This window comes from Mytilus galloprovincialis, chromosome 10 (genome assembly GCF_965363235.1).
Source record: "Mytilus galloprovincialis chromosome 10, xbMytGall1.hap1.1, whole genome shotgun sequence".
NCBI lineage: Eukaryota > Metazoa > Mollusca > Bivalvia > Mytilida > Mytilidae > Mytilus > Mytilus galloprovincialis.
In genome coordinates this window covers 78,135,407-78,268,709 of record NC_134847.1, presented here as the reverse complement: position 1 = coordinate 78,268,709, position 133,303 = coordinate 78,135,407, and the positions used below count along the sequence as shown (strand labels likewise).

The following is a 133,303-nucleotide window of genomic DNA, read 5'->3' as shown; positions in this document are numbered from 1 at the left end:
GTAAGTAAAACTTATTCTTTTATACGCTGAATAATTAAGATGCAGTTGTTAGTTTTGACACATTGAGACTTAAAATCATTATTTAAATGAAAATCAGTTTCATATGAATCTTTTAATTTCAATGTTATCCGGTTCTTTTATATTTGCAATACATGCAACCTTGTAATTGAAACAGATGAATGAGGTTTAAATAAAAAGATGGCATGAGTGCTCAAATGACAACTCCCCATCTAAGTCACAATTACTAAAAAGTTACCATTAAAGGTAAAAGAAAGCCTTCAACACGAATCATTGTTCACACCTAACAGCAAGCTATCACGAGTCCCGAAATTACAAGTGTAAAACTTTCAAACAGGAAAACCAACGGTCTAATATATATGTAACGCGAGAAACAAGGAACACTTATGAATAAACTCATCATAGATACCAGGACTAGATTTAGTATATACGCCAGACGCGAGTTTCGTGTACAAAAGACTCATCAGCGACGCTCGAATCCAAAAAAAGTTAAAAAGGCCAAATAAAATACGAAGTTGAAGAGCGTTGAGGATCAAAATTCCTAAAAGTTTTGTCAAATACAGCCAAGGTAATCAAGAAACGACAACCACTGAACATCGGTTTTAAGACATTTGAAATTAGTTATTGCTTAACGAAAAACAGACTACATAAGTGAATAGAAATAATCACTTAAATTAGATATTATCTTGATAGTATTATTTTTAGTGCACAATGACTGATATTATATTTTGTCAAATAATCATTTGTATGAAGGTTACAAATTTATTGAGAAATTGAATTAACGGTGGGTATATCGACAATCGCATACATACAAAGTGGTATGTTTCCAAATTATATAAAAATAAGTCGAAATAAATTCAGTTGAAATTATAAAATAGTAAAAATGCTTTTTCAAATGATTCTTAATAATTTGATAAATCACCTTTAAATAAATGCTATTCAGATTGTAGTAACAATCCTTGCGTATATGGTACATGTCATAGTAGTCCCTCTGGATACCAATGTAGCTGTATTGTCGGATATACAGGTCATAATTGTGATAAAGGTAAATATTTGTGTATTGGTAAATAAATACAAATGCAGCGTTGGAATATTTTTAATAACTAAACTCTATGAGTTACTTGGTTGCAATGAATGACATTTTTCTGCTTAATTGTCAGGCTTTTAAAAATCAGGCTTGTTATACAAATTTCAAAGCATGGCATCAAAAACCGGTCGACCCAACCATTCTGTTTTTAAGTTTCCGTCATCCTGAGTTAGAAATAAAAAGTTTTTTGTATCCGCGTGGCTTGTTATTCGGGAAATGCTTTGATAATATGTGATAAGAATGAAATCAAATTACATAGTTGGCTCCCCTAATATGTAAATTCTATTGCAATTAAACCGAATTATATCTGAAAATGAAACACGGAAAAATAGAACAGGAAGAGCAAACATATATTATATTGTTGCACAAGTATACTTTGTCAACATAAATAAATGTTATCTCGCTTAGGGTTTTGTTTGTCAGGATTGCACCACTGCCTGATTCTAAGGCAGACAGACAAACATCTGATTGTAGGTAAAACGTGTTAATGGTATGAAACTTTCAAAGCCAGTAAAACTTTGAATATTACATTTTACAGCGCCGCCCGTAATGACTATAACAACTTACGAAGAAACAACAGTTTCAACACAAACAAGTCCTGTCTGTAATGATAGTCCATTTGTCACGTGTTCAGATCAACATGTGTGCGCAGACCTTACACTGAAACAGTTATGTCCCTTTAGTTGTGGATTATGTAGTAAGTTATCCTTCAATACATTTCAAGTCTCCGCTTGGGTGAGTTGTCCTTTTCAAATTAGGAGTGCGTTCATAATTGCACATAACAATATGTGTATTTCAAACAAATATATTAATGTGTTTAGTGATTATGCAAAAAAAAAAACAACCATGTGTGACGGTATATTAAAATTCAATATAAAGCACATGAGTGTCTGGTTGTATGCGTATAATTAAGATAAACGTAATTGATGGCACAACCCTTTAACATAGTCTGCCAAATGAGTGAAAATGTTTTAAGTCGATAAATGAGTTCAGGAATTGTGAATGATAATTAAAAGACCTTATTTTTTCACACACTTTCCAATTACTCCTACTTAGTAAACAACGGTCATATTGAAGGATAACAGGGCGGATAAAAATAGCAAGTGTTATATGTATATGAGTTCTTTCGTTTATTTAAGCTGGTTCATATATAATTTATTTTTATTCATTTCGAATCACCCACATGATACTTTGTCTGTTCATTGACAGTATGAGAAATAACACAACAGATTGAAGTTTATGAAGATATATTTCGTGAAAACCCAATATTTAAACTTTTTTCGTCGTCAAATGCTTGTCAGGAATATGACAGTTGTTTTCCATTCGTTTCATGGGACAAGACAGTTGAGCATTTGATTTTGTCAGGTTATATAGGAACATATACAATAATAAAAATACCGAACTGCAAGTCCCATACTAAATGTTCCCTTTCATAAATTTACCTTGGAGTATTTTTGTTTATATCCCCCCTAATACATATTTGAACATTGAAGATAATAATAATAATACATTAAGTTCACTTTCCCGCTTTGTAGATGATGTTATCTCACTAAATAATTCAAATTTTGTTAACTATGTTTAACGCATCTATCCAATCGAAGTCAACGATAAAACAGATACATTTGAGTAAGCAGCGCCTAGATAAGAATTATACATCGCCCAGTTGATATGATGAGTATTTGCTATCACGCTTTCCTAGATAGAGATTATATGCTCATGATGTAGCTTTTAAACCCAGAGCCCTATTAGGTGAATTTGCAATAAACTCTTCGTAAATTCGTCAAGAGTAGATTGATCGTCATGGAATATCTTGTCACAGATGACGATGCATAATGATCCAATTGCCGTATAACAAAACTATTCGTATAGGGCTTTTGTGAGATTTCATTCTTCCAATTATGAACACGAGTTGTAGAACACAAAAAAGGAATACAAAAGACAAAACAATAATATTATGTACAGCTTAAAAAAGAAACAAAAACAAATGAACAGGCAAAGCCATGATAAACTTTACATCACCACACGAGCATCGCCGAAACTTAAAACAAGAACAAAAGTATAGACATGTTGCTATAAAATCATACCGTCACACATGTTTAAAAAAGGTGGCTGCATTTAATCCAGAGAAAATAATATCCGTATCAATGGTACAAAATGGATAGGAGGTCGTAATAACTATCAATATTTTCCCGATTTAGACATTACGAAAGCTGCTGTATGATGAAAACAATATCAAACACCCAGATTTCTAAAACATAATTTCAGTAGGTATAATGTGATAAATGTGTGTGTGTGTCTTTATACAGAAATTCTTATATGTCAGTATTGTTGCAATAATTTTGTCTTAATGTTATTACGTTTATACAGTATGTATTATGATATGATGTCTTAGTAAATGTATTAATATATTTCCATATAGGTTGTGCAGACAGTACATTTGTGACCTGCTCCTCATCACTCTGTGCTAATGATAATTTCAGACAGCTTTGTCAGAAGACATGTGGTGTATGTGGTATGTATAAAAGTAAATTTTAAATTAAAAAATGTCTGCTTTGTTAATCAAAAATTTTTAGTTTTCATTTCGTTTAAATGAATATAAAATAGATTTTGACATGCATTAACATAGGCAGGTTTTTGTTTTCGGCTAGCCGTACGAATAATACCAGGACCATTTGTCCGGCTTATACAATGCGCATGTCACTATTTGTGTGTGCGTGTAATATTATCTTTGGCAACTCCAGGCTGTAGCAAATTATATACATGAACGTTTGAAAAACAATATTTTGTTATCTTAAATTGTAAGGCCTAACCTTGTAACTATTAATTGAAATTGTTGTGTTCGTCATATATAAAACGTATCATATACATGTATATCCATAAGTTTTTGTCTGTATGGCTTCATAGTCTTAGAAGAGAGAAAAACTGGTGTCGTGATTGACACATCAATTTTATTTTAAATTAACGTGATGATTTGTTCTAGTTGAAAAAGGTACAAAATTATTCTATCTGAAGCGTTAAACTGACTGATAGACCCTTAATACAAATTATTCATATTTTGAGTGAGAAGTCAGAGGTAGGAGATTTTTCTTTAATGTTTGTCAGAAAAAAGATATTAAGAAATTGCAGGTGGGATATTTTATTTACATAGGGTTGAGGTGACACGGAGTTCTCCTTTTTTCCAATTCTCTCTTCTACAACCCAGATATTACCTTTAGTGTCGCCTATATTTCATATCCCCGCTTTTCATAATCATAAATCCCACATCCTTACTTTTTGTAACTCCCAACCACTATATCTCACTTCCAAAAAGACATTCCCCCTACTCTTTGATATATTTTTCCATTTTTTATACAGCTATAAATAATCAAATAATGTGGGAATATTATAGTTCTCCGATCACATTCCTTGTGATTTCAATTACTTTTTAGTCCTTTTCATCAAATGTTATCATTCTTATCGTATTTCCTGTCCAATACTGAAAACTTGAAAATTTATCAAATATTGATATTTCGCCATTTTCAACCATGATCTCAAAATTGAAAATCAGTAATCGGATTTCACGCGACCCAGTGGTGCTGATGAAGATAATGTTACACGTACTTCCGTACGCAAATAAAATTACATGCGCACTGAAATGGCATACAATGTAACAAATAACCTTAGCACTATTCATCCAGCCAGCTGGACAATTATCCACTCCGATCGATAAAAATATTTGTAGATGTATAATCTAAACCTTGAAGCTGGTATATTTCTTTTTAGTTTTTAAACTTTTTATTTTGTGTGATATCAGTAACTATCATGTTGTATTTAGCAAAGCACATGTTCTTTTCTAATTACTTAAGACTTCCTCATTGTGTACTATTCGCCAATCTTAATTGAACATAAAATATTTAATCAATAAAACACACATGTATACTATAGGAAAGAACTCACTTTATGAGTAGCCCACTGTAATACTGTATTCATACTAAAAAAACAGCAAAACAGTTTCGGCTTGCCAATACTTGTTTTATCTATTTGGGAGGATTAATGTTTGTATTTTATTCTAAGGATTTGGGTTTAACTCAAGTCATGTAAGATTTAGAAGACCGTTGTGATATAAACATATTGATCGTAGTAAGACGAAAACAAACCCGACGAAACCATTCCATATCACAATATTCTTTAAAATGATCTTCTACATCTCAGAAAAAGTTATCACACAAAGGAGTAGGTCCGGTAAGACCTTTTTTTTGGCCCAAAAATATAGCAGTTTTACAAAATTGTTTAAATTTAAACTTTTAGTTATTCATAGGAAGGTAGAAGGCTTTTGCTACATACATATGGGCTGTTTTTGACAATACAATGCACATATATCGGGTACTAACCTCATTAAGTTATGCTAAATTACTTAAATCTTCACAATTTTAGCTATTTAGTTAAATTTTAGACGGTTTCCGTCTTAAATGAAATAGGCCGCATTTGTGTTCATTTTTTAATATTGGAATGTAAGTTGTATTTGATAATAACACATAACATATATAAAGGTTGAGGATGAACATGGATACGGCCACTTTCATTTTTGACAAAAAAAACATAAAAAAGTGACATTTTTTTTGGCATATTTGATAGATTTTTTTCATATTTGAGCTTGAATCAGAGTGTATTAAATGACTTAATCAGTTCAAATGTGTCACGTAAACTTATTGAATCAACTGAAATAGACACTTAAGTGTTTAAAAAGTGTCCAAACTCTTTCGTCGGATAAAGTTGAAATTTGAGGTCAAAATTAGCCCTTACCGGTCCTACTCCTTTTACCAACATACAGTACGTATCGTAACTTCTTCCAAAAAACAAATCTTTACGACAATCTACAAAAACAATAAGTACATACTCGTGTTACTATTACAAATTATCATGTCAAACCATTAAACTGGCTAGCTAAAATATATAAAATGAGTGGGGTGGGATGGGTTATATGTATAAGGAAAAGAAACGTATGCTATTCAGAAAGGCAGACCATCGAATAACTTTTTATCAAAATAACTATTATTTATAATAAGACTCTGCACGATAGTCCAAATCATAACCGCAAGTATATGGGTAGAATACCTGCATTGCAACATACAGTAACTTATCAAATCATACAATAGCAAACCATATATGCAACCATGTGCTCATCAAGACGTGCTGACATAACAGACACAGACATGTGTATCCGGTACAATTAATAATTGAATCAATATATTGTGTACAAACAACTGATTCAGGCTTCAACTTTTTTCTTTAATCTGATATCAAAAGTTTGTATCTGTTTTTGTTTGTTAGTTTTAACTTTATAATGACATTAGAACCGATTGTTCGTGCTAAAATATTATGATCTTTTTATATTTATAACATTCATGTGCAATTCAATACAAATATGTTAGTATACATTTCCAGTTGGTTTTATCTAATAAGTATATTTCCTGTTTATAGGAATATCCCTATCTGGTTCGACTACTGCATCATGGATACATATACATGGGAAATGATGTCATTGAGATATTTAGAATAACAACTGCAACCGAAATTTGATTAATAAACATTTGTAAATAATAAAGTATTTTCACATATAGAGGTACCTATATATCTTACATATCACGTGGCTCTGTACGTATACATCCAATATTGTGTTATAGTGTCATGATGAATGCTTGTTTCTTTATCTCTTTGTTTTTGACACAACTCTGACAGCTATACCCCTATTTTTTTTAACTTTTTATTCCTGTTTGTTTTGTTTACATATCGTTGTCAATATGATGACAGTTTTTACGACTGTCATACAAGTGCGAGGTTTAGCTTGCTATATAACCAGGTTAAATCAACCATTTTATACATAAGAAAAAGCCTGTACAATATCAGGATTATTACAGTTTTGTCCATTCGTTTGATGTGTTTCGTGCTTTTGATTTTGCCATTTTATTAGCGTCTTTTCGTTTTGAATTTCGTCGGAGTTCATTATTATTGTGATTTTACTTTTTTCATGATGTATCTGTTGTGCTTGCTATCTTTAAGGTTATCTTATACAGTTGTGTGCCATTTCTATGCAATCTCCTGGATCACACTTCAGTAATAACATAATGACGGGTTGTATAAGTACAATACAAAGCCACGTCATATGCAACACGAAACACAAAAAGCCTTACAGAAAAAGGATATAAGAAAAAATGAAAGACAAAAATATAAAAATTATCATAGAACAATAATACAATGACGGGATATATAAGTACAGTACAAAGTGACATATGTGACCAATAAACACAAAAAGGCATACAGAAACAGCATATTAGGATAAATCCTACTTTGTAAAGGATCACTCTGATTCGAACAAAAAATTCTCTGAAACTGATATTATCAAGATGCTTGATATCTTGATTGACAACATATTTGTTACGTTCGGAGGACGTGTTTTTCAACAGACTGTCGGCATTCCAGTGGGAACAAACTGTGCCCCTCTACTTGCCGACTTGTTTCTTTATTATTACGAGGTTGACTTCATGCAGGAACTTCTTAGGAAGAAAGATAAGAAGTTAGCTATATCCTTTAACTCTACTTTTCGCTATACAGATGATGTTCTTTCACTAAATAACTCAAAATTTGGTGACTATGTGGAACGCATCTATCGAATCGAGCTAGATATAAAGGATACTACAGATACAGTTAAGTCGGCCCCATATCTTGACTTACATCTAGAAATTGACAATGAGGGTCGGTTAAAAACAAAACTTTACGACAAAAGAAATGATTTCAGCTTTCCAACTGTGAACTTTCCATTTCTAAGTAGCAACATTCCAGCAGCACCTGCATACGGGGTATATATCTCCCAATTGATACGACATTCCCGTGCTTGCATTTCCTATCATGATTTTCTTGATAGAGGGTTGCTGCTCAAAGGGAAGCTTTTAAACCAAGAGTTCCAAATGGTGAAGTTGAAATCATCCCTTCGTAAATTTTACGGACGCCATCACGAGTTGGTTGACCGTTATGGAATAACAGTTTCACAAATGATATCGGATATGTTCCTTACGTCATAACTACAATCCCCTTCCCTTTCATGAATGTGACCTACCGTATTAGACTATTTACCGGATTTGTTATCACATAAGCAACACGACGGGTGCCCATGTGGAGCAGGATCTGCTTACCCTTCCAGAGCACCTGCGATCACCCCTAGTTTTTTGGTGGAGTTCGTGTTGTTTATTCTTTAGTTTTCTATGTTGTGTCGTGTGTACTGTTGTTTGTTTGTCTTTTTCATTTTTAGTCATGGCGTTGTCAGTTTGTTTTAGATTTATGAGTTTGACTGTCCCTTTGGTATCTTTCGTCCCTCTTTTAGCACAAATGAAAGACAAGAATAAACAAACAATCATAAAACAATTGCAGTTAATGCGAGTCACTTCGGAGCTTTTGACACACCAATGTGAAAGCATGGCAATCTTAATCGATTTGACAAGCTTTAACACGTAAGTACAAATATAATCTTAACCTGAAGCTGGTTTATCTCATTTAAGTTTTGTATTTTTGTGTTTTACGTATTGTATTGTTTATTATCAGTAACTATTATGTCGTCTTTATCAAAACACACAATTTCTTTTTCTTATCATCCTCAGTCTTTTTCTAAATACATATTATACAAGGCAAGCATTCAGGCTTGAAATCACAAACATATTTTAATTGAACAAACACAAATGTTAATCGTGGACACTGTAGTTGAGCTTATTACTAAGTACACTTTTCCCTTTGTGTGGTTCTTAAATTTCAAAATGTTTAATATATATAATGACAAAAAAATCATCAGAATCATCTAACCAAGTAATTGCATACTACCAGGATATTTTAGTTTATCGGTAATTTTTACATTTTTTCCTTTGATGTGTACTCGCTGACAATGTCAGTATCAGTGGACTGGCCATGATATAAAAATTATTGGGTTAGTACGCAAATGAAATGCGCGAATGAAACGCGAAAGGATCTACTTTCCCCTTTCATTCCAAAAATTGCGCGTGATTTTTTTTTTTGGCGAATAAAATACACTTGTCATCGTTTGAAATTTTATCAAAGTTAGTTTAGCCCTTTTTTATTCATACAATACCAATACCATGATACATAGCCTGGTGCTGTTCCAAGTATAGTTTTCTTTTCTGTTTTTTGAGAAGTATTTGTTTTACCTGTTCAGACACTTTAAAGTGTTACAATTCGTATTTAGACGCAACACATAAGTAGTGACCAAAACGGTACTGCTATCGCAGGAGATAAGCAATAAAAAAAAAATTAAAAGTATATGCATTTTCGACATTTTTGTGGGACCATCATATACTATTCTAAAAGATATGGTTTCATTGTCAATATATATAGACAGATATTTATAAAACAAAAAACAAAAAAGTGAACATACTCAAATGCAGATCTAGGATAAATTTTAAAAGGGGGTAACCGGGCGCACGAAACTAGAAAACGTTTTGTGCGGAACAGACATGAGGCAAAAAGTCTGCATTGACCAAAGGAATTAAGGAAAGAATTTGGCCTTGCAACAGTCCACCTACGGATCCCTCAAAGAGTTGTTACAAGGGTTCTTCACGTGCAAAGAGCGTGGCACTCTCCTTACACGAGGCATCGGATTTAACGTCCCCCTTCTGAACGGACGTGACTGTGAACTTGATACATCCCGCACAGCCAAACGGACGCCCAACTTCGGCAAGAGTTATACTGCCGGTCGGGAGAAGACCAAGTGACCATATTTCTATACCCCAGTTATCCTTAATTATAAGGAGGTTATGGAGATGATAATACAGTAGTTACAATATGTTTGAAAAAGCCTATACAATGCCAGGAAAATGACATTTGTAATCCATATGCATTCGTTTGAGCCATTGATATCGCCATTTGATTAGGGACTTTTCGTTTTTAATCCTCTTCGGAAATGGATATATTTATGATTTTCCTTTTCATGACATAGCTATACCGTTATCGATTAGATAACTGCATTACAGTTATTCATCTTTGTTACTAATCTGCAGACTACATAAAACTACACGTACTTATTTTTAGGATTTAGTTATTTTATCAAAGATAGGATTTTACTAGAAAAAAACATAAAGTTTATCGAAAGAACTGTTTTAGGAAATACTTTCATGATTGGGTTAAACATCACGTCCTTTATATGGTCAGTAGTGATATTCTAGATTTGTACTAAACAATACCATAACGATAACCTTAACCTCGAGTGCAAGCGTACGTGTTCCATCTAAGATAAGATAAATCTGACCTTTTCGCTACCTCTTCGTGTCGGTACAGTTCTTATTATCCTGGAATCAATGCTATAGCAATGAGAAGGTTTTCTTCATCTGTGTTTATTTTGCTGTTTTTTGTACAGACTATTGAATCCTTTCTACCTAAAACTACTGGCCAACGTAAGTATTGAATATCCAAATAAACATAATGTCGTATTATTGCAATTGACATGTCATCTAAAAATGGGAGAAATATATGAAGCTTTGTTTATGTGACTCGTTTTCGTTTTTATATATGTGTTGTATATTCTCAGTAGTTACGGTTTGGTGTATAAAATATGTTTATGCAAGTTTGCAACAAGTGTGTATTGATTTCGTCACAAAAAATATATCAAGCACAAAAAATTCCAAGGTCTACAAAGAATTTGACTAAATCATACTGAGAGAACACAAATAAGCTATCGTCACGAAATGATCGATGAGAAACTTTGTGGTCCCACACATATGTTGTTTGTCTTTTATACTTTTTATATTGATTATGCTATTATTGGTTCTATTAATCAACATTTTCGTTACCTTTTCGCTTTCTTTTTTTTACAATTTGTTTATAAATGACATAGCTATATATATAGGAAGACGCTGTATAAGTGCCAATGAGACAACGCTCCAGCCAAGTAACAATTTATAAAAGTAAACCAATATAGATCAAGGTACGGCCTTCAACACGGAGTTTTAGATATATTTAGATAATGTTCCGTGTCCTGGTTTTGGGTCAAATCATCTAAATTACCAATTAATAAACTGCATAATTAAACCATCTGTCGGTTATCCAGGTCAAAAATTAAAATATTTCAAATTGATATATGAAATTATAATCCTGGAACCTTTGATAACTATTGAAATGTTAGAATGTGTACAGGGACCAGTTAAAAACGTAAAAAAAAGGAAAGAGCCGGATGATTCAAATAAAGGTGACATTTTGTTTTCTACAACTATTGTATTACATAAATTAATAAGCATTAGGTATTTGTTGTGTTAGTAATTAAAGTTTGTTTCTAAAATATTCTGATTAATTTCACCTGTAAAAAATGTCTTTATGTTTTTATATGAAAAAAATATTTAAAATAATTGTTGTATATAAAAATGCATGTGGTTACATTATTGAGTAAACTACGTTTGTTAAATGTTTTTAAATGAAACAAGGTTTCTGTTTTATTTATTTTTTGGTCGAAAGTAACCTAAAAAATGCAAACACTTTTGTTCAAAGTATTTATGTTTTTATCTTATAACAGGACAACATATTTTTGTAAGAAAAAAAATAGAAGTTATTAAATGTGCAAAAAAATTAAGTAAAGTACATTTGTGAAAAGTTCAAAAATATAGTTAGGTTTTGGTATAATTATTTTCTTTTTGATTAATACCATTTGATATTTTATGATAATTATATATATAACCAAATATGAATACAATCATCCAACACTATTACTTAACAGTTTAACCTAATTCAATAAACTTTAAAATTTTGTCACCTTCGAATTTTTTTTTTATGTCAGAATCTTAAGATAAAGCTCTCGTAGTGTGTAAACGTCAAAGAACTCTTGTTTTTTTTTTTTTAATTCAATCTATATTATTAATTTTTAAACAATGGTAATAATATTAATTCTGCAGTTTGAAATTTCTCTTTCAATTCTAGAAAAAACATAACATTTAAACATTGTATTTGTGTACATGAATAAATACATGAACTACAATGTACTTCGCAAATTTATTTAGTTGTTTTATGTCATTTGAAACGAGTGAGTGGTGAAAAATAATGTTTAACCAATTCCTGAACCAATGCATGTAAATATCATAAACTTAATCTTCTGTGCACCAATTTATCATTTTTAAGCATCCATATCGTATAATTGTCAAAAAAAGTTCTCTCAGTCTGTTATGATGTGCAAATATGGCTGCTCATTAATTGTCGTGCTTTGAAGCCGTAGTTTATCGATTGTCAGCCAAGAAAACAATCAACAAAGAAGCATGGATAATTAGTACGTGTTATATGTGTAATACGAGCATAATAGTTTATTTCAATTACAGATCCATGCGTATTGCGATCATCAGATTTTTACGAGTAAGGTCACGCCGAGTTCCCTTCATACGGTAAACATATCGGCGAATTGTTTACTGGAAGCGACCAATTTAAAAAAAAACAAACTTCTAAATTTGGACATATTTTTAGAATTTTCATGAGAAAAAGGAATATGTACATAGGTTCAATAATACAACTTGCCATTTAGTTATAAAAAAAACAAATGCATATTTTTTTTCAAAATAAAGTTTCTAATGACTTTAACAATTAATAGAAACGATATCTGAAAATAATCTTTTGTTCAATGTATATATACGAAGGCAATAGAGAAGATACCACATTTGAATACCTCAACAAAACATTTCCATCTTTTTTCATGATGTCACAAACTTAATAATCCCGCTTTGCTATCCAATACACAAAATATCAAATAATTTATGAGCTTATCAATGAACCAGATTATTGACAAACCCTTCAATTTGTTCCTTAGACTTTGGACTTTGATATGTAGTGTGATAAGTTCGGACATGTTCATACCCCATAAACATGATACGGTTCAATTTTGGTATCAGTGCGTCTTAGTCACATTTGTTAACACTACTGCACTAGTGATAAAAGAATTTGTGCTAGGACATTATACACATCCGAAATAGTAACATTCGTAAGACATTTTGTTTTATGTTTGCTTATCGTTAAATTTAAGTTGTTATTTGATATTTTAGCGACCCGTAAAATAAATTGTGAAGAAAAGAAATCTTTTGAAATGTACCAAGCGAGGAATATGGCCATTGTTATAATATAGTTCGTTTCTGTGTGTATTACATTATAACGTTGTGTCGTTTGTTTTCTCTTATTTTTGAGTGTAAATTCACATTGCGATAAGACGTGTCACGGTACTTGTCTATCCCAAATTCATGTATTTGGTTTTGATGTTATATATATATATGTTATATTTGTTATTCTCGTGGGATTTTGTCTATGTGTGTTACATTTTAGTGTTATGTCGTTGTTCTCCTCTTATATTTAATGCGTTTCCCTCGGTTTTAGTTTGTTACCCCGGTTTTGAACAGCGGTATACTACTGTTGCCTTTATTGATTGGTATACGTGTGATAAATGTCCAATTGCAAATGTTTTATCCATTAATGAATATTAACCTACATGTGTATGTATCAAATATGAGATTCATATCTGTACAATGATGTGAATGACCACTTAGTCTAGTAAATATATCTTTGTTTTGAAATTTGCGAACATTACTTACTGATGAATAAATACCAAATCTTATTTATTTATTGGATAGCTAAAAGCCAAATTTAAATTGAAGAGGCTCAATAAGACAGCCTGTAATGTCCAATGTAATTATTTGCCTCAATTAGATAAATTATGAATACTTAATTTGTCCACATATATAAATATTATTTTATCCTATTTGGATTTATGACCATGTATTGTTCCCTGGGTTAGATTTTCAACGAAACAAAGGACTTGATTACAAAGCAAAAAAAAAAAAAAAAAAAAAAATTGTAATTAAGGAAAATTTTTTGGTGTTTAAAAATATATACATATATATGTATGAAAAAATCAATCTAGAAAGACTTACTACTATTATATATATTTCGGCATCTGGTACCGAATGTTGCTTGCAAGGTTCTTGTCATCATAATCACAAAACTAAGACAAGTATATGTGCTTGTCACCATGGCTTCAAAGGTCAAAATTGCGATTTAGGTAAGTTTCCTCTCAAGTTTAGAGTGAAAGACTAACTGTGCTATCTCATAGCTAATATGAATATACTTCCATAACATGTATAATGTCCTATACTACGAAGTTTGTACAGCCACTTTTCAAGAGTAGTATTAGTTGCGTTTCAAATAAACACACTCATACGTTTCTGTGTAAAATATTCTTATGTAATTAAGCAAAACATCCTAAGATCGACGACGGATAACAAAATACCTGAACTTAATTTAATTTAAGTTTTGGTGAATATGAGGGGTCTACATGCTCGTTTTTTTTTATCCTTCATCCAATTGTTTGATAACGAAACTGTAATCAAAGTTCGGCCTTCCGAATTTAAGGACATTTCATTAATATACAATTGAAATGGACAGAACATATTTCGGCTAAAAATGTTGGGCGCGATTTTAATCACTGAATTATCTTGTGCTCATACTTTATTACTTGACAACTTTGAATGGATCTGATCATTACACAAAACAACACAAATTTGTAGCGGAGTCCTCGAAAATAAGTTTTATTCAGTCATATTCTTTGTGACATTAAACTTTTGCTGTAGTCCCTTTCAATACTATTGCTTATCGGGTTTGAAATATCATAAATGTTTAACAAGGTGTACAGTTTAAAGAAAATCAAGTGAACATTTCATATTAACAAAATAAACGTGTACTGAAATAAACGTCTTGAATATATACCAGACAAAATTATAAGGTTAAAGATTGGTTGAAAATAAAGATGTGGAAAGTCCATATAAATATTTCTAAAAGAAGACAAATATCACCATAATGGTCTGATGCTGTACATATCAGATATTCTCATCGACTTTCAAAGGTTTCGGTACTGATACATCTTTGGATTTCAAATGTTTCCCTTTGGCGTTCCTAATGAAGATAAATCCAGAAAAGCACTTCGGACGCAAGAAATTATTAAACGTGTTGATTTCAATTTTTTTCCGTGCATTAGAATATCTAAAACCAAGTAGTTTCGTAATTTGTCAATGGGCGGGTATAGGTGGCACGGTAGTATTTGTATTCCAGAATTTAGGTTGCTCTTTTGTGTACCCTACTTAGGTAAATGTATCTAAACAGTGTGATTGGACAAAAAATACAGTATCAACTGAACATACTTTCCCAAACTGAGGGATGAATCAGGTGTAGAAAAATATGAAATAATTTTACATACAGATGAAAATGAATTTTTGAGAATTTTTTTAAATTTTGTATTCACTGCACCATAAAATACCTAAAAGTACTAGTGGCCTTAGGTTTTTAAAAATAGCAAAAAAGTAAACGGTCATGATACATATTCAAATTCATTTCTGAATAGTAAAATGAAAGTACTTCAGTTAACTGTGAATGTAGAATTTTTTGCAGTGTTAGAAAGTGGTGAAAATTCTAAAAAGGCTATCATTATCCCTTATGGGCCAGGAAATACTACCGTGCCACCTTAAGGGGGATATATATTTTTACACTAAATCAATAAAGGAACTTTTTTTACCCATGCAATTTGTAAGTTTATCAATAAAAAGTTGATTAAGGGCAACTATGATAAAAACAAGCCTTAAATTCCACCCCTGAGAGTAAAAATTGCTGATTCAGCAAATTTTGGCTGATGTGTAGGTAATAATGTAAAAATTTACCTAGAAAGTAGAACTTCATTATTTCTATGTAACTTGCAAAATATTTTTAATTATAAAGGCTCGCTTTAACTTTTTGCAGTGTCTGACACATGTGCAACCACTGAAATTTGAGACGCGACATTCTTCGGTTGCATGTACATCCTATTATTTTCACCGAAATAAATAAATTGCATAATTTCTTATTTTTTTCAACACAAGTACAGCTATACTAGTTTTCTTGAGGTTTAATTGGTAGTTCTAATGTAAAATGACACCAGAAGGAGCTTTTGGGGAACCAGTAAGTGGTTAAGGGGTTCTTACTTAGTCATTTATCTCTTATATTGGTCTGAAAAAGAGATAGAAATAGGGGTTTCTGTACATTAACTAGACATTATTTTTGACAAAGAATGTATTTATGATGCTATATCAGTAAGATTAAATGGTTTATTCATTTTCCATGCAAATACCATTAGTTGTTAATATTTTCTGACAGTGAAAAGCACAATAAAGGCAAATTGATTATGTAAGGGGACATAATTTAACTTAATGCATACATGAGAAATAGACAAACAGTCAACTTAGGGATGTATTCTAGTACATGTATTGTCAAACAGATTTTGGAATAATAGTTAACTGCAATCTAAAGACTCTTGTTGTATTGCCCACATAATCTGGAAATGTTTAAAGTAATATAAGGCATGCTGTAAAATGTGGAATGGACTTTAATATCAGTTTTCATGATTTGGTGCTTAAACTGTTTCTTTTAGTCAGATTAACCATAAACATAGTTGGCAATCCAATAATTCCTCCTGAATCACCATGTTTGACTTCTGTGTTGATTTGAAACATAATATATTTGGGTTTTGTTCACTCCTTAAGTAAAAATGGTAAAATGAAAAAAAAAAAGTGAAAATCTGCCAGATGGGGTAGGGATGTAATGTTTCATTTTTTTTGGTAAGAAATGAGTGCAGACTAGTATTCTTTATTGTTATATGTTCCAAAGTAAGAAGTCTATGAATCATAGGTGTCATGACTGGTTTCAAGTTTGTTATGTCTTGGTTAAGGTGGCACGGTAGTATTTGTATTCCAGAATTTAGGTTGCTCTTTTGTGTACCCTACTTAGGTAAATGTATCTAAACAGTGTGATTGGACAAAAAATACAGTATCAACTGAACATACTTTCCCAAACTGAGGGATGAATCAGGTGTAGAAAAATATGAAATAATTTTACATACAGATGAAAATGAATTTTTGAGAATTTTTTTAAATTTTGTATTCACTGCACCATAAAATACCTAAAAGTACTAGTGGCCTTAGGTTTTTAAAAATAGCAAAAAAAGTAAACGGTCATGATACATATTCAAATTCATTTCTGAATAGTAAAATGAAAGTACTTCAGTTAACTGTGAATGTAGAATTTTTTGCAGTGTTAGAAAGTGGTGAAAATTCTAAAAAGGCTATCATTATCCCTTATGGGCCAGGAAATACTACCGTGCCACCTATAACCATAATCATGCACACTTTTCTTTTGTTGATTTATGCTTCTTCATTTTTAAAAAAAAAATAGACTAACTTTTCTAGTATGAGACAAAAGAATTAGTTTTTTTTATATAATTTGTGTTTGTAAACGGATGTTTCAATGTTCGCTTTATCTTTTCAGTTGACCGTAAGTAAGATATGTGAGTTTAACTTTAAATTATGTGTGCTGTCGTTACTATAATCTATACATCAAGCAAAATGATGTATCCCCGACAACTCAAAAATAAGAAAAGATAACGCCTTACACTACTTAAAAGTGTTGTCTAGTGATCTAAACCCTATGTTTGTTAATTTACTGGAGAAAAAGAAAACACAAACTAGAATGATTGCCAAATAGCATTATTGATATTGATACTTTTTGTAATCATGTACTAATATAGACATAGATTATTAAAATAATAAAATAATAAATTTATAAAGTTTAAAGGCGCTATCTGGGTTCATGGCAATATAATGAAGAGAAAAAATCACAACTCTCATCAGCTTCTACTTTAATCGACACATAAACAATCATTATACAAAAACAAATCGTCATAATATTTCATTGGATCAAAGGTGAATATTTGTTATTTTATGTTGTAAAGACATAAGTATCCACATGTGAAATGCATGCGCGCATGCGTGTCTGATATCAAGCAAACATTTCCATTGGACATAACATATCTAATTTACATATGCAAATGCCAGCACCAAGTGAGGAATATAACAGTTGTTATGTATTCGTTTGATGTGTTTGAGTGTTTGATTTTTTCTTTTGACTAGTGACTTTCCGTTTTATATTTTCCTCGGAATTCGGAATTTTGTTTTTGTACTTTTTCATACGTTGACTGTCAATATATATTATAGCAATGACAAAGCAATACTAACAAATGCTTGTGACGACAATATTTAGATTGTAGCCCAAATCCATGCCGTCACAATGGTCAATGTCAATATACTAACACTGGATTTGTGTGTAACTGTACACAAGGAATCAGCGGACAACTTTGCGAACATGGTAAGTTACATTTTAGAAAATTAATGCAAGTTTTAATTCGATTATGTGACAGTACATTCTACTGTAAAGGCATTGAATGATTAGTTTGATATATAATTTTGTGAAACTGTATGATATGAATTAAAACTTTTTTGCAAGGATTTTACGGACAGCAGCGATTTAAAATGACTGCTGCAGCTGTTCAACTTGACGAACATTTATGTTGCATTTAAGTTATATGAACAGCATTTAAAAACCAGAAAAATATTATTCATTGATATTTTTTAATGATCTATGTGATGGTTTTAAAAATAGATACATGAATTCTCGACATTGCTTTTGAATATTGTGTCATTATAATTTCTTCTTTTGATATGATTTATGCAACATCCACTGACATTAACTAATCTTTAAAACGATTGCATTTACATTTTGTATGTTGTGTCAACTGTTGTATTATTTATTTGTGCGTTGTTTTGTTATGCATGTTTTGGCGTGTGTTTATGTTGTATTTCTATAACGTTTGGTATAACGTAGTGTTTTATGGACTTTTTTTAACATTCATAACGTGGATGGTTTGGCATGCTATTATACCAAGTTTAACCCACCCTTTTTTTTAAATGTCCTGTAACAAGTCAGGAATATGGTAGTAGTTATCAAATAGTTCGTGTCTATGGAGTTGGTCGTTTGTTTTTTTTGCACGTAAGTGTTCTTATTGTTCCTTTGTTTTCCTCCTATCATTTATGTTTCACTCGGTTATCATTTGTAACCCGGATTTATTTTTCTCAATCAATTTATGACTTTTGAACACCGGTATACTTCTGTTGCCTTAATTTTGTACTTTTTATTTCATTTTAATTTCAGTTGACCGTAAGTAAGAACTGTATGGTAACTTCCAGTTATAATGGAGCAAAACTGTGGGTATTTTAATATCTGCAAAATTGGAACGCACGAATTCAAAAATGTGTTAATTTAGTGCCCTCTGTTTTAAATATTTATGAAATATCTCTTTTTATGTTCAATCATTGCGGAAGTAAAATCAAAACAACAATGTCGAGATCGTTGAGTTGGTTTTAGTAGACATCATTCGTGGTTTTATTAGTATCGTCCGTTACCATGTTAAGAGATATGATTCTATATTGCACGAATTATTCGTCAAATCAAATTCTTACAATTGATAATCAGCAGTGCTGTCATTAGGGAATTGTGGTAAATTACCTAGATAAAACCCATTATTTTTAGTTTATTCTGTATAATGATGATCACGAAAACGCTAGATGAATTTTGGTAGGCAGGGATACAGGCTAACCCATCTACCTGATAAATGAAGAAATACAGGTGCACATGCTTGACAAGTTTTTCTGGTGAAAGACATAACTCAAAAGTGGTCTATTGCTTTATTTTTTGCATTTTTATATATAACTGAAGTTCACTTTGGAAAAAAATAACTGTCATAAATATTGTAATTATGAATCCATTTAATGTAAAGCATTGTTTTATCATACTAAAATTAGAATATAATTCCTCATACGTATTCCATTAGTAAGACGTTCAACGGAGTCCGACGAAGATAAAAAAAGACATGTTTGAATTTTATGTGCACCATCAACCGTTTCGATATATTTGATTTGCCTTAACATTGATTTTATTTCTTAAGACTGTTGGAAGAAACCTTGTGGCCATGGAACATGCGCAAATCATCGTAGAACCTTCATATGTACCTGTAACAAAGGATATACAGGACAATACTGTAAACAAGGTATGTAAAGTCATCAATGAATATTAAGATTAAGGTCAATTAGTAACTTTATCATTTTATGAAAAAAGTAAAGTTATTTTTGATTCTCTTCACTTTTTTGTTTTCTTGGGCGGGTAACAGAATAAGTATACACCTTAATGCGTGAACAAAAATGGATATAAGGTTTAATATTGTAAGCAGTATCTTTACTTTTTAACCAATATTATAATAAAATAAATAAAGCAATTGAACAATATAACATTGCAGATATTTCTTGAAATGGAATTCATGTAAATGATATTTAGTTTGTTAATGTTTCATAGCAATGCTAAATTTACAATTTCTCTATTTCTTTTAGTGATTGACCGTAAGTAAAACATTGATAATACCATTTCAAATATTCACATAAAATAAAAAGCCAGTATGCCGGTATGTCCAGAGAAACAAGATTAAACATACTTGCACTAGACGAATCAAAGGAGAATAAGTAATTTATACAGTTTGAAACATATTTGTTTTGCATAAATAAACAACACTTGAATGCACGAAGACGCAACCCAAGCCTGATTGTGGACGTTAACAATAACAGTAATTTGAGACTGAAATCATCGCCATACACTGGGGTTTTAAAGTTTGCGTTCATTAGCAGGACTGTTTAGGTCAGTTATCAGTAATTCATAACGGGACTGTTTTATGTGTGTGCTCATCGGGGCACCATTTTGTATATGGTCCTTTTCAATTAACTATAGATTTTGGCATTTTCATTCTGTCCTATCCTTTCACAAATTTTACCGTTCTTAATTTTGATATTAATTTCTTTCCTATGCGTTTTTAGTTTTACGCATACATTTGATTGATATCAAAATAACATATTTCTTTATATAACGGAAAGACTAAATTGCAATATTCAGTTGCACGATATAAAGGCTTTCTAACGGTTTACATTATATTATCTCTTATGAGACGGAGTGATACAAAAGAGATTAAATATATCAAAGGTGCGGTGCATTACCGATCCAATAAAAAAACACTTTGCCCACAAGAAAAAGCCACGAAAACTAAAAACAAATTTAGAAAACCTTAAAAACAGACCTGGAACAAAAACACAAGTGATCCGGTATTGGCAATAAACGCGGTTATATGTGTGTTATTATTTGTAATACTTTACAGAGTATGTATAAATCATATCAGTTATTCAATAAATAATTAAATAACAGTTGGTAATTTAAGATATTTCTTCATTATTCTAACTTCGAAACTGTTATGTCCTTTATTTCAATAAGATTACTTATCTTAACAATCATGTTCAGATTTCAGACAACTTTCGTCTTTTAATGGTGGACTTTAATCCCATTTTCATTTTTAACCTGTTTTTCTTTAATGTTGACAATGTTATATTTTGTGGCAGTTTGTTTTGTTCGCACATCGTTGTCAATATAATGAAACTGTCAGAGGTTTAGCTAGCTTTAAAACCAGGTTTAATCCACAATTTATCCACAAGAAAAAATATTGCACCACGTCAGGAATATGACAGTTGTTTTCCATTCGTTTGATGTTTTGAAAGATTTTGATTTTGCCATTTGGTAAGTGACTTTCCGTTTTGAATTTTCCACAGATATCAACACTTTTGGGTTTTACTTCTTAGACACAGTATTATGTAACACAACTTTATGTCATACAATTGTGATAAGTTGTCTGCGATTGTGTTGGTTTTTTTTTTTAAATAGGGGAAACAATGCACATGCACTTAGTTTTTTTCAATGTTTCGTTGCACTAATTATCTATAAGAACTATCACTGTCAATGACGAATCTTTTTTCTAGACGAAGTGCGTATGTGTCGTTCACCATTTTGACTCCCGGTATTTACATATATTATCCTATACTGGAAATGCATGTCTCGTGATTTTGTCATTTTGGGAAATGAGTTTAAATTCTGGAATCGTTTTTCTTGTCTGTGTTTGCTTTTACTTTTAGTCAATTTGGTTGTATCAGATCTTCCTTGGTTGTTTCTTTTGTGTTTTTTATGTTAAGTGGTTGTCGTCTGTTTATGTGGTTCATAAGTGTTTCTCGATTCTCGTTTTTATATAGATTAGACAGTTGATTTTTCCGTTTCACTGGTTTTGCACTAGTAGTTTGTGGGGACCTTTATAGCTTGCTGTTCGGTGTGAGCTTAGGTTCCGTGTTGAAGGTCTTGACCTATAATGGTTTATTTTTATAAATTGTTACTTGGATTGAGAGTTATTTCATTGGCACTCATACCACATCTATTGACTGCAAATTAAATGCTGAAATACGCGTTGAATTGGTAAAAATGATACAGTCAAAGTTAAAATAAACTTGACCGTACTAATGCTTTAAATATCTAAAAAAAGAGATGTGTAATTACTCATTTAAAAAGCTAGCTACACTTTGTTGTGAGTATTTCCGGAATTTTAGTTCATCATGATTAAATTGTTATTTTATGATGTAACGGTCAATGCATGATTTTATGGACATGTGAATGAATATAGATATTGACATTTGAAAGTGTCCACTGTCGATACATAGTTTCCGGGTCACATCGACGTAAAGACATCATCAAGTGACTACCATTGAATAGAATAATCATGTATTGAACTTTGATACAATGTTTGGTATGTATTTCAATGTGCTTTATTTCAGATTGCAAGTCCAATCTCTGTATACACGGGAAATGTATAAACCATCCAGCTGCCGGCTCATACACATGTCTTTGTTTTAGTGGATTTGGAGGCAAATTTTGTGATACACGTAATATTCATTTTTCTGAAAGTCTCATAAACAGAATCTACATGGGACTACAAAACTTGGTCTAATTTTTAAAACTATTACAAATGTCCCTTTTTTATCTCACAAAATTTAATACCAATATAGACATTCGTAATCAATTCGTTGACAATCTTTTTTGTGTTGCTGAAATCATTGAAAATGATTCATACGTAAAACAGGGACGAAAGATACCAGAATGACAGTCAGACTCATATATCGAATATAAACTGACAACGCCATGTCTAAAAAAGAAAAATAATAGAACATAAGACACAACATAGAAAACTTAAGACTGAGCAACACGAACCCCATTCAAAGCTGGGGGATGATCTCAGGTGTTCGGCAAGAGTAAGCAGAACTTGTTCCCCGTGTGGCACCTGTCGTGTTGCTTATGTTATTACAAACCCAGTAAATAGTCTAGTTCGGTAGGTCACATTCGTGAAAAGGGAACTGGATTGTAGTTTCGATGTAAGGAACATATCTGACATAATCTGTGTAACGAATATTACATAAAGGGTCGACCAACTCGTAATGGCATCTGTAAAGTTTACGAAGGGATGATTTCAACTTTGCCATTTAGAACTCTTAGTTTAATAGCTTCTTTGTGAGCAGCAATCATCGATCAAGGACATCATGATAAGAGAAACAAGTCCGGGAATACTGAATCAATTGGGAGATGCATATTCTGTATGCAGGCGGTGCTGGAATGATGCTACTTAGAAATGATAAGTTCACATTAAGGAAGCTGCAATCACCTCTTTTGTCGTAAAGGTTTGTGTTCAAACAACCCTCATTGTCAATTTCAAGATGTAGGTTAATATATGAGGCAGACTTAACTGTATCCGTTGTGTTCGTTGTCTCTAATTCGATGGGATAGAAGCGTTCAACATAGTCACCATGCATATTTTGAATTATTTAGTGAAAGAATATAATCTAGATAGCGGAAAGTAATGTTAAAGAAAGTAAAGCAAGGAACGAGAACCACATATTGACTAATTTCAATGTTTATCGCTTTTGTATTATATATCGATATTAGTATATATCATGACATGACTGAACTTATACATTGTTCTTTTTAACAATTTGTAGCACACGATTGTAAGTATAAATTTACAGAAAATTTGATAATAGTATTTCGATACTTCAACAAGAATTTAGCTAATGAAATTGTATAACGAATTCAATACAGAAGTTAAATTTCTCAAGAAAATATTTGTAAACCTCATATATAAAAACAATAGTTTCCAATTTATAAAGCTATCCAAGGTTTAATTCGGGGTTCCTATGTAAATAATTCAATTAAAAAACCACGCTTTTAAAAATAGAAAAACAACTATCTTCACGTTATTATAGGATAATGCATATAGTCCATTAATTTTTTATTGCTCTACATTGTTTGAATCTACATTATAACTTGACAGACTTTTCAAAAGCACGATTAGATTTTGTTTTGCATTTATATAAAAGATTGTAGACCCAGTCCATGTGGTCATGGAAGCTGTCGTAACGTCGATGGAGGTTACCACTGTACTTGCAAAGACGGATATAAAAGCCCAAACTGTCAACATAGTACGTAAATATGATTCATGTTAAAATGATGTGTCTGTAAACGGCTAAATAGTTATCAAAGGTACCAGACTCATAATTTAAGGGGTTCGCGAGTATAAATCAATTTCTTTTTTTAAATATAGGATTTCGCTATTTTTTTCCATTAATAAGCTTAATTTCCGTTTCTGTGTGTATTGCATTTTAAATATTGTGTAGTTATTCCCCTCTTGTATTTAATGCTTTTCCCTCAGTTTTAGTTTGTTACCCCGATTCTATTTTTTGTCCATGGATTTATGAGTTTTGAACAGCGGTATACTACTGTTGCCTTTATTAATCCTATTAAAGGAAGAATAAAATAAAAATATGGGGCCATCGTTCATTGGAGCTCACAATCTGCCTTTGACAGAAGCGGACATTTTTGTTATATTACTTTTTTCCTGTTATACTAATAGAATAAAAAACAGAAATATCGATATATAAAAAACTAAATTACAAAAATTGCTTAATTTTTTATCCTATTAGTTCAACAGAAAAAAGTATCAATACAGTTTATTTGAAAAAAAAAATAAAAAATATAGATCACCGATGAGTTAAAAAAAGTTTTTATACCGCTGTTTGAAATTCATAAATCAATTGGGAAAAAACAAAATCGGGTGACAAACTAGAACTGATGGAAACACATCAAAGTACGGCATTCAACACGGAGCATTGACTCACACCGAACAGCAATCCTGTGTCAGGATTGTAGTTTAATTGGTAACTGAAAAATATAGCAAAAAAGTTTAATGAAAAAGAAATACCGAATTCAAAGAAAAATTCAAAAGGCCCTTCATCAAATGGCAAAATAGAAAAAAAATATCAAACGAATGAAAAACAACTAACACATGTCTGACCTGGTACAGCCATTTCCTTGTGTGGAAAATGATGGTTAAAACCTATAGCTAGCTTAAACTCTCACGAGCAACACTAATCAGCAGCACACATATTGGCGAATTGTAATTTTTATCTGACGATTTAAGCATCTATCTTTTTTCCTTCTCTCAAATGCTACATAATAAGTAGCGAATCATCAATTTTAAATATCTGTTTGATACTTTCGGGAACAGACCCTTCTAGGCCTCCAGCAAAAGTATAACGCGGTTCCATGAAACAATGTTTTTCGTAATGTTCCTATTTTTGTGATGATCTTGGATTTATATCTAGATTTTGACATTGTAAGAAAAACTTCAAAATTGGATTTTAAGGATGTGTTTTTGAAATTTCATCTCATGAATATATATTATATGATTTTGATAGTATAGTGTTTACAGTCATTTTTTGAATCTTAATTGCATTCTGTTTTATTTTGATTTCAGAAGACTGTAAGTAAGAATTAAAACATCGACTTGTGTATTTCTTGTTTATCTTAATGTATGTGCAATTGCAAAAAGCGATTTGAAACACTTGTTCACTCATAACCTCATTTTTGTAATTGACAAAAAGCAGTTAAATGCAATCAAATGGGCATTAAGTTTGTGTCATCATTAGAATGCATGCTCCAATTATTTTTTCCGTGGACTTACGTGTATTACTGCAGGGGTTGAAAGTTCATTACAACTAGTTACATGTAATATATCCTTATATTTGATTACGCTAGAATCATTGGGTTAATTTCTTGCATTTTCTATAGATGATGTTATTCAATTTGACAATCAAATCAATAAAAACCTGTAGATATAGAACTATTATACAGCTTTGCTTATATTCTACGCATATTCCGATTGACGTCAAAATTATCATGTAATCTTTTCCTTAGACTAATATACCGACTGTATATCATGCATGGGGAGAATAACATTACAATGTTAGATAAGATAAGATAAGATAATTTTATTTACCAATCATGGTGCCCAAAATTTGAGCTATACAATTGAATGAATTACAAAATAAAGCACAGAAAATGATTAGAATGATTACAGTACATTTAAACAAAAAAAAAGCACAAGAAAACACATGAAGACACATTCACACTAGTTAACCTGATATAAACCAAGTTATTGACAAACCATAGTTGTTATAAGTGCCACTATGAGTGTAGAAATTACATAATTCTTATTAGTTATAGGTCTATGGGAGACAACTCCTAATCAATTTTATTTCCTATATATATATTAATACAATGCATTATGTTACGATAACTTTAACAAAACCATGTATTAAATTACAAATACAATTACTTTTGCAAATTAATGCATTGAACTACACATTACATTTTTTAATTTTTTTTATTAAACGAAAAAAAAAATGAAAAAAAAGATGAAATATAAGATTAAGTCACAAAAGATTTCATGTCCCATTAGTATCTTCAACTTCAATTTTAGGAACTGGTGTTAACGATGCTTATGTCTAATTATTGGTTTTTCATATTCGCTGAGATAAATCGGATTTTGATGTTCGGTTCTGTTCTTCAAGATTTGATTTCACATATTTTCTTTAAATGCATATTTTTTGTGTTCTGTTAAATTGACCCTTTTAAAGTTGTTATACGATGATGACTGATGTACCCATATTTTGACTATTTTATTTATTGTGTCTGTTTAGTTTACGCATCAATTGAAATATAACGGAATTTGACGAGACTGTCATCAAAGTGAGAGGGTTAGCGCTATAAAACCAGGTTTAATCCACAATTTTATACATTTGAAAATGCCTGTACCAAGTTAGGAATATGACAGTTTTTGTCCATTCGTTTTTGATGCGTTTTGTTATTTGATTTTGCCATGTGATTATGGACTTTCCGAATTGATTTTCCTCTAACTTCAGTATTTTTGGTGATCTTACTTTTTATTACTTAAGGTTCTACAAAAAATAAACTTTCATCCTTTCTTCTATTTCATAAAAGTTTTACAAATTATAATTTGAAAGAGAATAGTGTAGGCAACTCTGATTCAGTGTGAAAACGATTGCACACCTTCTGTTTAATTTTCAGATTGTAATCCCGATCCATGTGTGCATGGTACCTGCCACAGTAGATCAACACATTTCACCTGTAACTGTAAACACGGTTACCAAGGTTTAACATGCAATCAGGGTAAGTAATATCCATTAAGGGGGATACGTTTTTCAGACCATTGTTTAATCATTTTTATAAGTGTAAACTAAATGTAGACAAGACATGACCAGAAAATATTTTATTTTAAGTCTCACCTCTTCTAAAAGATATGATTTTTTCCCGTAACAGTTTTAATTTACCAATTACTGAATTCATTGTACAAAAGGTCATGACACGTTTCTTCTGGAACTGACACAATAAATGATAAAAGTACCAGAACAAATTTAAACAGAGGACTGAGATTATACTATTGGTGAACAAAAAAATGAAAAATTTATTCATAAATTAAACTGATTATTCTCATTGTAATTGGTCATGAAATTGAATTAAATATTGAACTTGCAAATAAAGGATTTCTCACTTATTTACAGAAGTTGATCGTAAGTATATAAAGCATATTAGTTATTAGTTAAAATTGTACCATGTAGAATACAACAAATGTACCACAGGCTATCTAATGCAATTTAAACCAAAAAAGTAACGACCTGTTTTATGTACTAAACAATAAATTAAAAACAAATATGATATCGATCAAATTGGTAGCAAAAATGCTAGAATCATCAGGTCGAAACAAAACACACAAACAAATCTTACAAACAAAGTATACACACGAGAGAACTCTCAGTTGCTGAAAGCTTGACCAACGCTATTGAGCTTATAAGAGCTTACTAAATTTTATGCTTCTTTAACTAAAATAATAATCACTTCAAAGTGATGAAGTGTATAGAAGTTATAAGCATTCATAGAAAATATGATATTGAGTAATACCAAAATATAGATTGTATGTAGGCCTATATATGTCCATGTTATAAAACAATAACACTCCCGTTTCCTTCTCACGAATGTGATATACCGAATGGGACTATAAACCGGGTTTGTAATGACATGATAAACACGACGGGTGCTACGAATGAAGCAGGATCTGCTGACCTTTCCGGAGCACCTGAGATCACCCCTAGTTTTTGGTGGGGTTCGTATTGTTTAGTCGTTAACTTTCCATGTTGTGTCTAGTGAACTATTTTTTGTCTATTTGTTTTTGTTTTTTAGCCATGGCATAATCGGTTTATTATCGATCTATGAATTAGAATGTCCCTCTGGAATCTTCTGCCCCTCTTTTTTTTTAAGAAGCTATAAGCAATATGTGGTAAACACGTCTTTGACTTAATGCTTTAATTAGATAACGTGAAATGACATCTAAACGCCGGTACAGACATGAGGAATTAACTAAGACTTCCTTATATTTTGTTAATTTCTAATAGGCCTACAAAACATATTCAATTGAAATCAGTGAAAATAAAGATAAAATGAAATTTAATTTATGATTAGACTGCAGTCAAAACCCTTGTGTGTTTGGAACATGTCATACTAGTCCTACTGGTTTCAATTGTAAATGTGCTGCCGGGTATTCTGGACATCATTGTGATAAAGGTAACCATTTTGATATTTGGACAATACAAATGCAATAGTGTTACTGCTTTCACAATAACATAATGTAATAAGTATCTTTTTTTTTTTGAGTTTTACAAGTAATTCTTAAAAAAAGATGTTCAAAAGAGAACTTTTATTAGTGTTTGTTCATTTAAGAATGTTTCACTTCTAAGATCAGTAAAATTATGAATATTACTTTATTATAGCACTAACAGTATTAAGCACAACAACATTAGGATCAACTTCAACGTTAACAACGTTAGGAGAAACTTCAACTTTAACAACATCAATAGGATCTTCAACTTTAACAACATCAAGAAGACCATCTACTTTAACAACGTCAAGAGGACCTTCAACTTTAACAACATCAGGTGGACCTTCAACTTTAACAACATCAGGTGGACCTTCAACTTTAACAACGTCTGGTGGACCTTCAACTTTAACAACAGCCAGTTCTATTTGTAGAGATAGTTCGTATGTGGCGTGTTCTGATCAACATGTTTGCACAGATCCTTCATTGAAGCGATTATGTCCTTTCAGTTGTGGGCTATGTAGTAAGATATGTTAAAAATGTTAAAGTTGAAATTCACTCCCAACCATATCAACCACTTTTTACACTATATGCTTGTTGATGTAAGGGAGCGAAACAGTTCGCAGTCAAATAAATCAATTCTTTTTTTTGTATCAATTATTTTTTCCGATTTAAAAAGGTTATCAAAATAGCTTTCTGTGGATTTTCTTTTCATTATGTCCAATCACTACGGTTTCAACTTCCTCGAAGAAATTTTATGAAATACAATTTATCGTGCTTTCTTACGTCTGCTCAGTAGCTCCGTAAGTCTCATATCACGGTTTTTTCTTTCTTTTTTTTAAAATAAATAATACCGTTAGTTTTCTCGTTACAAATGTTTAACATTGTCATTCGGGTTCTTTTGTATCTGACTGCGGTATGGGATTTGCTCATTGTTAAAGGCCGTACGGTAACCTGTAGTTGTTAATTTTTGTATCATTTTGGTCACCTAGTGAGAGTTGTCTCATTGGCAATCATACCACATCTTCTTTTTTATTTGAGAAGAGAGCAAGCATTATCAGCGACGTCACAATGTGAGAGGAGAAGTTATCAAGCTTGCTTTCGTCAATCGTAAAACTTAGTGAAAGAGAGGGTGAAAACGACCAGTTATAGAATGTTAAACAGATTATTGGAGTTTTGCGTTTATCTATCGTAAATTATATGCCGCTCGACAAAAAGGTTCACATTGTGGCACGCGGTTGATATTTTACGATATCAATATGTTGAAAACCCGACAACCTATAATACATTTGTCTTATTTGACAACTTCGTTGGATAATATTAAAAAAGAAGAAGCGGTATGATTTCCTAGCATACACCTCTCCACAAGACAACTTTTTCCAAAATTTAACATTACTATCATATGTGATGCTACATTATATATTTGTCAAACTATACTCTCTTTGCTATTTTCAAACAGGTTGTGAAGACAATGCACTTGCGACCTGCTCGTCATTATTATGTTCTGATCATAATTTAAAGCTTCTTTGTCAGAAGACCTGCGGTGTGTGTGGTGCGTATTCTTCAAATTGAAATCATTTAATGCGTTCTTTCTTTTGTTTTAAATTATCTGATAAATTAAAAATATTACATGTATATATTTTTTTCATGTAAATGATATTTTAACCGACTGTAAATGATTTTTGCTTAAATCTTATTTTTTTTAAATGTATTTTGAATGTAATGACGTACAAGTATTTTTGTAAAATAAATCAGAAATTTAACTACATGTATTTTAAATATTTCATAGGGAAAAGTAATAGTAGTGCAACACCAACCACCTGGTTACATGTTCCGGAAGTAAGTAGTGCAACATCTACCAAAGGATCAAACGTACCTGGAACAATCAGTGCCACACCTACCACGTGGATACATATTCTGGGAAAATAAATAAATCGTCAATAGAAATTATTTATCAAATTATGATAAATTTTCACTATGTAGGAAAAATAAATATTTTTGAAATTAATTTATCTGCATTTGGGAAAGCATCATGTAGTCAACATCTAATCATTTTTTTACTCAAGCAATTGAGTTAATCTCTGGACAATAATTCCGTCATTTAGTTCTTGGGAGAAAACACCAGCCTGCTAGTCTTTACTTTGAAGCAAGACTACAATGTTTCTATCTTTTTCGTTATTTTTATTCTGTATGTGTAGATTGAATTAAGATATTTTACAAGATTGCGACCTGTAGTCGTCCGGTACTGTTATTGATTTTGTAGGATGAAATATCATGATTTGAAGTACATTAATTGAAATTAAAAACGAATGGTATCATGGCGATTGTTATCAAAAAGTTCGTTTCTATGTGTCTAGGCGGGTTTTTTTTTTATTGCGCTTCGGTGATCCGGTTGTTCCTTCGTTTCTCTCTTATAGTTCTAGTGTTTTCTTTGATTTTGGTGTGTTAACCGGATTTGTTTTTTCTCAATCGTTTTTTAAAATATACGATGTATTTTCCTCGGTTTCAGTTTGTAACCCGGATTTTTTTTTTCTCAATTGATTTATAACTTTTGAAAATCGGTATACTACTGTTATTTATCATGATGTCATTTTTTTTTCAAACTACGCATAATGAGGTTGAGAAAAGTTTTACGTAACTGCAACATTTTTAAAATGGTTTTCTTTTTTATATGGTATTATACATGTACAGTAATAGAAAAACAAAGTAAATGGGGTCTCCATACTTGACACAAAATCAGTAATTGCACAGCAAATAAACACACAAAAAGCAAAGCTTGAAACACCCTCACCACACTGCAATTTTAAAATGGCCCTTATCACCGGCTTCGGTTGAATTTTTTCAAAAAATCATCTGGATAGACTATGTCAAATATAACGCCACCTCATCGGGCTCGGTAAAACAAAAATAAATATACTGTAGAGTAGCCCATATTTAAAACAGGTTTCTACGCATAGGTTTCTACGCATAGGTATATATCTTAAAATAAATGTAGCGTATCAACACCACCATCTACATTGTACGTTGAACTATCGAACTTGACCAATACTCAACATATCCTGTGAGCGCAATAAATTTAGTAATTTTGTAAGATAAATCAAAAATATGTAAGCAAGTATTAAGTATGATAGAGAATATTAATAACAAAGCAAAATAATAAAAGGGGGTTACAACTTCAGTTTAATCATGTATATCTATTATACAGTCATTTTATAAAATTTACTGTTTGCAAAACTATGCATTATTCTTGATAATAATGACGTTTTTGTCCAAGGCGAATAATCCTGGCCTCACAACTTTTTGGAACTTTTGGTCCTCGGCGATCTTCAACTTTTTAGTTGAACTATGGCTTTCAAAATTTCATCTGAGCATAGTTTTGTGTGGACGTAGAGAGCGTCTGGCGTATAAAAATATTTTTAACCCGTTGCCTTTTGGTGGATATTATTCGTTTGTTTCTCTGTCCTATATTTCCTCCCATTTATTTATTGTAGCCCTGTCGTGTAATGTGTCATTTTAATGTTATAATTAACACTGCCATTAAAGCGTGTATAAGATCTGGTGGTAGATTGCACACTGCACTTCTGTGGGTGAAAGTCCATGCCCCAAGTTTGTAGAGATCTTCTTGTCGTACATTAGTATCAGCAGGAGATGTTATCGTTCTGTATACGATACAATTTAATAAGGCCGTTAGTTTTCTAGTTTGAATTGTTTTACATTATCTTATCGGGACCTTTTATAGCTGACTATTCTGTATGGGCTTTGCTAATTGTTGAAGGCCGTACGGTGACCTATATTTGTTAATGTCTGTGTCATTTTGGTCTCTTGTGGACAGTTGTCTCATTGGCAACCATACCACATCTTCTTTTTTAAATTGAGTGCAAATAGTCGTGTGTTGGATGTTATGTTGTCATGTAAGTCATTGATAAATAGGAGGAATAGTAACGGTCTAAGTATAGTCCCTTGGGGACTCCAATAACCACAGGTACGTTCTCTGACGAGTCTTCCTTAACGATGACTCTTTGGGTACGTTTAGCTAGGAACGATTGAATCCACTTGTGTTTTTGACCTGTAACTTCATAATGCTGTAGTTTGTTTAGCAGCCGTTTATGTGGGAAACAATGAAAGGTCATAGAAAAGTCAAGGATAACAACATCCATCTGCTCTCTTTTGTCTAGTGCTGCTGCAAGATCATGACAAGGCGTGATGAGTCGAGTATCACAGCTTCGTATTGCTCTGAAACCATGCTGGCAGTTGGTTAATATTTTGTGATTGTCTAGATGTTTTAAGGTGTTACTGATAATGATGTGTTCCAGGAATTAACTGCTTAGACCGATGAGTGTAACAGTTCTATCGGTTCTAGCATCATATCTGTTTCCTTTCTTAAGGATTATGTACCCTTGTGTTAATTCAATGCTAAACATATGGAAATTTGATAGAAAATCCACAGCATTTATCCTTGTACCCTCATATTTTGCAATTTCATGACTGATAGATATAAGATTATTGCATGCAGTGCTAGCATTGATTTCTCTTAAAAAACGAGTTTATTAATGTAGCTATTGGTTTAAACAAATCAAATATATGGACCAAATCAAGTACACCTTTATGGGTGCGCTCGACTTTAGTGACTCAGCACGAGGTATTTTGTAATTTACAGATTGCTTAGAACTTTTTGTAAAAAATAAACACTAGCACATCATAGAAAAGCAAGTGAGTAATATATGTTTCAAATTTTATAACAAAAATCTCTTTATTAAAGGCTGTGGATTTTCTATAAAAATCTTGATTTATTTGCCACAAAGTACTCTTTGTCTATTAAGGTTTATGTACCCTTCTGTAGCCATTTTTGTACGAATTTTTCAAACCTCAATTGTATCAAAACTAAAGATATAATAAATAATAGAGATAGGCCATTTAGTACATGTTCCAAGGGGAAACTTGATGTAAAGCATTATTTTTTACTGTTTCATGGCATTTGATAGAAAAAGAGGACTTTGTGGCAAATCAATCAAGATTTTTATAGAAAATCCACAGCCTTTAATACAGAGATTTTTGTTATAAAATTTGAAACATAAATTACTCACTTGATTTTCTATGATGTGCTAGTGTTTATTTTTTACAAAAAGTTCTAAGTAACCTGTAAATTCCAAAACACCTCGTGCTGAGTCACTAAAGTCGAGCGCACCCTAAAAGGTGTACTTGATTTTGGCCATATTTATACTTGTCTTAACCAATAACTACATTTATAAACTTGTTTTAAGGAAATCAATGCTAGCACTGCATGCAATAATCCTACATCTATCAGTCATCAAATTGCCAAATATGAGAGTACAAGGATAAAGGCTGTGGATTTTCTATAAAAATCTTGATTTATTTGCCACAAAGTCCTCTTTTTCTATTAAATGCAATGGAACAGTAAAAGATAATGCTTTGCATCAAGTTTCCCCTTGGAATATGTACAAAATGGCTTATCTCTATTATTCATTATATCTGTAGTTTTGATATAATTGAAGTTTGAAAAGTTCGTACAAAAATGGCTACAGAAGGGTACATAAACCTTAAATTCAATGAAACAATAAAAAATAATGCTTTGCATCAAGTTTCCCCTGTAGTTTTGATACTATTGAAGTTTGAAAAATTTGTACAAAAATGGCTACAGAAGGGGTCATAAACCTTAAATGTTGCAGTTAGGTTTGCTTGTTTTCAGTTTTCTGGCACTGTACCAGATCGAATACTGGCATTAACTACAATACACAAAAGGGTTGCTCAGCACATTCCCTTAAAATTCTGGCTCGTATTTTATCAGGATTGAATGCTTTACTCGGGTTGCATTTGTTTAATAGCTTTCTAACGCCTTCTGCTGTGGCTGTTTTCTTTGGAATTGGTGGATATTGTTTACCTGTTTGCTCAGATGAAAGGGGTGGCACTGTTGACCTTTGTAACACACATAATTTACTTTTCAGTTTGAATAGTACAAAAATGCATGAATGAATTCTAAAATTGAAGAGATTAATGAAATTGAGAATGGAAATATAAACTGTTTCTCAGATAGAGTCCTTATAGGTTGAACAAAAATGCCCGTTTGGTATAAATCTAAAACTGAGACATTTTCTTAAAACACGTAAAGAGGTATGCATTGTTATACAATTTTTATTGAATATTTTATATTTGTGAATACTAATTCCAAACTATCATACAAAATTAAAACAGACATACAACGTAAAATGGTGTATTGCTTCGGTAATAGATTGTATTACCATATATACGTTGTATAGAAAATGATAATAAGGGATCAGATTTACATTGTGTCATCTGAAAACATTATACGTGTATTTGTTTATTTAAAATCCTTATTGTTCGTAGGTTGTCAAATTTGAGCCTCGAAGTAGAGCATAATTTGAGTGTATGAAGATTCTGAACCATCAATTACCGCTGTTAATTTGACTGCTTTTTAATAGTTTGTCCTGTAGTGGTGCCCTTACTTCACAACTTAGTTGCTGGCTTTGTTATACCCGTGCTCTGGAGATTGTTTCCACATCTACGGTTATTTGTTGTTATAATTTAAGAAAGGTAACTGCATCTATTTCATTTTTTCATCTTTCCATGAGCTAGAGTTCGACAATATTCTTCTTCGGCACATTGCAGTCAAGATGGTTGTCTGCAATTCTCAACATTTTCTACCTTCATTTGTCAGATTTTAAGAACTTTGCAGCATTTAACAATGTACTGCGTTTACAATTGGGTCTTCAATTAACACTTGTACGTATATATATCAAACCACATGAATTCGTACTTTGGACGATTTAAGGTGGTACCCAACACTTTCACTAAAATTAATTTGGCTCGTTTAATTTTCATAAAATTTTGTCAACGTATTTACTTTGACACTTTAACAAAAATTAAAAAATTTTAAAAAATTTGAACCAACCGTTTTGTCAGAAAAATTACACTGGTTATATAGCAGTTTGACAAACACAAATTTTGATCATTGAGAAGCTTTATATTGCCTTTACAACGCAACGTAATTAAAACGTTTAGCTGATATTACAGAGTTATCTCCCTGTAGTGTTAGGTACCACCTTAAGATAGTGAAATAAAAAAAAAATGATTGCCTTCGCTTATTTAACACAGAATTTGGTTTACTGGTAAGAAAGTAGATGCATCTTTAGGAGATAGATCGCTTAATCCAGAGTTAATACTAAGTATGATTGAATGAGACATTGTATTTGAAGAAGAATATTTTCTTTGTAGCAACATTTTGCTATACATGTAGTGTAGTAATAAGGATTCAAAAGAGCACACAAGTAGCTACATGATTTATCTATCAAAACTATCATTTATGATTACATGAGTATACAAAGAATGGTCCATCTATCGAATACGTTTGATTCAAACCGTTTTTGATCTTTCAAAATATTTTGTTTGAGACGACGTCATACTCATACTGCATCATTTCTGTGTTTGAACTTCGGTACGTCGAACAATGGATTGATATCTTGATTTGAATTTCAATTTAATTAAAAACCGATCTCTATTCGCTCCCGTTTTCACGACATATAAGAACACGGGAGCGATTAGAGATCTGTTTTTAATTAGATTTTGATAATTTCTGTATCGCAGCAGAAATATTTGAAAATGATTAAATCGATATCTAGGTTTGGGTTCAATAGTGTACATAGAATATGCGTACATTTCAAGCAGGCAAAAATGACCTTGTAAGTTCAAGGATGAAAGGTTACTGGTTTTCCATAAAAAAAAATTGTTTACATGTGGACTTTTTAAATCTGTGTATTGCAAAAGCAGAAAAAAAGCTTTTGCAATACACAGATTTAAAAAGTCCACATGTAAACATTTTTTTTTAAAAACTGGTAAAAATCAAATCAAAATCGGATAGAAAATCGTACTGTGAATATGCACCTTCAGTTGGTTGTTGGTACAAAACATCTAGATATAAGAAAATGTAGTATGTATGTGTGCTTATGAGACACAACTCTCCATTCAAGTCATTATTTGTAAAAGTAAACCTTTATAGGTCAAAGTATGGTCTTCAACACGGAGCCTTGGTTCACACCGAACAGCAAGCTATAAAGGGCCCACAATAATTACAGTGTAAAACCATTCAAACGGGGTTAGGGTTGATGAGTTTAATGCTGTAGTGTTTTGTCGTCTATGATTGTTTTCTTTTTTTTTCTATTTGTGGTTTTTATGTCCCTTTTCAATTTCACCCTTCTTGGTATATCCTTATAGTTTTCGAATGTATGTTCCCATTGCCATCGTTGCCTGTGTGTGTAACAGAAAAAACGGGGCTACATGTGAAGGTGTTTTCTATAGCATTTGAGTATTTAAATATTTATTGTTTAATTCACTGTAAGCTGTTTAAGAGCACATTTAGTCAGAGTAATTACTTTGTAAACCACTTAATTGTATAAAATTTCTACATAGTAGATTATTTCACGTTTAGACCAGATGTAAGATACATATAAGTTAATCTTAATCTTGATGTATGCTCTTAAATATAAATAAAAAAAATAATATCTAAACATTCATTGCATAATGCATGATTTGACATTGAAAAACAGTCATTATCATCATCTGAATAAAAGAAAAATCGATTTTAAATTGATATGGTATATAAAAAGCCATTAAAGTATCTTTTTGATACAGAAAGTACTATAGTCGCATACAAATCGTGAACCCCGTATGTAAGAGGTTAAATATGCTGACGCCTGTGTCTGCTTTTAGGAGCAAGTATAATCAAGTAGTCTAGTATGTACATTGCAATATGGTAGAAGGAACAAAAGATTCTAGGAAGGTTTCATTTCTATTTGTTAAAGGAAAAATGCTTATATAAACAGTGGCATACTGGAGTCAATCCGTTATTTAGTAGTTTTTGAATCCTGATCCATGGAAATACAAAACGAATCCATTATAACTTTGTACACCAGTCACATGTTTCGACTACAAACACGCTTGCTGTCCGAATAAAGTACAAATTTGAAGAGCATTCAGAATTAGTCCGAGATTACTCTGACGTCCAACGGCTGTTTTGCCAGACAAGCTGGGCCATGGGACGTCAGAGCTCGTCCCATATCAAAAAGTGGATATTTGCCCACCCAAAATAGATGCGCTGCTTCGTCGCTTCTGATGCCGACAGACGGCCTTGGAATTATATAAATCGGGCAAGTGCCCGATTTGATATCAAATTTTAATTTTAATTCAAACACTTTCAATATGTGATGTCATATTAAATGCAATCGAACGATCCGTGTTACTCTTAACAATTCAAAATTTGTTTTGACCGGGATTTTTTTTTTTATCAAAGTATTGAAATATAAGTATTCTAACTTTTCGATATTTTTTCAGTTTTAGAAAATTTCATCCAAATTAATGCTTAAATTCTAAAATTCATTTCAAAACCTACTAGTTTAGTAGATGTTAAACCACACTTTGAAAATACTAACTTGACGAGCAGTTTTCATCATATCTCTTTTTAAAGGTTGAAATCTTCAATTTTACATTAAAGTGTAAAGAATTATAGAAAAAGACAAAAAGAGAAAATGTGTATCAATATCGCGTTTGAGGTACCTGCATGTAAAGTGCGATACGGAATAAAACAGAAAGACCACGAATAAACAAAACAAAATAAAATAAAAACAAAACAAAACAAAACAAAATAGAACCAAACGAAATATGCCAAACCTTGAAACGAAAACGAAACAAAACAAAACGAAATATCATGAATCAATACAAAACAAAATGAACATTTCTAGTCAATGTAGAAAATAAAACCAGAGGCAGACGGGGATCAAAGCGGACAAAAAATTATTTAAACAGTTAATATATCTGAAAAGCTGATACTGTATTTATAAAAAAAGAACACTTTGATTATGATCCTTCTTCAGTAATAACAAAAAGAACAAAACGAATTGAATCATTTTAAATTGAAAAAAAAAGATTTGAAAAGATTCTTTCCGACGGGATATCGATGATTTTTTTTGTTCCTATAAGCCATTGTCGTATGTGTAAAATAATTTAAAAATATTTGTATATTTGGACAGCATTATACGAAAACAAAACGATCACTTTACAGAAAATGGAAAAAAGTTGAAACAAATGAACTTATCATATAAGACATCGAAAAGAGGAGACTTCCCGTTAGTTTTGGTGTACAGTTCTCATGGCACAATATGTATTTAGGGACGGACCTCGATCATAGGTTCCCGGTGGACGTTTATTGTATCGGGTCTCTGTCTCAATAACAGTTACCCATCAACACTTTTCATACATTTGTGATAAATTTGCTGCTTTGGTGCAGTCTCATTGACGTAAAATTTTGTACATGCCTGAAATATTTGTCACTGGAAATTTAGCAACCAATAACCAATCAATCATTTATTCATATCGAATAGAGGATATATAGTTCACATTGTGTGTGTAAAAGGCTCGACAATTGAGTATACATTTGTGTAATAAATGATATATTGTAAACTATTAAATCTTCCAAAACCAAAAACAAATGTTTTAAAGAAAACATTTACATATTCAAGTGCTCAAATATGGAACAGTTTTCCAAATGAAAAAAAATGAGTAATACACTTGTATCTTTTAAAACAAAATGTTACAAGTTTTCCATCAATTGTGCAAATTAATATGCTTTTTCATTATTATTTAAATACAATTGTATGTTGTGTATAATATAACTTTATAATACTCTATGTACTTATAAATATGTTATTATTATTTTGAGGACTCTCAGGAAGATTAGTTTTAACTAATGGGATCATCCTCTTGAAATAACGATTATTTATTTATTTATTTATTTATTTATTTATTTATTTAATATGTACGTATGGTATAACTAATTCGGAATGATTAGATGTGAAGTCTCTAAATAAAATTGACAATTCAATGTTTTTCCTAATTAATTAAATTGATTGATTTTGGGTTTTTTTGTCTAGCGAAATCTTCGACTTAATTTTATATTACTGTAATAAGGAGAAGATATTTATACGGTAACACTGAACACAACTTTAGCCAAAATTATACATGTTTTCTTGAATTTCATTTAACGAAGTAACGGGTTTTCTGCTCAAGTAGCCCGATTTTCCTAACGCTGGTGAACCATGACTTTTTACACTCTGTTCATTGTTAATGGAATGTCTACTTGCTTCCATTAAAACCTTCCGTGGTTTTGATGGAAAAGTATTTGTTGTAGTTTTTGGTGCATTAATATCTGGGAGTTTCATTTCCTTTCGCTCGAAATGTTCGTAAATTGATTCATCAATGAGCGGACTATATCCTGTCGGAAGTCGAATATCGCTAATTGGTTCACGTTTGAGGGGAGATTTTCGTGGCGTAGGTTGGGGTGACGGTTGAAATACACTCTCTTCGTCAGCATCCAATGATTCCACTGGATTTGGAGACGGTTGTTGCGGGAGGGATTCTCCCCTACTTTCTATTGTTGTGTGTGGAGTTATATTTACAGTTGTGCAAGATCGTGAAATTATTGTTAGCTGAGGCGAGTTGGAGTTATTGGTTGATATTGGATTGGATGAAAAAGCCGAATGTTCCCGGGTTCCACGTCTGCTATTTAGATCCCATCCGTCATGTATAGAACGCTCACCAGGTGTGGAATATGACCTTGGCACTTGTAAGGGTTCGTCCAGCATTTCCCCTTTTCGTCGATATTTGTGAAATATTTCTGGCACCGGCTGGGAACACAAGGACCTCAGCCATTTTGAATTTGAATATGCAGCTAACCTGTTTTGAAAAGCTTGATCAACATAATAGTAATCAAAATTCTTTCTTCTAGCGAGATTATCTGATCTCATATTCCTATTTGTATTTAATCGAAATCCATGTGGACCTCTATGTGGCTGACCTTTTGGAAAACTCTTGACTTTACTAAAATCTAGAGACACAAAAGTCAAACTCTCAGGTATTTTCTGACGAAGAGGTCGATGCGAGTTCAAAGGAGTAGACACAGGACATCGTAGAAAAGGACCCGGTTCCGGCGAAGCACGTAAACAATTTTCGATTCTACTTCTGTCTGGGAAGTAACCGTTCTTCTTGTTTGTTGTCATCACCATCTATAAAAGAAAACAAAAGATAAAAACATTTTGGTAGTGTGAAAACCAAGATATAGTAATATGTTGTATATAAAAGTCGTATGAGATACCCAACTAAAGATATTCGGCTGTAAAATGCGTTTATCCAGATATATTTACCTACCATTAAAATGACGGTAAAAAAAACATCAAAGAAAACAAGCAACTAAACACAAAAACAATAAATGTGAATACTTTATGAAAAAGGGAAGATATTGATTGCATTAACCTACAATTATCAACAAAATTATTGAATTTTAAATAAAATGCCGAAAAATCTGAACCCGCTTTAACATAATGGTGAATATCAACAAGTCAAAGAACAATAAACATGATATAAAACAAATCGAATTATGTGAGCTTACTGTATAAATCAAATGATCTTACTATATATTGCTCAACGTCAAGTCAACCAAATATACTGGTATAATACAGTAAACAAGCAAATGCTATGTTTACAAATGCAGTTTTCAATTTTGGATTTCAACAGCTGATTATGTTACAAGTTTTTACTACATGTACCTTCACACAATATGTACTATGTAAACACAAATATGTAGAGGGATATAATATTCTCACCAATTACGTATGTCTTTCAATCACAAATACTAAATACACAATGCAAAAGCATAAAAGTTCTGTTCTTGTAAATTAATTACTTACCAATGTGAGGTGTTTTACTTAGCTATATGAACACGTCACATGATTATGTTGCATAGTTTTGAACCCTGTCTGTTCACACAGACCAACTATTGAATCAGTTAAGTTGTAAAGCATATATGAGATGGAAGATAAAAATGTGTTTGGTTCTCAAAAGAATATCACTGATCAAGTGTAAATTATTAACAACAATTCGATATATAAATGATATAGGATCATTGTTTAATTAACTACCATCAGATATTGTCTACTTTAGACACTTTAATTTTAATGGCACTAAAATCAATTCCACACGAGAATACAAAGGTTTAAAAAAATAATAAATAACAAAAACACGTACTTTATTATTGGTAAAACAAGCATGTAGGTATAAGACTACTTTTGATGGTAGGTATTTATGCAAGTGTGACAGATCGTTTTTAAGACTCGTTATCCGTTATAATAAGCTTAAACAAGTTTTAATCCAATCTGGCTAACAGTTAATTAAGATTAACTTATTTCAACAACAGACTCTTTAATCCTTTGTTAAACTTGGAGAAGTATTACATACCATGTAACCAAATATGTGCCAAAATCTAAAGTATAAAAATATGTCTGTATTGGAGCACATTGTCATTGAAAAAACTTGCATATCATTTTATGTTTAACGTATAATTTATATCAGATCGGTGTCAGTTATGCAATAATTGAAATTGGATATTTAAATTTAGAATTATTCATTCTAAATTCACACTGCAGAGACAATATCATTTTGTATTGTTAAACTATATACAGGCTAACAGTCGTGTCTTTTAGGGGATTGGGAAACCTTATTGATGCAATATTATGTAAAGGGATTTTATAACAGCTGTGACGATTCCTAAAACTTATGTATAAAAAAGGGAAAACAGTTCTCCTTCAAATTGAAAGTACGTCGGTACGATGTGTACATAGATTTCAGAAGAATCACTTTACACAAGGTATCATATCAGTATGGCTCACTGTACATGTGCTAGAATGTCATATTTTAGGACAACAAAACATATATCTAATTTACTAATATACCGCAATGTTTAATTTCAATTTTCTTTTTCATATTTTTTAAAGAGATTTATATATTTCACAGGACTTATTAAAAGCCTACTTTAAAAGTTTTAAATGCAACTTGACATTAAATGGATTATGTCACTGTCTACAATGCTGAAAACCATTTTTGTTCTATCAACAGAAGTTTTTGTTAGATTACTTACGAACTTTAAATGACACAATTAAATGACTTTTATTATGAAAACCACGTAATCATAACACATACAAGATATAAGTATTGGTATAAGTAAATGAGATAGCAATCAAATGACATAACATCAAAAGGAATCAATATATATAAAGATATGAAATGACAAAAAGACAGTTTTCGGTCTATATAATATGCCAAGTTCTTTATCGCTGAGGGATAAGAATACTAAATGAATGTCTATTAAAATCAAGCCCAAAAGAAGAAAGACATCGAATAGGCACATGATCAATTGACGGGAGAATTAGTTACATTGCCACTTAAAATTCGTCCAGTGGTCACTGGAACAAACTAGAAGAAAGAACATTAATGAGTCTAGTAAAAACAAACTATAAAAACACATACATGTAGATCTATAAAAGCGGTAAAACGCAATTGAAAGCATCATTAAAACAAGAATGTGTCCACAGTATACGGATGTCCCACTCGAATTTTCATTTTCTATATTCAGTGGACAGTGAAAGTGGGATGAAAATCTAATTTGGCATTCAAAAGAAAGATCATATCATAAGGAACATGTGTATTCAGTTTGAAGTCCATTGGACTTCAACTTCATCAAAAATTTCCTCGACCAAAAACTTTAACCTGAAACGGGACAGACGGACGAACGGACGGTACAACGAATAGACGGACGCACAGACCAAAAACATAATGACCCTTTGCTATCGTAGGTGGGCATACAAAAAACATGGCTCTATAATACCGGTACTTGTAGGATAAATTGGAAAACACAAGGAAACATCATAGCTTTATACACTAGTAGCAATAGACAATGAAGTCACCTATCTGTATAGGAGTGGTAATAATAGATATCATAGCCACCTAGCTGTATAGGAGTGTTAATAATAGATATCAAAGCCACCTAGCGGTAATAATAGATATCAAAGCCACCTAGCTGTATAGGAGTGGTAATAATAGATATCAAAGCCACCTAGCTGTATAGGAGTGGTAATAATAGATATCAAAGCCACCTAGCTGTATATGAGTGGTAATAATAGATATCAAAGCCACCTAGCTGTATAGGAGTGGTAATAATAGATATCAAAGCCACCTAGCGGTAATAATAGATATCAAAGCCACCTAGCTGTATTAAACTGGTTAAATAAATAATATAAACATTATACCAGTATAGCATTATCGAATCGAAGACTTTTCGAAAGTAGTCGAGAAAAGGCATTTTAAATTAGACACACCAGTAACAGTACTACTTAACTTAAGGGCATCCGATACAGTTTCTCGATATAATGTCATTTTTATAATTTTGAAATATGTTGTAGGCCTTGGCGAGTTATAAAATAAAACAGAAAATAAAACATAGGTCACCGTGCTTGTTTTCGAGAAAATTGAGGCTGAAAATTGGGGATTTGTGCAATTTTGTAAAAAAATTAGGCAATGTTATAAAATTTTTGGAGCAGATATTCTTCGTCATAAATTATTAAGATCGGGTTCAATCTGAAGCTGTGATAAGTGGCAATAAGGACAAAAATAAATAACTACACGAATAACTATCAAACTATTGAAGTCCTGCTTGACATTGCGGACCAGATGCTCAAAGTGGTATTTTTCTAAACCTAAAAAAATGGAAAAAAAACTGTTTCTGAAAATGTCATTTTTATCATTTTTCTGCATAAACTGCATTTTGTCATGCTTTCTCCAAATCTCAAATAAAAAATATAGGTCACCGTGCTGGATTCCATGATAATCGCGATTTATCCTAAAAAATTGCGTCACCCCTTTGTAACCTCAACGTTAGCGCTAAAGTGCACGACGTCGCTAGCAGACAATTTCGACGTTATCGCTTCAAATTACCGGCGACATTTTTCAGATACATGTATAAATATTGCTTGTAAAGTACTATCTATAAATTTGTAACATTTTTTTCGGAAGTAAAATCATGTGAATAACAAATATCTCTGTGTGTTTGTGGTCTAAGTGAGAAACATCTCAAGAAAAGTTGTTACGGACTGACACGGACTGTTGATAATTTTTACGGCTTTCAAAAATTAAAGACTCGGCAATTTAGAACATGACATACAGGTACATTTACTGTACACACTCGTATATCATTTCATACTGTATGATGACCTCAAGATGTTGTTCTTTGATTGTTTTGTTTGGTTGGCTGCTGTTTCATTACACATACCGGTACTCCTTAATATCCTTTAATTCACGTTTTTTTATCACTGAGAAAATCTGTTTTTGTTGATACGAATTTTAAAAAAGTTAGCGTCGTTTGGACAGTAATCAAAGATGCGCATTGCAATTTGAATTAGAATTTACGTTAGGACGTAAAACATTTCGAATGAGAATTAAACTAATTCGAATTACGTGTGAACTCAGCATTCTCCTGCAAACGGAACTTCTTTTTTTGTACATAAATTGCAGCACATAAATTATGCCGTTACTTTTCTCGTTTGAGTTGTTTTACCTTGTCGTTTCGGGACCTTTTAAAGCTGACTATGCGGTATGGGCTTTGCTCATTGTTGAAGACCATACCGTGACCTATAGTTGTTAATTTCTGTGTCATGTTTGTCTCTTGTTGAGAGTTGTCTAATTGGCAATTATACCACATCTTCTGTTTTATGTGGTCAGAAAACAGAAGCAAAATCTTACAAAGGAGAATCTTCAATTTGCTAATGGATGCTTTTGTCCAGACAGAGAAACTATAATTTTGAAATTTTTGATTTGGCAAAAAAAAAACCGATTGAATTAATAGCGAGAGGACTGGATATATTACGATTAATTGCGATTAAAATCAGTCTCTCATAGCGTAATTTTATTGGTAAATAACTATATATTTTTTTTTCACCACAGCGCGTACATAAAATAACGCATGTCCAGTCCCCTGTCTGTCCTTCCGGACTTCTGGTTAATTAGATTTTTCAAGTGTACAATTCTTGCCAACTTTCTATAAAACCGATATCGTATGGACACGTTCGAAAATCAGTGCATATCAACTATTCTTTAAAAGAGTTATGCTATTTGGAAATATTAATTATATTGAAAAATGCATTGTATTTTCTGTCATTCCGTGATTTCTCTAATATACCTATAAAAAAAAACAAAGAAAAAAATAAACAGCTGCGCTTCGAGCGCATGATACGCCCTTCGTCTTATGAAAAAAAAACCAACATAAAAAAAAACCAACATAATATATGTTTTTAAAATAACACGGGGATTGTACGGGAAGTCATGCTAGGTATATCCTGACTCATTCGTTATTCTTGCTGAATAGGAAGTTTATATATCACAACATGTTTTATATGATCCCCAAATTGAAGCTCAATAAAAATTCAAGAACTCAAAAATGAATTAAAGAATCATCACGAAAAAGTATACAGATCTTAAGAATAATTTAACTAAAAAGTATGTGAAGTTTTATGCAATAATTATAGATAGTTTCTGAGATACGGCGCGACATGTGAACCCCACCCCCTTTTTGTCATAAACTCAATAACTCTAAAATGAAATTCTGAATCATTCTCAAAAGTATATACAAATTCTTAAGAATTATATAACTAAGAAACTGTGTAAAGTTTTGAGCAATAGTTTTCTAGATACAGCGCGAACTATAAAAAAAACTGTTCTAGTTTCAAAGTCCTGTAACTCATAAAGTTCACCAAAAATGATACAGATCGTTTGACCATCATGACTGAAAAAACAACCATGTTCAGTTTAATGATAATATGCTGTTACAGTATCATATTTACGACGGACAGACGGACGCGGGCATTTTTATACCATCTTACGTCCCGTCAAAATTTTTACGGGTGTATAAATATATTGTTTGCTATTGCCTTTTGTTAGATAAACTACGTGCAACGTGGAGGAAATAGAAACTTTGTTCTTTTATAAAAGTTGTATCATTGTTTGTATTAGCGGCATACCATTATTTTTTTTTACATAAATAAATTGAATAAATTGTTCAGAAAGGAAATTGACTTCTTCATGTACATACATTTTCGGTATTAGTTGGTTTTCTGTGCTGTAATAAAAAATCGGACCCGGACCTAATCGTGGATGATGACTGATAATAAAATTTTAATTGACATGCATGATATTAGTATAAACACCAAAAGGGTCAGTCGTCTTGAGATTGCTCACTATACGATATTTGTTAACAGTAATGTGTTTTATTTCTTATTATGTTATTAGAATGCAAGTTGACTAATATTAATGGCGTAGAAATTAGCATGCGGGAGAAACAGAAATTGGAGCATGGAAATTCCACATTACGTTTCTTATTACGGAAAATGACACGCATTACGTCCCGCAAAAAGTGACGTTTTGCGGGAATTCAAGCGCTTAACGTCGCGCCAAGAGTTAACTCCCTTGAAACTGTATCGGATGCCCTTAACATTCTGCTGTAATTACTGCTGCTATATATAAGTGATAGGAATTAACTTTACACTATATCAAAATGTCAATATTTTTATAATTTTGTTCCCGTTTGTACTGGATGTCATCGTTAGTTTGACCAGAGTATTGCATGTGGAATAACCACGTAGACTTCACCTGTCTGGCAGTAATTTTTTGTAATGACGACATTGAATACAACAGAATGCCAAGCACTCCCCATGTAAAGCGCCTAAGATTATTTTGTTATGTGTGTAGTCCGCAGATTGCACTTGCAAGGATTGTTTTTGTGCTAATTTAAAACAACTTTTTTTTCAAAGGATAACATAATATGATAGTTCAACCTTTAACTCACTTTTGAATTATATAATGCCACTATATACATTTTTCTCAAAACACAATCTGTTAATCAATTATATGTAGCTAAATGTTATTACTACACTGTAAAGACCAATACGCCAACATCAAAGACATTAGTTTGGTTTCATGAATAAGTGATAGGAATGTTTGTACTCGTAACAGGGCGCAACGTAAATACGTCTTTAAGATAGAAACCAATATGCCATGTGATGTTCTATTTTACTTCCTTTATTGCGCTGTTTCACATCAAAGGTCAAACAAAATTTCGTAAAAAATCTGGTTATGTTTTCCTATACTGCCACAATAACGAGCACACTATTCATTTGCTTTTATTTTTTCGACAAGTATTCAGTATGTAAATTTTCTGAACGGAAATTAGAAGGAAAAAGAATCTATGACGGTCATTGCTTAATTTAGTATTTAATTTAACTTCCGTCGCAAGAGCTGATATGCCATCAGAAAATACATGATGCTGCTTCATTACTGCAATTCCAACCAAATTTCCATAATTGCCTTTTCTTGTTCAACTTAAAATATGGCTGAAAGGATTTTAGCATACATGTATGTGTACATAACGGACCAGTATAATTTTGCTTTGCTGTGTCCAATAAGAACACAAGTAAACATACATGTATGTACTTCCTTGCGTTCGTACTACTAAAACAATGAATGGTTGAGTACATAGAAACATAATTTGATATTTCAGTTTGAGTATGTAGTATAAGATACTTTTTTTCATAATAGTCATTGTCTTATGAAACTTACCCCTCCGTCACGATAGTACATCCCCATGGTTTACGTCCAAATGTAAAATAAAACCATCTAAATATTATTTGTCAATTTAAATATAACTTAATTATATCAGATGTTAATCACCAACCTTTTTATCCTTGGTAGAACTATAAAACCGTTAAATGTCCTCGCGTATCCATATCCTGTCGAAACTGATCCGTGTAATTATCATTTTAAATGTAACTTTTGTCAACTCAAAAAATCAGATAGGTATTAAATCTTTACTATGTAAATAAATAGTTATATTTCTACCTTCATACAAATCTATGCCATTGTATGGTTTATTATTAACTGGTCTGTATTGGCCAGAGATTGACGAACTGTTTGGATTATTTCCATTCCCACTTCACATATTGAGCGATAACCGTATTAATCCACAATAATCTAGATCTGGTTTATCTATAGTCACATGACAGTTAAAAGAAGTCAATTGGGAGTTAAATATTTATGCATTTATTGATTGCAGATTATTTTTTTAAAACCTAATCTAGGCAATGACTAAATTTACATTTTTAAACGTCTAATGTTGAAAACCAATTATTTCAATTATAAGTCAACCGATTTTATCATCAGTTTAATTTTGTTTGTTAAATTGAATACAATTTCAAAATTTATACGAAAAGAAAGAAAGTGACCATCATTTAATTTTGAATGAAGCTCGTTCGGGATGTAAAAATAAAATAGCCACGTCTGAGCGAAAAAGTAAGTCGACTCTCTATTGTGGGACCTATCTATTGCAAATATTCTCCTCCAAAACACGGTATATTTTCCCTGGACGTAAATCATACAATGATCGATCTGATCAAAAGTATGACATTACATCCAGTGTATGCTCATTTTAAAGCACCGCTTATACTGTATTCATTTTTGATGAGGTGATCTGTTACAATGCAAAAGCCATGGCTCAACCTTGCATACACTCTTATTCAGGTGAGAGTCAGATTCCCTACTTTCTTTAATGTAAACCCACTTAGTCAAATATATCTTTGAACTTTCTTATTATTTTCTCTCTTTTCACCAAGAACACTACCCACATTGGTAAATTGTCTCATACCTTACCTAAGATACTACCAAATAACAGAAAAATAATATCTCCTACCATACCCAAAATACTACCGAATAACGGACAAATATCTCCTACCTCGGCTAACACACTACCATAACAGCAAATTGTCTCCTGCTTCACACAAGACATAACAAAAACGGAAAATTATCTCCAGTCTTACCGAAGTCAAGTACCAACAACGGAAAAAGGTCTCCTGCTTTACCTTAGACACTACCCGAAACGGAAAGATATATCCTACCTTGCAAATTGCCCTTAAAAAATCTTTAAAAAAACGGAAAATTGCCATTATTCTACCTTACCTAAAACACTAACAACAACGGAAAATGGCCATCTGCCTTACCTTAGATACTAACAACGATGGAAAAGTATCTTCAGCCTTATTGATTGATTGATTGATTGAGTGAATCTCCTTATTACCTCCATTATACTCATTATCAAATATGCGAAGAGGAATGATATGTCGACGTACTCATTTTGTGCTACACAATATTTATCATTTAACTTAAAAAAAAACATAGTTGTGCTCTATTCTACAACTTGATTGTCTCGTCATAGTTTTATTGGTTCTTACTAACACGTCCAACCCCCATTCAGCAATCAGTAGAACGGCTGTTCATCGACAGCATACTACGGTAACCACTGAAATAAAGGTTCACGGACAGCATGCTACAGCAACCATTGCTATGAAGGCCTATGAACAACACCCTACGCCAATCTTTGAATTGTTTAAAGCTCATGAACAGTAACATACTGCAACCATAGAAATTAAAAAAAAGGCATATAGAAGACACACTATGTCAACCATTGGAAGGAAAGGTCATGGACTGCACCTTACGTCTATTACTTGGATAAAGATTCATGAACAACAGACTACAGTGACCATGAAATGATGGTTTCTGAACAGCCCCTTACAACAAAAACTGGGATAAAGGTTCATTGATAGCCACAAACGGCAACCGCTCGAATAAAGGTTCATAGACAGCACACTGTGGCATCCACTGGGACAAAATTTCATGGGCAGCACCCTACAACAAAATGCGTGAAAAGATTAATGGACAGCGTCTTACGGCAACCACTTTAGATAACGTTTCATAGACCTCTCCCTGTGGCACACGACGGGATAAAGGTTCATGGAAAGCAACGAGCAGCAACCACATGGATAACGGTTCATGGACAGCACCCTACGGCAACAAAAGGAATGAAGGTTCATACGCTACTGCAACCATTGGGAAGGATGTTAATCGACAGCACACTACAGTAAGCACTGGGATAATGGTTAATAGACCATGTCCTACGTATAATACCACTGGAATAAAATATTCATGTACAACACAAAACGGTAAAGATGAAATGAATGTTCATGAACAGTACCCTTCATCAACCACTTGGATAAAGTTTCATGGACAGAACCATACAGCAAACGCTGTTATAAAGGTTAACGAGAGAATCATGCGATACAAACTGGGATGAAGATTCAAAGAAAGCTCCTTACGTCAACAACTGAGATAAAGGTTCGTAGAAAGCACCTTAGGGCACCCACGCTTGAATAAAGGTTAACGGAGAACATCTTACGGCACCCACTAGGATAATGTTTCATATACATCCCTGTGATAAAGATTCATGCACATCACCCTATTGCAACCACTGGGATGAACAAAACCATGCAACCCCCATTTGGATGATTGTTCATGGAACAATTAGGAAAAAGGTTGCTGGTATATAGGACAGGCTTCCCATTGACTGCATGAACGCAGTCATGTATGGTACTGATGATACCGGCTAAACGAAACTTTTTTTCAATACTCCTCTTACTTAAATGTTACCAATTAATGCATAACTGATTGAATGTAGATTAACATATCAGAAAAAATACACTGTATCTGTGAGTATTAACAATGTTGGCATAATCCTTCATTGCCGTCATGCAATTCATGAAACAAACTTAAATTTTTATTATTCAATTAATTTATATTAAATTTCTTACATAAAATAGGTTGATCTGTATCATCAGCTGCTTTTTATTTTCCTGTGATAATTAAGTGTTCTTTAAAAGTAACTAGATACCAAGTTTCGATCCGAAGATGCAATGATCAAGTTGTGTCTGTTTCTTTGATTTATAAAGTATTTTAAAAACAAAACAAAAAATAGCTAAACACATTTAAGAAGTAAAGTATTTAACATTTTATTTCTAAAATAATTAGTGTAATTAAAGCTTGATAATTGATTTGTTTGGTAATTTTTGGAATGTTTCAATATTTACTTTATCAGACTGTTCCTTGAATTCACAATAAATTGTTATCGGGCAAGCTTTACGCCAATACTATAATGTATTTCCTTTTTCTCATAACGCAAAAATAATGAGTAAACTAATAAAGAAAACAATAATTTTCCGTTTATAACTAAAGAACCTATGGTTACACTGCAATGAACTGTACAAATGGAGATAATATTTCAAAGCCTCGTGTAGGGAGAGTGCCAAGCTCTCTGCACCTTTAACAATTGTGTAAGAACCTCAGAGGTCCTAGGTGGACTTTCGGTAAAGCCCCAGTCCCACTAGACCAAGATCGCACCACGCTCACCGCGATCTAAAATAAATTTAGATCGTGGTGAGGTCGCGGTATGAGCGGCTAGAGAATGTACATTTTCTCTACGCTTCTACAAAGATCCCGCTACGATTATACCACGTTCTCACCGCGCTTATTCTGCGACCTCACTACGCTTATCAAGATCTTTCTACGCTCTTCACGTTCTCACTACGACTATACCACGAGTTATTCGATTGCAACACGATCTTACTGCGATTATAACACATTCTTACCACGATTATACTACGTTCATAGCGCGATCTTACTACGTTCTCGGCAATAACGTCAACATCGTGTTCCATATCAATACAGTTCAACTCCTTAAATTAAATCCTTAAATCAGATTTCTCGGAAACAATACAGTCATGCCACCAAAATCTACCAGAACACGTGGGCATGGTGGTAGGAGTTGATGTAGAGGCAGAAAGAGCAAAGTAACGAATCCTTATCAAGCAGAGATGTCGGACCGACCAATCCAACCTAAATTACAACCTATTGCTGGTTCATAAAGCTCAATGACGATATTTTAGTGAACGATAGCAGAGATGACATAGATGTATCAAGATATATAGGAAGATGTGGTATGAGTGCCAATGAGACAACTCTCCATCCAAGTAACAATTTATAAAATTAAACCATTATAGGCCAAGGTACGGCCTTCAACACGGAGCCTTGGCTCACATCAATCAGCACGTTATAAAGGACCCAAAATATTACAAGTGTTAAACCATTTAAACGAGAAAACCAACAGTCTAATCTATATAAAAACGAGAAGCATGGTTAAGCCGTTAGAGCAAATGGATAGTTACATTCAAACAAACAAAATCTAGGGAGTTTTTTTATATATTTTATGTGAAAATGACAATGAGAATGATGGTCGTAGTGTGAATGTAGTCAGGTCGTAAGAAGAGCGTGATAAGGACGGCAAGGGCGTGCTAGAATCGTACTATGGTCTTGAACAGCGTGGTATTGTCGTAGTGGAAGCGTAATTTGGTCGCAGTGAGAACGTGATGGTCGTAGTGAGGTCGTGATAACGTCGCTGTGCGATCGTAGCGCAGTCTCTCCGAATAGAATCACGCTTTCGCTACGCTCTCGCTACGATTGTACAGCGACCTTTGCGATCTTACTACGATCTTAGTGCGCTCTCACTACGCTTCTACTACGACCTGATTTCGCCACGACCGCACCACGATTGTTTTGAACATGTTCAAAGTTGGCCACGCTCTTCACGATCTTGAAGACCTCACCACGACCGTAATACGACCTTACTGCGATCTACACGATCGCACTACGATCATCAAAATTTGCATTTTTTTCACAGATCGTAGTGCGATCGTGGCCTAGTGGGACTGGGGTATAACGCAAAAAATCAATACGTATTACAAAAATGTTTTCCTAATCTGTCTTTTTTTTTTTGAACTCCTGAACAAATAGGCGTATACTTCGTTATACACTGCTACCAGGGCTAATAATTGTTAACAATCGGCCGAAACGCAAAAAACTTTTCTTGTCGGAAAAATCAGAGTTGATTTGATTGCCGCATGATGATGTAAATTGTGTGTTTAAGGTTTCAATTGGATTCGACGATTTTGCTGCATATATAAAATCTAAGATAAATGCCACAGCACATCAATTTGAAAACAATTATTTTAAATAACTAGAAACTGACTTTCTTTGATAAACAGCTTGGAAAGATACATGCATTGTGTATAGATAAAGATTTGTTTCCCCTCAGAATACTTAGTAATTATAAACCCATTATCAGTGTAATCCTCAAATGTCACACTTTTCTTGCTTGCTGTCAATTAAGCGCAATGGCCGTATAAAGGTGATCTATGATTATTTAATATTAATGATAGTGTCAGGGGCGTCAGAAGAAGCTTTTCATAAATACAGTTTACCTCTGTACTTGATAAACGGATAAAAAGGCGATCGAACTTCAGATTTTCTATATGTTTTATAAACGGGAGATAACTCAATTTGTTTTATTGGCCTAAAAGCAGTTCGAGTATGTGAGAGAAATTTCTTTGATGTAAAGAAAACAAATTGTAACTGATGTTTTTTTTTTTTATTCCTCCAGTCCTACATTTTGTAGTAGCACGAACAAATATCTTTACACAACAATACTACTCCCTCTTTGAAAAAAATGTATTTGGTAAATTTTGTTAGATACACACATTATACTAGACCGAGTTGCATTATGTTTTCCACCAGTCTAGTCTGGTGTTTCAAGGGGTTTTGTAATAGGGCTCCATTTTGTCTCAATAACCAACCAGTGTGTTTCATTGACAATCATACCACATCTCCGTATTGTTATATTACTGATTTTAATTACAAGTTATAGCTACGTTTGAGTTCGATTACTTTAGAAACAGGTCAGAAAAAATGTACTTTACGTGAAAACCACGGTGACATATATGTTTCATATGATTTTGAAATTAGAAATGATTTTCAACAGAAACGTATAACAACAATCTGTTATTACTTCTTTATAATTTTAAATTTGAAGTCGAAATAGCTGTTCATTTTTCTTGTCGGCACTCATTTAATCTGCAGTTACAGAATTTAGTAATACCATTAATTTTATTCTAGTTTGTAAAATTTTAATATTATGTAACAGTTAAGCCTTCGGTTCAATCTAAATCACTCTTATTCCTGCTGAGAGATCAAAATAAACATTCATATAAATAAGTTGTCACGTGCATATTCTCTTCTTTTTCTCTCAAATTTCGATTCAACAGGTCTAAAGTAAAGATTTATCTATGAACAACAATAACTTTAATGGTAAAAATAAAAGATGGGTTTTCGGATAGCAGCCACTCTATCAGGTCATGATTAATATTTGCTCATATGAATGAGAATGACCCATGATGCTCTTTAGTTAGTAAAGTTTCGTTACTTTTGGTGTTTTATTTCACTTTTATTAGTTTATTTTTTCTTCAAAAAAAAAGAAAAATGGCAATGTACCGCATACATACCATTGTTACTTCAAGAAAGAGATAGTCACATACTAGTAACTACCGTCCAGATACCTTGACTGTTGTCACGTTTAGAATCCTAGAAAACCATTATCTGCAGCAATAGAGTTGGACATCTTGAAATACACGGAATCTCAAACGACGCTCAACATATATTTAGAAAGAACCGTTCCTGTGAGCCAAAACTGATCCTGACAATACAGGACTTGGCTAAGAACATACATTTGTAGATCTCAATTAAAAAATGACATTATATTGCTTTTTTAAAGTATGTTTAATAAAATCCCTCGTGAGAGGTTACTCTAAAAAAAAAAACGCATTGCTATGACATAGGTGGGCCAATACTAGCTTCAGTGGATCAGGGACTTTCTAAGCTCCAGCGAGTCGTTGTGGACGGTACATAATCTAACACGGCACATTTTGGGACCCATTTACCAACCTAAACATAATCTAGAAAGTGTGCAATGGAGATAGCCAGCCCAGCAGAGTAACATAAATGCAACAATACCCACAGTGGCAACCACTAGATGAGCTGAGGACCAGATGTAAAACGGTAATGGTTTCTTGTAGCGTAGTATGAACTAGTAGAAAATCAAAACTTATGCTACATAACTCATCGTCAGTAGTTAAAGGACACACAAAACGATTCCTTGTACTATATGTCAGAACGTAAACACACATTATTACTTCTTATATTACCGGACAGTATAATGATATGGAACAGCCTTCCACAATCTTTGGTGGATATTATCAGTGGCGGATCCAGAAATTTTCTTAAGTGGAGGCCCACTGACTGCCCAAGAGGTGACCCGCTACGGTCACGCTTCAGTAATCAACCAATTTTTTTCCTCCTTCTAAATCCGCCCCCCCCCTCCCCCAGTATCTTACTAGATTTTTTTCAAGCAGGGGTACTGAGCTGCAGTATCACTTAATCACATTATAAGACTGTTTTAACTTGCAGCTGTAAATATTTGTCACTCTCATCATGGGCAATAGTGCAATTATACTCAATTACAGGACTGTACTGTATTAGATGAAGAGCTACATCTCCGGGTGCGGTATTTTCGCGCTGCAATGAAGACCCATTGGCGACTTTCGGCTGTTAGCTGCTCTTTTGTCGGGTTATTGTCTCTTTGGCATGTTCCCCATTTCCATTTTATTATAAAAAAAAGAAGATGTGGTATAATTGCCAATGAGACTACTCTCTACAAGAGCCAAAATGACACAGAAATTAACAACTATACGTCACATTAAAAAACATTCAAATGAACAAGTTCTAACTACGCAATTTTGGCCTGATTCTTGGATCTTTAGTAAATTATGGAATAGTTTTAAACAACTTTTCTGCATTTCCTACAAAGCAATGTACAATTCTGGTTTCATTTAGGCCTCTGAAGTCAAGCATATACCAAATGTCATTACGTAATATAATTATTTCAATCGTGCAAACTATTTAAGATCTTCAGAAAGAAGTCTTTTTTTTCTAAAACAAATAGCAACACACAAGTATTTTAATGATTCCAATGTCAGTGAAGTTAATAAACTAGGATTTAATGATTGTTTCACATAAACAGGATATGATTAGGTATTGAACAACAAGGTAACATGAAGCAGGTAAGTTGGCACAAATGTTTTAAACATGTATGGTTTCTATGAGGAAACATCTGTCTTAGGATGACAGATTGTTATCATATGTCAGACTTTGTATGATGCATGCAGGAATACATGCAAACGTCGATACGTAGAAAAGCAATTTTGTTCTAATGGAGATCTGATTATGTTTCGTTATTAACTTTATATTTTCAATTATTTTTTTATTGTTTGCTTGAACGTCACAAAATAACATTTGACAACAAATGGATAAATGACTGAAAAGAAATGATAAGATCATGAAAATTACCCCCCCCTCCCCCCCCCAAAAAAAAAGAGGATTTGCTTACTTATGCCTTATCTATCATAGAAGGTAGTGTACGCTTTTCTTATTGTTTAGCGATCTCTGTTCTGTAATCGTTGTTTTTATTCGGTTCAAATTGATAGAAAAAATTAAAACATTATTCATATATCGGCAAAGTCATGTAAAATATAAATACTGACGAATGCTGTAACATAATTAAACCTTTGTGAACAAATGCCACTTAAAATCCTGGTACATGTAATAGTTTTGGGTATTGTCTCTGGAAGTCAAATCTAGCAGTAATATCGCCATTCGTGATTTTGACTTAGTAAGGGTCCACAGACTGTAGTATTCGTTTGAGAAGCAAATACAAATGAATATCATAGTATTACCAATCTAATTAAAAACCGATCTCTCATCGCTCCCGTTTTCTGATATGTCGCGTTGGCCGCGTTTATTTTCCTTTGAAGCTGTAACATCTCTATTTTTTTTTCGGTTATTTTTATGTTGTTGTTCGCCAAAAAAGGATGAGAATACGAACCTAAATTAGGACGAGAATATGAAGTAAAAGAGGATAAGAATATGAATATGTTACGAATGCTGTCGTCGTTGTTTGTAGTTCTCAGTGAACGAACATTCGCAAAAATTGGAATACTTAAAAAAAGTTCATGTCATATTTTTCCCCGTTCATATCCCGAAACAGAACACATGTTAATGTGTGACCAATTTAAAGACTATCACAGAGAAGTAAACGTGAATATCTGACCAATTTACGAAGACCCATGCAGTAATATTCATGAGAACAACGTCTGTGCCATTTGGTCTCTAGCAGATACATGTAGTTGTCTCATTGGGATCTTAACCAGATCGTATCATTTTATAAGATCAAAGCCGTCATAACGATTACTGACACATTTCTGTGATATCGTAGGGTACATGACTATCTACCGGTAACAGTCGTCAGAGAGGAATAAAAACCCATGCAGTCAGGATTACAATATAGGTCGAAGCCATTAATACACGTGTGAATAGCTTCAGATAAAAGTTAGAGCCGCAACAACTACTAAAGAATAAAGCAACAATAAAACAATACAATATATAGTTAAACTCATTAAAGATGGAATAAAGTCATCAGCCCTATATATAACTGTACTTTCGGAAACTTAATGGTAGGGAAAAATAGATTTGAAGAATCAACATAAGTAATCACGTGCCGTTTTTTAAGCTGTTGGTGTAAATTTAGCTGCTGATATCAGCTTGGATCGTTATAACAATTACCTTCGAGATTGTATTAAAAGTTAAAAGGCTTGAATGTTGATGAAAAAAGCAATGTGGTGAAATTTGTAATTGCACTTATTAATTATAAAACACTTACATACTGATAATAAATATCAAGCACTTATTTTTCACAGACTCCTTTGATGAGGGCAAAAAGATCTGTAATATATTTAATGGAGCAAGTTATTGGCAATTGTGACGCTTAAAAGCTTCCTTCTATATCTCAAATTGTGCTCTGCGATGGCAATTGTGCATAATAAAGATAAGATTAACAATAAATAGCATTTAAATTATTCCAATTTCACATCAAAGTGTTCACCTTTATTCTGGAGTACCATTAAGTAGAAAACCTTACTATCTGACATTGTAACATGTTACGTAAGTTTTTGAAGTACCGTAGTGTAACACTGAAAACTTTAATTGTATAGAGTTAAGTGAACATACAATATTTTTTTTAATTTTGATGAAATGCTCGTTTTCATGATTGATGACTGCATAGGACGGCTGTGGCTGTGCTACATTGTATCTTATTGACTGTAACAAATTATTATATTATGCGCTTAATGTTCTCTTGGCAGGTGTCTTTCCAGAAATAACCTTTTGAATAGCTTGTTTAAATTTCACTGAAGAACTTTGCTTTCGTTGTCTACCTTCTTTCACAGTCCGTGTTTTCCGTAAATCCTTCACTAATGTTTTGAATAAATTTTTTATTGATGCTACATCCGTCCAATCAGCAGCCGACACTTCACAGAATTGACATCCAATCTCGTCTGCCAGTTCGGTGGCTTCATTGGCGGGAACTTGTCTGTCATGTAAGAGATCACATTTATTTCCAACCAGAATTCCTATGACTGATGTCGAGTTTTTCACTTGTTCAACAAGTCTTTTGAGTCTAATTATCTCATCAAAGCTTTGTCTGTCCGTTATGGAATAAACAAACATAAAACAATCTGCCCAGTAAGCATAGCCATCTTTCCAAGCATCTTTTGACTATTCAAAAATAAAAAAGGCAAAAAAAATAGAATAAGAATAAAGCAAATGACAACTAGTAGGTAAATATTTATCTATTTGGTCATGCAGAGTAAACATTTATTTACAGAGACAGCATCCAGCCAACAACAAAAAAAATATCGAACTAAACAGAAATGCTAGGATCGTCCATATGACCTCACGCGGATGCTACGATCGTCCATATGACCTCACGCGGTGACAAAATCAAATACAGGTCAATGTCAGACATGTTGGAAATGAATTGACATTTGTGTTCATATAAAAAAAAAAAACAAGTACTGAAAAATACACCTCCATTGAAAGATACAAACTTTGGAATTTGACATTGTAAAATTTATACATTAGTTGTTTTTTTTTGCATTTTTTTAGGAACAGATCAGACCTGTTCATTGTGTCTTTTTGTGTCGGGATGTATAAGTACCCGGCCACGTCCACTTGCATTTTTGTCCATCTGATGAGTTAAGCCTTTTTCAACTGATTTTTATAGTTAGTTCTTATGTTGTACTGTTATACCACTGTCCCAGGTTAGGGGGGGGGGATCCCGCTAACATGTTTAACCCTGCCACATTATTTATGTATGTGCCTGCAATTCAGTGGTTGTCGTTTGTTTATGTGTTACATATTTGTTTTTCGTTCATTTTTTTTTACATAAATAAGGCCGTTAGTTTTCTCGTTTGAATTGTTTTACATTGTCTTATCGGGGCCTTTTATAGCTGACTATGCGGTATGGGCTTTGCTCATTGTTGAAGGCCGTACGGTGGCCTATAGTTGTTAATGTCTGTGTCATTTTGGTCTTTTGTGGATAGTTGTCTCATTGGCAATCATACCACATCTTCTTTTTTATATTACACCATGATAGATTAATTCGAATGAACGTTTTCATTTTAAACCATCATCAGTGTATATTACGAAATAAAATACTTTAATATTCCTAAAGGAATTCCCAAATCTGCTTGGCCCTAACCTGCTTTGAATTGTCCTTGGAAGTGATACTTTTTAAAAGGCAAATTACATTAAATGATTATTGTTCATTCAAAACATCGAAATAAATCACATTGAAGCCGTGCATCTGAGGAAAATGTTCAAACATATCGCATTCTAGTGTTACCATACATAACCATACAAGTCATTTGACGAAATGACAGAAAATGTCTCCATTAATATATATCTTAAAGTTATATCGAATTTCAATGCTATTTTATTTGTGTATCAACACAGCATAGCATAGTTATAGACCAATTATGGTGGAATTTGAAATATATATAATGAAAAATACGCATAAAACTTATATTACTTTAAAGTAAAATTCCGTACATTGATATAATGGTTAATTACGGAGTTATGAATGCTACCCTCCTCAAATCTCAAACATACATGTATCTTATCAACACAGATTTGCTTACCTGTCCTCGATAGGGTCAATAACCTCGTGAGGGTTCATAAACAATTATCATGTTCAAATAAAGTATACAACCTTAGTTACATCATAAGAACCTTATACCTGTTTAAGTGCTGTGTAAATACTAATAAAAATTGGACTGACTTAACTTTGTAATACCTTGAACTGGCTTTAACCTCGCCGATTGTAACAAAAGTTGTTTTATATGTCTTATATGTATGTTAAAAATATAGTCTAATAAACAAAAACAATAAATAATTCTAGTATATATGGCATTACTTCAGTACGTGTGTTTATTTGCCCAAACCATGAGATTGCAAGTTTTGAATGTTAAAATGAATGCTGGTGAGATTAAGGAAAAGATGTATTTTTAAAATAGAATGATGAATATGACATTTGAAATTCGGAGAATTTGAGTCAAATATAATATTATATGAACATGACAGCTAATGTCCCTTTAACTGATTTTAGAGAAGGTGTCCACAATCTAGAAAGAATAATACCCCAAGTTCCTCTCTCTTTTTGTTTGAACAAACATGACATTGACTGATCCTTAGTGTGAATAAAGCATACCTGTCCCGCCGTATCCAGTATTTCTAGCCGTACATCATCATCGTCTACCTTACATGAACATTTATAAATTCTTTCTGAAATAAAAGTAGACAGATAAGATTTGTGAACCTACTGTATATACAAGGATTGAGCTAGTAAAATATACACAGATTGATTAATTGAAAGCGTAAACCTTGGCCTGTGACCTTGTACTGTTCAATGAATTGCAAAAAAATAATTATCAAACACCCTTAAATCATCAACATCAGTTGTATACAATGTATCAGTATATGTTAAACATCGTGAAATTGTATACTTTTTACCCTTTGAACAAATAAATGAAACGTTTATTAATAGCATTTTGATTTATATACTAAGAAGATGAAGGACTAGAGCGTAAATTATACTAACTATTTAACCTCTTCCCAGGGTATGTCAATATATATTAGTATTAAAAATTCATAATAATATATATTACATGTATTATAGTAAATACATTTTCAAAAATTTACATAATTTTTATATTTATTAAATAAATTCGAATTTTAATTCAGTACTACATATTTCTGACTTTTATAATAAAATATTTTGTACAAAATAGAAATTAATCATGTGTTAGTAAAATTTTGGAAGGACATCTTATTATATTGTACAAAAACATTTCTATTATTCGTATCTGAACAACATATGTTTCTCTTATTGTTTCTAGTTATCACATGCAGAAATATTTCTCGTATCACACTACAACATCACTTGCATTAAAATTTGAGAGAAAACATTTCAACAACTTATTGCTGTCCATTAACTGGAATCAACAAGTATCTGCAGATTTGCACGAATGCCATTGTACTATCAGGTACAAATAAATGGATATCATTTTTTGGTTTTCATTTTACTTGAAACAAAAAGTAAGAACAAAAGATAAAGAAACATGTGCGTTTTACAGATAACTTATCTTCTCCAATTATTTTATCCTAAAGAAACTCCTACATTGTACTAGTGTCTTCAGAAAAAAAAACAACCCGCAAACCATTTAAAAATAAACTTGCAATGAAAACCTAATACACCTGAGCCAGTTAACCTTTAATCAAAATAGTCTCATCCTCGCACCAGACTTGTGATTAACATGTTAAAATGTATTTAAGATTAGTATCTCGTTTATTGGAGAAACGTCAGGGTTTGAAAAAAGTTGTGTTGTTGTAACAGATAACATCACCATCTAAACATGTGTTTGCATTTCAGCTTTGATATCTCAATAAAAAATCGATAAAGAACCATCCGTCAGAACACTGAAAGAAACGTTTATAAATGTCTGGCCGCGAAACTGTGTGAGAACATTCTGAACTGCTTTTTCAGCAATTATAAGTACTGATATACAGTACTATACAGTAGATTTTTAAAAAATGTGGGTTTATCATTGCATTTATATACAGGAATGTTAAAATATGGTATAACATTGAGCATGGAAATGGAGAAGGTGTCAAAGAGACAACAACCTAACTAAAGAGCATAAACCAGCCGAATTAGGCCACTATTGGGTCTTCAATACAGTCAGGAAATCCCGCACCCGGAGGGGTGCTTCAGCTGATCCCTTAACAAAAAAAATGTACACTAGTTCTGTGATTATGGGCATCATACTTAACTCCGAAATATATTAATGAAACTAAAATTATTTCAGGGCAAGTGAGACCAGCAGCTTTCTTGTGAGAGAGTATTGTTAGTGTGTGACTGCTGTCGCATTGAGAATCACACAATCTTTTCAAAAACTCTGCAGTGGAAGACAAATTGAATGTTGATAATGTATGATGTATTAAGGGAAAATTATGGTGCAAGAAAGGAGATATAAATGAGAAACGAAAACAATTGTGGATTGAATCATTAGAGAGTTTACTGCAAGTTTTTTTACTTACCTAATGTTGGACAATATTCACCAATGAAACGTTTCGTCAGATAACGAACTGTTATCGCTAAAAAAAAATAAAAAAAAAAAATGTTGAAATGAAGAACATCTAACACATCAATGTATAAACTATACAGCAGTGGTGTATATTTTCGATAATTTTACTTGCCCAAGGTGGGCATATGCACAAACACTGGCAAAGTTCTAAATGGCCCCGTTACCAATCATGATCTTATGTAGTGGCATGCTATCTCTTTTCTATAATAGTATACGTAATATTCCTTATGAAAAACCTTGGAAAACCAGTGTGCAACAAAAGATTGTCGACAGTTGACAAATGGAAAACTAGCTGGCGTAATATACCTCAAGACATGGTCGAAATAGACGTTTTGGGGGCATGTGAAACTGTTTAAACTCATCACATAATTTGCCTGTATCAAAACAAGCTATATGGCCATAATTTGTTGGCTGTTGTTGGTCTTTGTTTTCGTGTCTTCTTTTTCGGGGAGTTAGATGATGAATGTTGGTGTGGTCTGTTATACCGTCCAACATTTGTCGAAGTTTATGATGTTCCCTTGTGTATCTTTTAATGTGTTTAAACGTAAATTATATATTTGATAATTTCGTATATTCATTTCGGCGCCTTTGATAGCTGACTATGCGGTATCGGCTTTGTTCATTGTTGAAGGCCGTGCGTTGCCCTATAGTTGATAATTTCTGTATCATTTGGTCTCTTGTGGAGAGCTGTCTCATGGGCAATCATATACCACATCTTTCTTAAATTCATACACGATTTGAATGTATCTATTTTAACTTCAACTGTACTATTAATAACTGTCTAAATTATTAATTATGAAAATGAAGAAAAAACTCCGGCTTTTGATGTTAAATAAAGTGAAAGCCATATCATAACATTTTTTACAGATAATATTCATCAGATGTCAAGATTTTGGATGAAGATTGAATATATGACCCAGATATTCATTCGATTTGCACCTTAATGATCTTTTCAAGATTAAAAATAACTTTTTTTGTTTCAGTGTTATCTTTTGAATTTCTCAATCAGGTGAAATCTATAGAACAAACTTCCAAGTAATTTACTTCATAACAGATTCTTAATTATGTTGTGTCATTGTATAAATGAAGATCTCACTTTTTTAGATATCTTCAGTGATGGTATATTTATTTTAGGAAAGTTGAGATGAAACGATAACAATATTTGCTACGTTTTTAAATCTGGAAGGTTACTTACTCACTCACTACTGACGTACAGGTGGTCACATCAAAGGAAACAGTTCGTAGCATTATTAACAGGTAAAATAACAGGTAAATAAATACCGCGGTTTCCTATTTTTGACTTAAGTCTATATCCATTATTTACTTTTCCTCATTTATATAAATTAAAAGCTATTTTGACAGAATCAGTCAGATGATACGTGTACAAAAATATTCATTAGATAAAAACGTTGTTTAAATTCTGATAGAAAAGTAAACACTCTACATGTATAAGTATTAAGTCTATAACACAGATCAGAAAAGACCTTTCAATAACACTGTAGGAACAGAAACACGTTCGACGGATGACATACTTGAAATTGAGTCAATTCTTTTCATATCATTTTCATAGTTAGTTCTTATGTTGTGATGTTACACGTACACTTTTTTATGATCAGCGCTTGCAAACATGTTCAACTCCGCCACATTGTGCATGTGCCTGTCCAGAGTCAGGACTCTCTAACTTAGTAGTTGTTCTTAGACGCTATTTATCATATTTACGTTTACATTTTTGTCTTGTACATGAATCAAGTCGTTGGTTTTATGATTGTTTTGCATGTCATGACCTTTCATTGCTGCCTATTTCTACATCGACTATACGATTACGGTTTTGTTTACTATGTCCTTAATCTGCATGATATGATCTACCTGATTTTTCTCTGGAATGTACTAGTACTAAGTCAAGAATATAACAGTTGTTTCCATTGGTACCGTTTATTGATACGTACAGTCTAACATTTGATTTTGTCCTTTTTTATGGACTGTCCCTTTTGAATATGCCTCGGAGTTCGGTGTTTATTTCATACTGTTTTGTGTTGCTTAATTGCTAGTTGATAGTTGACTCATTAGTAATCGTTTTCTTATTTTTATATTACAAAACATAAAATACAAGCTCAACGGCGGAAAAGCTTGCTAATCATAAATGATATAGTACAGACAGTTGTGTATCCTAAAAAGATAGCCATTAATGAAGGGTTGTAGATAAAATTGTTTTCACTTCAAAGAGTTGATGTAACTTACATCTAGACCTGAAAGTAAAATGAATGTTCCCCAATACTTTCAATGGTACATTGATAAAGTCTACATACCTGTTTTTCCAACGCCTGCACATCCTACTATTGCTATTTTACATACATCCTTAATGTCACTTCCATTTCCACGGTTAAAACGTGAACCGTTGGAAGACATCCTTATATTGACTGTCTATAATCCAGAAAAATATTTCAAATCATGTAGAGATCATTAAAATTTTCACATGTTTATAACACTATAATAAAAGTCAAAAACACTTTGTAACAAATTTAAAGTATTTTAATTCCAAGCTATTGATCCGAGACTGTAGCAAAAAGTAAGATGTCAACTTTGTAACAATCTGATAACCCTATGGAAGTAACTGTACCCTGATTTGAATCTTCTCAACACCTGTAATCGCTAACACCTTGAACAGGTAAATCTGATAAGACCTGTAAAGATAAATTCTTTGTGTATTGGGTTACTTTGAAATTTTTAAAACAAAACCGCAACTTTTATGTTTTCTGAACGTGTCAAAATCGAGATAAATTTCAAAATAATTCAATTTCTGTCTACGATAGTCTTATTATATATAAGTCTATTTCCTAAAACACGAGTGGTTTGTTCTAAAGATTTAAAACGGTTCAATTAATATTGTCGTATAATCCCTGTTCCTAACCAAGTACGTTGTATTGACTTTGTGTATAGTTTGAACAAATATCGTCAATTTACCGGTTAATTTCATTGACAAGATGTTCCGTCATTAAGCCCACCTGCGATAACCTTCTCACATTAGTAATTAATCATCTTCTAGATTTGTCTGTTGTTTAATGTAAGTTTACTATGGTCTGGTATCGGTAAACATTGAATGTAATATTTTTATTATTGACACTTGAGTTTATTTACATGCACTTCTCTTAAGTTAGCTTTAGTCCACTTTTCCTAAACTATTTGGCTCATAAGTTAATTGCACTTTATGAAATCAAAATGAATTATAGCTTCTATTTATAAAACAGAAATACATACACAAATTTAAATGCGTTTTTGATGTGCATTTAGTTTTATTGACGACGGCTGTCTATCTTAATAATCAGACGGAAATAATTACATAAAATCGAAAGGAATGCACTAAATAGTCCTAATTAATGATAACTTTCTTCTCAGTTAAAGAAATTGTTAAATATTAATTATGTTTAGCTGTTTCGCTAACTTTAATTTTAATCATATTAGCCTTTTTGTTCCATTTAAACTCCTATTTTAGTATAATAAATAAAGCTTGACTGAATCTTTAAACAGTGCATTATTTTTTTATTAGATACACAAAAAGTACTAACAAAATTACCAAAATCCAAGGTAAATTCAAAATTCAAAATGGGAAAAGTCCACAAAACCTTGCTTAATCAAACGCTCGACTGCTAGTATATCAAACAAGGAAACGAATGAAAAATAAGTGCCCTATTCCTGACTTACCACACACGTTTTCTGCAGACATCTTTTTTTATAGCTAGCAAATTTGTTTTTCATTCGTTCCTTAAGTTGACATACATGTAGTCGAGCGTCCGATTTGGTCAGGTTTTATGGTCTGCCCCCGTTTTTAAATTTACATTGAAGTAAGGCATGTTTTGTTAATATCTTTTGGGATACTTTATAATGATTACTATAGTGATGATAAGATGAGTATTTTGTTAATATTCTGCTGTACACTGTTACCGCAATATTGATGGGGTAAACTACTTTTAAATTAGTATCGTTCAAAGTCAAAATATGTTTTATGTTTCGATTATCTATAAAAACTGATAGTAAGAAAAGAAGATAATTGCAGCATCAACCGTAAGCTTTTCAAACCAACCGAGATAGCGATAACCTTTATAAACTATATCTTCAAGTTTTATTGTAAATGATTTTACTGAAATAGCATTTGAAAACTTAACTAATTGACTCAATTTAGTTTTAATCGATTTGCTTTTATTATCGCATTTGTTTATTTTCTATTTAGAAAATTAAAAGACATTTAATAAATGAGGTGAATTTGAAATGCTTCTAAACCATCGTTCGTTTTTACGAACTCTTTATTAATAAATAGAAGTTGAAAGAGGGTTAACTAGCTTGAAAATCTTACCCAAAAATAACTGACTAGAAACGTGCTTACATGATTATTGCATGTCACTTAGGCTAGGGCTGGACTGTAACAGACATATGTTGTATGATATAACACTTTACTATGTGTAGTTATTTACCATCGAGAAACTAGCTTATTGACTATAAGACTTTAGTGGTAATGCCTATTGTTTATGAGTATAAATCTATGGTTGTAATTTATTGTAGTAGTTTCGATTGAGGAGATATAAAAATGAATGCTTACATGGTTGTTGCATACACGCTTAAATTTAAATCAGAAGCTGTGTGTCAAGTCTAAAAGGAACGTAAAAACAATTGTTGATATAAAAAATTACAAATTAATATACAGGGGGAAAACACAATATAAACAAATACACACTGTTTGCATGGTTTGAGTTGTTTTTTATAAGTTAAATAAATGACGGCAACAGGAGCAGAGGTTGTCCCCTAGGTAATTAACCAAGCACTTCATTCATTTAATTAGTATCTATCTACTTATTGAGATACTGGCAACAGTTTGGCTCAGCACCATCTGTTTCGCTCTGTAGCTCTCCACGCGCACTTATAATTTATCATTACGCACATTAAAATTTATAACCATCATAACTTGAAAAAACTTCATTCCACACAATCTTTGATGAAGGATCGGTATTGTAAATTGATAACTCTAACAGTGATCGTAATGAAAAATACCCATGATGTGCAATGTTAACTCAAACTATAATTTGAATTTTAATCAGTTTGACATACTTACGATATAGAATCAAAGCCTTTCTCCCATTGCGAACTAATGAGTTCAAAGTCATAACATAACAAGATTTGTCTGTCAAGATATCAGTCAGATATAAACCTGTTCGCATTATTCACATATTTTAAATCGAGTATTACAACCAAAATATGTAGCTTTGCATACAAATCGAATAACGTGAAATTGAATTTATAAACATGTATAAAAAGTAGTTGAAGTATAAAATCAATGTGACTGCATCTGAAAATGAAGAGAACTCGACGACCACTGATGATTTCCTGATATGAGTAGCCAGAAAAAAAAAAACACTTAAACTTTCACAGGCAGATCAGTATGATTAATTGTCAATTTAATATCCTAGAAAAATGTTTCAATTGTTTGTATAAACTATCTACAGTGACAAATTTGTACATTTAATTTAGAGTAAATAAGTTTTCAACATGATATGATGCATGCCTTTTTCATGTTGTTTTGTCAATTAAAATGAACGTTGAAAATATAATAGGCATGATTTAACATAATACATCATACATTTATATCATTCGGGTAAAAAATTGAGGAGCAGAAATCTATGTTGGCAATTTCATGGTGTCTGATATTAATATTAACATTGTAGTTGAGTATAAGCAAAACAAGGCAGCATTATTTCATTATTTCATACTTTTACAAAAAATGTAACTGCAATTTTTGTCGTACTATTTTCACAGTATTGTACACTAACTTTGTAATGTTTTTCACTAAAAACGTAACATTGAGGTGTATTTTCCGGAATTTGCCGAGTATCACAAAAGTGCCATGCGATAACGTTACGGAAAGGCATGTGATAACAATCGAAGCATGTGATAAACTTTTCATTTCATCCCGCTAAGCACCAATTTCGAAAAATATGAAATTTACCGTTAATTTAATGCTATTATCATACAGTAAAAATCATATGTTATTTAGTCTAAGTATATAATAAATATAAAAATCTAATGACAGAATTTGAAAGTCAAAATTTTTATGAGAAGAAAGCTTCCATGCATATAACGATTTTAGAAAATTTAATGAAAAGGATCTATCATTAGTGTGGTCCGAAAGCAGATAAGCCGTCTGACTTGAATATTTATTTGTAAACCATTGTGTTATGTGTTTGAGGGTCTTCTGGTTGAAATTCATAGGATTTTGTCTACTTTCACATAAGTATATATGTATTATATTATTTATGTAATGGGTATGTATCAATTTAAAGCATTTTTAAATTTTGAAATAATGGATTTAAAATAGGGGTTTTATTTTACCCTACTATCATTTACCCAATTCAAATCTTACACTTTCACTGAGCTTTGGGTTCCTCAATAAAAAAAAGTATGAATGTATTAATTTTATCTTTTAATTTTCCAATTAGACAAACTGGAGTCATATGACTAGACTTAGTGTGTAAATGGTTGACTTGTGCTGCTGCACTCGGATTATCGTCGATGACATTTCCTATTACTGTGACACTTATCTGAATATATTTGAAATCTATAGTAATAGAACGAACACTTCAAGCATTCCTTCAAAAGAATCCGAAAAGTTTCATTATAAGAAACTTGCGACGATACATCGCAAGCCATTCTTTACAGTCAGGCGACTGTAATTTAACGTAGTCGTAAGATATGACAAGCTGATGTTGTACAACATTCCCAGAGCGTGGTAACGGCCTTCAACAATGAACATTGTTCATATCGCATGCTCAGCTATAAACAGTCCCGAAATATCTTTCTTTGTAAGATGAATCAAATTGGTTTTATAAGAAACAAGGAATCTTGGTATAAGAGTATTTATCTCAAAATAGGACCAAAATCATTATTCATGTATTTTGGTCCATTTAATCTTTAAATTAAATTTGATTTACCCTACTACTAACCGTGTGTCGTTGACAGTCGAATAATATAATCAATAAGTTTGGAGTTTTATTGGGTTAATTGATATATCTACCATGCCACCGGTTTGTCTTCGAACTATGGCAAACATATATATTTATATATAAAAATGGCAATTAATGAACATAATTTAAAGAAACAGGCAAATTAATTGTAGTACATAAATTTCAAATTTTAAATTGATGAATGTGTATTACAGGCATGTATATTGTAAATTGTATAGAACAATATAAACATTGTAGATACTTTAAAAATGCTACCAGATAAGAACAGAGTTACGTAGATTTCATAAACTTTTCTTCATTGATTTATTTAGACGATATCTTTATTTCGTGAAATAAAATTAAATCTTGTTTATATATATCCGTAATAAACTAACCTGATGTTGAAATTATAACTAAGGCTATCCATATGCAATGTTCTTTTTCTTTTAGATATTATAGTTTAATAAACTTCACAAAGATAAAATCAAAACATACCAGGTGTTGGTAACATCTCTCTCCATATATTCCGTGTATCGAATGAATATAAATACCTTAAAGTTTGTCTATCTTATCTCTCTAGGTAAGTAATCCATCCTTGTTCAGTAGTTGATAAACCTTTATCCATATCGTTTTCTTGTTTCCGCCCTCGGATTAAATGCCAAAATCAAGATCAAAACTCAGTTAATTTTGATGAAGATAAATAAATGAGTGTATATATTATATCAAATATGCTATTGAAAAAAAATCAGTGTAGATATTATATTGAATATGCTATTGGAAATAAATTGTTTTTGATGACTTTCATCATTTATACCATATATATGAAATTAAATAATGGAAAACAATCGCTTTTAATTGCAAAAAGATTTATTATTACGATTTTAAATGCCTATATATCTAAGATTAAGGAGATGTGTTATGATTGCCAATGAAAGTATGAAATATATATACATATCACCGTATGGCCTTCATTAATGAGCAAAGCCCATATTGTATAGTAAGCGTTAAAATACTCTGGCATGACAACATGTGATTCAATTCAAACGAGAAAACCAGTGGTCTGATTATGTCTGGGTTAAACCTGCAAAGTGGACTCTTTTCTGAGTCTGTAAACAAATTCAAATAATGTTAATGCGTTGTTTTTCTTGATTATAACTAGTATAACCATATAAAATCGACTGCTTTACATCTAATGTCTTCTTTAGAACGTATTTCTGGATGGAAACTGGAGATAAAACTATGTTAATATATTAAATTTCATGACTGATGGCAGCATATACAGTGTGGGTCAGTTTTAACCTTTCGTTAGAACTATCAGATTATCTGTCATATAACAGTTCTATATAGTTCTAGAAAATGTCTATCATACAACTGTTCAAGGGAAAAACTGTGAAAAAGGCTAGAGTAGAACTGTCTAAAACGCGGTTCTAAAATAAATCAGTCTAAAAATGTTTTAGCGTAGAATTGTTAGAATCAATTCTATCGGACATAACTGTCATAATCAGTTCTAAGGAAGAACCGTCCAAAATTCAAAGGTAGAACTGTCAGAATCAGCTGTATGATAATACTGTGACAGTTCAAACTGTTCTAATGCTAGAAATGTCCCAAACTATTCTATGGTATAACTGTCAAAATACATGTATGTTCTAGGTTAGAATTATCGAAATTGATTTAGGGTTGGACATCTTCTGTGAGAACTTTTGTGAGTACCAATTGTTGTAAAGTATTTCTACTGATACATGTAGTTCCTGGTATATTTTGAGAAACTGAAGTTAGAACTAATCTCATTTTAATGATGATGTTAATCCCTTTTTTTAGAACATGTATATGCATGTATTGATCTACCACTAGACGTAAATCATACAACAATAAAACAAGCAATAATGAAACTCAAAACTTGCTGAGATATTTTAATAGTTTAATAAAGCAGTTGACATTTCATGTTTGTCAAAGGTTGATATGTCAAATTTAACATAGAACTAAACCATACTTCTCGGTGTATGCATTCATGTATATCTTTAAAACTAAGAGAACGAACAATCACTATGAATAAAGCCGATATTGTCTCAAGTAAATCTAGGTTATTTGAAAATTATGACAAATTAATCTACATTACCAAATTATAAAGATAAATCGAGATACGTCAACTTATATACTATAACTCAGAAAATCGTACTACAAGAAAGAAAAAAAAGGATTTTATTATTGTTGATACCAGAATTCTATTTTGATGTTCATCTTTCAATATGTAGGTACCAGATTGTTTAGAGGCACATCCACTAAACACGATTTGAACCTCTTTTTTTCTTGTGAGCGCACATAACGAGCCGAAAATATACATGTTGTGTTGAATGGCTGGTATTTTACAACAATTCTGATGATCAGTTAATTGCACTAATGGTTGATGTTGGGTCTTTTTTCTAGTGCTTTTTTCACCTGTCAAGACTTTTTTGCGATAGGTCATCCCACTTAATATTTTAGATTGTTTAAACGTCCTTCTGATAGTTGGGAAGTTGCTAAGTTCTCCCGTATCGTTATGAAGTAACAGCTTGATACTTTCCGCAGTAATATCACAAAGTTTTGATGCTGGAATGACGAAGTTATATTGAGGCAGTACAAGAACAGTGTTTGTTGATGCATCTGAAAGTTGTCAGAGTTAGAAATCTCTTATAATATATCACTAATATTCACCTGAATCATAGGATTATTCACCTGAATCATAGGATTATTCACCTGAATCATAGGATTATTCACCTGAATCATAGGATTATTTTTTGTATTACTTTTGCCTATATCTCAAGTAATTTTCAATTCTGTGTTATAAGTAACTTAAAAGTTCATTTCAAACACTATGTCAACATACTGTTTTAAATTACTATATATTAAATGTAAAATATCAAACTACGACTGTGTGTACTGATTAAATTTAAATCTACAAATACTGGCGCCAGGGGGATACTGTACGTCAGAAACCAGTTTTTAATGATGTAAGATCCTGATTTTTACGATATTGTTGCTTTTTTCTAATACACTAAAATATTGTGTTCATTATATTTTTTTTATCTAAAGCTTAAGGACTAATGATGATCAGGAGTTGTATACAAATCATATCGTTTATAACATATACAGTTATAATACTGATTTCATCTGTTTGAGTAACAACAAGAATATTCTAGAAATCGTAGATCAGCATAAAACTTACTAATCATAATATAATTGATAAAACCACACAAATTTATTGAAAAACGTAACTGGTAACATGTAATAAGTGACGTATGACCTGATACTGTTTCATACATAAAACATGACGTACTTCTTCAACTTTCTCATAATTCAAACATATTTATATACGGAATATATTGGTCGGTTAATAACTAATCTTTACAACAAAATTCCATTTTTTTTTGTCTTGCAATATTCTAGAGATCGTGTCCATTTGTTGCGGATACTTGTTCTGATAGATGGTTGGTGCTTATGATCATGACGATATTGAAACATGTGCATAGGCGGATCCAGGGGGACATGGGTTCTGATAGATGGTTGTGCCCGCCCGCTCCTATTGTGGTAAAAAATTGGGTAATTATATAGGGAATCACTGAAGCATGACTGCAGGGAGCGGGCCCCTCCTTAGGTCAGTCAGTGCCCCCCCCACACACACACACACATACAAGTTTTAGACCCACCACTGATGTGTTCTGTATAACGGATTGAAGTCAACACTTTTCGAATATCACGATACTTTAGTTGACCTTTGTGAACTATCTGTGACCATTTCTATCATGTGTCTTTTTCTTATAGTCACAATTTCATTTTCAATTCGTGTTCGGAGGGTAGGCACATTCAAACACGTCAAATTCGTTATATGCATGTACGAAATAAGGAGCTTGTAGTTCAATGGTTGTTGTTGGTTTAATATGTCCGTCATATTGTTTTTTTTTTGTACATTGTATTTTTTTTAATTAGGTTGTTAGTTTTCTCAATTGACTTATTTTATATTTTTCATATCGGGCCCGTTTAAAGCCGACTATAGGTATAATTATGTTTAGATCAAATCCATAGAACTTTTGTGACTATTGCAAATCATACCACATCTCCTGCCATGTGTACTAATTTTCACATTGATTGGAATTCAACGTCTTCATCAAAACTATATTGACCAATAATGTTAACCTTAAGCGGGACAGACGAACGAACGGACGGAGGAAAGGACAGACGAACGAACGGATGCACAGACCGAAAAACATAATGCCGGTTTTTTTTTTTTTAAACGAATTTAAAAATTTTATACATCTTAGCATTCTCCAAACTCGTTTGATTAGTTCCGAAGAGATGTTCACAACTTTATATAAATCTATCTTGGTTAAGGTCTCGAGACTTGACTTCTATGCTCGGATAATTCATTTCAAAACATAACCGGTAGTTTTAAATGTTTAAATATCATTTCATCAAGTTAAACTATTTTATTAACTATTATAGGACAATAATTAAAAAGGTTTTGAAATAGCTGAGCAATCACGAAACATTTTTAAAGCTTATGTTCGAAATAAATATTAATTTCAATCTAAATATAGAAATACACAGGATATTGCTTATATAGATATTATTAGGAACGATATACATTTAAAAAATCAAAACTTCAAATCGATAGGAAATTGGTTAAAATTACGTCCGGGTAACTTAAACAGACAATGTCGAACAGGTACTATTTATTTATAATTTTATATTTGTTTACTTTACATGAATAGCATTGTAATAACAATGGGTTCAAGTCTACTTTCGATTAGGATTTATTACCTCATAATTTATACATGTACATGATTGTAAAATATAGAATTTTTAATGCAGTCAACTGTCTAGTTTCGTTTCCAATGTAGCTTATTTTTATCCTACATGAAATCAAACGCAATTGAACCAACTAAATCCACAGTGTACAAGCGGACAGTGACACAAAACGGAAGTTGCTGATCTGTCCGACGGCGATCGGCTCGTTGTTTTTCAAAAAAAATATAGAATATCAACACAAAGTGTCCCATAATGGATTGTTCAGCAGCTCAAGGTAAGTGAATAACTACAATGATGTATTTTTGACCATTTAAAGCTTATTTTATGCTTTTAGCATCAACCGTCTTTTTAAAATAACTCCTGATCATGAAGAGGGGTCAAAATTTTGCGATTTTTCGAGTCATAAATCTTAACAAAACTCCGAAAATTCAAACATTTTCAAGATTTTTAATCGATACATAGTTGAATAATCATATTCCGCATACACACACAAAAGTTTGGTTCATTTTTTTTTTATTATATTGTCACAATTGAATCTTTTCTATTCAAAGTGTACTGTCCGCCTCGTTGCCACCGTATGTTTTCATACTGTCCGATTCGTTGGTCATATTCATGATCGATATCTTAAGCAAAAGTAAGATTGAAACATGCAATTTATCCACATTCATGACCGATTTCCTAGGAAATATCAACATTTATAAAATGTTACTGATTATTACATATAAAAAGCATTGTTAATGCATGCACATGAAAATTTAATATACGTTTCTCTAGTTTGTTTTAGGAAAATGGGGCACGTAGGTGATTTTTATGGTATATTTATTCATACATTCATGTGGAACATTGTTATTTTTATCACTTAAAAACATAAATAGGGGTAATAACTTTTCATGAAAAACAAGCATGTTGTACAACTATAAGGATTACTAGTACTCATCATGTATATCTGAAAATATAAGCAAAACATTATTTAATTGATGTTCTTAAGTGCGCTGCATCACTCACTATCATCTACTGTTGTTTTAAAATAACTTTTAAACAAGAATGTGACCATAGTACACGGATGCCCCACTCGCACTATCGTTTTCTATGTTCATTAGGCCGTAAAATTGGATCAAAACTCTAATTTTGCATTAAATTAGAAAGATCATGTCATAGGGAACATGTGTACTGAATTCACCATGCATTTATTACAATATTATATCGGTAGAGAATCTAACAACAAGGTCCGCAAACGATGAATACGAGCAGCAGACATGAGTAAAGGTTCTGGAAGAGTGACCAATGTCCCCCTTTAATTGACACGAGATCCAAGCTGAATATATAATCTATAAATATTTTCCATATATAATCATAGACAGTATCTGTGTTGAATAAAGTTTAAATGTGGATAAATTGCATGTTTCAATCTTACTTTTGCTTAAGATGCTTAAGATATCGATCATGAATATGACCAACGAATCGGACAGTATGAAAACATACGGTGGCAACGAGGCGGACAGTACACTTTGAATAGAAAAGATTCAATTGTGACAATATAATAAAAAAAAAATGAACCAAACTTTTGTGTGTGTATGCGGAATATGATTATTCAACTATGTATCGATTAAAAATCTTGAAAATGTTTGAATTTTCGGAGTTTTGTTAAGATTTATGACTCGAAAAATCGCAAAATTTTGACCCCTCTTCATGATCAGGAGTTATTTTGAAAAGACGGTTGATGCTAAAAGCATAAAATAAGCTTTAAATGGTCAAAAATACATCATTGTAGTTATTCACTTACCTTGAGCTGCTGAACAATCCATTATGGGACACTTTGTGTTGATATTCTATATTTTTTTGAAAAACAACGAGCCGATCGCCGTCGGACAGATCAGCAACTTCCGTTTTGTGTCACTGTCCGCTTGTACACTGTGAAATCATTGTCTTCACAAACCGCTACAATTTTACAGACACATGTTTTTATTGTAGAGCTCAAAATGTGTAATGGAGCAAAGTTGGTTAAACTTATATTTATCCGTCTTCAAACCATTTATTCATTTGGTATGAATGACCTCGGTGCTCTCGTACAAATGGTAGCGTCGGCCGGAGATAGTGATTTCTTTTCTCATGCGGTCAACTCAAAACTTTAAACATTGATAATCGCTGCTTCTCCGCGTAGTACGTGTCATTAAGGGCCAACCAATTATATGATGTAGTTGCCACTGTATTCAAGCATTATAACGTTGGTTTTCTTGTTTGAATAGTTGAACACTAGAATTGTTTTGGGCACTTTATAGCATGCTGTTCGATGTGAGCCAAGGATCCGTGCTAAGACCGTATTTTGACCTATAATCGGTTTACTTTTATAAATGTTGAATTGAATGTAGAGTTGTCTCATTGGCACTCATATCACATCTTCTTATAACTATCTAAACATCCATTAAGAAAAATGCCGTATACCAGATGTTTCTATTGCTGTCATTCTTTGTTATGCCAAGTATAATTTTATGTCTTATTCAGATTTACTGAATCAACCTAATTTACGGATATTGCATGCTGTAAAACTAAAGGGAAAATTATACACAAAAAACCTTCTTAAGTATAAATGTTTTTGCTATTGAAAGAATCCGTTGCATATGAACAGAAAATTCTGATTTAAAGCAAATATTTCAGCTGAAATTAAAATTTGTTTAAATTTAGAGAAAGATAATTATTTACCCAGATCTAGTCGGCTAATGTTACAAATATATTCAATCAAATGCATTAGTTACTAAAAGGACAGGAAATAATTTATACAAGACAGGATAGGCTTCCGTAGACATGTACAACAAAACTATGTATACTTTTGATAATTAAGCACCAAGAAATGTCTATGTGTAAACGTTTGTGTATATTATTGTATTGTTGGTATTACTTGTATGAATTGTAGCTCGGCTGTTTCCTCTCTTTGGTTGGGTTGTTGTCTCTTTGACACATCTCCGATTCCATTTTCACTTTTATTTCATGAAATTAGTTTACTAGTACTAAAACTATTTTTTTTAACCTTTGACAACAGCAGAACTGGTGTTACATACTATGAATGGAATTCGGATATATTCCACTGTGGCCATGCTGCTATATGCCTTAGTGATGGAACGTATATCAGCTATTGGCACAAATCGCCTTACTCAAAACTTTTACTAGCTGTAGGAATGACTCCTCTCATTAGTAATATCTTCATCCTGTTCTTTGATTATATAATATCATGGGTAAATATATTTTATGCGTTTTAACTACAACAAAACAAATTATTACAGTAGCATTTTTGATAAAATAAACCACACATTTCAACAATTTATTTAATTTCACGAATGTTACTTTATGATGCAACAATTTTAGCAGTGATATTTTGTTTAACATTGTTTTAAATATTTTTTATTTGGAATAAGTTGTTACTGAATTTTTTGAATTCGTGTATGCGTTATCAAGAAAGTTTGAGAAGCAGATATATAGTGTACATGGCAATTGAATTGTTGTTAAAATATTTGCTATCCAGAAGTTAACCAAGTCTGTATTCTTGAATTTCAGCACAATTTCACCTTGGACTATTAGTTTTTAATTTAGACATTAATGTTATTGGCTTCGTATCACATGTTTATATGCAATGATTAATATCATATATAAAGGCAGTATCGAACACAACAACATCACATCAAACAAATTAATTGCGATTGGTGTCATGTCGTAAAGTATTTACTGAAACTGTAATGTAGACAAATACAGAAACACCTCAAGCGTTGGTAACATGTTACAACATCTTGAATGGCGCAGGCTCTCTGACAGAAGAAAAGACTCCAGATTGGTAATGCTTTACAAAATTGAACACGAAAAGGTTGCAATACCTAAAAATAATAAATTAATTCCACAAACAAGACAAACAAGACATTCTAATTCTAGTACAGAAAAGAATCCTACTTTTCAAGAACTATTACGGACTGGAACAAACTACCGGATGACATTGTAAATTGCAGTTCAGTAGACTCTTTCAACGCTTCAATTTCAAAGCATCAATATTAATTTAACTCAATTATAACATCTTACTTAATTATTCAAAACATTTATTTTTTTAATTTTTCGTATTTTTTAAAAATTGTACATTTTTCAATCTATGTCTTGCTACATAAGTTTCCTCCTGTGACATAATCTTCAATTTGTTGAAGGCGTTCACTAAATGGTAGAATAGAATAGAATAGAATGGAATAGAATGTGTCGGTAGGTGATGTCCGATCTTAACTAACAGCAAGTTCCATATTTATACTATTTCAAGAATTATATTGTTTTTGTTTGTAAAATGGGTTTAACTCCCCTAATGTAACAATGTCAGTGTAAGCCCGGATCAAGAAGGAGGAAGGTATTTTTCGATTGATGCAAAAAATAACCTTTACTTTTGGTACAGATGATACTATGCTTCATTTGTAAATGCAATATCGACCACAAGAAACAAACGTAGCGTTGTCGCAAATGAGTTGTGGCGCAAAATAACGCAATTTTTTGGGCAAAAGTATTTCTCACAGGACATTTATACCTGTCAATAACTACAGATCCTAATGGCATTTAATAACGAATGAAATGAATACTGTATATAAAGAGTTAATAGTAGGTCACGGAACCCCCCTCCAAAAAACAACAGAGAAATATATCGATTGGATTTAAGCTGACTACATTAGATAACAAAAATAATATAAAAGACAGGAATCAACGACAAGCTTTAGGCTCCCTGCTCGGGAGAGACACCAAGCACATGGCGGTGTCAAATGTGTGTTGTGAGCGTTCTCTGTAAAACTGTATTAACTGAATGAAAACTTATTGATTTAACCTCGAGTTCAAAAGGTCACAGTAAACATAAAACAACTTACAAAAAGAAAAGAAATATGAATTGATGATTTATATAGGAACTCGCAAGTACTAAAAACTAAATAAAAAAGCCCGATTTCAAATTGAGAATACACCATGTTTACCTTAGCTTTAATATGAATCAGTAAACCTATCAGAAAATAAAGTTGTTTAAAGCAGTATGGGACACTTAAGCAAGACACACGGACACATAATCCTTTTTGCATGCACATCACAATCTATCGTGAGTATTTAAGAAACATTCTTGAATAAAAGTTTATGGACACAAATATTTTAAATGATATTGTGTATAAAATATACATAAAGATACAATAGGGTTTACGGAACTGAGACACTAGCTATTAGAAACACAATGAAAACAACCTCTCGCTACACATTATAACATATAAGTCATTTATTTTAAATTACAGTTTCTACCTTTCACTGATAACAAGACGTTCACGAAAACATATACACTAGATGCCAAAATAATGGGACGTGAAGCTGACCGTAGAATTACTTTCCATTCGGATTTTCTTAAAGAAGATGAAATTAAAGAATGGTGGTACGAGAACCGCATGCTATCGTATGGTCTATTTGGAAGAAATTGCGCCACTATTGTTTTCCGTGCGTTGCAAAAAGGTGGCGCAACAAAATACCAATGTGATCCTGAATATTCTATCTGGACTCTTAAAAGAATGTATGATTATTGCGAAAAACTACAGAGGAAAACGTATCGGTTACAAAATGGATCAATGCACAAATATTCTACAGACTTTGAGTACATCTTAAAAGGTTTGAAGCATGATGCTAAAATAGCCCAAAAAACTAAGGAAGAGGTTGACAAAAGGAAAGAAAACATAAAGAAAAGTAAGAAGGAAACTAGCAGCGATGAAAAGTCAGAGGAAACAAAATCAAGTGATGAAGAAAATAGTGAAGATGAGAAAGGAGATACAAATAAGTTGCAGATGGTTCCAGTCAAAGATGACAATCAAACGGAACAGGAACACACATCCGGGGAATCACGGAAACAAAAGACACACAAGAAAAAGAAGGACAGGTGGAAATAATTGTGACCTTGTTAATCTGTCAAAATTGAAAGAAAATTGTAACATTTATGATAGTTTTACTATTAAAATTTATATTTTTTGTAGATACTAAAAAAAAGACCGTAGGACATCATCGCAAACATTTTAAAGCAATTTAGACGTTTTGTATTCTTTTATCACAATTTTCTTTTATTCCTTACATTGTTGTTTGAATAGTTTGCTATGTATTGTAAACTATATTTACTTGATTTTATTAAGTCTGTGATCATTGTAATCTTAATGTCTACATGAACAGTTTGCTTGTTACTTTGTATATGAGTTATTCGAAATATGCTTAGGGATTTTTAATAATTTGTCAGCTTGACATTTATCCTTTTTAAATTTTAGTATGCTTATTACATCTTAAGCGATAGCGAAATGTGTGTACAACATAGTTTAACTGTGTATTTCAATATTCACTTAATTTATTCAAACTGTTGCAAATGTTCAAATCCTCAGATCTTAAAACCTTTGTATGTGCATTAAGTGTGTTTGATTCGTGCACATGCTAATGCTTTAAAATTATTTATTTTCTTGCTGAATTTTTCTTTTCTTTTTACTATATAATATATAATAGACCACTTTCGAGTCCATCCGTCACCGGAAAAAACTCGTCAATTATACGCGCCTTTATGACGTCATTTACCAGATAGAGGGGGTCGCCTGTATCCCTGCACTATTTACGTTCATCAAGCGTCTTCGAGATCGTCATTGTGCAGGATAAACTAGAAATAATGGTCGTTCTGTAGGTACTTAATGACAATCCCCTATAGCTAATGACAGCAATGCTGATTGTCAATTTTGAGAATTCAATTTGCCGAATAATTCGTACAATATAGAATAATAGTTTTCCAACCACTCGCTCATCATTGGAATGGAAGTGACGACGCACAAATGACGTTCACTAAAACCAGAGTTTTTGACGGAAATGCATCGAACTCGAAAGTTGTCTAATTGCATCTTCAATGATTAGATCTTTGTAATTAATATCAAGCAAAATCAACGGAATCGTACAATTGTACACATTATAATATCGGTACTTCTTTGTTACAGCTTTGAAGAACTTCAAAAAAATGTTGCAGATAGAGTGGCTAAGAATTTAAGATATCTCATCAAAATTTGAAAAAGATTAGATGTTGTATAAACCACACGCTACACATAAATTGGACTGGATTTCAATCGATTTATTTGGCATTTTGGGTCGTCAATGGGCTTCAGCTAAATACTTTATGATTATTTGACTTTTGTAACTTTTTTCATTCGAGCCTCGCTGACGAGTCATTTTGTTGAACAAAAGTTTGATACTTGTACTGTATCTAGGAGGAGTATATTGAACAGTTAACATTCTTTATATGAATTAGACAAGAACTTCAATAACATGAACAGTGTCAATTGTATTGCATCATATTCGCGTTTTCGAAAATCGATGCTTACGACGAAAATAAAACATAATACAAATGCTTAAGATCTAATAAAACTAAATAGGACCACATTGATAAACCAAACATTCAAATAAAAACAGAGGAGAACGGTACTAAAGGGCAATCAAAAACATTGGTCTAAAAAAAGTAAAAGCCCTGATAAAAATACGAAAAGACAAACAGACCATTCATGATTCTTTGATACACATATATATGCTTAATCTATATGTCATTTTGTGCTTTTTTGTTACATATATTTGTTTTTTTTAGTGATTAAGATTATAACACTATGTTGACTGCTGTACCCTTATTTTTGACATTTTATGTCTTTGTTTTGTTCACACGTCGATGTAAATATAATGGAATTTGATGCAACTGTCACATAGTGTGAGAGGTTCAGCTAGCTTTAATTCAGGTTTAATCCCCCATTTTCTAAATAAGAAAATGCTTGTACCAAGTCAGGAATATGATTGTACGTTTTTTAAACTACACAAACAATAATAAGCGGATGCGAAATAGGAGGTGCACATCCTATTAAACTTGCAAACTTTTAATTATATTGGCGGAAAGAGTTTGAATTGCACATGCACTAGGATTCTTTTATCTTCATTTGAAAACAAGACTAAGTTCAATAAATGAGAAACCTCAGTATACATAATGTAAATCTATCCAAAATAGGAGATGCACATTTGTTTGCATTCATTGTACATAGTCTGAATAATTTAGAAGGTAAAGTGCTGCAGATGAACATGAAACTTACATATGCTAGCCTGTCTTTTTATTTCGAACACGAGACATCTTAGTGTAGCCAAATCAACATTATTTTTTTTATTTATTACAAATATTTTACAAATGCATGTAAACATAAACAGTAAAAAAACATACTTTTAACCATCAATGGAAAATAACTCGAATCTTCAATTATTTTGACAGCTTATACCACAAGTGGATTAATAAATCAAATAACATTAACGGTACCAATGTTCCTGCACCAGATTCGAATTTCGACAATACATGTCTCTGCAGTGATGCTCATGGCCAAAAATTAAAAATCCAAAGCTTTTATAAAAGGTGAATAGCTATAATCCAAAAGGTTCAAAAAGTATAACAAAATCCGTGAAAGGAATCAGAGCTTTGCACGAGGGAGATACATTACCTAATTTATAATAATTTCTAACATTTTGTGACAGCAAATTTTAACAACACAAAAACTCCGTATTTTCATGCCAGTACCGAAGTACTGGCTACTGATCTGGTGATACCCTCGGGGACTAACAGTCCACCAGCAGAGGCATCGACCCAGTGGTAGTAATAACATTAACGGTACCAATTTTCCTTATATTTATATTCAAATTTATAATACTGTTACCAAAATGATGTATTGAAAAAAGTACGTGCATTGAAGATAAAGGCGATCAATGATTTACATTCATTGTGTTTAAACAACACAAAAACAAAAAAAACCAACAAAACACAAAGAATATGTTAAAGTTAAACATATTCTTTGTTAGTTATAAATTTCAGTCAAAACTGAGAAGTAATACCATCGGATGATATTCGGACGCCATCATGACATATATGTATACAAAATGTTACAGATGAACACGGATTTTCCCCAATCGTCGTAACAGCCACTCCGTCCTTTTTTCATCGATTGTGACATCACCTAGTGTAATTTATCATCGGCATGTATACTCACATGGTGCTAATTGTGGAGCAGGAATTGCGTACCCTTCTGAAAGTTTTCTCGAGTTTTTAAAGTCCACTTGGTAACTGCCACCTAACAATGGTCTGCACATGTCTTAATGTAAACGACACATGGTCTTAAGCCAGGAACATGTTTACCACTGTTTAGTCAATTCGACACATCTTTGTGTAGCTCGATCAAAAGTGTAGATCCTGTAGTTTTGTTTTATTTAAAAAAAATATTTGACAGATACATGTAAACAAAAAAAGTGATACACATACTTTTTACACTCAAAGGAAAATAACTCAATTATATATACAAAAAGTCGTTTAATAAGCAAAATTTATAACTGTTATCTAAATTATGTATTTACAAATGCACGTGCATTGAAGATAAAGGCAAAGGACGTTTTACATTCACTGTGTTTGTTAGTAAAGAACCATCAAACAAACAAAAGAAACCCATACAAAAACATATTAAAGACAAACATAATCTTTATATCTAAATAGTGAAAATTGACAATTTTGTCCTTGTTTCTGGTAATTGGTGATTTTTTTTTTAACTTTAAACAAGAATGCAATAACTGTGTTTTTGTTTTTTTCTTTTTTTCCAGTTGAACTGAATGCATATTTCCATGAGCCAACCGGCTGTTGCAACTTGTGGAGCAGGAACTGTGTTCCCTTCTGGACCACTTGATTTCTACCCCTAGTTTAGGTGATGCCGGGTTGCAATGATCTGCACTTATCACACTTATACAAAAGGACATCACATGTTTTAATGTACACGACACATGGTCATAATCAGAAGCTCCTAAATTAGACATGTAGAGCACCCTGAATTGAATTATGACAAAATACAGATATCAACTAACAACAAAATAATCGCACTTGCCTGGCGTAACTTATGATGAACCTACCGTTAGATAAGGGTTTTAAATCATTGAAATTCAGTATTTGAATCGTGTAGCAGTAACCTAAGTCTGTTAATTATTTATTCCTAGACTTTTTGCAAATTTCTTTTTTCATGGCAACACCAACTTTTATATTATATTTCCGTATTTTATGCATATTCACATTTATTTATATTTTGATTGGAAATCTATGTATCAACAGTACGATTATTTCTTGACATAATGCTTACCACATATAAATATGACACAATGAAGACTTTATAAAGTTTATATCGGGCACAATTGTGATAACGTGATACATATTAAAGCTATCTATGGAATAACGCTAAACCCAAGTTACACACTAAACAAATGCCAGCATAAAATTATGAGACATTGTGCCATTTTGATTCCATAGATATATTGATAAGGATCATAACCTGAAAAAAAAACGATAGCAACTCATAACACCATGAATGAGTATTTATTTTGTATAATTGTCTAACATGCAAAATCATAGACGCCTCTTATTTTATTCTGTAAATTTATCCAATAAATATTCAGTAGAAATTTTTCTACCTTTTTTTTCATTCGTCGAGCGTTACTAATGAAAATTGCAAACTCTATCCCGTCACAGTTTTTGTCATAATTGAAAACGATTTTAGAATTTGTACGGCTTTATACAGTGGAAGACGTTTTGACACACCAACATCTTACTGTTACCTTCTCATAATACATGTACATGTACAATTAAATTATTGATATATTTTCAGGTCAGCTGTGTTGCTTCAACCCTTCCTGTGGAACATCTTGTCAATAAAAATAGGCTCGATGAATTCTATATTGGATCCAAAGAATTTATGTTAAACATCCAGTCATGAAGACCTACATTTCATTTATCTAATTGTGACATAACTAATCGGATCAAATATAAAAATAAAGATTGAATTAAGCAAAACATTTCGGTCATAGGATATTACGGCAGCACTACTGAACGTCGTGAAGGTACCGTGAAGGTACCGCGTGTTAAGTTGAACACCATTTTTCGACCATTTACACATGGATGGTTTACGATGAATTTCATTTAATTTAAGGATGTTTGTCCTCTACTTTTTTATTTTTTGCCAGATTTTCGGAATCCTCTGGTTTTATCCATGTTTTAACATTAAAAAATGTGCCCACTAATCCCTACTTTTCTTTTCATATTTTTATTACATATTATTTAAAAAGCCATATTTCAAAATCTTATGAAATCCTTGTTATTTTTTAATAGTTTTTTAAACAAAAAAGGTGCCAATGTTAAGTGAAAGAGAAATCTAGAGAGAATTATTTCCCGCCAAATTTTCAACGGCTTATATCTCGAAAACAAGCACACGGATCCTCCATTTTTTTAGCTCACCTGGCCCGAAGGGCAAAGTGAGCTTTTCTCATCACTTGGCGTCCGGCGTCCGTCGTCCATCGTCTGTCGTCGTCCGGCGTCGTTAACTTTTACAAAAATCTTCTCCTCTGAAACTACTGGGCCAAATTTAACCAAACTTGGCCATAATCATCATTGGGGTATCTAGTTTAAAAAATGTGTCCGGTGACCCGGCCAACCAAGATGGCCTCCATGGCTAAAAATAGAACATAGGGGTAAAATGCAGTTTTTGGCTTATAACTCAAAAACCAAAGCATTTAGAGCAAATCTGACATGGGGTATTATTCTTCAGGTCAAGATCTATCTGCCCTGAAATTTTCAGATGAATCGGACATTCCGTTGTTGGGTTGCTGCCCCTGAAATTGTAATTTTAAGGAAATTTTGCTGTTTTTGGTTATTATCTAGAATATTATGATAGATAGAGATACACTTTAAACAGCAATAATGTTCAGCAAAGTAAGATGTACAAATAAGTCAACATGACCAAAATGGTCAGTTGACCACTTTAGGAGTTATTGCCCTTTATAGTCAATTTTTAACCATTTTTCGTAAATCTTAGTAATCTTTTAGAAAAATCTTCTCCTCTGAAACTACTGGGCTAAATTTAACCGAACTTAGCCATAATCATCATTGGGGTATCTAGTTAAAAATATGTGTCCGGTAACTCGACCAACAAACCAGGATGGCCGCCATGGCTAAAAATAGAACATGGGGTAAAATGCAGTTTTTGGCTTATAACTCAAAAACCAAAGCATTAAGAGCAAATCTGACAGGAAGTAAAATTGTTGATCAGGTCACGATCTATCTGCCCTGGAATTTTCAGATGAATCGGATAATCGGTTGTTAGGTTGCTGCCCCTGAATTGGTAATTTTGAGGAAATTTTGCTGTTTTTTTTGTTATTATCTTGAATATTATTATAGATAGAGATAAACTGTAAACAGCAAAAAATGTACAGCAAAGTAAGAACTAAAAATAAGTCAGTATGACCAAAATAATCAATTGACCCCCTAAGGAGTTATTGCCCTTCATAGTCAATTTTTAACAATTTTCTTAAAATTTGAAGATTTTCAATAACATTTTCCACAGAAAGTACTGTTATAGATAGAGATAATTGTAAGCAGCAAGAATGTTTAGTAAAGTAAGATCTACAAACACATCACCATCACCAAAACACAATTTTGTCGTGAATCCATTTGTGTCCATTGTTTAATATTCACATAGACCAAGGTGAGCGACACAGGCTCTTTAGAGCCTCTAGTTCTGCTTTTTAAGTTTATTTATACACTTTCAATTTATAACAGTCTTTTAAAAAGCTTGTTATTTTTAAACAGAGTAGCGAACCTTCTTAAGCGCGGTATATTGTATAGACACCTTCCTTTTTTGAAGACTGACGGGGCCTTTTATTGCTAATCATACGGTATTGGTTTTTCTCATTATGGAATGCCTTTAATTGAATTTATCTTTGTCTTTACTCTGCTGGATAGTTGTCTAATTGGCAAACATTCAAGAGTACTCGCAGTTACTGACAGCTAGTGCAAAGCAAATAACTAATACAAATTCAAGTATCTAACACTAAAATATCAATCAGTACACATCCAACATACAATGGATTTAGTGATTTTAGACGTCATTAACAGTTGGGGAAAAATATGACCTTGTGCAATGCCAAAATAAAGGTATCGACAGATATTAGTACCGTGTGTATATGTGATTACATGTATGACAATACTATTTAGTATGGTTTTAATTTTTCTGATAACAAAACCAATATTTATATGATCTTATAACAGTTCTGAATGTTTAACCTTTTAAGCCCGAGTCCCACTGGACCACGATTGTACCCCGCTCGCCGCGTTCTTAAATTTATTCAGATCGTGGTGAGGTCGCGGTATGAGCGGCATGAAAATGGTAATTTTCGTTATTTTCACGATGATACTACGTCCTCATTACGCTTCTACAACGATCCCGCTACGATTATACCACGATCACACCACGCTCTTTCTACAATTATCATGATCCTACTACGCTCACCACGTTCTCACTACCACCATACCAAGTTATCCGATTGCAACACGATCTTACCACGCTTCGACTGCGATAATAGCACGTTATTACCACGATTATACTACGTTCATACCGCGATATCATTACGTACTTAGCAACAACGTCAACATCGTGTTCCGTATCAATAATGTTCCATTCCTTATTATACTACGTTCATACCGCGATCTCACTACGTTCTTAGCAATAACGTCAACATCGTGTTCCGTATCAATAATGTGCCATTCCTTTTTTCTGATTAATCACGTATATTTCTCGGAAACAACAATGCCACCAAAATCTACCAGAACACTTGGGCGTGGTGGCATGGGTGCTGAGAGAGCTCTGGTAGTAAAGAATCCTGATCCAGCAGAGATTTCGGACCGACAAATCAAACCTGATTCACAACCTATTGCTAGTCCATCAAGCTCAAATGACGATTTTTTAGTAAACGATAACAGGGATGACACAGATGTGTCAAGCATGGTTGTGGCGCCGTTAAAAAAAAGAGGTTCGAATTACAAACAAACAAATTAAACCTTGAGAGCTTTTGTATATTTTATGTGAAAATGACAACGACCATGATGGTCAGTAGTGAACCATCAGTATGAACGATGTGAGGTCGAAAGAAAAGCGTGATAAGGAAGGCAAGGGTGTGCTAGAATCGTACTATGGTCTTACACAGCATGGTGTAAACGTGGTTTAGTAGTAGTGGAAGCGTAGTTGGGTCGCAGTGAGAACATGATGGTCGTAGTGAGGTCGTAATAACGTCGTTGTGAGATCGTAGTGCAGTTTTTCCGAAGATAATTACGCTTTTGCTACGCTCTCGCTACGATGGTATTGTGACCTTTGCGATCTTACCACGACCTTACTGCGCTCTAACTACGCTTCTACTACGACCTTATTTCGCCACGACCACACCACGATTGTTTTGAACATGTTCAAAGTTGGCCACGCTCATCATGATCTGGAAGATCTCACCACGACCCTGATACGCCCTTATAACTGTGATCTATACTATCGCACTACGATCGTCAAAATTTTCATTGTTTTCATAGATCGTAATGCGATCGTGGCTAATGGGACAGTGGTATTAAATAAGTATACTTAAAGGATTGGTAAATTTACCCGGATCATATCTAACTTACTGGGCTCGATAAACAACTTCATCGAACAAATCGGAATGTGCTATTCCGTTTGATTAGGTTGTTTACAGGTACAACCAAATCTCCTAAGTTTAACTTTATCTTAGTATCTTTGAAAGAATTTTGTGAAGACTTTAAGTAATTTGGGGTAACGAAATCACTGACTAAATAATTTACCAGTAATTATAAGATTACTCTCATTGAAATCTAAAACGTCGCTGCAGATAAGGGAATAACGAACGAATTGTGATATATAAACATTATAAGACGATTCCAAAGGAACATACACTAAAATTTACGACAAAAGGGACGATTTTTCTTTCCCTATTGTTAATTTCCCTTTTTGAATGGTGATGTTCCACTAGCATCATCTTACGCTGTTTATATTTCACATCTAGTTCGCTATGCCTGTCTGTTGTGAAGTTTTTTTTTTTTAACGAACCTTTTAAAATATCTGTGTATTACTGGTAAATCATGGGTAACTACGAAGCCTAAAAAACAATGCAAGGAGACTATTAATCGGCAAATATTTGTCTGGTCTTCCAAAAGAACTGTCGTGTATTCTTGGTTCAAATGTTCTGAGCGATTGCATAGTTCTAGTGTTCATTTACAAATGCACATTAACGAAGGAAAAATACACATTTAATTTTTCATCAATATATACGACTCCACATACAACCCAAATTTACCAATGAAGCTTCTTTAATTAGACATGATTCCAAATGTATGTTGAATGATCAAGACGAGGGGTTTATATCTGCTAAACATTCATTTAAAAAGTGTGAAATGTCCGTCAATTCCAAAATTTATGTTTTCGGCATAACAAATATATCTGGTTTCATCAAGGGAATGCAAATAACTTCAATGTTATAGAAATATAAATGCATACTATCTAAGGTTTGTGATTTCATTAAATTGACCTACATAGAAAAGAATAACAAATCTAGTATTTCATGTAACAAATATGTTTAACTGCCAACTACACAAATACTCTTTTGTATGAGAATTCAAAGCTGCACTTTTCTCTATTCTAGAAAATTTCGTACCCTTGAAAAAAGATAAATAGAAATATATGTAAATAGCGATCTAATGTTATGTTGGATCCTGGTCTGCGTATTATGGCATATATTGGGTATTTTGTTCAAAAATCATCTCTGAAATGTCACACACATTTATACAGGTAACTAATCGTTATCAAAAGTACCAGGATTATAATTTAGTACACATGACGCGCATTGCTAAAATCAATGGTTATCTGAGATTTGTTAGCTGGTCCCCCTAAACAATTAGAGGTATTCGTAGTTAAAATCAGCGCCAGAAATCGTATCGACTTTTGTTACACGTCTATTGAAGAAAAACCAGACCCTTTATATTGTAACAAATAATTATCTGAATATGAAAAAAAACAACTACAGTTAATTAATAAGATACAAAAAGAAGAACTGTTAATTTTCACACTTAATATGTCAGTACTTGTTTTGTATACATTATTCCAGTTCAACTATAGATGATAGCAGGAATGCTCATTTCCTAAACCATGATAGTAATTAACAAAGCTTACGTGTGCACAATGAATAACACAAAGTATCAAAATCCCAGCTGTCAACATTCTCATTTGAATAGGTTGACGTGAAAAAAATGATATTTAAACAACGTCTTATACTTGCTATGATGACAAATATTCAAATGTGAACATATTTATATGGCAAAATTCGTCATCCAAAGTTGATGTAAAAGTTGCGCACATCACACAAATGCAAAATCCTACTGCAATTCGTGTGTAACGATAATTTTCATTGGACGTTGACAAATATTTAAAGGGTTAGTTTCCAATTTCTACCAGTCTGTAACTAAGAAAGCCACCATTTTGAATTCCGATATTTTTTTGGGGTATGTAATTTCTCACAAAATGAACCAAATATTCACATTTTGAGTCTCAAATCTTTTTTGGGTCAATATTGAAACCATTCTTAATCGTACAAAAAGGTATTAAAAGACGTCTAGTGTTTATGGAGATAACGGTATTGTATTTTAAGCTGTGTCGCTAGGTAAACTCAATTTGCGACAGTAAAAGCTACGTTTTACGAAGGCCAAGCTGTTATTACAATACAGTTATCTCCTAACTTATACACGTAACAATTGTTTTAGTAGTCAATTTAATCTGATGAATGATTTGCTAACAAGCAAGAGGACACATGGATTAAACCTTGACGTATTTAGATTGTAAACCAATGAAAAATATACTTGTATGTCTTTAATCACAAAGAACAGCCAATACAACTTTCACAGGAACCAATAAGACATGGTATACACGAATCAAAGAAAAAACGGAGCGAACGCCTGGAACGCTAAAATGGTCACGTCTTCCTGCTTCTAAAGTGACACCTCTTCATTTGCCCTTCCGGCATTGTAAGACAGTGGGGTTGACTGTAAATGCGCTGTAAATTCGGAATATGATAGAATTCTATACTTTGAGTAGATAGACAGACAAACTCTTTGTGTTACATAACCATGGTAGCAACACTTTGAAGGTCTGTACATGACCTATTACATTAATAGTTCATGTTTTTGTCCTGACATTGCATGATATATTTGCCACAAAAATCTGTCAAACGTGTTATGGTAGAGTTCGAATTCTGTAATCGTAAATACTGTTTACCAATCATATCATATACTGATAAATCTAAAATTGAAAGATTTCTGCTCTAAAATTTATTCTATATTTCAGGTAGACTAGGTGTCTTCCACCGTCTTGAATTAATAAACAGTAGAACACAATTGGTCAAGAAAAGAATGGAAACTGATACCAAAAGGACATTGAAACTCATCAGTCGAAATAAGATTAAAACTCAATGCCGAAACACACAAGATACAACCAGAATATAAACAATTTACAAAACACAACATTGAATTTTAAAGACTGAGCAACACGACAATTAGAAAATATCCGTCGTCATATTTCATAACGGTCTACAACTCGATATGGCGTCCAAAAAATGTTCAATGTGGTTATTTCAACTTCATCACTGCAAACTCTTGATTAAAATAGCTTTCTAGTAGGCAGCAAACCCCTAACAAGGCAATAATAATAGGAATACAAGCTGAAATACTAATACATCTTTAATAAAATATACAGACTTGGAGTCATAACGAACTTTATTTGTAAGAGCTTTTGGTCGAATCTTTATTTAAAATACATAGCTTTCTTTTTTTATTCAATATTTTGCAATTTTTTCAAATAGGAGGAGATAACTCAAATAACCTTACTTAAAAGAATGTGAAGGGGTGAATCATTTTGTTGTGGGCAAAACATAAGTCCATTGAATATGCCCTGCCGTTTCCTATGTTGTGTTTTGTGTACTATTGTTTGTCTGTTTGCCTTTTTCTTTTTTAGCCATGGCGTTGTCTGTTTATTTTCGACATATGATTTTGAATGTCCCTTTGGTAACTTTTGCATATCTTTTTTTACCTCAATAATTCGTGTTTTTTTCTAAAAGAAGATTATCAGAATCATCTTCTCATATCTAATCTTCGAATGCTACCGTCTATTTTTTTTTCAATAAAAAAAGATCCCCGTGGATTGATAAATCTGGTTGAATTTATTTATTCGTCCAAAGTATAATGCAAATATTGAAATTAAGGTAAAGATTCTTAAAACTAATTAAAACATTCAAAGTCCACACATCATGACTGAATGCGCAGGGTCCTGAAATGAAAACTGGAAATGCTAATGTAATTGCATATAGAATATCATTGACTTATCATAAATGGTTCGTCTCAAACCGAAATAAACACAACATTCGAATTAACTTACATGTAATAGATGATCCTGCGTATCTGGCGTAGCAAATAGTAAGTCTGGTATCATTTTTCTCTGGGTATTACAAAACTTTATTTATACTGCAATCAGCTAGTTTACTGTACAGATAAAGCTATACGTATAAACGTTAGCTTTATACGTCAATGACCCCAACTGACCTATAAGCCCCGCCTCCTTATTGTATTTCATCAACAACATCACGTCACGACCATGACAACGTAAAGTAACAATGGTCAAACTTTTTTCAATTTAAACTTTTATGTCTTCAAATTGGTTATTTATATATCATGTTTATCAAATGTTATTAATTAAGTTCATTTTCCCTTTCTAATTCCTTAATACGCCAATGTCTTACCACCTGGACTACGCTCATAGGGAAATACCCCAAAATGGTACCTCAAGAGGGAAATTCCAAACACTTTTTTTAACAATTTTTGTTACATGTTTTTTTTCATTTTTCATTTTTTTTCGATTTCAGTATAAAAACAATATACGTATAGTGTCTTGAAATATGAAATTTATTTGTATTCGGCACGAAACGGGAAAATGCTCGGTAGAACCTCGCATTTTCCCGTTTCTAAGCCTCATACAAATAAATTTCATATTTCAAGACACTATACGTATATTGTCTAAATATAAGATCTCCACTATATACATATATTACCTTTAGTTGTATTTCGATTGCAAACAAAAACAAGGTACTTATTGATATTTGTTTACTAAATATAACTATGACACTGTGAAGGCCTTGTTAAGTTTATATCAGGAACAATTGTGATATAATTAGTTTCAATATAAAAGCTATGTATGTACAAAAGTAAGTCCAAAGGTACAAAGCTTGTTAACGACGATATGAATTATTGCGCGACTGGCGTACTAAATTATAATCCTGGTACCTTTGATAACTATTATAATATACCTTAACTCATATTTACATGGTACACAGTTATTACAAAATGGTGTTTCATCAAAGAGCACTTTATAAGAAAAGACCTGCATGTAATTGTAACACATGTCGCTATTTCGGTTCCATGAACTGACGGACAAAATCCCTCATAAATATTCAAAAACACTTGCTAAAACATGTATCTCATTACTAAACAAGGCGAAATTATCCAAAAAAAATGTATAAGTAAATGTTCGAAAAATAAGCCTCCAATATATATTTAAATGCATACTAGGAATTTATTTGTTTAAAATATCATTAGTTACTCTACTATCTTTTTTTTGTGTGTTTGTATAGCTTTGTAGGTTTTGCTTACAATGTCCCAAGGAATATATTACCCCAGTTGTAATTGGCAAAACCTTTTTTAAATTTTGAATCATCAATGCTCTTCGTACTTTATTTGACCTGTTTAAGATGGAGCGTCACTGATGAATTTTTCTGAAGACAATGACGCGTCTGACGTCAAATTTTTAAATCCTGGTATCTATGATGAGTGTTTCGCAAGTTTGATCAGAATAAACGCTGATAAATCAAACAAGGATGTATTTTTAAAAAAACTTTATTTTGCAAAATTAATAAATAAAATACGTAAAAAACAAAAATAAAAGCATCTATTTAAAAATCACATATAACTTATTGTCAAATAATGTCTAGTGGAGTCATGACATACTCGCCATAACTTTTACCAACCAAAAGAAGAAAACAGATTGTCTAATTTAGATTGTTGTGATATCTTTTTCTGTCTACATTGGAATTTGCTAGCAGCACAGTGTTGTGGTAGGTCAATATCCATTTTTCTACATTGTGGTACAATATTTGGACAATATACAGCTATTTTACGTCTTATGATATCTTCGGGGACACATTGGAATGAGTTATCCATACCATCAACCAGTGGATATTTGGTTCTAAAAATAAATAAACATTGGACACTTTAATAAAACAATTAGTCTTGAAATTGACCATATTCAAAATGTACTCATTCTGTCTTAGAACGAAAACATACCGTATAACTAATTCATTACACATTTTTTATAATATGCAGTATAAAAATCTAAAGTGTTAACTAGGTATCATATTGAATTCACATTTCTAAACATATTGGCATAAACATGTATGTGTAATTTTTATCTATTATGTGCCTGGTTTTTTAAAAACTGTATTGATACTGTTTTGCTTTATTTAGTTGGACAACATAAACGGTTGAGTAATGTATGTGTGAGAGGGGAGAGGGTAGTATCAACTCAATTTCCTACTCAGAGTCTATTAATATTTCACTGTGATCATACGTGTTCAATTCTGACTGAACTTACCCGCATTGCATATAATAAACAATTTGCTGCCATGGTCGAATAACGTTACACATGGTTGTCCTGCCTGGTTCGTACTCATACCAAACTGTTGTAAGGTTAGTGTAAGAGCTGGGACATATACTGCCACATTCTACAATCTGGGGTCCACTGGGATTTCCAATATCAAGTGGACAAATACTATAAAAGAAAATTTGAAATATATTAGTCATGAAAATAGAAGGTTGCTTAAATTCTTTTTCTTAATACGCCTAAGTTAAGTTATCTACATTTTAACTATTTGAATTTCATTTAAATCTGACGTTTCTTTGATATTTGAAATTTATTTGTGACAATATGTAAACATGAAGAAGAATATACTTACTGTGGGTCATCATAAGGAACAGCTGGTTGGTATATTTTACTGGCGTCTTCTAAATACATTTGGATTTCTTGGTCGTCTAATATAGCCTGTTCTATGGCCATACTGAAGTAAAAAAAGATATAGCACATATAAGAGGAAATCGTCAGCCATTAGAACTTCTGAACTCCGAACCCTCTTTTTCTGTATGAAATCAAGAAATCATCTTTTTGTCTTGAGTATGCATTTAATATTTGCAACTGGATATTACCCTAACAATCAAGTAGAGAATATCGCATGCGTACGATAAGTTTTGAAATGTGTCCTTTCAATGTTAGGAATTAAATGTAATGTATGCAATACATTTGTTAGCAGTCAAGGCTTCCGGATAAGGCAATTAAGCAGGAACTTTACATAACTATGGTGAATTAATATACATCGTATTGGACAAATCTGAAAATTAAAGAAATTTTTGATGTGGTTACGCGAGCAGAATTGCGTAATAAATCAGCTATCATTTGTTCATGCTGGTACAACTAGTCGCATGCTTTCAGTAATTCTTACAGATTTTTAAATTCATGCATCAATACTAACAACTGTATAAAAATGTATGCTTACTGATTGTATTCTAACGGATCATGACATATCTTTCCCATATCCGGCCATCTGTTTTCTATGGGATCAACAATACATTTCTTTCCAAATATTCCAAACACACATGGCAAAATAGCGAGGAAAAATATACTTTGTCTCATCTACAAACAATAATGAAACATTATTTATAAAAAAAAGTATGGTGTTATTTGCTATGTGAACTGATATAGTGGCATAATTCGTTAGTTTTGTTATTTTACTTTTTTCATTCCAGTAATCGAAATGAGAAAATCAGATTGCTTATTTGCTTCATTATAACATACAATATCTGATTTAATTTGATGAAATAATTATGTAATGTATCAACAAGGATCTAGAGCCATGTCATCTTTAATGAACTCTCTCAAACAATTCTTTATCACTCCAGAAGAACAGATGTTTCTTTTCGACAGTATGGTCGGATCCGTCTTAGGCTATGCATCAGAAATATGGGGTTTCCATCGTGCTAAAGATATCGAACTTATTCATAATCGTTTTTGTAGATTTGTGTTAAAATTGGGTCGAAATGTACCAACATGTTTTTTATATGGCGAACTTGGCCATTTACCTCTTTTTATTGTTAGAAAACAAAAAATATTGAAATATTGGTTACATATTATTACAAATAAACCCAAAGTTGTATATGATGTGTATAAACTCTTGTATGACGATGCTATCAATGGTTATGTAAACTGGGCCTCAAATATACGAGATATATTATATGATCTTGGGTTAAACTATGTATGGTTAAACCAAGATGCTACCACAATATGTATAAATACTATTAAAACTCGTATCAAAGATCAATACTTGCAGAATTGGTCAACTTCTATTCAGGAGTGTAGTAAACTGTCATTTTATTGTAGATTTAAATTAACTTTTTATATTGAAAAATATCTTTCTTATATCAATAATGTTAGTCTGTTAACAAAATTACGTAGTGGAACATTAAAGTTAAATATTGAAGTAGGTCGTTATAATAATATTTCTAGAGAAAATCGTTTATGTGAATGTTGTAAAATGTGTGTTATTGAAGATGAATATCATTTTGTTCTTGTTTGTCCAGCTTATAGATCTGTACGAACCCAATTTTTACCAAAGTATTATTGTTCTTGGCCTAATGATCGAAAACTACTAAATATACTACAAGCTTCTAGTAAGTCTCTTACGATTAAATTATGTAATTATGTAAAAGCTGCATGGAATATACGATCAAATATAGTCTCATAACTTTATATGTCATGTCATTGAATTATACTATTGTTCTCTGCTGTCTATTCATGTTTTATATTATGTAATATATGTTGTTAATTTTGCCATAGCATGTCTATGCTTCTGCAATAAAGATTCATTCATTCATTCATTCATTTATTAAAGTTTACTAAGTAACTGTAATGGTATAAATCTTATTTTTATACTTTTTTCATAATTTTTGCCTTAAAATTTAATTAAGAGATTGAAGTTTACCTTTTACTTATGTCTCGTCTATGTTCTGTTAGCCATCAGCAGCAGATTTCTTTATATACACAATTTCAGTGACAAGGAAATATACATACTGACCAATCGCTGACCATAAACTTCTACTATGACCTAAAAACCCAACGTCATGGACAATGTCCTAGGCGTACGTAAGCTAATTCATCATACTTGTCAAAACAATGGACAGTAGTTGTCAACAAGTTATCTATATAAAGAATAAACTTGACCATGTATATCAATTCGTCCTAATTTTGCTTAAAGTGACTACGGTTTAAAATGGTAAGAAAATACATTTCGTTATATAGAATACATTTCTTTTTAAGATAAAATAAAATAATTGATCTTACAAAATTGTTGAATAAATAGCACTTCTAAACGCTAGTGTGTAACGTATGATAAATTATTCAAATATTTTTTGTTGAAATTAGTCGAAAGCGTCTTATCATTTTACTAAATATATAAGTTCAAACTAATTCTAATTATTTCAAATGTCCGGGGTTTACCAAATTGAAATGTTAAATGCCCGATTGCTATGTATTTTTTTAATATAGTTCTGTATATAATTAGGAATAATAATTATAATATATTTTTTTAGTTGCAACTTCTACTGACTAGTGCCATCATTGCCTATGTTTCGTGTGTACCTATGAATGTATGTAACAACTACAAGTATCTGTATGATCAGTGTCTGCCACACAGGAACTGGATATGTGATAAACCTGCTGGCTATTCCCCTCTCGATATGTAAGTAGTTACCATGTATATAACCCTAAAATCAGCTTATATAAAGCGAAGCTTCAACTTGAAAAAATGCTTAAGATTAGATTTGTTGTTCCATCAGATGGCATGACGGTTAAAATATGTAAAGACAAATTATCAATGCAAATACTAATATACAATATACATGAAATAATATGATTACACAAAATGTAATAAAAGGAAGATCGAGAAATAAAACTGAGTAACATTTGTCTTCGAAGATTCTCTTTCCATATTTTGATATGGAATGTTTTATTCTACATAATTTTAATTGAACTACGCATACACAAATATAGATTGATGCTGTTGAACAGTTAATCAATTGTTTTGTGAAATCAATTTAATGTGTCCTCTTTTTTAAAGGCGTGGATTGAGACAAAAATTGTCGCAGAGTGATGGATCATTTATTCACTATATCAAGTCATGCAGTGAGTGTTTAGGAGATCCTGCTCCATATGGGTAATTATCATTTTATCTTCAGTTAGGTAGTATGGGGTCTGTTATAGCTTGAATTATGAAAAAAAGAAGAAAAAAAATATAATCTAAATAGTTAACTCAATTAGAAAATTTCGTGGCAGGAACTTCATTTAAATGTTGTTTTTTTCTAAATTTTTATTTAACCTGCTTTTATAAATACAGAATATTTTTTGATTGATTTAAGATAATAATTTTAGCATTGTTAGGGAAGATATCTTACTACTGTTAAACAAAATTATTACGGCAAAAAAAGATGAAATATACAATGACCGCATAACCTCTTTTATCACAGTTTCATTTTGTTCGAACGAATAGATTATTGTTGATTATCAACTAAAAGAACGCTTGAAATGGTACCAAATCATTTTTATCTGCATTGGTAATTATTTTTCAGAGAAAAGATAGATTACGTAAAGAAACCTGTTTGTCGTGAAGTTAAAGTACCAATTGAATATATCAACAAAACTGTGTATCATGAACTGACTGGAGTAGCAGAAGGTTTTGAAGTGTGCCAGGTCATACTGAATGGGCCTGATAGAAATGTACAGAAAATATACAGGACAGACTGTTACAACGGGTAAGATAAAATAAACTGTATGGCATCGCCTTATTAACAAGTTTCGTAATCATTGATAAATACTTTAAAGGGCGAAAACAAAGTCAGTAATAATATTCTTTGATTGCAGATTTAAAACACGCACGCATGAATTTTCGTCGTTCAATTTAATACACAGATGTCCACTCAAATTTAGTTTGCTTGCTCAATTAACGCTCAGGTCTAAGATCAAAAGATTTTTTTCCACAAAATAATGTCTGTTAATATCTTCGAATATTTTTTAAGGACCTAACACTAGCAGAATCTTAAAAGAGTATTTATTATTTTCCAAAATCTTTTCAAGGGCAGATGTTTTGTAGTACTTAGTTATCATACCTGCCTACCGCCCGTTTTTAGTCGTAAACATGTCTTACTCTGACTTAACGTCTCGAGCTAATTTATGTCTACTACTAAAATTATCAGAATGTATGTCTGATATGTTGTTCCTTTTAGGTGATTTTAACTTATGTCGGTTGGGCAATTATACGACTTTAATCTTCGATATTTAAGATGTATTTTACATGACACCCACAATGTCTTCCATAACCATTGATGTGAAAATTTCTTTCGTATTCCCAGTGTAATACCCCCTCCCCCCATAAAAAAATGTTTTATCTATTATTTTACTCGGTATTGTGTCTTATAAACATTGCAGTTGTAGATGCATCTGTTAATGATAGACAGATAGAAAATACATGACACCCACAATGTCTTCCATAACCATTGATGTGAAAATTTCTTTCGTATTCCTAGTGTAATACCCCCTCCCCCCATAAAAAAATGTTTTATCTATTATTTTACTCGGTATTGTGTTTCTAAACATTGCAGTTGTAGATGCAATGAAAACTATTCAACAAAATTCAGAATAATCCTGCACAAGTTCGTTTTATTCATAACACTAATTGCTGTTGGCTGTTACCCTTTTATGTATTAATATATACTCAAACCGTGTATTTTATTTGCAACACAATCTCATTTGTTTTATTTATTTAATTGATTAATTCTTTCATTTATGTTATCAACATTTTATTAATTGAAAGTTAACCTTTGATTTTTCAGAGATGAAAGAAAAAAGAACAACTACTGTAGATTTGACTATGGGGTGTTCAAGGAATATTTTTGTAGACCAACAAATTTTGTGTATAGAACCATGCTCATTGACTGTCCATTAACAGGACTGCAGTACTACAAAGAAAAAGTATCAACAGCATGTAGCTGTGTTAAAGTCAAGTGTTTAACAGGGGAAGTTCCAGGACCATTTAACAATCATGGGATGAGACAGGGACCCGTACACGTTCAAGAAATTAGACCAAAATCAATAGTGAGAATAAATCCAGGCTTCTTTTGAAAATCCGAAGACTGTGTAGCTGACTGTGATATTTATTTATACAATGTTTCTCCTATGTGAATTAGTTTTGTTGTTATATTTATGTAAATATGTATGAGTATGTGAATAAATTAAGCTATTATAATTTCATTCGTTGAAGCCTCAAACATACATTTCATCACCATACAAACACTTAAACTGTTATTTTAATCCATAAATAGTACGTCCATATGTAGTCTCGTATTGTTTTAATTGGTTAAGAAATGTGTCCATTGTAGCCCTCTGGTGATATAATCTTTTTAACATGTATGTTGTCTAGACACTTGAAACTGGAAATTTCGATATAATGACACTTAAATCAAATGATTAACAGAAATGATTGATTCACTGATGTTTTTGTATGTATGGAGTTCCCATAAAAGAAGATGTGGTATCATTGCCAGCATCAACTATCCACTAGACACGTTGATAAGAATTTAATCAATGTCAGGTCGACAGTCTTCAACACTATACTAAATTATACCATATAGAAACCTATACAAAGCCCAACTGGCATTAAAAATGTGAAACAATACAAGAACGACTTGATTATGCTAAAGCCAATAATCAAAAACAAAAAGGAAAGTTTAAAAAACAGTAACCAACTTCCACAACTAAAGTTCCTGTTAAGGTAAAGTGGTTTGTGTTATACGGACCAGACTAAAAAAAAACATGTAAAATATGCTAAGGTTTTAATGTCAATATACTATGAATGAGAGGGCAAGGTAAACTAATGTTCATGGAAATAAGATGAGCCAATGCTAATGCAACTGCAAACTAAATATCACTGACCTATAGCTCTACCAATAGTGGTTTTCTTGAAAATGACCTAAGCATTGAAAATAAGATGTGCCAATATAAATACAACTTCTAACCAAGTAACATTGATTTACCATTGATGGTTTCCATTCAATTGACTATATCACAAACTATAATTTGTAAAAGTTTTCAGTCAATAGACCATCACTGAGAAGGGGGAGGGGAAAAGGGGAGTGGCAATAATACACAAAGTATCAAATTTATTAATGGGGATAACCAATTATTAGGACTTTCCAAAAAATTTGTTAATGATAGACAGATAGCAAATGCAAAGAGATGGCAAAAGATCATTTAACTCTAGCAAAAAAACTCTTTGAAAAGTAAAATAATATTTTATTTATTAAAAACATTAATATCAATACATAAATAAATTTCTGCACCTATCATACCATGTTAACAGTCTACAGCTGGGTATCAAAAATTATATTTATAAATTTTCAGAAACTCAATAATATTTTTGAATAACTTGATAAATGTTCTTGAGACTTTTTGATCATTCACTTTAATTTATAATCGAAACAGACAGAAAGCTTTGAAATGACTTTTGTAACACTGTAAATCCTGAAATTATGTGTCAGTATCACAATAATGAGACTATATGCAATGTGATATTTGATACTTATATCAGCAAGCAGATATTCCGTAAAATGTTATAATCAAACTCGCATTTTTGATGATTCTTAAAAAAATTGCTATGATAAATGCACACAATAATTTTTAAGTGAAAAGTGAAAAGAAAAAGCAAAATATTTCAAAATATTCTTATGTTGGATAAAGTGAATGTGAAATTGGAAATAATCATTATAAAGTTCTACATCTAATATTGTTTGATTGTAACATATAATTACATGTATATGAAATAAAACTCTGTGGACATAGCAAAATCAAGTGATATAGTGGAAATATATGAATAAACTTATCCAAAATATTTGTAAAGTGATGATAATCATTTAAAAATATGATAATGGAAATAATCAAATATTGCAAAATTCTGTACCTGTTGTTGGGGGATATATATCATGTATATATACCATGGGAAATTAAACAGAATATGGATATAGAGAGAAAATCTAGTTGTATAGTAAAAAGCAAATAATTGAAAACTTTCATAAAATTAGGAAAATTCAGATAAAGAAAATGGCATACTGGAAAAGATGTTAAATATCAGTGTCAATATTAGAGTAAATAACCAGGTGCTCCACAGGGCGCAGCTTTATACGACCGCAGAGGTCGATCCCTGAACAGTTGGGGCAGGTATGGACAAAACATTTAAGCATGATACAGCTCTGAATTTGGATTGTGATGAAATTTTGGACATTATATGGTTTTTTTTTAAACAAAACAAATGTCAAGATTTTACAAATCAATTAAATATTTCTTCTTCAAACTTATTTAAATCTAAAATTAAATAGTTGACACAGCATAGGTTTCTGACACAGAATGAATGTGGTCTAATGAACTTAAATTTTTTTTTGCCTTTGAGCAATTCACTATGCTGTTGAATATTAATCCTGTCAAAAAAATGTTTGAAGAACTTTTCTTTTTATTTATGAAATCTGAAATGAGAACAAGTATGGACACGACTTTTAAGCTAAAAATATTTTAGATAAGATAAGGAAAAAAAAACTTCATCAGCAACATTTTATATTGGCAAATTTCCAATGAAGTTATTTACATAAAGTTATTGGCAAATAAAAATAGAAAATGACATCATAGTCATGTCTGGTAAATGTCCAACATACATTATCTAAAAACATTTTAGATAAGATAAGGAAAAAAAGCTTCATCAGCAACATTTTATATTGGCAAATTTCCAATGAAGTTATTTACATAAAGTTATTGGCAAATAAAAATAGAAAATGACATCATAGTCATGTCTGGCAAATTTCCAACATATATTATCAACTTCTATTCTATACAAAGAAAGATAACTCCAATTGAACATTAATTGCTATTGCACAATATTGTACAATTAGATATTTCTTGCTATTGTGCAATACTGTGCAATTGAAAATTTCTTGCTATTGCACAATACTTGATATGGAATCCTGATTTGGACCAACTTGAAAACTGGGCCCATAATCAAAAATCAAAGTACATGTTTAAATAAAGCATATCAAATAAGCCCAATAATTTAATTTTTGTTAAAATCAAACTTAGTTTAATTTTGGACCCTTTTGACCTTAATGCAGACCAATTTGAAAACTGGACCAAAAATTAAGAATCTACATACACAGTTAGATTTGGCATATAAAGAACCCATTTATTCAATTTTTGATGAAATCAAACAAAGTTTAATTTTGGACCCCCATTTGGACAAACTTGAAAACTAGGCCAATTATTAACAAGAGTGCACACGCTGAAATGTCTCGCCTTCTATACTAATCACTGATATTATGTTGATAGTCCTTAGTATAAAGCTAAGCTTTATAACAACTGTCACATAAACTTAACATTAACCAAGATAACTAAACATAGACCCAATGAACCTTGAAAATGAGGTCAAGGTCAGATGAACCATGCCAGGCAGACATGTACAGCTAACAATGCTTCTATACAACATATATAGTTGACTTATTACTTATATAGTTTAAGAAAAATAGACCAAAACACAAAAACTTAACACTGTGCAATGAACCGTGAAAATGAGGTCACGATCAAATAAAACCTGTGCGACTGACATAAAGATCATAAAATATTTCCATACACCAAATATAGTTGACCTATGGCATATAGTATTAGATAAAAACTTTGACCACTGAACCATGAAAATGAGGTCAAGGTCACATGACATCTGCCCGTTAGACATGTACACCTTACAATAGTTCCATACAACAAATATAGTAGACCTATTGCATATAGTATGAGAAAAACAGACCAAAACACAAAAATTTAACTTTGACCACTGAACCATGAAAATGTGGTCAAGGTCACATGACATCTGCCCGCTAGACATGTACACCTTACAATCGTTCCATACAACAAATATAGTAGACCTATTGCATATAGTATGAGAAAAACAGACCAAAACACAAAAATTTAACTATGACCACTGAACCATGAAAATGAGGTCAAGGTCACTTGACATCTGCCCGCTAGACATGTACACCTTACAATCGTTCCATACAACAAATATAGTAGACCTATTGCATATAGTATGAGAAAAACAGACCAAAACACAAAAATTTAACTTTGACCACTGAACCATGAAAATGAGGTCAAGGTCACATGACATCTGCCCGCTAGACATGTACACCTTACTATCGTTCCATACAACAAATATTGTAGACCTATTGCATATAGTATGAGAAAAACAGACCAAAACACAAAAATTTAACTATAACCACTGAACCATGAAAATGAGGTCAAGGTCAGATGACACCTGCCAGTTGGACATGTACACCTTACAGTCCTTCCATACACTGAATATACTAGCCCTATTGCTTATAGTATCTGAGATATGGACTTGACCACCAAAACTTAACCTTGTTCACTGATCCATGAAATGAGGTCGAGGTCAAGTGAAAACTGTCTGACAGACATGAGAACCTTGCAAGCATGCACATATCAAATATAGTTATCCTATTACTTATAATAAGAGAGAATTCAACATTACAAAAAATTTGAACTTTTTTTTCAAGTGGTCACTGAACCATGAAAATGAGGTCAAGGACATTGGACATGTGACTGACGGAAACTTCGTAACATGAGGCATCTATATACAAAGTATGAAGCATCCAGGTCTTCCACCTTCTAAAATATAAAGCTTTTAAGAAGTTAGCTAACGCCGCCGCCGCCGCCGTAGCCGCCGCCGGATCACTATCCCTATGTCGAGCTTTCTGCAACAAAAGTTGCAGGCTCGACAAAAATCTAAGTACATTTTTAAATTCAGCATATCAAAGAACCCCAAGGATTCAATTTTTGTTAAAATCAAACAAAGTTTAATTTTGGACCCTTTGGACCTTAATGTAGACCAATTTGAAAACGGGACCAAAAATTAAGAATCTACATACATAGTTAGATTCGGCATATCAAAGAACCCCAATTATTCAATTTTTGATGAAATCACACAAAGTTCAATTTTGGACCCTTTGGGCCCCTTATTCCTAAACTGTTGGGACCAAAACTCCCAAAATCAAACCCAACATTCCTTTTATGGTCATAAACCTTGTGTTTAAATTTCATAGATTTCTATTTACTTATACTAAAGTTATGGTGCAAAAACCAAAAATAATGCTTATTTGGGCCCCTTTTTGGCCCCTAATTCATAAACTGTTGTGACCTCAACTCCAAAAATCAATCCCAACCTTCCTTTTGTGGTCATAAACCTTGTGTTTAAATTTCATTGGTTTCTATATACTTATACTAAAGTTATTGTGCGAAAACCAAGAATAATGCTTATTTGGGCCCTTTTTTGGCCCTTAATTCCTAAACTGTTGGAACCAAAACTCCCAAAATCAATCCCAACCGTTCTTTTGTGGTCATAAACCTTGTGTCAAAATTTCATAGATTTCTATTCACTTAAACTAAAGTCATAGTGCCAAAACCAAGAAAATGCTTATTTGGGCCCTTTTTGGCCCCTAATTCCTAAAATGTTGGGACCAAAACTCCCAAAATCAATCCCAACCTTCCTTTTGTGGTCATAAACCTTGTGTTAAAATTTCATTGATTTCTATTCACTTTTACTAAAGTTAGAGTGCGAAAACTAAAAGTATTCGGACGACGACGACGACGCAGGACGACGACGCCTACGTGATAGTAATATACGACCAAAAAATTAAAATTTTTGCGGTCGTATAAAAAAGTTCATTTCATTCAGATTATAGCTAGAGTGGGCACGGGTGGACTGCCTATGGTGGGCAGGTGGAAAAAGCAAAATCCACACAGGCTGTTGTGTAGGATTCTGATATTTCATTATGAATATGCTTATACAATTTGTACAAGGAACATGTCAATAAGTGTAAAAACAAATGTCTAAATGAAGGACTGCATCCAAGTAGACTCTAAATTAAAATACATGAGTGATCAAAAATATGTTCTTCCCTTTCAATTTGTTTTAAAGAATAATCGTAGGTTAAGAAAAACTTCAGGAAAAAAGCATGCTGAAAGTTTTGGTTAGGCCAATAAAAATCTTTACAGGTAGCATCAAGGTAGATTTAAATCTTACAAATGTCAATTCAAATGCCCCTAATGTATTGTCAATATTACAATCAGGTTGAACAGTAAAACCCATAGTCAAGTCACAGTAAATCATAAAATAAAAAAAAAACACTGACTACAAGGTTTGTTAATAATTATTGAATAAAATCATTATGAATTTTAAACTGTAATAATAATAATATCAGAAAACTCAAGTAAAGAACTTGTAGCCTAGGCTTAAAATATAATGACCATGTCCATTTTAGTCACCTTGTAGCCTAGGCTTAAAATCTAATGACCATGTCCATGTTAGTCACCTAAAACATTCAATTAAAGTTACTGTGGATTCATTATTTATGGATTTTAATTTTTATTTTATTATGTGCAGACTTAAGTCTATTGGTATATAAAATAAACAGGCTTTGGGAAAACCAGGAAATCAAATACCCATCAAAATACAATTTTCCTTCATTACATGAAAATTGGTATCCACAAAAAAATCAACAGTAATAAAAGATGCAAAAACAACGAATATAAATGTATTTACATTCTTCCTTACCATGGTTATAGCATGAATATCACTATTATTGACTAGAGAAACACATAATATTATTGAATATTATTTAGTGACATAAAATCTTTGATTAACGTTCTGCGTTCTGGTTCCATAAGAATATCTTTAGGATTTGAATAGTATATTATAGCCTTATCATCTATGTCAAGATCTTCATTATCTTTAAGTTTCTGGTAATGTTTTCTTGTCATTTCGAGTAATGTAAAGAAAACCTGAAAAATATAAATTAAATAAAAATATTATGGTGGAGTTTGGTGTATCCGCACAGTTACGACTTCTCTTTATTAAACTGATAAAACCATTAATCAGATAATATTGTGTGAAAACAATTCATTACATACTTTTTTTTTCATATTTTGCATGTATGGTTTCATCTTTAAGATTTTGTGTAATAAATGTAAAAAATTAGGGAAATCCTCATTCAGAGAATTCATCAAATGTCCAGTGAGTTAGAGCATGCCTTCAAAAAAAAGATTTTTTTTTAATAATGGAAAAGTTTATAGTACAAAATTAACATGATTAAGGTGAATTTGAACAAAACATAGTACAAGGATGCAGAGTAAAATTCATTTTAATCTGATTAAAATTTGATTTAAATAAAACAAATTTTATCTGATGATGTAATTTTTTTAATTGAAATTGGCTAAATATGGTTAGTTGTTGGATTGTTGTTATAAATTTACTCTTGAAGTTAACAATTTTAATCTTTCTGTCCCAATTATGAATACTTAAACAATATACAAGAACAATTCTATTTGTGTAACTTTGCCGATATGCATAATCAGGTAATACCCAATATCACTGGCGGCACAGACATTTGGGACTCCACTTTAAATAATTACATTAACTGATCAATTCATTAGCCTACAGACTCTGGTTTTAACAGCTTCTTTCATTGAAATCATTTGATTTGTAGTAATAATATGTATAAAGTCAAATTTAATCTTCTTGCTCTTGACTTACAATAAGACAATTGTGGTACAGTACTATAAAATTATAAATAAATAAAAATGAAGAATTGCCTCCTGTATGCTGAGTAATTTTTCCGACGTAGTCGGTATTCGTTTCGGTTTGTGCCCTTTGAACTTAAGGACGCTTAACTATGGCAACAGAATATGCATGCTCGAAAATCTTTTCTGTGATTGGACAAAATGCTGTCATGGTGGGTGAATTGGTTGTGTTTGAAAAAACGTCTCTTTAATTATATCGTGATGAAAAGCAAGTGAAAAACTATAAACATTTGAACTAGATCTCACAAAGATTTATATTTTTAAAATAATTGTTTCTCCAATAGCTCTTTGCATCCATGGCAGCTGTTTATTCGGGACAATTATATAATTTTTAATGTAAACTTTGTTGTAAGAAAGTACATGACTTTTAGAACGCACCTACGCATGTGAGATTTCCGCGGGGTTTTGGTGAATGTAAACAGAAAGATACGAGGACCGAGAAAACTGAACACAAACAGAGAAAACGTTATTTAAATGGAAAATCACTTATTTAAATATAATCGGAATATTCATAAAACAATTTGTAACGTTCTTTTGTTGGTAATTCATTGATTTTTAGATAGTTAGAGCATTGTTGAAGGTATGTAGTTACATACAGATGGAGATTTAATTAAAGAGGTCCTGCATCATTAAGTCATTGTGCTTCTGAAGGTTATCGAAATGATAGTTTTAAACATAATTCTCAAATTTAAATATGTCGGATATCTTTTTTTAAAGATTGTTCTTGTTTTTAATTTTACCAGACATGGTTCACTGTGGAATTATAATTTTTTTCAATCATTCTAAAACTATTCTTACCATTGGAAAAAAAGAATATTGAGAAAACATTAAATATAAGTATCAATCATCATGTGTTGACAAGAAATAAGTCAAACAATGACTCTAACCTAACAAGTTTTGATTAATTTAATTGATTGATTGTTGATTGCTAAGGTCTAGTTGCAAATAATTCATGTTTGTTCAGTACTATATTCAATTTGAACATCTGTACAACTGGGCGTATGACATTTGCGCCAATTTTGAAAATTTTCATTCTTTTATTTGCCCTGATTTCATTTTTTTCATTTGCGCCGATTTTATAATTTCTCCTATTTGGATTTACAGGCAAGTTAATACTTTTACATGTACTATACTTTGAGGGTATATTGGTAAATCTGGTTATCAACATTGTTCACTTATGTTTAATAGATATAGCTATAGGAAGTTCAAGATGTTGCCAACGAGACAACTCTCCATCCAAGTAACTATTTATAACAGTAAACCATTTTTAAGTTTGTTTTGATTCACATTGTTCTAGAACTTCGTTGTTACACGATGGACATATTGTTCACTTAAACAACCCAAGGAGTCGTTTCTTTTATCATTGACGGCCACACATATCGAAAGGCAAGTGTCCTGAACAATAACATATCTTACCGATGTACCACCAAATCGTGTAAAGCCAGAGGCACAACGAATTCTGATGGGAGACTACTATCATTACACAGAAAGAACATAACCATATGGCAGTTGACAGAAAGACTGAGGCTGAAGAACTACGGGTATGGTCAAGGAAAAAGTCTTGAGATGTATCTAGTAGGCCTTTAAAGACTGGGATGAAGAGTTGTCTCATTGGCACTCATACCACATCTTATTATATCTATTCACCTGTATTTACCTGTAATTTACCTTTAAAAATATCGGCGCAAATAAAATGCAGATGGACGTAATGAAATGCAGATCGGAGCAAATGCAAAACACTTGTACAACTTACCCTAGTTCCATCAACAATCATGCCAGTCATTGTTAGATTCTTTTTTAGTTCTTCTTCTAAATGTTGTTTTTCATCTCCTTTGTGTTTGTTGTTCAAATCTAATAACAATTCTCCTGCATGCTGACCCAGAACTCTATCATTTAAGTCTACTTTTATAGATAACTCTTCTGTATCAACAGATTCTAACGTGTCCATGCTTGAGGTAGAACATTTTGAATGTACATTTTCACTGCTAAATCCTGAGTGTCTTGATCTTTCTCTAAATGTCTTTCTTCTTTTCTTAGCTTTACCTGAAGGAATGACTGGGTTGTAGGTTAAATCTGGTTTTACCTGTAAAAAAAGTATTATATACATACAGGACAAATATTTTGTAAGGCTGAAATTAGAAATAAAGGGCTTATAAACATGTAACTTAAATAAAGCATTCTATACTGAAAATGTATTTGGGTTATTGTAGTACTATACATGTAAGTAATTCAAAATGTACTGGAACTGTGATGAGACGACTAAAGCTGTACGTTATCTCCTTGACCTTATCTAAGAGTTACATTACTTTATGTTCCTATGTTTTATATAACTGTCTTTCGATATTAAAATGAGATAGACCTAGAGTAAACCCATTGAATTCCTTCCTGCACGAACCATTTTTGTGGTCAGCATAAAATGAAAATCTAAGACGTGCTTGTCCAACCTTCGTTACGAGACAGTAAGGGCAAAGTAAGTTTGGTATACTTTTCTCCATCCTCCCACCCCATATAACCAGCATTTATGTTATATTCTCTTTCCCTACATTGTATCTACTTGTGTATAATGAAATTTGATGAATTTATGTATGGTTAATTTTATATAATTATGTTATCTTGTAGCGAATGCACAGCCCTATACTGTGTTTGTTTTTTGCCTACGATATTTAGTAAAGAAAAGCTTTGTTTTTGTAGGAGTAAAACCAGGGAGAAAATAAATAAATTTTATCAATTGTAAGCATCCCTATGAGTGCCAATCTTGTCCAAATATTAGCAGATTGTTATGAATTACAGTTTATGGCCAAACTGAGTAAATATCTGTCTAAATTCAATTTAATTTAGAATTAAATTTAATTTAGAGAAGAAAATGCTGGAATTATATATTCTCTAACAATAAATAGATTTCTGCAGGAATGTACATGTACCAAGAGAATTTAACTTACAATCTACATGATCTATACTACTTATATAGAATCTATATTCCCCATTTCCATTTTCAATTTTACTAAAGAAAGAGCCTCAACTCCTCTGAAACTAACCATGATGTAAATATTTTTGATATGACATATAAATGAATCATAAATGTAGTATGTAGTGTTTTGTACTTCTAAATTTGTCTTTGAAACATTTTTTTCCCACAGAAAACTCCAATTTTTGAGAAAATATCCAAATTCCGAGACTGTTTTCAATCCGTGTCTTATATGCTTTCATGCATGCTCAGTCGACATACTGCTAAATGAAACATTTGCAAGCCAAAAGTGCAATTTTTTTTTCAAATATCAAAATAAGCAATCTCAGAAAAATTGCTCAATGTTTTCTGTTGGTATATCCTTTAAAGGCTTCAAAATCTTAGAATAATAAGTATTTATTATCTTTTAGTGAATTTTCAAAGAATACCTGTTGGTTAATCATGCATATAGAAAAAAACACATGTAGATATTGTATTTAATTGGTACTCTGTATAGTTTACCCAACAGTTGCAATGTATATCTGTACCTTTACAACAGATACCATGACCTTTGAAAATTCATGATCAAGTCCACATTTAAACAGGCGAATATCTGGTTCTGAGGTAACTTGTTTTATATCTTGTAAATTTTCCATAACAATATGACGAACCCCTTTACAGTATCTGAAAATAAAAATACAATTGAAGACAAATGTTTGAGCCATATTACTTAACTGGTTCCTGGACTGAATGTAAATAAGTGGTTTAAAACTAGAGACAAGAGACGAATCCTCGTATTTACAAGCAATATTCATTGATATATTTTCACATAACAGATTTTGTTCATGCAAATACTACCCTCCATCCCATGTACCCTAAAATGATAAGCTAATATCACAGTCATTTTCCAGCCATTTTAATTATTTTCATGATAAAAAGTTTAAATACAGGTATACCATTTTATGCCCTTAATTCTTTTTCCTATGTTTTAATCATGTCAAATTAGATGTTAGAAGTGGTTTCAGCATAATCATGATTATCAAGACATGTAAAATATCTTTATTATCTGTCGATGTTTTTGTTCATTGTGTTGTTGTCTCATTGATTGATCATTGTTGATTGGTGAGTAACACTATCTTCAGCACTATTTGAAAAGCTATTTTGTGGTGGTCAGTTTTTATTGGAAGAGACTGCAGACAAATTGCCATGACAGCACTGTGACCTTTGAAAGGAAATTTGACAATCTTAATCAATTAAGGTTGGAGTTTAAGAACCTGCAAGGTGCATAGCTTGAACTTACAACCTCACTGTTGAAAATCTAGTGATCACAAGACAAACAAGGTCCACTGTCTCATGGACATATATGATATACTCCCGACATCTCCTTTTATACATATGCATGTAGCCTAGTAGTAATACAAGGGTACATGTACATAACAAAATTTTACAAAATTTATTTATAAGGTAGCCAAAACAGTATTTTTTATCCATATAACTTACTGTACTCTCAAACAACATAGGTCTGCAAAGACTCCAACAAAGCTGGTACAAAAATCCTCACATGGATGGTTTTTCCTTCTGTAGTCTTTTACATCTTCTAAAAGAGCTCTAATTCCTGCAACAAATACCTTTAACTTTAAAACCCACCAGGATCTGAAACAAAATAATAAGTAAAAATCATCTGTTCTGTCTACTTTCATACATGTTCACATGTAAAAACCTAAAACCCTCTGCTGGTATAATATTTGTATGTTCATGATGTTCTTATATGCATTAACATGATTAATTGATATACATGTAAGACCATACATTGTTAATTTATATCAATCCCATAAAATGAAGATGAACATTTGTAAATAAAAAAAAGACATTGTATATACATAAATTAAATTTTGAAACATCATTGTCATGATTGTTTCACTGATCTCATCATCTGACTTAAAAGCAGAGAAATGACATCATTACTACTTTATATTTTATTTTAGTGAACAGGCTACAGACAGGTAGATAAAAATGAAAATTGTACCATGTTGTAAGGTATTTAAAAAAAAAATATTATCTAAATTATTTCTTATAAATATAATAACCTATATGTACACTGGCTTCCGAAGCTACACAAAACACCTTACAAATATAGATTTATTTCGTCTTCAAGCCCTTGTTCCACTACTAAATTGTCTATTCTTCTTACCAGCACACTTGGTACAATTAAAAACCTGATAATAAATTGTTCAAATAAGGCCTTCGAAAATAGTGGAATTAATTACTTTTGGAGTGTCAAGAACTCGTTGAACATTTGAAAGTACTTGATAAATTGCATGCTTATATTGGTGATTTTAAATCTGTTCAAAGTTTTGATTTTTCTACCCTGTATACCACATTGCCTTACATTCTCATTAAGAAAAAATTCACACACCTAATTAAATGGGCATTTAAAAAGTCAGAATGTGAATATATATGTTCAAACTCTTTGAGGTCATTTTTTAGTAGCAATAAACAAAAAAACTATGTCAATTGGACATGCTTTGATACTATATATGCCCTTGAATTTTTACTAGATAACATTTTTGTTCGCTTTGGGGATTCCGTATATCGTCAGATTATCAGAATTCCAATGGGGACTAACTGTGCACCACTTATTGCGGACCTGTTTTTGTATTGCTATGAGTTACAATTTATGACAAAAATAAACAAAGACCCATCGAAACAACATCTTATAAACAAATTTAATAATACTTTTAGATATTTGGATGATATTTTGGCTCTCAATAATGACGACTTCAGTATGTATAATAAAGAAATTTATCCTGTTGAACTTACTTTAAATAAAGCTAATACTAACAATGACCACTGCCCTTTCCTCGATCTTGATATCTATATCACTAACGGAAAGCTGAATACTAAAATTTATGATAAAAGAGATGATTTTTCATTTCCTATCGTTAATTATCCATTTTTAGATGGTGACGTTCCCTTGTCACCATCTTGTGTACAATTTGGAAATTAGTATGGCGTTCATTATCACTGAACTAGTATATATTTGTTTAGGGGCCAGTTGAAGGACGCCTCCGGGTGCGGGAATTTCTCGCTACATTGAAGACCTGTTGGTGACCTTCTGCTGTTGTTTTTTTCTATGGTCGGGTTGTTGTCTCTTTGGCACATTCCCCATTTCCATTCTCAATTTTATGATATACTAATAAACTCAAATCTGCTAAAAAAAATTAAACAAATGAGCTTGGGCAGTGCCCTGTTCCTACATGTGTATTCTATTGATGGATGGTGCCATGTTGTAAGTCATATGATTTCTGGCAAATGTGTATACAAAATGTATCTGAATACCAAAAGAAATAGGAGGAAGAACATTTTGAATTTGTTTAGTTTGTGTACATTGTTCGTGATAAAACGAGTCAAGAGCTTATCAAACATAGGGTTTGAATAGTTCTCTGGGGATACTCACCTTTGATCAATAAGGCAGATTTGTATTAAGCAGACTTTGTATTTATATACATGTATTTGTTGTTTTTAACAATGTTTAAGGTGTACATTGATTTCTAAATATGTTTTTAATGCTTTGTTTACATTGAAAATGACATTATCAATGATTATATATATAAATTCCTAACAAAAGGCGTGATCATGATGATACATGTAGGACCAACATTAGATAACATTCCCTAATTGAGTTACTCTGACAACAGAAACTATGCTGGCAATTCTTTTACAATAAAGGTTAATATATATAAATCTGCTGCTAACGGGAGAGAGTCAAGTATTTTAAAGGTTTACTAACTTTGAAACCCAACTGCATAGTCCAGGTTAGGGGCAAGTTGTGATCCCCCTAACATGTGAACCCAATCAAATTATCATGTATGTATGTGTCTGTCGGACTCTGTCCCAAGTCAGGATGCAGTGGTTTTTGTTTGTTGCGGCGTAAAATCTACATTAATTCTAAATAAAGTTTTCTTGTTTGAATTATTTTACATTTGAGATTTCATGGCCAATTATATAATTAAACCCGACTATGCGGTTTGGGCTTTGCTCATTGTTAAAACCGTACGGTGACCTACAGCTGTTAATAATTGTTTAATTTGGTCTCTTGTAGAGAGTTATCTCATTGGCAATTTTACCACATCTTTTTTTTTTTTTTTATCTTGTACATCATGTACATATTGGTTTTTTGTTCATTTTTTGTACATACATTTATAGGCAATGTAGGCCATTAGCATGATCATCATGATTAGTTTGGCCATTAGCATGATTAGTTTTCTTGTTTGAATTGTTTGACATTTTGTCACTTTGGGCCTTTTATAGCTGACTGTGCTATGGTTTTACTCAATGTTGAATTCTATACAGTGAATATCAATCCTGATATGTTAGTCCAAATAATTATGATGTCTTGGAAAGCTTTTTTAAACTTTTACTTTGAAGCCTTGATGTTAGGCATAAAAAAACATATATAACAGCCTTTCAAGACGCCATAATTATTTGGACTAGTGATATGTTAGGTCAGTGTTTCCAGGATAGGATGACAATCTGTCATGTCTCTGTTGATGCACCTCTTTTTTTTAGAACAATAGAAGTTGCACTTTTTGCTCGTTAACAGGGAAGTTAATTCCTGTTTGCTCTTTACAAAATCAGAAGACGCAATGTTTTCCTGATAACACAGATGTAAATGCTAAAGTAAACAATTGTTTACTTTTTATTTCTCATGAATTTTCATAGATAATGCAGAGTTAACATGGTTAACGTGGTGTTTACATGAAGTGCACAATGTAACCGCCCGTCTACATGTAATGCTTGGTTTGCATCCAACTGTAATACTAGTAAATAAATGTAGTATAGAATAATACTAGAAAAATATACATTGTAGCTAGAGAACTGTGCACATGTTGTACACTTTTTAACCCCTGATAATCAGATATCAATGACATGTGTCAACTGTAAAAAACAATGTTTTTCTATTTTATTTTATATTGCTCACTTGTCTCTTTCTTCAAGTTCTTTTATATCATTTTCACATGTGCTGAGTGAATCTGCAACTATTTTACTCTGATGATGGAAGGAAGTCAATGGCATGCTGAACAACAAATACTTGTTTACAAATTTGATGTATTCATCTTGTTCTTTGCTAAATGGGGATACCTCGCCTGCTACCTTAGTAATTAAATCTAGCGGTTGTTCTGTGTATGTTGAGGCATATTGAATTTTTAGATGGTGTTGTACGTGTAATCGTTCCCATTTTGATACGGTTTTATTTAATGGTGACTTGTGGGTGATCTGACAACTGCTAATTCTTCGTCTCCGTCTGCAGGCTGACGAAGATGTTTCGCTTTCCTCAGATGAATACGCTGATGAACAGGACAGCGATTCAGATGTCATATTCATTTTCTATTAAATTTTCATAGCGATCGCGGTTGATTGATGTCTCTTAAGTGCATAATAATTTTCCACAAAATATCGTATTATTAAGAGTTTGAAAGAGGAAGACTAAAATAAACAAAACTGAAAATGGAGAAGTTAAGAATCCGGAATGGAAAAATTCACAAAAAGGGGTTCCGAAATTAATATTGTTGAAAAAAATATGTTGGCTAATAGGTAGGATGGAAATTGCTTCTTATAAATCAAGTATCTTGCAATCTTATTGGTTAGGTACCAGGGTTATCTGTCTAATTAAATCATATTTTAAGTCATCTTTTTATATATATTAAAATGAATATAAAAAATAAGATTCAAGGAAAAATATCACTATGAAATAGATTCAGGAATATAATATTATCTTTAAAATAAAAATTACTCATAATTACTACCCTTTGATTGATAAATTATGAAAATTTGTTCTACCTTTTTGAAAAAATTATCATTATAGTCAGGTATATCTGCATGAGACTACTATAACGTGTTATAGTAGTCTCAGGGTATATATATTGATTGCGAGTACCATGCATAATAGTTAATGGGACTCTATTTCACAAGTTCTGTGAAATATGCAACGGATAATATATACTGGTACATACTATCCGCATAACACAGATACATTTTCACTCCTCTGGAAAAAGTCTACCTGTGAAATAACATCACGGTCTTGAAAAAAATAAATGGGACAAATTATCCCCAGGATAAAATATCTCAGAGGAAGAAATAAACCGTTACATAAATAGCACCCAACCCCTGTTAAGCTGGTGGTAAAGTTTTGCGACAACCGGCAAAATCAAAAATAAAAAAATCTATTTTTCCAAAATTAACAAAATATTTTTTTTTTTCAAAACATGGATGAATAACAGGCAAAATTACGAGAAAAATACATTTGAAATTGCCATAACTAAAACTTTAATAAAAAATTTCGAAAAGAATTCTCAAAAAGTTCAAAAAAAATTCTGAAATGAATACTCAAAAAGTTCATGCAATCAGGGGCCTGTTTATCGAAGCTCTCTTAGGATTAGGACGTGTCCTAAGACCAACTTAGGACACATCTTAGTCCTAAATGGGTTTTTCAAACATGTCTCAACTTAGGAAAATCCTAGGAATTGTCCTAACTTTAGGATACCAATTTAGGTGTCTTAAGAGGGTCTTAGGATGGTCCTAACTTTAGGATATATTCTAATTTCGTCTTTTGCTCATTTTCACACGTATTATTTTTTAGCAGTAGTAAATTAGTTGAAAGTCTCCGTATTTATTTGAAAAATGCACGAGATTTGCCTTTCAACTGTTGAAGAATAAAACCGTGACACCTCGAATTCAACTCACTCAAAAACATGTAATGATTTTTACCGATTATAATTATATCTTGTTTACAATTAGTTTGATAATTTGTAGTTATTTTTTTTCTTCTGTTTTGTTTTACACAGATTAAATGTACAATTATTTATTACGTTTAATCTAAAACTAGTTTCTAATTAATCATATTTAAAAAAAACAAAAAATATTGATAAAATTTAATATCATATTTTTTTTTCATATTTAATTTGTATTTTCTTTTCCGCCAATACTTAGGACATCGGTTAGGACGTCCTAGCTAAGATACTCCTAAGATAGCTTCGATGTGCATGCTGAGACGTGTCGTAAGTCGGTCCTAACTTTATCCTAAATTCTGTCCTAAGAAATTCTTAGGACGGAACTTAGGACAGTTTCGATAAACAGGCCCCAGGACTGAACACATATCTTTACAACGAGTTTTCCCTATGACTGTCCACCATTCCAAATAGTTTCCGACTCCAGACTTTGCACTGGTACAATAAAATTGTGAAACAAAGGTATGAATACTAACTATACTTATGTATGTATCTTACTCAAGTTCACTGAGCAGAAATGAGTAAAATCTATATTAATACCCTCCATACGGAAAGCCTATTGCGACTACACATTTTCCATTTCAAACATGTGCTGTAAGACCTCAATATTGACTACAAAAGTCTAAATGTCATGTTAAGTTGCAACTTTAAATGTTCAACAATACGGTAGTCTAGCTGATTATGATGAAGTTAGCACCGAAGTCAATTATATTATTTAGCATTTTAAACTTTTTAGAATCGAGCGTCACTGGTGAGTCTTTTGTAGACAAAACGCGCATCTGGCGTACACAATTATAATCCTGGTATCAATGAAAAGTTTATTGTCAACATTCACCTTCACAATGTTGGCCGAAGTATCGAGAAAATGAAACCATACATTAGTCTACACGTGGATTGGGAAACAAGATTTGCAACTTATATAAATCCCTTAATTTCCACTTTGCGGGTGCGAGTGCTGCCTTGTAGCGGCATTAGCCTGCTCTTTTTCGAAATATACAAGGGTGTCTTTAACGTGCAAGAGATATGACTCTCTCTTAACACGGGTCAGCCATGTATGATCTTCCCCTTTCGACGGACTATCATCGTTTCTTCAAGACTATACTTGCAAATGGTGTCAAGGGAGAGCCGAAAAATAAGTCCCTGAAATTTTCATCACGGAACGGGAATCGAACCAGGAACCTTTGTGTTCGTAGTCCGATGCACTAACCACTACACCACGGCTCTCATAAAACCATACATTGCAAACATGTTTTCAACACACTAGTTAATGGATTTATTTGGGGATAATGCTAGACAATGTACTTACCATGAATAGGATTGTGAATATAAAAAAGAAGATGTGGTATGATTGCCAATGAGACAACTCTCCACAAGAGACAAAATGACACAGAAATTAACAAAAATAGTCAATAATTATGAGCAAAGCAAAAACCGCATAGCTAGCTATAAAAGGCGCCGAAATGACAATGTAAAACAATTCAAACAAGAAAACTTGGGATAGGCACATATATAGGGGTGTAACGATACAACATGAGAACAACATGAGAACAAACTATAAAAATCATTTGAAATAGGCTTAACTCATCAGATGGACACAAATACAAATAACACCACACAGAGTGAACGTGGCCGGGTACTTGTACATGTATATCCCAACAACCAAAAGACACCAAGTACAGATCTGAGAGTACTCGTAGTTACTGACAGCTAGTTCAAAGCCACTAACAACTAATAAAAAAAATCATGCCTCTAACACTAAATTATCAATCAGTACACATCCAACATTCATGGATTTAGTGTAAAGACGGCATAAACAGTCAGAGAAAAAGATGACCTTGTACAATGCCAAGATAAAGGTATCGACACTTTGTTGATACAGATGATTACTTAAAAAGTAGTGGGTTTATGAGTACTCAAGTTACTCCTATCATTAAAGCTTCGTATAGCTTCAAATTTAGTCTAACGCTGTAATATATGTGTTGTCCACGAAGACAGAACATCAAACGACTTTGTAGTTTCTATTTGTGAATAGCATATACAAACTCTTTATGAGACGATTCGGTATTGCCTATTCATCAGGAAACACACCATATCTGCTGCATATGTTACTTTTGTGCCAAATTTAATCATGTTTAAGCATGAAGCCATTTGGCGCATTTTGTAAAGAGATTTTCACCTTTCTTTTTAAAAACTTAGGGGGAGGGTTGGGGTCCCGCTAAGTTACATGTTTAACCCCGCCACATTCTGTATGCATGTGTCTGTCCCATATCAGGAGCCTATAATTCAGTGGTTGACGTATGTTGATATGTTACATATTTGTTTTTAGTTACTTTTTTTGTACCTTTTTTAGTCGGTTATTTTCCTAGAATTGTTTTACATTTGTCTTTTTGGGGTCTTTTATAGCTGACTATACGATATGGACTTTGCTCAATGTTGAAGGCCGTACGGTAATCCATAGTTAATTTCTATGTCATTTGGTCTCTTGTGGAGATCGAGTTGTCTCATTTGCAATCACACCACATCTTCTTTTTTTTTTATATTGTAAGCTTTTTAAAGTAAATGATACTTCTTTGGCCATAACTATTCTTGGTTCAACTGTACTCACAAAATTCACGAAAGTGTTACTAGCTATGTATATAATATCCAACGAATAATAATTAGCCCACGGTACTTGTTCTTCTTGTGAGAATTAAAGCCGAGTTCAAATATATAAAATGCCGGAGAACTAGTACTATTCCTTTAGCTTATTTGTATTTTCCCTCCCACTTTATAAAAAAAAACTACGTCGATTTAACCTTTCAATTCTGATTTTATCTAACGATAATTTGATCTGAAGAATTTAGTGTCCATATGATAAATTCAAATTTAATACAGAAAGTTCCTAATCAAATGGAAAAATGAAAATCTCAAACACATCTATCAAATGGATAACGACCGTCATATTCCTGACCTGATAAGGGCAATTTTCCAATTTTCTCATGCAGAAAATGGTAGATTAAACCTGCTTTTATAGCTAGCTAATTATCTCACTTGTATGACAGTCGTATACAATTCCATTTTATTGTCAACGATGTGTGAACAAAATTTAACAAACAGACATGGTAAAAATGTCAAAAAAGGGGTACAGCAGTCAACAGTGTGTTAAAACCTTAATCAAAAGAAACCAATGTATCATCAAAGAAGAACAAAAAGGCATATACCCAAAGCACATTAGCAACAACGAAAGATACTAATACAGCTAGAGTGCTTTGTGTCCGTGAGGTTAATATCCATATTTGATATGCAAAACGTCTTCCAAGGTAATTAGAGGGTGAAAATAGATTTTGATTAGAATTATATAATGTTTTTTTTAATTGAATATTTTAAAACTAGTATATTTATGTTATTCTTAAGCAGTATCTTTCATTACGACATAACTTTATTTATCTGAAACGTAACCCACATTATTGTATATACAATTAGCAAATTGACGAAAAGTACTGACTTAAAATAAGTAAATTTATGCAAAAACAAAGATTTTATCATAAAATCCCGAACAAAAGGAAACAGGAAAGCTGTCAAGTGTTGTTCTTATTTGAAGATAATAAACATAATTATATACGGGAAATGACAAAATAATCGCAGCATCTCTTGAGTAAAAAACAATGATTGCTAACATGAAAAATCCGAAACCAGGAAACTGAAACATTGGTCAAATGTAATGCAAATTAACACTTTTTTTTTGTCAATAATTTATTATATATATACTAAATAAATTGGAAAATATTTGTTGACGAATAATGCTTATGATATATATATATATATCTTAATCAAATGTTTCCTGAATATATATAGAAAGAAACTACGTTTAATTTTCCATGCAGAAACGGACAAAAGGACAATTAAAGAAGTACCGGTCGAAAAATAATTACAGTCGCTGAAACCTAGATTAAAATTGTTTGCAACAATATTATAAACTTTGCAAATATTTAATCACTGTTAATTCTCGATTTCTCGATTTCCCGATAACCCGATTTTTCAATTTCTCGATTTCGCTCTCTCGATTTCGCTTTCTCGAAATCTCGATTTCCCAATTTCGCGTTGGAAAACAGAGAGGAGAAAACGCGAAAACACGAAAAAGGGTGTAAATGGCCGCATCCGGCCACCATACAATTGCCCGTTGATTACGTTTACGTACCATGATTTACGTACGAGTTAATTTTCGGTTTGGTGGTGTCTGACCACCAATTACTCCCTCCAATTTAGTAAAAGTAGCCCTACTCTGACACAAAATAGTGCTTTTGATGTCATTGTTTACTTAAACAAACTAACAAATTTGCAGAAATGAAACTTTTGGTGAAAGGGAAATATATCTAGACTTTTTTGAGACAAAATGCACTGGTCTATGAGTTTGAATTAAAAATTCAGGATAAATGCGCTACATAGTATACTAATAAGATTTCCAGAAAACCGGGAGTTATTTTGGTAGTACCTGTGTTTTCAAGATCAGAATTATCTTATAAGACTTTAAACATTGGTTGACTGAAATTGGCATGTAGAAAGGTGATACATGTACAATTCAGGATATACCTGGTTTCTTTGAATTTAAACTTAAGGTAAAATATTCAGAAAGCTGTCAAAATTGCAAAATTTGGTTGAACAGATAGGGATTTTTCATTGGTGGTCTGACACCTGTGAACGGAACATTCGACGGTCTTTCAAACGGATGCGTTAAATAACGGTGGCTTTGTGATACGAATCAAAATTAACGGAAATTCAATGGAGATATTAACGGGTCTTTGTTAATTATCCTCGTGAGGTTTACCTCTCACGGTTAACATAAGAAGTTCTAACATGCCGTGGAGAAGAAACACCCTACTTGGTTATGCTCGTATGGCTGTGTTTCTTTTGTACACTTTCGATTGTTTTGTTTTTTTCATTTTGAACGATATTTTTATTCAGTGCTCCCAAGGTATGGTAATTGTTGTCCCTTGTTTACATATAATAACACTTCCACAGCTGAAGCTCAGTATTGCCTTAATGCGATAGTACACAGTACACAATGCTGTGCCTGTCTTTCGTAAAATTTCTAATTCTTTAAAAGCGTACCACTCATTCAACATAGAATAACATTCATAACAGTAGAATATATCAACAAAAAGATTATGTGTATGTGTTTTAACAGAATTTTATTACATAAAAATATCCTTGCAATATTAAAAAATGGAAAAGCATATGATGAGATTTGTACTGGTAAGTTATAATATTTACATGCTTTATGTTAAACAAAAATAACTAGTTTAGAAGAAATTAACTGTTTTACAGCTTGGTACTTTTACTCTATACCATAAATTCTGGGTCTTCTCTTTTCCTTTCTCTATATTCTCTGTATTTTTCTTCTTCTTCCCCGAGGTCTCTTTGTGCAAATCTGCAGCCATTTTGACATAAAAATGCAGATGCAACCTTTTTCTCTAATGTACCTGTAAAATTGTACGTTGCTGAAAATAGAAATAGTACAATTGTATTGGTATACATATTGGTGTTGCTGTAATTAAATTAAAACCAAACTTATATTATTGTAATATACATATATACATTCGCCGTTCTACAATATGTCTAGAAATTTATTACTTTGGGATATCATAAGGCATATTTTGTTAATAGTTAACAAAAGGATAAAACATGCTACACAGGAACAAGTGATCACTTTGTTTGAGTTTCTTATCGACAACATATTTGTTGAATTTGGAGGTAGACTTTTTCAACAAATTGTCGGCATTCCTATGGGAACAAATTGTTCTCCTCTCCTTGCCGACCTTTTCTTATTTTCATGTGAATCGGAATTCTTTCAGACACTTGTCAAAAACAAGAAGATCAAAGAAGCCAGATTTCACACTCAAATATATTGAATGATGATGTTCTTTCCATTACCAATCCGAACTTTTCTGCTTGGGTTCCGTTAATATATCCCCCAGAACTAGAAATTAAAGAAACAACAGACACGGCTTCCTCAACCTAATTTTTAGACTTATATCTCGAATTTGAAATACACAGTCATCTCAGTACCAGAATCAGTGACAAACGAGACGATTTTAATTTTAAAATTATAAATTCCCCCACCTTAGTAGAAATATACCAACTTCACCAGCATATGGGATATACATTTCCCACCTTATTCGGTATTCAAGAGCTTGCAGCTCCTACTCAGACTTTGTAAAACGTCACCAGTGTCTGAGAAGCAAGTTGATGAACCAGGAGTATGTCAAAGAACGTCATGTCCTTTTAGTAAAAAAGTTCGTCGGAAGGTACCAAGACCTTGTTGATAAATATTCCGTATCAACTTCACAAATAACACATGATGGTCTTCATTAATAGTTTCAACCTACTGACGTTATTTATCACCTTAACAACGTGTTGTATTGTTCTTTTATTTGTCTTTGTTCGATTACTTATATTCCTTTAACTGTTTGGTCTGTTTTACGAGATATCCATTTGACGTTGCTCGGTACTTATACATCCCGTCAATGTGTTTGTATTATCTTTCATTTTTGCTGGCGTGTTTTGTATATACGACTTTTTTGTGTTTCTTTGGTTTTTATAACGTGACTCTGTACTTTAAAAGATCCCGTCATTATGTTATTACTCGATTATATGTCATTCTGTTATTGTTCTATTATAAATTTGTAAATACTTTAAACGACAAACCGCAAAATTATGTTACTCGCGTAGTGTTAATAACCATATATGGATTCTTAAAAATTCTAAAGAACTTCTGGATAACCTTAAATATCGGTCTGTTTCTGATATTAGTTCTAACATAACTATTGATTTTTTTACCCTGTATACCACCATTCTCAATGTGGAATTATAATTTATTTTTAATATACTTAGAACGACAAAATTTCTTCCTATATGACGTTAACATTTTCTGACGCCAAACACGTGAATATACTGAATTAATAGTTAGATATGATTTATTGTATTAGTTGTAATTGGCTTTGACCTAGCTATTAGTAACTGTTAGTACTTTCAGATATGTATTTAGTGTCTATTTTGTTGTGAAGTAAAAACGATACCATGCCACGTCCGGCCTGTCTTTTGTTTTGCATGTTTTTTCTGCTTTGGATCACCGACTTATTCTGTATGCGCATTCTCAAATCAAGAGCCTGTTATTCAGTAGTTTTCGTTTGTTGCTGTATCTCATATTTGTTTTTCGTTCTTTGTTTTGTTCATAAATCTGGACGTTCATTTTCTCATTTGAATTTTTCTAAATTTCTCATTTTTTTTTATTGTAGAAGTCCGTTTGTTGACCTACAAGTGTTAAATCTATGCCATTTTGTGGCAGAGAGTTGTCTCATTGACAACCATACCACATTTTCTAATTTTTATAAGGCAATGATAGTTTACATGTGTTAAACAATCGATGTAGAAGAAAACTTATGGCAACACACGCAAATTATGGAATCTCATGCACTCCACGGTTAGCGTGACCTGGTGTACGCTACACTTATATTACTCGTTATGCGAAAAGTACTTATTTAAGATGTCATCATTGGAAAAGTACATCATCGGAAACATTACAGATTGGACAAGTTGGACAATGTTATTGCTGAGAAATGTGAAGTTAATGATTAAAAGTTGAAATCATCACGTGTGCCATTGATTCCAGTTTGAAGTCGAACAATTGTGTCAATTAAAAGTATCATTTTTGTCAACTTTTTGAAAAGAAAAAAACATCATCATACTTGCCAGTTTTGTTGCAAAACAAATCATATTTGTTAACCTTGTTAAAACAAAATATAACGTATTTTTTTCAGATATGCACCAAAACAATATTATCATATTTGTCAACTTTGTGGGGACACACAATTATCCTGTATTCCAATTAAAGAAAAAAAAATAGTGAATGCTGCATCAAAACTATTATAAATACCTACAGTAATTTTGTAAGATTGCACGAGAATAAAGAATAAACTTAGATATATTAACGCCGTACGATAAACTGTCCATTAATGAAATGTAAAGTCAATCATTTACAGTGATCTGTTGATAAAACATGACTACAAACACATGCTTCTAACGTTGCATTATGATACGCTCCATTCCGTTGTAGAGTGTTCAGTTAAGCCCCGGTCATAACGAACCCACGACACATCTATGCAGCGCCACAACATGAAAATTGGTCAAATCGTGGGTCATTTGTGATCATTGTACGACAGTCGCACGATATTTTGAGAATCGTGGCGCTGTGGTGTGTCGTGGGACGAACATTGGACATGCACCTTTTTTGCTCTACGATTTTTTGTCGTGTCACTGTCTGGTGGTTGTCGTGATAGTGTCTTACCACAGTCGTGCAACTGTCGTGAGATATACATATTGTCGTGGGTACCAACATAAACTATTTGAATAAAGAAAAATCGTACGACTGTTGCACGACTGTCGTACGGCAACCCTACGACTGTCGCAAGACACTTGTAATACAGTCGCACGATTGTCTCACGAATACCAAATTTCGTACGATGCTCGCACAACATTGATTGTCTGTCGTACGACAGTGGTACGTTCGACGTGCAACATATTTCTGTTTTATTAAGAAAAATACAATTCGGCGGAAATTAATGTTTGGAAAAACATACCGTCTGCCGTTTAAAGAGAATGGCTATTCAACCAGAACGATTACGCTTGGCCCTGCCGAGTAGGCGCATTGCCGGACTCCAACAAGAACAACATATGGTCCTGTTAGTATAAATAAAAAAGAAGATGTGGTATGATTGTCAATGAGACAACTGTCCTTAAGAGACAGTGTTGATTTGAGCCCGTGAACAGTATAGGAACCAGCAAAACGCCCGACGTTGGTGAGTGTAGGCCATGAATGGAACGGCGCCTGATGTTTGGGCAGTATTGTATACAATGATGCAAGAGTTGGAGCGGGAATCTGCAGTTGATTTCATTGAATTCATGTGGATGGAGGCTGGCATGTTTCAAGACAGTAGCACGACAGTCGTACAGCAGTCGTACGACAGTGGCACGACATGAAAACCTGAAAATAGCCCCAAACAACTCACGATTGTCGTACGACTGTCGCACGACCGACTTGCTACTTACCTACGACAGCACAATTACAATTCTGTTTTCTCTGTCGTGTACCCATCGTGGACATGTCGTAGCTGATGTGACCAGTCGAAATATTTGTTTGACATTTTTCACGACAGTGCCACGACAACTGTGTTATAGAACTTCCACGACAAAAAATCGTACGATCTGTTGTGACCGGCGCTTTAGACAAAAAGTTTTTTGAGGCATGTCATACTTTTATTATCAGTTTAAGAATATAAAACAGAAAAAAGAGAAAGTAACTTACAAGTTTGGACATAACTATTGACATGCGTCATGGTGATACAAAAAGCAATCATCCATACAGTGAGTCGAGTTGACCAATTCATTTCGTGCTTGTCTTTAATGTAAAATATAAGTTATAACAAAAATGAATTATAGTCTGTTACAAATTAATGGTTGAGATTAATTTTTCATTACATGCATAAAATATATTTTAAACATGTTAAAGGGACACTAGCTACGAGATATGAAAATATTATAATATGATTTCGTTTGCTTCGATCATTAATACAAGGGAAATAATGAAATAATCATTCATTTTTAGCCAATTTGGTAAAATTTTAGATGGTGTCTAGACTGAAATTCTAATATATATTAACGAGGACATGCAGACTTATTGTAATTGTTATATACTTTTAAGTATGCTTTATCAAATATGAGAATTGGAGTCAAATCGATGAACATGAATGTGACAGCTAGTGTCCCTTTAGAATACCACTCTTTGATTCATAACATTAAATTAAAAAAGAAGACATCATTTTATTGCCTACTCGTATATGACTAAAGACCCTCGTCTGTAGAAATATCAAAGCAATGTCAGTGAAGTAAAATGTCAACTAGCTACATGTAAAGAAAACAGCAAAGGTATACGAGATATATGATCAAAAGGAATACATTTCAATTAACTGCAATCAAAATAGCTAGATTATGCATACTCAACATATACAAACATTTCTGAAATTGATGCTTACATCATGACATGTCATGCTGTTTATATATAGAGATGATTAGTATCGTTGTGATATACAAATCCTTTTCTTATATGTAGAAAACACAAACACTTGTCATGTTGGGCGTATGACATTTGCGCCGATTTTTAAAACTTTCATTCTTTCATTTGCGCCGATTTCATTTTTTCATTTGCGCCGATTTTATATTTGCTCCTAATTGGATTTACAGGTAAGTAAATACTTGTACATGAACTATTCCGTGCAGGTATATTGGTAAAATCTGTTTATAAACAAGGGTTTTAGTTAATTTTGATTCATATTGTTCTGAACTTTGCTGTAATTGATGAACATATTGCACACTGCAACGAGCCGAGGAGTCAATTTTTTTAACCATCGACGGCCATACACATAAGTACGTTACTAGCAAGACAAAGAAAAGATGGATTTCGTTATTGACAATTACAACAAATAAAGAAGAGACGAAATCACAAGAAAGGAATATATTAGATATGTTGCCTATAAATACTCGGCAAGAACAGATTTATGATTTTAATGTATTCCGTTTTTATGGATTTGAATGCTGTAAATAGATTTTCAATTCGTCATTTTAGTATAAACCAGAGTGCTTTTATCTAAGGTTTTTACTTCTTAATTTTAAAGTATGTGAATATAGGGTACAACTGGATGATGGAAGAGGTCTATAATGATAAATGAAAAATAACATGACTTGGATGGAGAGTTGTCTCATTTGCACTCATACCACATCTTCTTAAATCTATTTACCTGTAATTAACCTGTAATTTACCTGTAAAAAATCGGCGCAAATGAAAACAAAAATCGGCGCAAATGAAAGAAAAAATCGGCGCAAATGAAATGCAGATCGGCGCAAATGCAAAACGCCGGTCATGTTAATGTTTCTTATTTTTCATGTCAGGGTTATTTTTAGCCAGCAAAACGGTTAAGGATTTTCTAATTAATGGTTGAAGTTTCATTGCTGAAGTTTGTACGGTTTCCTGTGATTGCTATTTAACTGATAGTATCCACGTGGACTGACTGTTCACAGCAGTTGTATCGACACAGTAATATCAAATGAATGTTTATGCAAAATAAATAAAAAAAGTGTTTAAAAATTGGTGGTAAAGAATAAAGCGTTAAAAAGTATGTGAAGGTTCATTTTTCATATATTCTTTTTTCTATTACAAATTCACAACTGTTTTCAAAAGAAAAAAATCGTTACTCACCTGCAAGGTGATATCTCTTTTGTTTAATAAAATATTGATTTAATATCGTCGTTGTCTTGACAAATATTTGTTATGTGTTAAACATGTTTTATTATTGATTACGTCCACAGATATAATCTTTGTGTGTACAGTAACGAAAGCGATAACACGAGAACAATAGAAAATTTTCTCTTATTTCGACAAAGTTGATAAAATCAATAGTAAACAATGCCAGTGACAATATCTTTTTTTAATTATTATTACATAACAATTTTACATAAAAAAGCCTATGTTATTAAAAATATTTTATTTTCATTATTATGCAAGATAATTGCGTAGGTGCTTGTAAAACTGAGATAAAAAAAATTAAGGTTAATCTTGCCTGCATAGTCATTAAACAAATTGGAATAGCAATCCTGTATATAATTGTGCATACCTATTGTAAATTACTTTGAAGTCACTTATTGTCGGAGTGTTTCATACAGTTCATAGCATATCAAATTTTCCTTCAATATACATAGTTTTCTCATTTGAATTTTCAAGAACGATTTCCCTTAATGTTGTGCAATTTTAGATTAGGAATATTGTCTCTTATCAAATTTAATGATATAAAAGCTATTCAGGTTTATGTCAATGTAACTGAGTATAAAAACAAAATTCGGAGCAATAATGATAAACTGAAGCTAGTCACGCACATTGCAAACTATTTTTGCTCTGTATTACAATAATGAAATAGTTTTGTACTTTTGATAACTATTAGTGTCCGAGGAATCACAGGATACGTTATTTAAAATTCTTTGTAAAATGTTATTTACCGCGACGTCAAACTGTGACATTTACAGAAAACTCAATTTTTCGACTGATTTTAACTTGAATCATTTTTCTAAATGGCATGTTAAGTCCCCTCTTTTAAAAATGACATTGAACTTAATTATGAAGGAAGATTTTTTAAACATTTTGCTGAACAAATCAACTTAGAATTTTTTGATAAGATAAATGTACTGCAAAAATGGCTATTTTTAAATTTTAATCATGAAAATATGAAGAAACGAAAGAGTGAAGTTTTTCTTTGCATTAAAATTGCGATCTCATTTATCTCTAAAAGCACATAAAGGTTTATTTGAATCGATTAGTTGCAAAATAGCTTGATGCAATCTTTCGTCAATATCTCACCTCGGGATTAAAAATATATCTTATGCTTTTAATGTACAGTAATATTCACCACTGAACAGTTTAAAACAACCTTTAATTACACGTTAATTTTGTTTTCGGTTTTAGGTTAGTAATTCGATATTTGGAGGTTGTCTTAACCGATTGTCAAATTGAAATTGCTCTGAGTGTAGATAGAACTTAATAATTTTAAATTAAGACTACAATTATTCTGCTGTAAACTTCAGAATGATACTGTTAAATTGGTTTGTCTGACGCTTTATATTCTCAGATATATGTTGTGTACAAGATGCAAGTTTTAAAAAATATATAATTTGTAGGGTTTTTGTACGAGTGATAATTTGTTTTAGACGTACCTTTTTGTGAATTGATATTATGTTGCTTATAAGTGTGAATGTTATTTGCATCTGAAAAAAACTGTTAATAATACTGCATAATTATAATAATAAATGCAAATATACAACTACATGTAGGTTAAGATAATAAAAATAAGTCTGAACTTACCTTTAGTATTATAAGGGTAGTATTCACAAGTGCTCTCTCGTTTTATTATTTAATTTAAGTGTAGCAGTTGTATTAATTTGTTCTCAAATATAAGTAAAGTATTTTTGTGCATTGTAAAATAAACATAGCACAAGTCATGTCTTCTCTGACTGTTCATGACGTTAACATACTAAATCCCTGGGATGTGTTTTAGTTGATTTTAGTCTCTGATGCAAATTCAATTCAATGGTTTATTAAAGTCTCATCTCTCAACAAGTACAATCAATCTTTATACATTGTAAAATAACACTAAACAAGAGGCTGTCACAACGACAGCAAACCGGATTTATTAACATTTATTTGTGTCCTGGCAATATCACAAGAACCATTACTGATGAATGGTGAAAGTGAAAATCGTCAAAATATCAAATTTGACCTCCATTTTGTCATCAGTATCAACATATTAAAATTTGAAAAGCTTAGATTGAATGGTTCATGAGTAAATGCAACAACCTGAATGGAAACGCCATTTTACGATCTTTCAAGAACCATAACTCCTGAACGGTAAAAGTCAAAATCGTCATTATTGAACTTGACCTCTATTTTGTCATCAGTAACAACATATTAAAATTTCAAAAGCTTTGGTTGAATGGTTCATGAGAAAATGCACGGACACGACTGGAAAAAACATTTTTCAATCTTTCAAGAACCATAACTCCTGAACGGTAAAAGTCAAAATCGTCATTATTGAACTTGACCTCCATTTTGTCATCAGTAACAGCATATTAAAATTTAGGAAGCTTTGGTAGAACAGTTCATGCATAAATGCACGGACACGACTGGAAACTCCATTTTTCAATCTTTCAAGAACCATAACTCCTGAACGGTAAAAGTCAAATTCGTCATTATTGAACTTGACCTCCATTCTTTCATTAGTAACAACATATTAAAATTTGGGAAGCTTTGGTAGAACAGTTCATGCGTAAATGCACGGACAACTCCATTTTTCAATCTTTCAAGAACCATAACTCCTGAACGGTAAAAGTCAAAATCGCCATTATTGAACTTGACCTTCGTATAGTTGTCAGTAATAACATATTAAAATTTTAAAAGCTTTGGTTGAACGGTTCATGAGTTAATGCACGGACAACATTTGATTGCCGCCCGCCCAACCGCCCGCCCGCCCGCCCGCCCGCCGTACATCCCCAAATCAATAACCGACATTTTTGTCACAAAAATCCGGTTAATAAAATGAGAGCCATTCTATACAGAATTATAAGAGACTATTAAAATGCATATAGATATAATACACAATATGAAATAAAATACTATTTACAATATATAAAATTTCTACGCCTTTGTAAGACCAAATGACAGGTTTTGGCACACACACGTATCATATTTACATCTGAGAATAAAACCACAAACTTTTGGTTATCATCTAAAGTATTAAAATTATCATATTTTCATATCTCCTTGTTTCAATCCTTAGGGTAGCAACACCTCACCTTTTAGCGAAAGCACTTCTGGGACTGAAGGGTAAAGCTATTTTGCAGTAATCCTCCGGTTCAAAATTTTCTTTAAACAGTCTGTAAGTTCGTAGCTTATTGCCACCTCTATCCGATATAGATTTATCAGAATGTAAAACAGCATGCCAATTATCGACATGTTTTTCGTGTAATTTTGACATAAACATTTTTACAACATAGTTAGTGTCCATATTTTCAGGACACGATAAATGAATTAAATTTAGTTCACATAAGGTTTTCTTTACTAAAAAATCCAGTTTTTAACACACTTATGCTTAATACTCATACTATCAGCCCACTTGTGAACTTTTGCATTTAACCGATTTGAGCTCATGTTATTTAATCTACAC

General features: G+C 32.2%; 6 protein-coding genes and 1 long non-coding RNA gene across 10 annotated transcripts; 3 read left to right on the top strand and 4 right to left on the bottom strand.

Annotated features, from left to right (window-relative positions):
• The first annotated feature begins 24,342 nt into the window (after positions 1 to 24,342).
• On the top strand, positions 24,343 to 30,936 carry LOC143049583 (uncharacterized). The gene is made up of 6 exons (XM_076223186.1): positions 24,343 to 24,403; positions 25,734 to 25,739; positions 28,796 to 28,897; positions 29,104 to 29,451; positions 30,388 to 30,480; positions 30,718 to 30,936. The coding sequence occupies exons 1-6, from the start codon at positions 24,343 to 24,345 to the stop codon at positions 30,855 to 30,857; spliced, it is 750 nt and encodes a 249-aa protein (XP_076079301.1). The 3' UTR covers positions 30,858 to 30,936.
• An 8,369-nt stretch (positions 30,937 to 39,305) lies between these two features.
• On the bottom strand, positions 39,306 to 48,880 carry LOC143048460 (uncharacterized). Of its 3 annotated transcripts, none has more exons than XM_076222147.1 (2): positions 48,729 to 48,880; positions 39,306 to 41,017 (listed from the first exon to the last, which is right to left on the bottom strand). In XM_076222147.1, exons 1-2 carry the CDS (start codon positions 48,732 to 48,734, stop codon positions 39,959 to 39,961), a joined length of 1,065 nt encoding a protein of 354 aa, XP_076078262.1. In that variant the 5' UTR covers positions 48,735 to 48,880; the 3' UTR covers positions 39,306 to 39,958. The 3 variants fall into 3 exon arrangements, with proteins under 3 accessions (XP_076078262.1, XP_076078263.1, XP_076078261.1); XM_076222148.1 differs by lacking the exon at positions 48,729 to 48,880 and adding an exon at positions 48,565 to 48,722; XM_076222146.1 differs by lacking the exon at positions 48,729 to 48,880 and adding an exon at positions 48,450 to 48,571.
• A 9,665-nt stretch (positions 48,881 to 58,545) lies between these two features.
• On the bottom strand, positions 58,546 to 70,807 carry LOC143048461 (ras-related and estrogen-regulated growth inhibitor-like). Of its 2 annotated transcripts, none has more exons than XM_076222150.1 (5): positions 70,678 to 70,807; positions 65,503 to 65,877; positions 63,150 to 63,206; positions 61,261 to 61,334; positions 58,546 to 59,267 (listed from the first exon to the last, which is right to left on the bottom strand). In XM_076222150.1, the coding sequence occupies exons 2-5, from the start codon at positions 65,600 to 65,602 to the stop codon at positions 58,830 to 58,832; spliced, it is 669 nt and encodes a 222-aa protein (XP_076078265.1). In that variant the 5' UTR covers positions 65,603 to 65,877; positions 70,678 to 70,807; the 3' UTR covers positions 58,546 to 58,829. The 2 variants fall into 2 exon arrangements, with proteins under 2 accessions (XP_076078265.1, XP_076078264.1); XM_076222149.1 differs by having other exon boundaries at positions 70,578 to 70,711.
• Positions 70,808 to 74,756: 3,949 nt separating this feature from the next.
• LOC143048459 (uncharacterized) lies at positions 74,757 to 80,700 on the top strand. Its single transcript, XR_012969846.1, has 3 exons — positions 74,757 to 74,881; positions 78,002 to 78,194; positions 80,250 to 80,700. It is a non-coding gene; the product is annotated as an uncharacterized LOC143048459 (long non-coding RNA).
• Positions 80,701 to 94,815: 14,115 nt separating this feature from the next.
• LOC143048458 (uncharacterized) lies at positions 94,816 to 98,159 on the bottom strand. Its single transcript, XM_076222145.1, has 5 exons — positions 98,023 to 98,159; positions 96,541 to 96,677; positions 95,947 to 96,048; positions 95,586 to 95,762; positions 94,816 to 95,180 (listed from the first exon to the last, which is right to left on the bottom strand). Exons 2-5 carry the CDS (start codon positions 96,675 to 96,677, stop codon positions 94,955 to 94,957), a joined length of 642 nt encoding a protein of 213 aa, XP_076078260.1. The 5' UTR covers positions 98,023 to 98,159; the 3' UTR covers positions 94,816 to 94,954.
• A 71-nt stretch (positions 98,160 to 98,230) lies between these two features.
• LOC143048457 (uncharacterized) lies at positions 98,231 to 101,337 on the top strand. The gene is made up of 5 exons (XM_076222144.1): positions 98,231 to 98,313; positions 98,630 to 98,778; positions 99,157 to 99,252; positions 99,665 to 99,847; positions 100,925 to 101,337. Exons 1-5 carry the CDS (start codon positions 98,311 to 98,313, stop codon positions 101,211 to 101,213), a joined length of 720 nt encoding a protein of 239 aa, XP_076078259.1. The 5' UTR covers positions 98,231 to 98,310; the 3' UTR covers positions 101,214 to 101,337.
• A 1,025-nt stretch (positions 101,338 to 102,362) lies between these two features.
• On the bottom strand, positions 102,363 to 117,201 carry LOC143048456 (uncharacterized). The gene is made up of 5 exons (XM_076222143.1): positions 116,699 to 117,201; positions 113,218 to 113,370; positions 112,266 to 112,401; positions 110,527 to 110,856; positions 102,363 to 107,975 (listed from the first exon to the last, which is right to left on the bottom strand). The coding sequence occupies exons 1-5, from the start codon at positions 117,100 to 117,102 to the stop codon at positions 107,799 to 107,801; spliced, it is 1,200 nt and encodes a 399-aa protein (XP_076078258.1). The 5' UTR covers positions 117,103 to 117,201; the 3' UTR covers positions 102,363 to 107,798.
• Between the last annotated feature and the right edge of the window lie 16,102 nt (positions 117,202 to 133,303).

Bases quoted from the DNA above. Each gene is read 5' to 3' on its own strand.
- LOC143049583 (XM_076223186.1), top strand. From the start codon at position 24,343: ATGGAGGTTACCACTGTACTTGCAAAGACGGATATAAAAGCCCAAACT. The intron at 28,898-29,103 runs GTAACCATTTTG...ACTTTATTATAG, and splicing joins TGGACATCATTGTGATAAAG to CACTAACAGTATTAAGCACA. The intron at 29,452-30,387 runs GTAAGATATGTT...ATTTTCAAACAG, and splicing joins TTTCAGTTGTGGGCTATGTA to GTTGTGAAGACAATGCACTT.
- LOC143048460 (XM_076222146.1), bottom strand. From the start codon at position 48,476: ATGGGGATGTACTATCGTGACGGAGGG. The intron at 41,018-48,449 runs GTAAGTTTCATA...TTTCTTTTATAG, and splicing joins TGTACTATCGTGACGGAGGG to ATGGTGATGACAACAAACAA.
- LOC143048461 (XM_076222150.1), bottom strand. From the start codon at position 65,602: ATGTCTTCCAACGGTTCACGTTTTAACCGTGGAAATGGAAGTGACATT. The intron at 63,207-65,502 runs GTATGTAGACTT...ATTTTTTTTTAG, and splicing joins TGCAGGCGTTGGAAAAACAG to CGATAACAGTTCGTTATCTG. The intron at 59,268-61,260 runs GTATGCTTTATT...ATTTTTGAATAG, and splicing joins TACTGGATACGGCGGGACAG to TCAAAAGATGCTTGGAAAGA.
- LOC143048458 (XM_076222145.1), bottom strand. From the start codon at position 96,677: ATGAGACAAAGTATATTTTTCCTCGCTATTTTGCCATGTGTGTTTGGA. The intron at 96,049-96,540 runs GTAAGCATACAT...TTTTTACTTCAG, and splicing joins GATCCGTTAGAATACAATCA to TATGGCCATAGAACAGGCTA. The intron at 95,181-95,585 runs GTAAGTTCAGTC...ATTTATTTTTAG, and splicing joins GTTTATTATATGCAATGCGG to AACCAAATATCCACTGGTTG.
- LOC143048457 (XM_076222144.1), top strand. The intron at 98,779-99,156 runs GTAAGTAGTTAC...TCTTTTTTAAAG, and splicing joins GGCTATTCCCCTCTCGATAT to GCGTGGATTGAGACAAAAAT. The intron at 99,848-100,924 runs GTAAGATAAAAT...TTGATTTTTCAG, and splicing joins AGGACAGACTGTTACAACGG to AGATGAAAGAAAAAAGAACA.
- LOC143048456 (XM_076222143.1), bottom strand. From the start codon at position 117,102: ATGAATATGACATCTGAATCGCTGTCCTGTTCATCAGCGTATTCATCT. The intron at 110,857-112,265 runs GTACAGATATAC...CTTTTTTTACAG, and splicing joins TCATGGTATCTGTTGTAAAG to GTAAAACCAGATTTAACCTA. The intron at 107,976-110,526 runs GTAAGTTGTACA...TATATTTTTCAG, and splicing joins TGATTGTTGATGGAACTAGG to GTTTTCTTTACATTACTCGA.